Genomic DNA, 144,179 nt, shown 5'->3' on the forward strand with positions numbered 1-144,179 from the left:
GTGAGGCCATGCCCTTGGTTGCACTACTAGGTGCATCACCTGTGCTGAAAGAATCGGTCCGTCTTAACTTTAGTTTAGGCAGGCCTGATGCCTGCATTTCCATTTCCACTTCATAAGTGAGTGGCTGAGGAGTGGACATCTTTCCACATGCAGGACTTTGCTGTGTTTTTGGGGTGGAGATCTTTGGTGTTCCCGAGGAGTATCCAAGACGTGCTTCCGCTTCTCTCTGGCGCCGGTCTGGAGTTTGACGGAAGCCATAGCTTCGACTTGGTGTGGTAATGACGGGGATAACTTGTTTTCCCTTAAATTCGAAAACCTCTGAGGATCTAGAGGGTTTCCTTGAGAAAGCGATGTTCATCTTAATGCCCCCTGTGAGCTGGGTCTTCACCACTGAGGCCTCCGATATATCAATACTTTCATCATCTGTAGTAATGCTGAATTCAGAGCGATCAAACTGCTGTGAGTCTGAAGATGACACCTCTTCTGCTTTTCCATGGTTGAGCTCATTTTGCCCAATCGTTTGGTTATCCTGTGGAAATTCTCCCACAATACAAGTTGGCGAACAGCTTTGAGGGTGGATAACTGTTCTAGGACGACCAGAGTATGGTGACATATTTAATTTTGATACAGCCACAGACAGACCTTTAGAAGGTGAAGGGTTAAAACCTGTAATGGCTTGAGACTTGTTTGAAAGCAACAAGGACTCTTTTACAGGTGTTCTTCCAGAGCGAGTGCACATCCTGTGTGTTGAGCTGGGACTTTTTATGGGTGTTTGTATATTTGGTTTTAATGGTGAAGCACAGACAGGAAATGGACTGGAATCAGATTGTTGTGAGTCAACGGAAGCAAACTCACCAGACTTTTCAGTAATCTTGCAAGGTAAGCTTAGTGTCCTCCTCATCTTTCCTGATCTTGTAATGGACTCAGATGTTTCTGGATCAACAGTACCAAGGACGCACATTTCAAGTGCCCTAGGCATTGTTCCAGGAGATGCCTTGGATTTCATTTGGGGCACCTTGTCGGGTGTTTTGAAAACATTTCTTTCCTCTGGGCTGCTATTCTTGCCATGTGTAATTAGCCTTGGTGAGTATCTCTTTGTAAACATTGGAGACTCTGGCACATCAATTTGGTTTTCTGGCAGGCACTTCCGTGGAGATGGAGACCATGTCACGCTCTTCTTTGGCGTTCTACAGTTTGGGCTCCTCAATGAAGCGCCATTTGGAGAAACACAATCCAAGAGGCTTTTCATTGGAGTCTTAAGTATCCCCTTCAGTGGGCTTTTCTTGGGTGTCTCTACCACTAGGCTCTTTGCAGCCGGTGACTGAAAAAGGCTCCCTCGCAGGGTCATCCCATTCTCTCCAACTGTCCGGCATGGAGTTCTTGGGGACTGAGGGGTTCTGCACTCAACTGCAGATCCTATTGGATCAGATCTTAACTTCTGTGGAGTTTTATTTTGACTCTGCAAAATAAATGTATCATATTAAAGTAAAAAAAGAGATGACAGGACTCGATATTTCATGTTATTTTAATCAACTGTAAACTGAAATGGATATTACCTCAAAAACTGCAGACCTAAGTGACAACTCTTTGTTGCCATGATCCTTTGATGAGGATGCTGTAAAGTGCCTCAAGCGAGCAGAGGACTGAGTAGCACCAAAAAGAATCCGAACTGGCGACCTAACAGAACTAACATTGAATCCTTCTGCAAAATGAAGAAAAGGCTACTTTGAAAATGCACCAGCACATACCTTCACAGTATGTTCAAAAAATATACATTGCCTCAGAGGAAACATTTTAATGTCCAAAAGCTTAATGACATCTCTATTTTTACTGGGTCACAGATACTTTCACTATTTGCTGCTCACCTTTACCCTCAGAGTGGCAGAGTTGAGAGGAGGAGATCGCACGGTCCAGGTTTCGCGAGCGTGGCTGTTGGCTTGAATAGAACACACTGGAATGTCTCCTGGTAAGGCTTTTAATTCTTGGGCTCCTCCTCAAGTCTAAGAACAAATGTTTTATTAAAACCCTTTCTATTAGTAAGTAGTCTTTCTATGTTTGACATTGTGGCAAAATTTTAGACACAAACCAGTAGCTGGTTTGATAGGAGACTCTTCAATAATGCACACATCAGATTCTCCAGATCTTCTGTGACAAAGAGAGGAATAGAATCCCAGAATATTACATTTCAAACTGGATGCTTCCTATACAATTGTCAAGTATCATTGAACAAATATAGCAACAACTTAAAAATCAGAACATAGGACTCACCTGCCAGTCCTTTGCCGGTGAAGTAAACGATTGGACACCTGTTTATGCAGTGGTGTCTCAGATACTTTTTTTGTCAGAAGAGTGTGTCGTCCTGAAATTCAAAAGCTTTAAGATTCAAGTTCTATAAAATATGCACTATATATATACTATAGGCACTATAAAAAATAAAAATGACCTTCATCTTCCATATGTGAACGCTTGCGTTTCTTAAGACCCTCTACTGCTGACACAGATTGGCTCCGTGGCATTTTGGACTTCTTTGAGGGAGATGCAGCCACTTGGTTGAAAAGATTTCTCCTTACCTTTGTTACTTCTGTGAATTAAAAAAAAAAAAAGGATCAACAGATCACAACTTTGTAAGCAGCTCAACCACAGCATGAATAATAAAGATTCAAATGGAATGAGCCAATTACCTTGAACCGCTTGCTTTGGAGGTGGTGGTTCTTCCACAGCAGGGTTTTCTAACGGGAGTTTCGGCTTTGCCTGTTTTCCAAATAGTAAAGTTAGAATTTTGGTTCTTCTGACGAGACAGAAAATAATAGAATAAAAACAACGGTAAAAGAAATCTTACCAGACGTGTGGACTTTCTTGGCATTTCTATCTGTCGAAGTGCCTGAGGAGCCTCAGCCATGCTTTTGTGGCGTGTGAGTATGTTCTGCCTGCAAAAAAAAAAGAAGAGTTTTTGTCCACTTCTAGACAAAGAACTTGATAAAATTACACATTCTTTTCTATGACAATCACCTTCTCTTTTTAGCAGAGCGATTGCGGAGTTCCTCCAGATGATCTCTGACACTGGATGCATTGCTATGTGTGGCAGAGAAAAGTGAAGGGCTCACAGACACACTGTCCTTAGCCATAGACTCATCACTGAAGAAGTCAGACGGCAAGACGGCAACAAGCGCCTCAGGCAACTGAGTTCCTAAACTGTGGTAGACGTCTGCCAAGACTTTAGGGATGCTGTTCAGGAACCTGGGAGATGTCATATCAGAGATCAAATATCATGAATTGTGTTTGGATACAAGCATTTTCAAGAATATTCCTGTATTACTGATAACTTACACTGGCAGAACTTCATCCTGCATGAATTTGGATAAGTAAACAGCATCTTTACTCCGGGAGATAATTCGGAGCATATCAGCCACCTTAAACAAAAATGAAAGGGATCAAAATCACATTACACAACAACGAAAAACCATAGAAAACTTCTGCATACAAAGTTAAATTATTGGTTATGATATCTGAGGTTTTTAAAGGTTGATCGTCTCCTTACATCCTCGATTCTTTGTTCCACAACCTCCTCATTTTCTTGTTGTTCTGATTGCCTGCACAATTCAAGTTGGAGAACTGCTTGCAGCTGGCATCTGTATAAAGAGGAATGATTTCTAAGTACAATACATTTTTATTACCTTTATAAAGATGTTTCAAGATTATTTGAAACATTTGAGAAAAAAAACATTTGGTCTGAATACTTACTCCCTGATTTTACTTTCTTCGTCTGAAGAATTTTCATAAAGCTGACGAATAAACTTAGAGGATTTCAATAGATGCTTCTGCACCAAGCCTAAGAATGAAACCTGGTAAGAAATGGTTAAATATGCAGTTAAAAAAAATATGCATATTTCCTAAAGGATCACATGACTTTGGTCTTCACCAACACAATAATTCACAAAATCAAAAATACATATCTTTAAGAAGTATATACTGTATTGTAACATTTATTTTGACAACAGTTACATTTTCAAAACTGGTAGTTTGACAACATTTCAGTCTCAAAAATTTATCTTTTAGAAGGCTGCAAGAGAGTTCTTGATCCGGCAGACCATGTTTTGCAGTTGACTGCAACCAGGAAACACAACTGTGTGATTTTGACTCACCTCCACATCAGAGTTGGTTTTGATGAATGCCTTAACAACAGAAAGCATATCCTGGACTTGAGAAGGAACAGACACAGATCTGTTTTCCACAGCTTTCTGATAAGTGAGTCCCAGGTGGGTGATCAGCTCTTCCTCACTGTTGAAATCTGTTCGAATAGATTCGATGATTATCATAAACAATTTATTTACAATAAAGTCAAAAAACAATCCAGTTTTTACTTCATGGAGACCTAAACCTTGGATAATATAGCCTAACTTATGTTTTTTTTCCCCGCAAATAAATGACTCTGTACTCACGCAACGTGCCAGGCTTCATCCGATCCCCAGAGCATCTCCTGCCCCCTTTTTCAGCACCTTTGGCAGATGCAGCAGAGCTGCTATCACCCTGAGTCTTTTGAGCTTTCACATTCAAGCGAGCAAAATTCAGCATCTGTAGAGAGCGACACATTGTCTTCATCTTCTGCCTTACTGGTGTGCATTGTGTACCTCCTGAAAAAGATAAAGAAAAAAATAATTCCAAATATTTAGTAAATTTTATGATGTATCCATCACTTCATCGTGTACCATTTTGTACTCACGTTTTTTGGACCTCAGGTTGCCACTGGATCCAGATGTGCTGCTCTGATAGAGCTCTGAGAGACTGCTGGTGATCTCCTGCTGATTATCGGAGTACTCCTCTCCACACTCCTCTTCCTCTGGAGCTGCATGCAGGAGCCTGTATATGCAAGACCGACGTTTTAGTACTAGAATAAAAACAGACCATGACAAATATATGTGCCATTTCGACAACTTGGGGGTGGATTTTAACACCAGGTTATTTTCAGGGCAGGAGCAGTGTTGTGCATTTTCTACCAGTTACATTGGAGATGCAAATGCAACAAAATAAAACCAAATAAAAGAAAATGGAAAATTACAACAGATTACTATTGCATAAGATGCTTTAAATGGATAGATGAAAAAAAAAATAATGTTTTTTGAAAGGAACCCTTTAAAAATCCTTATAAGATCCTACTAAATAAAATGGTTGTCTACTTGCATTAAAAGCAGGGCAGTCCAATAAGATATTTAATATAACCAGATTACAGTATGATTTATCTATTATCGTAATCTTGTCAAATTAAAGATGAGAAAAAGATTCCAAACCTCATTGATTCCATTAAGTCGCAGCTGATTCCTGATTGGTCAGATAAAGGAAACCATCCCTCTACCAGCACATTTTTCCTTGAACAAGACCCCTGCTTGAGATCTTGACTGGCCCAGTCAGGAACAAACGGCGACTTTACTTGATCTGGAAACCGTAAGAAGTTTTTTTCAAAACCGTAAGATTGTGTTTGTCTGTTTACATGCACAAGTCACAAAAACCCCTGATTGTGTCAGATAAAACAAATACCTGAAAGATCCTCGTCCTCCATGATATCAAACATGACATTAAGAACACTGCTGACAACATCAGGTAGGTCACTGGAGAGGTCGTTTGTGGTGTCCAAGGAAACAAGGTCTGTGGGCAGGAGCTGGTCTTCCTGAGTAACCAGAGGCTGAAGGACAGTGAGTTGAGCCGTACAGGAGGAGAGCACCAACAGCACCGCTGAACACACCACACCTCCTTCACTCACATCTGCTAGCTTAAAAAAATAAATAAAAATACATAACTCTTTTGCACTTAAGGCTAAAATCACCTTCATAAATTCTTTTTGCATTTATCTTTCCACAACATAAACACTTGCAAACACAAAGCAAAAAGCCACAGAAGGCCATGCATTACATTAAGGATCTACAACCTTTTAAAGACTAACATAAAAATGGAGCAGGCATGTATTTATTCTGCTATGGCGGGCCGCCACACCAAAAATCATCTCTGCCACAGCTGCAGCCTCTCAGTGACATCACAGTGACGCAACTCACATCATTCAGTCGAGGAAGTGGTGGAGGAGAGACAGAATAGGACTTGGACTTCGACATGGGCATTGCACATTAATATACTCATTTGCACAGGTTCCACACTTATACTGTGATGACATGACGGAAAGTATAATTTGCACTTGCTTTAAAGTCAAAGCAACTTAATACTGTATTCGCGCAATTCACGTGTAAACAGTTAGTTTATATGAAACTGTCAGTTTAAATTAACGTAAACTGTTCAGATGCAAAATGCACATGTACCGGTGTAACAGATCCGTGTATGAGCTCTTAAAGAGACAGTAACCTAAATAAACCTGCTACTGTCTGTCATTGTTTATTTATAAAGTAAAGACCATCCAGTGTGATTTTACAGTTTAATAAATTATTCCATTTCGGCTTTGCATGTGTGACTCCAATCATATTTCAGAGCTGGAACCATTATATTATATAAAACAGCATAACAGATTATTATTTTACCATGGCAGATCCTCCAGTGGACAACTGCTTTAAGTGCTGAAAAGCCTCCTGACCCAGTTCAGCATCTGTGCACTGCAGTATCCAGCTCTCAGAGGCTGAATGTGAGAGGCAGATGGTGTCCAGGTCCTGCAGGACACCTCTGAGAACCACGTCCACAGGAGCCCGCAGAAACCTCTGCCTGCATGATACCGGCTCCAGAGTCACACTACAGGACTGCCTGTTCCCATCTGCCACAAAAATGTAGGAATCACATTTAGGAAAATTAAGCTAAAGCTAAAATAAAAGAACTTGAAAGACTGAAATATATATGTAATCATTCTAATATGCTGATTGAAACATTACTTATTATCAGTGTTGAAAATATTATTATTGTGCTGCTTAATATTTTTGAGGAAGCGATGTGATTTTTTTCTGGATTCTTTGATGAATAGAAAGTTCAAAAGAAAAGCTTTATTTGAAATTAATGAACAATTAATTATATTTTAACATTATTAAATAATTACATTAATAATATTATTAATATTATTGTGTTTCAATATATATTGAAGACACCTGGTGTCAAACTCTAATCAGCTATTTAACTCAAAACACCTGCAAAGCCTTTAAATGGTCTCTGAGTCTAGTTCTGTAGGCTACACAATCATGGGGAAGACTGCTGACTTGCCAGTTGTCCAAAAGATGACCATTGACACCTTGCACAAGGAGGGCAAGACACAAAATGTCTTTGCAAAAGAGACTGGCTTTTCAAAGAGCTCTGTGTCCAAGCACATTAATAGAGAGGCAAGGGGAGGAAAAGATGTGGTAGAAAAAAAGTGTACAAGCAATAGGGATGACTGCACCCTGGAGAGGATTGTGAAACAAAACCCATTCAAAAATGTGGGGGAGATTCACAAAGACTGGACTGCAGCTGGAGTCGGTGCTTCAAGAACCACTACTTCATGCTTCCTGCTTCTGACCAACTTTATGGAGATGCAGATTTCATTTTCCAACAGGACTTGGCACCTGCAAACAATGCCAAAGCTACCAGTGCCTGGTTTAAGGACCATGGTATCACTGTTCTTAATTGGCCAGCAAACTCGCCAGTAGAGGTCGACCGATATATCGCTCGGCCGATATATCGGGCCGATATTTGTCATTTTTTAATATATCGGCATCGGCCGATATCCGTGTTTAGTAGCGCCGATTTAAAGTCAGGCACGTCGGTGGACAGCCCCGTGTTATTGGCGCGGTGGAAAGTGCTGCTGCAGCCACTGCATGTGAAGCTTTTGGAAGATTCAACAACACACCTGCGAGATAAAGGTAGTCAGAGAATTTCACTCTGTAAATGGGGTGGAGAAGTTGTCAGCTCTTACAAACACTGCAGCGTGATTGAGGGCTCCGTTACTCCGCCCCGCTCACAGACAGCACCACGCTCTGAGAGACAGCTGTCCTGGAGCTGCCCAGAACGGTGAATCACATGTGTTCGGAAGCATGGTTTGATGCAGACAATAACCAGTTTTCCATCCAACTCATTTGTATTTAGGGATGTCAATATTTGATAATTTCCATGATCGATCGTCGTTTAAATTAACGGTCAAGCAATAACCTTAATGCTGCAAAATGCGTCTGCAGCGGTATTATTATTATGTGCAAAAGCCACTTGGAAAAAAGCTTTCTCACCTGAATTAAAGGTGTTTTAGTATTAATAAAATGCTAGTAGCAGGATTGTAAAATGAATAAATGTGATTATGATCGTTTGATAAAATGAAGAGAGCGCGCCATACGTTTGAGATCATTTTACTTTGCTGAATGTTTTCTGTCAAGGAGACCGCTGAATGCGCCTCTTTAAATGGTTGCGTGGTGCTCGTTGTTGTATTTTGAAACGCAACTGCAATGTTTTCAAATGACACTATAGTAGTGGTGCAACGGATCATCATTGATCCGTGATCCGTTCAGATCAATAGACCCTTTTACAGTTGGTAAACAAGGTGACGTATTTGTGTGGGCGGGGCTTAGCTGGAGGCAGAAAGATTCCCCTCAACACTTGAACAAACGGTAGCTAGCGAGTTTTCTTAGCTTGTTTTTTTAACAATGGTTGGAGAAAATCTGAGTATATCTGCTTTATCTGAATATTTAAGGTAACTCACTGTCCGGGACCGCGATAATTATTTGAAAAAGTTAACTTTAACGGACGGAACCAGATTGGTCGACCCGTACACAATCACTCATTGGATGGACGATCTGACAGGATTAAGTTACCTCCGATTGAGTGGCCTAACATCTACACTTACCTGTTCGAGAAACCGAGAAACTGAGGGTGTATAAATCCTTAGATTAAATAAAGAGTGACATTACAGTAAAATTATTATTAAGATGTAAATATTTTCTAGAAATAAAAATTCTGAAGACTGGAAAATAATTATAAACTTTCTGTATTTATTCTTTCTTACCATGTTCTTAAATTCCAGTCACAATTAATCACAACAATGTATATAAAATGTTCTCCGTCAATTCTGGCAACCAACAACACAACAAGACGACATTTTAAGCTCCTTGAGTAGCCGACCCTGTGTTGGTTTGTATTAGCCGCCTCCAGTTTTCCGTTTGTTTTGCCTCCAGCTAGCGCAGTGACGTACCTGTGACGTCCGCGCAAAAGGGGTCTATATCTTCAGTTCGGCATACGCGTGACCCGCGGATTCATTTATGAAAAAAAAAAAAAAAAAAAAGTTGCGCATGTTCAGTCCACACTCGGTGATAATGCCGAGCGGAGGAGCTTGAACGCCCCGCGCATTTTAGCTTCCCTGTCAGATATAATGATGAAGGAAAGAGGTTAGAGTGAAAAGATTGTGCCAGATCTTTATGAACAGGAGAAGAAAAAAGTTGTGGATGAGCTATCCCGAGCATCCTCTGTTGCGCTCACGACAGACGGGTGGACATCCAGGGGGGTGGAGAGCTCTGTGACGATAACTGCTCACTTCATCACAGCAGACTGCGAGATGAGAAGTCCTTATTATTATGTTAAAAAGAAGATATTATGCCATGTGCACTAAGTCCATACGAGGACGAGCGAGCGCGGGTTTGGCTAGATGTATTTGGAGGTTATTGCTCACGTCTCGTTCTGCACATATCCAAATGTTTCCATATTCGCAATGTATCTGAATGTTAAACTATAATATTTTTTTTAATCTAAACTAGACGGAAAAATCATCCTCTTCACATCAGCAAAAACGTCCTTTGCATAACAGCAGAGAGGACCGGTATAGGGTGTATTTAAACTGACCAGTGTAACTTTTTAAATGTTTGGTTGACTCTATTTTAATAATGAACAGACTGCGATGTAAGTTCGAAATTAGAATGCACTTTAGATGTTCTGTGTCATTTATACCAAACACAAATGTTGCTGGTTGCTAGTGTCTTTGCAGCACTACTGTTATTTATTTTTTATATATTTATTTTTTTATATTTTTCAGTTTAATTGATTTTTATTTCTAAAATTGTATTTATTTAAATGTATATTTAAGTTTACATTAATGTTCCAACAAACTTGAAAAATTCTACTTGATAAATGTAAATGCTCTAAAACTTTTATGTAAATGATTGACATATATATATTACCTGTTTTATATATTTAATACTTGGTCAGTTTATTAATTTTAGTGCACTAAATTAAGATGAATGAAGAGATGGTTCAAGTCAGTGCTCAATAAATTATGATAGGTTTAGAAAAAATGTGTTGTTCATCCACTTATCATTAGTGTGACATTTTAGCATGCAAATCAAGGGGAAAACTCCAAGATATCGGCCCTAAAAATCGGCAGCACATATCGGCCATCGGCTGACCCTGACCTCTAAACATCGGCATCGGCTATAGAAAAACCCATATCGGTCGATCTCTACTCGCCAGACCTTAACCCCATAGAAAATATATGGGGTATTGTGAAGAGGAAGATGCGATATGCCAGACCCAACAATGCAGAAGAGCTGAAGGCCACTATCAGAGCAACCTGGGCTCTCATAACACCTGAGCAGTGCCACAGACTGATCGACTCCATGCCTCGCCGCATTGCTGCAGTAATTCAGCCAAAAGGAACCCTAACTAATTATTGAGTGCTGAACATGCTCATACTTTTCATGTTCATACTTGGCCAAGATTTCTAAAAATCCTTTCTTTGAATTGGTCTTAAGTAATATTCTAATTTTCTGAGATACTGAATTTGGGATTTTCCTTAGTCTTCAGTTATAATCATCAAAATTAAAAGAAATAAACATTTGAAATATTTCAGTCTGTGTGTAATAAATGAATATAATATACAAGTTTCACTTTTTGAATGGAATTAGCTAAATTAACTTTTCGATGATATTCTAATTATATGACCAGCACCTGTATATTATAATAGCGCATTAACGGCGTTAATTAGTTGTTTGTTGTTAATTACGTCAATTTTTTTAACGCATTTCACGCATGCGCAGTGTGACAAATTATTCAGGTCGGGAAAGTCTTTTATAAAGTATAAAATGGATATCTTTAAACACTTGTGCTGCTTAATATTTTTGAGAAACCCATGATATACAGTACTACCATTCAAAAGTTTGTCAAATGTAAAAAATAATATTAACCAAGGATTCCTTAAAATGATCAAGTGTTTTTTATTTTTTTAAAAAAAGCTTTTATTTTGAACTTTCCATCAAATAATCCTGAAAAGTTTTATCAGTTTTAACAAAAATAAGCCGTTTTCAACACTGATAATAAAAAATGCAGCTGACAACTCAGCTTTGCTTTCACAGATATTAATTACACTTTAAACTAAAAATAGATTTGTTTTTAAATTATAATAATATTCCACAATATTACTTTTTTTTTCAAATAAAAGCAGCCTTGGTGATCATAAGAGACTTCATTAAAAATCCTAAGATTAAGTGTCCGTGTGTGTGTGTGTGTATACATACCTTCAATCCAGGATAGAGATCCACCCACAGGAGGAAACACTTGTTGGTGCATTCTTTCAGACAATTGAAGGTAGTTATTGGTTGAATCTATAGGAAAGGTGTCTATTCCCAAACCCAGTAAATGGCTTATATCAGAATGCTGGTCCATCAATGGCAAACGCGTAGACAGCATGGGCACAACCTGTCCACCAACCTGCCTGAGAAGCTCTGCCAATGACTCTATGCCAGTGTAGTCCTCCACCACATGATTAGCCTGGTGGTAAAAAAAAAAAAAAAACTGTAGTCATAAACACTTAAATAAGCCTTATTTTTCTATTGGAACTCTATAAGAGCACCTCTTACCTTCAATATACCAGAATCAGCCCAATTAAGCATAACTTTGCGTTGCATAAGCATATGTATGAGACCTTTGGGCAGCAACTGCTCATGTATGTCTCTATGATGTCTACTGTCATCTCCACGAATGGACAAGTAGTCTTCCAACTCTCTTTTGGACCGTGGACATTCCGACACAACAAAAAGGATATTTTTGTCGATGGTTAGCATGTCATAGTCCTGCAGAGGGATATTTCTGCCACTTCGACTCGACCTTCTTGGTCTCAGTGTCACTTTGGTGGGAGATGTTAGATCAGGCCTGTCCCACTGGAAGTCTAGGAGGATCTCTTTCAAGGCATTTTGGACACAGCTAGCCGGGCTTGGTTTCAGTTTGTTGGACTTTCCCAGACTTTTGGGTGACTTTACACTGAATTTGACAAGCAGCTCCTCTTCAAAGTCACTGAACACCTTCTCTTGGAGCTCCTTGAAATCAGATCCTCTGGTTATAAGTGTTGCACTTTTCACAGTCCTTGAATGAAAAAATTTATAACCCCATCGCACTTTTTCCAGCCCATATTTGTGTCCCAAACTGAGCAGAACTCTTAGTATCCAGTGTTTAAGGTGAGTCTGATAGCCATTAGTTGTGCTGTTGCTCTCTTCTGGTCGATAATCCACATCGATTGCAAAAACCACATTCTGAGAGGCCATAACTGGACTTAAAGAGTGGTCATACAAAATAATATCGCCTCCAGAGATCAAATAGTAAACGTATAGACGTTTATATCTAATTTAAAGAGAAAAACTGACACGAACGTGACGTCACGTCTTTTTAAACGTCAATAAACGCATTTGAACGCTAACCAAGAAACAGCTTAAGAGCTGAACGGACACGTACGCTATTTTTCTCAGCTAGAGTCATGATTGCCGTCGAAACAGTTCGAAATAAACTAAGTCATATTAATACACGGTTAATAATAACAACAGAAAGTTATGAACATAGCACTTTGAAAATGTTGTTTTGTTACACTTTAGCGTTTCCGTTGGCCACCGTTCTCTTTTCTCCATTGAACTCTTCGCGCTCCAGAATTCGCGAATGTCATTGGCTGAAGCAGACGAACTTTAAAAACGTCATTCATTTCTCGTCGTGCGATAGGGCCAGAGAACTTCAGCAATAAAAAACACACAAAGACGTCAATCGTTTAAAGCTCAGTGATTGGTCCATTTTCACGTCAATAAAAGAGCTTCTTCTTGTGCCTAGTATGCAACGCAATGTTCATGAGTTACTGGCATCTACTGGACAGAAGTCAAAGAAAATTATTTCAGCGCTATGAACTATTGTGAGACATATACCAAATTAATTACTATTATTAATGCGTTTTGTATATGCTTATTAATTTATTGTCAGTGTTATTATTAGTCATAATTACAACTAGTTTTCTTTCTTGCTTTGACAATATTTTAAAATGATGCACAGTAGGACTCAAAGACTACAATTTCATGTTTTAGTAATAATATTAATGTTACAGATTTCTGTATTGCTTTTATTTCCAATTTTACAGTTTGTTCTTCACATGAAAACAAAAGATATTAATATTAGTAAGATATATTAACCTTGAGGAAAGTAGCCTGCTTATTGCTCATGGTAATATTCTTAGATAAATATGTTGAGTTGATGCCAGGTATATAGAAATAAGGAATAGAAATTAGAAATAAGGTTTGTCTCACCCCCAACCTCTCAAATTTCTTTATACTCAGTATACAGAAACCATTTAAGGGTTAAATTGAAATTCATATTTTTTTTATCTTTAGACGATCCAGCCAATTTAGTTTGTTACCCAGACAACATTAGTCACTGGGTCTGTTTTAAGGAACAAAAAACAAAAGAGAACAAGTTTTGCCAACTAATAGCTCTTTAGCCCAGACACATTGTTTAAAATATATAACCAAAGAACACTGTTTCTTTTAGTGTTTCTCTATACACAAAACCAAATATGGAGACAAGACCATCTGAATAAAAGCACAAACCACCTTTTATTATGAACCAAATTTTTAGAATAATTATGTTAAGTACATTAATGTTTTATAATAAAACATTACATATAATTAGGTCAGTGACTCCAGATTGTATCATTTTCATTGTTTACAAAATTTTTCCCCTGCTCCCGTCATGAGAATATGACTTACAGGGTAAAGGGCAGGGTAAAATAGGAAAGATTTTACATCCCATCAAGCCATTGGAGAATAGAGTTGTTTGCTTTGGCACAAAATTCCCAAACTGTTATCTCTGTGTCAGTACACAAATGGAAATGTCAACTGCGCATTAAAGGGGTCATATAATGCTTTTTTAAAGCCATGGACAGTTAGGACAGCTGACTCCACTGTGTGATCCTCTCTCTCTCTTTCACACACTGCATGCAAAACTCAGCATTTGAACAGTCAATAGCAAATACTTAAAGCAAAAGATACTTACAGTAGCTGAGTCAGAAGTACCTCCTCTCTGAGGTTCAATAAACGATCGTCCATAAAATGCATCGCTGTTCTGTGGTAAGTAATCTTAAAGATTCCTAAGTGCATCTACTTTTGGTTTCACCTAAATACGCACAGCATCTCCCTGACATGACTGCTTCAACACTAACTGCGGTTACTGAAACCATACCTTCTTTCTTTGCGTGAACATTTGGGTGGCATTACGCAAATATTTCCACATAGTGACGTAGACATGTGGGAGCGTGTTTGAATGAGCCGTTATAGAGGACATGGGAGAGTCTTAACTTTGATAAAGAATATCTCTTTGGATTAAAGACTTTAGTTTTTGCAGCTTTACAGATCTTCTTTAAGCACCAAGAGCTTGTAACTCTCTAAAAAAAAAAAGAAAAAAAAAAGGAAACGTATCATATGACCTTTTTAAAACAAGGCCCAAATAAGTTCCCAGTCATAACTGTCACAGACACAAAATGGTTTTAGACAAACATTTTCAATTTGAAATTAATTTCAACAGTCTCATAAATGTCAGAAACTCTTCAGCATCAAAACCCTCCTTGCATCTATGCAGAATGGAGTCAGACTGCTATATATATGGTAAAAATGAAGTACATCACCATAAATAATACTCAAACTATTGATCTATATGTTTCCCCTGACACGTTTATTAATAATTTCTTGCATCTCATCAATTGCCATCCGCCCTCACTGATGGTTTGAGGAAATGAGAGAGTGTGTAAATAGGTTACTTACACTCTGCTCATTCAGTATCCCTGATCATTTTGAGACAGATCAATGAGAGAAGCTGACAGACACTGGGAGAGCAAGGGCAACATAGCACTTCCAGAGATGTGACTTTTGGTTCTGACCCAAAGCCCAGAGTGTTCTGCTTTGCAGAGTATGAGAATATAGGTCAGGGATTCAGCAAATGAATGCTTTGCAGACAGAACCCAGACAGCCTTAAGCAGGCAACACTATAGTGAGCAAAACGAGATGCAAAAGTCAGGCAAATGAGCAAGAAAATGAATGTAAAACACCCCTTATTTGTACAAATCTAGCATGTGATAGTCTGTCGAGTAACATGTCGTGAAGATGGATTTAAGTTTTTCCAAAAACAGGGACAAGTTCTTCATTTTTTCAGAGGATTTAATCAATCTTGCCCATCAGCTCAACTTGTCACTAGCAATATATTTAATAAACACTGGCCTGTAAACATGAGTCACTGTTATCCTCTAATGATTCAGGCACATTTCAAGCCCACTCACTTGAATCGTTTTTGCCATGTCAACATTGAAATAAACAGTCTTGACAGAGCAGGACACAAATGCAAAGAGGATGTGTTGCAAAATAAACTTGATTCAATTGTGTTAATTTAATAGACTTGAAAAGAGTCTGTTAACCCTGATGGTTTCCTTGACGCACTCCCTTTTGAGGAACATTTTCTTCAGATCTTCTCTCTGCAAGGAATAAGTGATAAGAACAATTTGTTATATAACCATGAAGAACAGTAGGGCCAGTCCAAATGCCTGCTGGGAACATGATGTTTTTAATTGAAGGCTGTTTTTGTTCACTCCACATTAGGCATTGGGCAGCACTCCTACATTCATTAATCTGCAGCGTCATATTTATATCTCAACTTTTATGAAGCGCAGAAATGGTGTTAGTTCTGAAAAGGATGTGAAGATAAAGCTTCAGAAATAATGCACATCAATAAAAGGGTGTATTTAGATTTGATGCACTAAGCAAAAATTGACTGATTAAAAGAGAGGGGGGGAGCGGATAGGAGACAAGACCAACTGGAGGAAATGAACATAAAGTTTGTTTTTCCCAACAGTTTCCAAACATCATATTTCTTTTACTTCACTATAACCATGGCAACCACACCAAGCAAAGTAGATTACTGAGGTGCTTCGCTGCAGAAAAGAGATATGAACATGGATATTTCCTCTGAAGAAAAAACAGTTAAAGGTGATTTTGTATGTTTAATTATGCTCTCATGCACATTTTAATATGCAGTGTCAGTGACAAAGATGTGAGCTATTCATAAGATGATTTATCCAACAGTGCGGTGCTAATAAAATATTTGATAATCCCGAAATGACACTGCAACACTAAACACATTAATATGCACAATTAAAATCATGCTACAGCATTCATGTAGTCGAGCTACATTCTTCATTAGTCTGTCCATGTATATATGACACCACAAGTAATAATTTAATATTTGAAGTATTAAATAAACGGCTGATCTTTCGGAGCATGTGCACGATGCCAAAAAATTAGCCCAAAGTATACTTCAGTTTTGACACAAATGCATAGCCTTTCGAAATATGTAATTGTACGTGAACTCAGGCTTAACATATTCTTATGTAACATAAACATATTCTTCCTGTCATCTCCAGTATTTGATATGGTTGTGTCTGTCCAAGCTGATGCCAATATTTAAAGGTATATTTCTCCATAAAATGAAAATTCTGTTATAAATTACTCACCCTTATGTAATTCCAAACCTGCAAGTCCTATATTCATCTTTGGAACACAAATTAAGATATTTTTGATTAAATCCGAGAGCTTTCTGACCCTGCATAGACAGCAATCCAACTATCAAGTTCAAGGCCCAGAAACGTAGTAAGGAGATGTTAAAATAGTCCATGTGACATTAATGTTATGAACCTACGAGAATAATAAATAATGACTTTATTCAACCATTTCTTCTCTTCCATGCCAGTCTTCGACTCGTATTCATGACAGTACCAGGACTCTTGCGTGTGGTGCTGCTGACGCAGGAGCCAGTGTTCTGACGTAGAACCTGGATGCGCTGTGCCTTGTTTACAAGCAGAGGAATACACAAACATGCATTGTGGGACTGTCATGAACAAGCTAAGAAGACTGACAAGGAAGAGAAGAAATTGTTGAATGTAGTCATTAGTCTTGTTTTCTTTGCATACAAAAAGTATTCTCTTACCACATTCTCGATGTCCTTACTACCTTTCTGGGTCTTAAATTCGTTAGTTGCATTACTGTCTATGCAGGATCAGAAAGCTCTCAGATTTCATCAAAATGGTCTTACAGGTTTGCAACAACATTAGCATGCACTAACCCTTTAATCCGAAAATATACTTTTTTTTTTTTTTGTCGTTGTTGTTGGTTTTTTTGCGCACATGACTTACGGAGAGAAATAGTGCAGACACTGGACCATGATGAAACTTTCTAGCACACATGTTGAGCGCTTGTGTTCGTGCATGCCACATAATAGAGTATACTTTTTAAAAAGGCTATGCATTCGACTGTGTGGATAAAAAAAACAAAGCAGACTTTGGATTTATTGTGTAAACATGCTGAACAAAGCTCAACAAGAGGGTCTGTTTTTCCAACTATGCCAAAACCGGACTCGTCTGATTTAAGCCAGTCAACAGCAACTAAAAAAAACTGTTGTGTTAATTTACAGACTTCACATTTAATGTTAATACTATTCAGCTGAATTATTGTCTCTCCAGTCAGAAAGGACAGAGATGATATAGCAGTCTGACTCTGGGTTGAAGAATAATCCCTAAAACACATAAATAAACCCAGTCACACCGTTTTGGTGTCAAGCATAGTCTTTCACAACACTGCAAAATTACCAGCTGGATGGAGAGGCATGATTTCCAATAATGTAACTAGATCAGAAGGCAAGTTAGAGAGACGCTATTTTTACATGGCATCTGTACTGGCTGATAGAAATAAGATGTTGAGGGAGTAGAGACCAATGAAATGTGTTTTTGTGCTGTGGATGTGGACACAGTGTAAACACCTGAGATTATGCGTGATCATTATTGTCAGAAGCCGTAATAGTTCATTATATTATGCAATGAAGATTCATTATACTGGACTTTACTTCAATTTAATTTTCTTTTAGCCCATTTTATGGTCACTTTATTTCCATTTTAACATTTTCTCATTTTAGCATTAAATAATTATTTCCATAAAGGTTCTTTATTGTCATCTTTGGTTTCATAAAAAAAATCTTTAACATCAATTAAACCTATTGTATCAAAAAGGTTCTTTATAGTTGAAAAAGGTACTTCACACTAAGAAAAATAATAATATAACAATAATAATAATAATGTAATTCTATATATATATATATATATATATATAGTAAAAAGTACAAATGCATATTTGGACTATTTAAGGACTGTTACAATGACTTTGCACTTTTATTTTCTGTCATGTTCTCTTGCTCATTTAGCATACTTTTTTTAGATTATCACAATGAAAGATTTTTCCATCATTTTCTAACTAATAATCATTTAATAAGTCTCTGTAATTCTGCTGATGTAAGCAGCCGAATTTCATCAAAAGACAAATGAGATGATGATCCAATGTTATAAAGTTTATTTATATAACTACAGAAAGTATGAAACAAATTAATAAGTCAAATCCAAGTATAAATGCCTTTTTCTCTTATGTACAGTGATAGTGACTTTACAAGTCCACACCGTCAACAGAACAATTCCCTAAAATCACTATGTTATAGCAAAATAATCTGTGAATAAATATAAGACACTTTTGAAATGTACAATAATTTGCTCCTCATCAAGTTCATAAGTAAGTTCACCATTCTGGCAGACTTACACATCAGGGTTTGAACCTTATTTTCTGTAAAAAATACATCTCTGTTATACCTCTTTTAGCTCGTTCATCAGCACAGCAGTGAATTATAGCAAAAAGTGACAGTCTACATCCTGCCCAGCATTGAAGAACCCATTGGAGTGTGCAGTCTTAAACAGGCACAAAGGATTAGTCTATTAAAATGGAATCAGACATGGTGTGTCCTCTGTCTCTTGTCAAGTTCATTACAGATGAAACCTCACCATTCCTCAAGTCTCATACGATAAACAAGGAATTTGTGTAAGCATTTAAGTGGTTTCTGAAATCTTCTAACATGCTACAACTTTGCTCTTGCAGAGGAGCTAAACAATCACTGTGCCAGTGTTACTCAAGTGGAATCTGCACATAAATGCATAACAACTATAGGTTAACGCCTGTGAAAGAGGAATTTAACAGGAAGATATGTGCGAAATACACTGAATTGCAGTCCTGTCATCCTTTGGAGCTTCCTCTCACTCTCTCAGTGCGTCGAGTCTGAGTCGCTGGAGTCCAGACTAGCCTGGGCAGACACTGCGCGGCAGCTCTGCGTGGATCCCGCGTGGTGCAAAGTCTGTGTGCTTCTCCTGAGACTCTCCAGCGATTGAAGGAAGGACCGTCTTGCCCTTTCTTCCTCCAGTGGCGAAGCCCCTTCCTCTTCCACTTCAGCGATCTCTGCGAAAGTCACCGGCTGGGTCTTGAAGCGGGTGTCTCGGGGCCGCCGTGTTCGGTTTCGGCCCCGAGCCAGACACTTGGGGACGGGTAGCTGCTGGGGAAACTCCTCCATGGCAGATGCCAATATGTGTGCGGGTAGAATGGCAAAACCCACCGTCTCCATCGGACGTGCAGCCATGTCTCTGGATGGCAAGGGTTGCAAGGGCTTCTGAGATGTTTGGAGAGGCTTGCAATTCTCCAGGTCTCCCTGTGGTGAAGGATCCAAAGTAGCTTTGTTTGTATCCTTCTTGTCTATATTTGACAGAAGGTGAAGCTAAGAAATGGCCTGAGAAGACAACTTCCAGAAGATGAGTGAGCTGAATCTCAGTTCTCTCTGTCTGAGGTTTCTGAGCGTGCCACTGACAGCTCTGGCTTTTATACTGCTTCACTCCCCTAACATCTCCCCACTCCGCTCTGGCTCCGCCTACCCACTGTGAGGAGTCATACCAGTCCCTCCGAGTCAGATCCTTGAAATAAATGCCAGCCAGAGAGGGAGTTGGGAAAGAGAAGAGGCGGGAGGGGCCGGAGGAAAGAAGATATATGCAGCTCTAACAGAGAGAAATAAACAAGCGGCCAGGAACAGAAAAATGGGCAGTGAGAGATCATGGGCAAAGAATAGATAAACAAAAGATAGTTAGATGATGAAAAGCTTTGAGGAAATGTACACAACATACTGTACAAATACATGGGGGCAAATCTCACGACAACATGTTCAGGTCATTAAGATAATGAAACTGTTTTAGGACAGTTCAGATATTTTCGTTACGACATTGCTTTGATTAAATCGAAGCAGATTTTCCCTTATTAAAACTAATGTATTATGCCTTTACATATTATTTTATATTCTCATTATACATAAACTTAAATAGATAATAATGAAAATTACCCCATGATTTACTCACCCTCAAGCCATCCTAGGTGTATATGACTTTCTTCTTTCAGACGAAAACAATCAGAGTTATATATTTTAAAAAATCTGACTCTTTCAAGCTTTTTCATTTTTGGGGGAACTATCCCTTTAAGGCAGTACCAAAACTAAAATTCTGAAGTCCTGAGAATCTAAAATAATGCAACCTAAAATAATGATAATTTGGAAATAGAATACATATATACTTTATAAAGACTTCTTTCACGTGTAGAATATACTGTATTTTTAAAGGAAAGTAAATGATGATGCCACCTTTTCCAGATAAGGCCACAAAGGTTGATCTATGAGCTATATATTTCTTTTACTAGAGGGGTTGTAAGCTCAGCAACAAGAATCTCCCCGTAATGCCACGACCATGATCTCACCACCGTAATGAGTTTAGCTCTCATCAGCCTCTCACTCTTCGTCACTCTCTTCCTGTGCTATTCAGATGTGTCATTAACCCTCGAACGCTCCATGCCAGACACGTCTGATGAGCCCAGAGACATTTTGGGAGCAGTGTGTGAAACTGGGGGCTGGACATTGTGACAACACACCATGGCGTCTCCCGTTTTTTCATGGACTCTGAGGATGACCCTTAAGAAGCAAAACAGGAAACGGTGCCACCTCACTTACTCTCAGCACACTCATTCTTGTCCCATATATCAGACGTCAAGGGGTTTCCATAAAGTCTGCTCTAAGTAACATCTATTTTGGTATGGGGAGGCCAGCTCTCAGACACTTGCAGACATGCAAGTTTATCCACCCGCTATAGGGTATCATCATGTAATGATGTCAAGGACAACTACACACACCACGTTTTCAGGAACACATCAAGATGATTAATAGCTTGTTTCTAGACTAATGCAGAAGGGATGTACAAAATAGCAAAGACGCATGTCTTCGAAAACCAAACTGCATGTACCATAAGCCAGTGTCCCATGATGCCTTTGAAAAAATAAACCACCCTCTTTATAAACTGTTTTTGTAGCTAAACAACAACAAAATATTTTATATATATAAAAAGGCATTCATGTATTAATCATTTCATAGATTGGTCTCCATCTATGAAAAAACTGTGAAATGCCAGTCAAAGAGATGAAATATATTTTAGCCATAATCTTCTCTACTGCATGATCAGCAACAGCTGCTGGTATTTTGAATACTTTAAATAAATACAGCAAGGGACAGCTGGGCAATCTCTTCATCCTCAAGCTCAGATCTCTTGCCATTGTCACAGAAGCAAGCAAAAGGTTTACAGATCATCATAGTCTCATGAACTTTTTTTAATCTAATTTGAACGTTTTTGTACAACTTGCTCACACTTACCTTTTTTATTACAATTTGTATGTTTTATTGCTAATCACATTGCATGCATATGTAAAGATTTTTCCTTTAAAGATCTGTTTGTTTTAAATGTTATTTTTATTACATTTTATTTTTTTGTAAAACATAAAAAAAAAAGGTAATTATTTTTCAATGTTCTCAAATCTGTTTCAATCTGTTAGTTAATGCTTTAACACATGTACGTCCGTTATAAGGAGGTTTGGTTCACTCAAACAGTGGATGATAAAGAGAGCTTTGATTATAATTACTTTCTACCATACAAAAACTGCTAATGCCTTTTGTTAAATGTCTCATCTGGTTTTTCATCCATTAACAGGTTAAGAAAGCCTTTCTTGGAGAATATTTAAGAAATTGGTGGACAAACAAACTTAAAGGGCTAGTTCATCCAAAAATGAAAATAATTGCATACCCTCATTCTGCTTAAGACCTCCATTCATCTTCAGGACACAAATTAAGAAAGTTTTGATGCATTCTGAGAGCTATCCAAAGGCAAAAGAGTAGTTATATAGCGAATAAGAGGAAATGTAATCCACAGATATGGAGCTTAGAATTGCTCACATCCGTACCAATGTCATAGCTTCACCAAACTAGTCATACACTGTGCCATTACATTAAACGATAACATACAGTAACAGAAAGAAAGTGACATATACATACATACATACATGTATGTATGTATGTATGTATGTATGTATGTATGTATATATATATATATATATATATATATATATATATATATATATATAAAACTGTGCATGATAGCTCAGGGCCACTGCAGCTTGATTTGCTTCTCTTGTGCTTATAAGTAGGATTAACAAAAGAGTTTTTCACATTAAGCAGTGTGTGTGTTAACATGATAAAAAAGAGGTGAAGATAAATCTCACCGAGCCAGTTTGTTTATTTTTTGGACTTGGCTAGAATACATTACAGCGGCCGAAAAGCCATATATTTATAGCCCGACATAACATCCAAAATTAGCAGAGGCAACATACTGACCTCTCCAACACGCACCAAAACATTCCAGTCCCGTACACATAAGCACATAAACATAAGCTACTTATATTACCTCAACAGATGATTTATTTGAACCAACACTAAAATGTCAGTTTATATAACTTGGTTTCAAGAGATACAACAGAATGAAAAGTATAACACTTTTAAAAATGCTAAATTTTTGTTTTCTAAAATTAGATGGATGATACAGATAAGCCGATCATTCATTTTATGCCAAGGCTGATAACCGATAAATTGCTGATATAAAAATGTGACTATTTTGAAAAAAAAATATATATATATATAAAAACTAAAATTAATTTATTTGAAATTCTATAAATGTGTCACAACATTATCATGAACAGCATGAAAAATAGATATAAAAAAATAGATATAAAAATAGATATTCTGACTGTTCACACATAGTGATGCACAATATACTGGACATATATATATATATATATCCAATATATTGTGCATCACTATGTGTGAACAGTCAGAAACTAGATATACGGCAAACAAGATCATATCAGGGCCTAAATATGGATTCCTAGATATGACTCCACAATGCTATATTCAGTCCATGTCTTCCTGGAAGTATTGAAACAAATAGCAATTAACTAGCTCTGTTGCACACTGTATTATGGGAGTAAACATGATCTTGATCTAGATTTGTCGTGGAAAGCGAAATGTACTTACAGGGGATGTTGTTTTTGTTCCAATCTTCTGCTGGGAAAAGGAGGAGTTTTCCCCTAAGACTGTTGGAGAACTGGTGGTATTAGAACTGGTGGGAATGAGAAAAACAAGGGATGGAGCACAGGCCTCGACTTCAATGTGTCTAGACTCGTGATACAGCTCTCTTATCTGGGAATTAGGAGAAGAGGAAATGTGTCATCATGAAGTTCAAGCCGGCCAACGGAGAAAAAAAGTTGTGGACTTCGCATCCAAGAACACAGTCCATGTTGCTAATGTCACCTCAAATCTTTCACAGAAAAGGAACGACTTCCGGACATTTCCACGTTGCTGAAAATTGCTGTTATTACGGACATTATCTTGGTTCTAAGTCCAACTCATGTGACAAATAAGGGATGGAGAGGCATGGTTTGCATAACTCTGATGTAACATGAACGCAGAACCTTGTGGATGGACACAAGGGACCAGTTCCAGCTTTCAGACAGGTGCTAATAACTAATCCATGTGGTCATGTTAATAAAAGGCCACTGAAGGGCTACTGGGAGTGAGGATCCTGGCAGGACATGGGCCACTGGACTTGGGTGTTGTTGTTTTTTTTTTTTTTACCCAAAGGTTTTTCAGTTATGATCCTAGTGCAACTGAGAAATGCTAACAGCATACTGGACACCATGCCAGAAGGTTAATTAAAGGTGTTTTGGCCAGCAATAGTGTGAAGGTTTCAGTGTCATCTTGAAAATCAATCTATGTTAAAGTGATAGTTCACCTAAAAAGGACAATTCTGTCATCAGTTACTCATCCACATGTTGTTCCAAACCTGTAAGACTTACGTTCATCTTCAAAACACAAATGAAGATATCTTTAATAAAATCTGCAAAATTTCTGTCCCTCCATTGAAACGCCATTAATCAAAACTTTAATACTTCCAAATTTACTTCATAAAGAGACTGAAAAAGTTGTAAAAAAAAAAAAAAACTATTATTGTAAAGTCATATGAACTGAGCAGTTCCATATTCTAAAGAGGTGCAATCAGTTTATATGGTTAACAGATTTAATTAAGGATTTTATTCACACATTGATCAACACAAAAACATAGAGCTCATCTAATATGGTAAACAGAAGCTCAAACACATTTGTGTGACATGCGAAAACAAACCTCGGTGGTTTTTGAGAGAAAGTGAACATATTTGTGTGACGTGAGAACAAACCTCATTGGTTCTTGCGGAAAATTTAATGCGCACGCATAAAACTTGCGATAAACAAACCCCATTGGTATGTGGAAACTTTAACATGTTTGAATGACATGCGAGAACAAACCACATTGGTTCTTGCGTGTCAAACAAGAGCGTTGAAACTTCTGTTTACTACATTTGATGAGCTCTGTTTGTTTATCAATGTTTATATTACATCTGTTCAGCATATAAAGCCTTCTATCTTTTCAGAAGAGTTCAATTCATTCTTAACCGTTTCATTAATATGGACTTATTTCTCTTTATGAACCGTTTGAAGCATCAAAGTTTTGGTGGACTTTTAAGCAACAACCACAAATCTCTCAAATTTCTCATATATTCTCATTTGTGTTGCAAAGATCTTTTTCTCACTAAGAGCTCAATCATGACAGATGTTGCGTACACTTCTTACCCTAACCAAACAGATCTCCCTGCACACTCTGGGAGTGAATTTATAACAATTTAACTGGAGTGGGAAAATAATGGCCAATGATCCCATTACACAGCGAGGGTCCCTGCATTCCAGAACAGAAGCACCATTCCCATGTGCAGGTCGGGGTTTATGGGGAAGCTCTGAAAGGTGTTGCATTGCCAGGCGAGCAGAATGTAACACCAAGAAACTCAAATTAAAGAGCTCCGACAAATCACTGGATGTCACAAGCAAGAGTAAAAGATTTAGGGTTTGCAGATTCTAAACATTCTGGAAAATCTCTGTTATTGAGATATGCTATGCTATGTTCAATGGCGTTCCCATATTTAGGGATACAGTCTTTAAAAGTGTAACATAAAAGCCCCATATCTGACCCTTGGAGCCTTGAAGTCTAGAGAACGAATGTGCAACAATTTAAAACGACAGAACATTTTAAACTGTGTGTTATGCTTTTAAACTAACTTCTTTGACTTCTTTGACAGCATTGCTGGCTCAGCTGCCAGCATGTTAACGTAGTCCTGGTCTCTCGAGGTTGGCGGTGACGTGTGTGGACACAAAGACAGCCATTCAGCTCTTAACCAACCACACAAGAACTCGACTGTGACTCATCAATAATGAGAAGAGGCTAGCAGTCAAGTGTACACAGTAGCTTACCAACCCTCAGCACAGAGAAAACAAGGCTGAGGGCTGCAAGTTGTAAAAAACAGATGTCTTGGAAAGTCTGGCAGCCTTTCAAAATATAATAAACCTCATAATCAAACAAAAAAGGACAAAAGACTTACTGTGAGTTTGTTACCTTCTTGTTACCTGTTAGTTTGAGACTTCAAAAGCATTAAAAAAAAAAAATCTTACAGACTCTGAACGGTAGTGTAACCAACTCTATAATGACACTTAACAAATGTATGTAATTAAAGTTTATTCACCACAAGCTATAAATACAAATTGCACAACATGTAATATTTAAACAGCAATTTACCTAGAAAAAGAACCTTTGGGGGGCTATAACTGAAATATGAGCCAGTTGGCACTGCTTAGACATATATTCTATAAACATTGTAAAGAAGTAATCCCTATAACTTTTTCTTATAACATAAGCAATTTGTGGACAATTGCTGTGAGAAAATAACCATTATGTAAACAAAAAATCCATTGTTCAAGTTCTTTATGAACTTCCACTTGTTAATAAACAATTAAACTGAACAGAAATGATGTGTAGTTTGTTGTGTATATAAATCATCACTGGTGCTCTGTAAATGAGACAGACCTCTCCAGATCTCTTCTTCTCATCTCCAAGCAATCATCTCACAAATCCCCCACTGGGACGCTCTGGCTCTGGGTATATGGTGCGGAACGTGAGGTTTATTCGAGGCCCACGGTCATGGTACTCCTTTGCCACCTGGTGCTATTTAAAAAAACATTAATAATGTTAAACCTTCCTTCTAAACAAGGCAATGTAACCATTGGACAAAGTAAATGGAAGTTAATCGGACTCCAACTGGCCTTGGCATTCGATTCAAAAGACAGCAGTATTACATAATTCAGATATGATTACGCATTGTGTCATGCATATTTATACAGACAGATGATAGAGAATGTAGCTTGACTAAGCAATAGCAGTATGTTTATATATACAATGTTATATTTTTGATCAATAACATCCCTTTGAGAGTTATTTAACAGCTTTCAAAGCCTCTAAATGTTTCGAAGACGTTTTAAAGGCATACATATGGGTTAAGTTAGCTTTATTTTGACAGGTCAGTGTGAGTTATGTCAAACTAATAAGATCGCCTGGAGGTTTTTTGGCGCAGTCCGCGAGTGACCTTTCTTGAACAGTTTTCAGATGTCGCCATAAAATGTTTTGACCTTTCTCAGTTTTTTGTGCCTCACCAAAGGCCTGTGGTTTATCTTGGAGTCGGAATCCAAAAACAACTCTTAAACGGCACAAAAATAACTTCCAGCAGGTTTCGGAAATGAAATTACAAAAACAATTCCGTTTGCAGTGAGGAAACGCGTTCACTTTCCCCCTTCACACTGTTACACATCAGCAGAAAACAGTGTCTGCACTTAACGCTCTCTCTGGATGGTGGACTGTTCCAGATCATCTCTACCACGTGTGATACATACTCGAACATACTCCAGCCAAAACAAAGGAACACCATCTCCACCCTATTCCACTTCGATTTAGCCATTTTCAGCCTTTCTCCACAGTCTGGCTTATCAACAGTGTTCAGAAGACTGTTATTAACTGGCTGCTCAAACTCAAAGTGAGTCACTTTGAATCTTGAAGATACACACTCTGTAAAAGTTTATGTCTATCAGTAAAGAACAAAATCACTTAAGATTATACATAATACCAGAGAAATCAATGCATTTGGCTTTTTCTGCTGCTGTATGAGCTTGTGGTGCAACAATGCCTAGATTTCTCCTGGATTGCTGATTTTGTTGTAATTACCAAAATCATAGTGACTACAAATACTTCCTTTAGAGAAGTTAAAAGTGACGTACCTGCCAGTCCACCTGTGTACAGCCTTCCATGAGCAGGAGGGTCCCGTGGGACAGCGGGATGCGTATGCGCTCCACATAGGTGTAGTCTCCTTTATCTTCCTGAAACGCATACACAAAATCTGCCATGACCTCTAATTCAGTGTAGTGATGGATAAGTCAATCATTATTTTCATGTTATGGCCCAAAACTGGATAAATGGCATGACATGATCATTTTTAACGAACAAGAATTAAAATAAAAATTAAATGCTGAAACAAAATTCAACTGATTTTAAACCAATATATCTTAAATTAAATATCCAAACATTAGACTTAAATGTTATTTAATTATCAGCATTTTATCAGCATTTTAAAGATACATTTTTTCTAGAAATATATAAAATTAAATATCCAATATTACAGATACTGACAAATTTAAAAATAAAATCTCTAATCAGTCGATATACCAATAAATTGTGATTTTTCTGCCATTTAAAACGTGAAGCTCTTTTAAAGCTCCAGAATCACTGTGCTTTTACAATTTGGCAAAAAAAAAAAAAAAAATTATTACGGTACAAATAAATTCCTCTAATAATTATTATTTTTATATGATTATTAGTATTACAAATTAAAAATGGATAAAATAAGAAATATTCCTACTATAATACTTCATTGTAAAATAAATCTAAAAAAAAAATTAAAATAACAATTTTATGTAACAGCACTGTGAAATTACAATACTAATGAATCCTGAGTTTTAAAAACCATTGAGTTGTTAGCGTAAAACCACAGTTTAACCACCCCTTAAACTTCTCTTCTGTTGACAACAGCTGCCAGCCATAATCTGAAGTTTGGTTTTATTATGATTAATCAAAGTGCTAATGTATCGTGCATCCTTATCACGCTATAATTCCCATCATTTAAACCCTAGCATGACTGTGACATTGGCAGACTCACAGGAAGTGGCTGCTTTCGGAGACTGAACACTCTTGTGTCGCCCAGACTCAGAGAGGCGATGATGGGCTGGGGTCCTAATGACGGCTCGTTGTCACTGTGCCAACCAATGCTGTCTTTACCGTCCCGGTACAAGTTACACAGCAATGAGTTAAACTTGTGACCGCTCTTCTGCTCAATGGCCAGACGTAACGTGGTGAGAACTGGATGCCACTGTAATAGGAGAAAAATACAGAAATAGATGCTTTACTTAATATATTGCTAGATTTCACTTTGTTTGCTCACATGCAGTATGAAATAGTGATATACCTGAGCATTGGGTTGCATAGCGGAACGTGAATATGTATACGGGAGCTCTCCATACCAACAAGTGAGCCTGGGTTCCTCATATGCATCACCTGAAGTGCAAAACATACTGAATATGAAGCATGTTCAGCTATTTCTACTTTCAATTCTGCCTAATGTCTATTTAAATTAAAGTGGGGGTGAAATGCTCGTTTTCACTCAATATCCTGTTAATCTTGAGTACCTATAGAGTAGTACTGCATCCTTCATAACTCCAAAAAGTCTTTAGTTTTATTATATTCATAAGAGAAAGATAGTCTGTAGCGATTTTTCCCGGAAAAACACGACCGGCTGGAGGCGTGACGTGTGGGCGGAGCTAAAGAATCACGAGCGCGAGTAAGCTTTTGTGTTGAGAGCGTTTGGAAGTTGTGACATTACCGTGAGGAAAAAACCATCCAAAACAAACCATGGCTAACAGTCAGATTCAGCGTATATTTATGATCCAGAATCAGATCCAGAGGCTGAAATTTAACAAGAGCAGCATCAACAACAGCGTCTCTATGTGTCTATGTACTGAAACTGTATATATTTGCTTAGCGGTTTTTGAAAATGACTAAGTTCCACTTTATGTCGTCTTTTTTTTTTTTTTTTTTTTTTTTTAAGCTGTACATGTGGAAAGTGCAGTTTGATGACAACATCGCATGTTGTTTACTTGATGTGCTTACGCGCCGATAGCTAAGTTAACAACACAGAGATATTTGAAGCAGTTTTACTCACCGCCTGCGGTTCCAACACACGATCGTGACCCTTTTTCGTTGGGACTGCATTATCCTTAAGAAATAAACGAAGTGCAAATCCGTCGTCAAACTGGGCCTTGTTTGTAAAACAAGCATCTTCAAAATGCAGGGAACAAACAAAAACACTTGCACAACTCCGTTGATGCTCTGTAAAAATAAACTCCATCCACTGGTCCCTTAATGCTGTTTTTTTTTTTTTGGGTAATCTGTGCAGGGTTGTCTTGCCCAGGCAACCAAAAACACACTTCTTTTGTGACATTTCGCGACGCTCTCGCTCTGATCAGTGAATGTCTCTGCTCTCAGTGCTCTACTCTACGGGAGCGCGCGCTCTTCCGGCAGACGTGCCCTCAGGACCCATATAAGGAAATTCCGCTCCATCTAACATCACACAGAGCCATACTCGAAAAAAACTTTCCGAAACTTGTGACAAACCGGAAGTACAACTTAATTTTTGAAACTTTGTCCATGTTTAGCATGGGAATCCAACTCTTTAACAGTCTAAAAAACTCAGTATGCATGAAATAGCATTTCAACCCCCTTTAAAGGAGTTAGTTTCTTCTGTTGAGCACAAAAGAAGATATTTTGAAGAGTGTTGCTATAACCAAACAGTTGACGGTAGCCATTGGCTTCCATAGTATGGAGAATATGGAGAAGTCAATGGGGACCAGAAACAGCTTGGTTTCATTTTTGGGTAAACCATCCCTATTAAGTAATATCAAGTTAATATTCAGTAATATTACCGATAATGACTCCACTAATACTATCAGATGAGAAGAAGACTTAAACTGAATTGTGCTGGATAATGAAACTATTGTCTTCTGTAGAGCAGCTATACAAACGGAAACTGAATTAATTCCACAACTGAGGAATTTTCCAACATATTCCTATTTCTGTGAAGCTGCTTTGAAACAATCAGTTTTGTACAAAGTGCTTTATAAATAAATTATACTTGGCTTAATGATAATTTACTAATAAAAGTAGATTTTATATTTTCTGAAGCACAAACAAATGTTTGGCTAAATTATGTGTTTTCTAGAGTGTTCTGGGTGGTAATTTACCACAATCAGATTTTTTTTTATACTCTGGAAGGTATAAAATCATATTTCAAAATGCTTAAAAACTAATAGCACATCTCTCCACGACAAACCGCCTGATAGCTCACGGAACCAGAACATTTGCCAAAAACGATCTCGATCAGTCACCGTCAAACGTGAACTGCTCTTGGTCCAAAGCAACTGTTTAAACATTTGGTATATTTGGGACTTTTTCAAATGATGTCGGTCTTGGAGAAGGTAAACAGACGAGAGAAACTGGAGGCAGTGGCATTCCTGCCAATTTACTGATCAAGAAGGCCTGGAAAATGTGAGTCATTGTGGAAAGAGCACTTTGTGAACAAGTGAGTGGGACAGACGCAAAATTTCATCATGTGCGTAAAAGCATGCTTATTTTGATTCTTCTGCTTTGGTCAGATTAGAACCTGTTTTCCCACATTAGCACCAAGGCTCAACATATGATCATATGCTACTGAAAAATAATGTTTTTGCTGCTGGTTCAATTTACTTCAATAAAAAGAACAAATTTAATTGATTTCTGTCCACTAAAAATATGTAAATCAGAAGTTTAATTTATTTTTTGTTGGGACTATAGTACATGAATCATTTTAGATGCATTAACTGAAACTGCATGGGTCCTTTATGATGACTGCTGATGAATATATTTATTCAATCTGTTTATGATGACTAAGGTCTTCATTGCTTCATTCAATGAACATAGCTGTGGTAATAGAACTGCAGTGACAAACTAAAAATATACTTACTTTTGTGTAAACACTTGCCTTAAAGGTGAAATAAAATTAATTGATGCACTTGTTCACTTTTTAAATTTTACTTGACATAGTTGGGTGGGTTTTACTTAATTCCATGTGTGAAAGTTACATGAAAAATATTAGTGCAAAGACCTACAATATATATTTTTTTTTTACATTTTACTTGTGCACGACACTTTTTTAACCCTATTAAGCCTACTGTATCATACTGGATAAAGGAACATAATTAAAACTTGAAAAGCCTGCTGGACACAATCTACTAGATCTGATTTATATATTTAGTAGAATAAAATTTTTAATCAAATAAAAAGCATTTTAGTATAATTGAAACAATGTCCCCCTTCAGTTAACGGTTCACGTGTCATTTTGCTGTGAAATCTTTAATGGTCTTTATGAAGTCAACATAAGAACAACTTTAATATTGTTAATAATATTTCAAGACAAACCCTTACTAGTTTGAATTAACTTTTATTTGATTATCCATCAATTTGTAGAAAAGTCTTGTTGAAATGTGAATATCATATTGATTCATCATGCTCTTGAGAAACATTTATTTGTTCAGCTCTCCAATCATCATTTAAATATCATCTTACTAAGACATTATTAGGAGATACAGAGTGACAACTGATATTTCTATTATAGATTACGCAAGTAGTCTATTATAGTGTTATACTCATGAGCTAATAGATATCTTAAAGTTTAACATTGCAATCAAAACATCATAATATTTTTGGAAATATCAATATCAGTAACTCCACTAACATGTATATTGTAAGCCTGATTTATAAAATATGATACAAAACAAAACACACAAACGATATATACGTGTGTGTTTTATATCACATTTTATAAATCAGGCTTACAATATGTCATTGTATATACAGTATATACATTATATATATATATATATATATATATATATATATATATATATATATATATAAAACACCCTAATAATTGACACCATACAATGTCAGCATCTTGGTATATTGTGGTAAAAAACAGTTAATCTCCTTTAACATAGGATCAAGTGATGACGTGTTACAGTGTAGCAGTGGATTCTCATTTCTTAGGGGAATATTTTAGATGAAGGGGTATAAAACAGAATTGGGATTGGGCCTTTAGCTCCAGTTCACTAGGAGGTTAAAAGACATTTTTTCCCCTTCAGTTTACATTACCTCAACATGCAACTCACCCATCATCCTATAATTGGTCTTTTGTGACCATGGCAGTTCAGCGAGCAGCTTGCTAAACATCCAGTCAGCTTCCTCCTGTGGTAGAAACCCTGGAATGAGTCGCAGTCTGGACAGAAGTAAAGGACACAATTACTTAAATGCAGGAAGATGTCTTCGGAAAGTAATTTATTTTAGTTAAGGCCACTTTAAATATGAGCATTGTTACCTGGACACACCAGTAGGCCCTTGACTAATCTCATAGTCACCAGCATTTCTGAGAAAGAGAAGAAAACAACACACTAGATATAGACGGAGTGTCAGTCAGCAGGTTGTATTGCTTGATAGTGTCTGGGACTGAGTCACACACTCGATCACTTTCTCCACAGGAATCTCTCTGATGGGCTGAAAAAGAAATACAGAATATATCAGAAAAACTCAGATTTGACAAACTGTCCAAGAAAACAGCATAAAAAAGCCACAGAATAGCTCTCACGTCTGCTGGCCGATGGAACTCAAATGATCGCGGTGCAGATTTCCACGATCCTGCTGCCGACGGGACATGCTGAGCTGAAACAATACATGCAAACAATACATTGATACACTGTTCTACACCTATATTGCCTGATTTCTCCCCGAATTTATGGTAAAAATCTTAAAAACACAAATCGTTTATTCAATCACTGTTCTTTTCAAAATTTTATTCATCATCATGACTTTTGCAGACCTGAAAACCATTGTTTGTTATTTCAATCAAGCCAAGCTGTTGAATAATATGTCAACAAAATGCAGTTTTTTTTTTTTTTAGACATCTTTAACCTATGCTGTACAGTTATAAGAGGAGATAGATGGCATACCGCTTGGCTGTTGTGGTTTCTGAAGAGGTTTGGCCCAGGAGCCCTGAACTCTAGCTCGCTGCCTTTTATCACTCATTAAAAACTCAAAACTTATCTGACAAGACAGAAAACATGATGTCAGTGGGCTTTAGTACCTTAGAAGGACATGATGTATTTATTTTTTCCAAGTCTTGCAATTGACTACAGAAGATATTTACTGCCATCTTCAGGTAATTTCAGTAAATCACTCATTAAAGGTTAAAGCTTTCATGCTGGAATGTGCCTGTAGGTCAGTTTATAAAACTGAAAGTATATAAACTAAAAGTATATATGATGAGCACAGAGAACTATATTATAAAACGCATAAGCTATGTTTGATGTTAACAGACTTATTATACCATCTTGTATACTAAAATTTGCACACCTCGCACAGACTGACACACTGTTTTTAAATTTCCAGTCAATTTTAAATAACCTGTCAGCGTTGTCCCAGAAATGAACAACCTAAACAATACTTACACTCAGTAGTTTCAATTAAATTTATCTCATTCTTCAGAGCGTTGAAGAAACACAATCTGTTCTGGTGTTCGGCGAAACCTGTCCGTGTTCCTACAATGACACGGTGAAAACCAACACGGTTCCTACCCCCTTCTTCTGGAAGTACACTGCTGTATTAATATGAACATGTTTATAATATGCATAAAATATGTGTATAATACAATGCTTTATATTTGTTTAAGGTGTACTACATATCGTATGCTCCTACATAGGCCTACTTCTAGTAGTTTCCAGTATTACAACTGAAATTATTTAGAAACTAGTTTCTTTAGATCTACTATAATCTACTTACTATAAATTTGCTTTATCTTAAATTGTATATTAGGCACTTGTCAAGTTAAATACCTCATAAAATATATATATATTGTTCAATGACGCTTACATCAGCTTTGCTATTAAATGAGGATAGATAATTTCTACTCTAGACCAAAATGCTAGATTATTTAATTTTTTAAAAATTATAAAATGACTTTATAACACTTGGCAAAGCTTTAAACGTTGGAGCTTTATTGTGTAATTGTATTATCATATGCAAATCTGTTGCACATCATTTACATCCATACATTTGTTCCATTCAAGAGAACATTTAATTCAGAATTATGTTTTTCAGTGTAGTAAAATGTTAAATCATGTACTGTTTAAAGAATAACATAGCATGCATCTATATATTTCTTCCTTGTTGGAGTACTAAAAAAGGATCAGAACCCCTCGAATCTAAATCAGTGCTGAATTAAGGCCAAACATTTTATCTATCACTTTGTGACATTTAAAATCTAAATCCAACAAAAGACACAAAGCCGTAATAGAGTCATAAAATTTATTAAAAAAGACAAAGTACAAAAACCAATACAGAAATCGTTTTTATTAAACAAGATTTCAGATCGTCACGCATCAGTAAAGCAGCGCATTTTGTTCCACTCTTCAACACGTCTGGAAGGATAACATTCAAGCTTTAAACCAGAGGCAAGTAAAGAGGTTTAAGCACCTGGATGTTTTAGCTTGACTGGCACTGGCCCGTAAATAATCACACGGAGATCCAAGCTATGGAGGTATTCCTCAAATCCACCTCTGGATGAAACTCAAGACAAACAGGTGACATTCCACCACACCTTTGAGTCTTCAGTGGAGAAAATCATGTAAACGTGCTTTAGATCTCCTTTTCAATAAACGTGACCTAGATTATACGACTATAAAAAGGCACAGGTTTTAAATAAACCAAATCTGGCATGTAAACTTACAGCCTGAAAAAGCAAATGTACAAAAATGTACTTAAATCAGACCTTTGGTTTTATATTGATACAGTACAAGATAAAAAAAAAAACATTCACCATAGATTTGCTAAATATGTTAAATTAATGATAAGAAAGGCCAGCACCCATTTATCACTCATCAGAAGGTCTAAGGCACGAATGCAAACTAGTTATTGGCAGCTAACAAGAGTGCAAACAGATAGTTCCAGATAAAAAGAAAATGCATAATTAATTAGTAATTAAATATAAAACACCATCACCATATAAATAACCCTCTGCTTACAACAGCAGTGGCCACAAAACCCTCCACGCACTTCTTTCACCATATAAAGAAGATTAGTCTCCATTTCTGGCAACCAGCAACAAGTCAATAATAATGAGTCATTGTGGAACGTGAGTATGTCCAGATATTTATCCAAAGAGATCCAAAACACACAACATTTAACACACACACAAAAAAGAAAAATTAAGTAAGACGAAGCACTTCAAAGACGTGAGATCCAAAATGACTCCAGTGAATCTCAAATCTCAGCACATGTTCTGTAAAACATCTCATCCAGTTCGGTTTCCATCACACGTTATCTTCAATCTATCGCAGCTTTCTCCTCCTGAGGTATCCGCCGCGCTGGGCTTTGTTCATGCGCAGGCCCAGGTAGAGGACCAGCTTGATGGGGGCCAGAACCTCGATCACCCAGCCCTGTGGGACACCGATATAAGAAAGAAGTTTAGGGTGACAACATGGTCACTGAATGTGTAAAACACCACTAGATGAGACATTCAGGGTGTCGTACCATGACGGCGTGAGGGAAATAGCCGTTGGTCTGGTCTTGCAGTCCCACGGTGGTCAGTTCAGCAGCTACGTAGCGTTCAGGGGTGGGCTTGTCCAGGGTGGGGTTCCTGATCTTAGTCATCTTGGTAGCCACAAAGAAAGGCAACACACTCTGGTAGGGACAGAGAGATTTGATGTAATTCACTAAAGAGGCACTTTAGGCTGGCTGGATCTTTACTATTCATATCTGATAGGTCTAAACAAAAACCTTAAGAGACTTTACAAAAAAAACAAACAAACAAAAAAAAACAATAGTAATATTAATAATAAAATTCTAATTTAATGCTTGGTTCTCTTACCTGGATAATGATTCCTTTGCACTTGTACTCTGATTGAAGTCCACGTGAGAAGAAGTCCACAAAGGCCTGTAGAAAGATGACAAGTAAAAATCAAAACCTCAAGAAATTAAAACCAAACTAAAACCTATCATTTCTAATTGCAACCAGTGAATTAAGGCATCTCTACATTACTGTATATATATTTTTATTTATAAGTTTATTTGTATAAGGACAGTACAAAATAAACATTTTCCCATTCAAAACTGGAAAATATCCATTGCACACAGAGAGTAGAGCAAAAGCTAATTTGTATCTCAGGCTCCTAGAAAGGCTTTTCTAAAAAAAAAAAAAAAAACTAAGAATAAAACTACTAGTCATAGAATAAAACTACCACAATATGTCACTTACAGACATTCAATTACCTCCCTAAATTATACATAAGGAAATTGTAAATTTGCATTACACTTATACATACAAAGATATACATATCTTTGTATGTATCATATATATATATATATATATATATATATATATATATATATATATATATATATATATATATATATATATATATATATATATATATATATATATATATATATATATATATATATATATACACACACACACACACAAATAAATAAAATATTAAATATCCAATATGGACTGGGAAAAATAAATAAATTTATTACATTTTAAAACAATGGTCTGACCAATTTAACTTTAGATTGTTTGATATAAACAACTTTGAAACAATTATGAGCACTGATCTCTCTGAAGAATGTTGTGAAGATACTGGCCTTGGTGGAGGAGTAGATGGTCAGCATTGGGACGGGGAACATGCCACTGGCAGAGGAGATATTGAGGATCACACCCTTAGCTCTGCAATGAATAAGCAAGCTTTATTCAACTAATCACATGTGACACTGACATCAAATAGGGTGTATTTCCAGGTGTGGAAACCTGAACGCTGCAGTCACCCATCGTACTTCATTTCAACACACATCTAATGATGGTCGCCATGTGTGTTGCCATGGCACCAGCTTTCTCATGCAGTACCCCTGCAGCTGCAGAAGAGTGCTGGGGAGAGCAGAAGGATGGACCTATTTGTACAAACTTTACCCAGCTCAATTATTGGCCCTAGAGTTGCATGTGACTCAGCAGCAGCCAATGGGATCAGTGCATGGTTACTTTTCAATTTCACACAAACATTGGGGGGAACAGAAGGGGAACAATACTCAGGAGGGCAAAACCCCCATTTTTAAAAGCTGTACTGAATTCCTTTTTTAGTGACAGCGGCTGTTTTAGGAATTTTCATATCAAACACCAGGACTTACCTTGCCTCCATTCTGGGCAGCACCAGACGAGTCATCTGGGGAGAGAGAGAGAGAGAGAGAGAGAGAGAAAAAAAAAGAAACGTTCTCACATGCTCCACAAATGACTTGAGACAATATAAAAATCTGAAACACTAATATATTACTCCTGCATTAGAGAGAGAGAGAGAGAGAGAGACAGAGAGAGAGAGAGAGAGAGAGAGAGAGCGAGAGAATGCGTGGGTGGTGAACACAGGGAGCGTTGGTGGAGATGTACAACAGTAGGAGGAGTACATCAAAGCGGTCACGTTGCAGTACTTTAAAATTTTTGAATTTGAATTTTTTAAATTAAGAATTCCGAAACTGTTCAACAGATCAATAGGTTTTTTGTCTACTTACTTGGCACACTGAGGTGATGTTGACATTGATCATGGTGGTGATGAACTGTGAAAACAAATTAAAAGGTGAATATTTCGATTTAACGATTTTAACGAATGGCTACTACTAATTAAACCTTCATTCTCAGAAAGAGAAGTTACTCACGTTTTCCAAATCAGGGATGTGGAGGAAGAATTCAGGGTACGAATATGAGATACCCACATTGTTCACTATGAATCAAGAGAGAAAAATAGAATCAGATGTGGTTGAATAGGATTCAGATTGGGTACCTGAAATACAGTATGCATGTTCTAAATATCCCCAATAGGTGGAGATAAGGAATCAGGAATGAGACGTGAGCTCTAAACTTAAAAAAAAAAAAAAAAAAAAACTCAATCATGATTTCAGGTGGAAAAAAACAACAACAACAAAAAGCTTTGAGAAGAGGAGGCCAAATAAAAGGTTTAAAAGCAACACAGATAGGGAATTGAGAATGAAAGTTGTGCACATGTCAGCTTCAAGACAAATTTAAGTTTTGCTTTCAAAGTAAAAAAACTTACCAAGGACTCCAATCTCCAGTCCAGCGAGACCCTTTTCGATTTTAGGATAGATATCATCATGACTGTAGTCCACTGCGATGGTTTTTGTTTCCACTTTATATTTGCGTTCTGTAATTAAAAGACATAAAATATTCTTAATGCAAAGAAACGATGCAAAACCCCATGAAAACTGCTGAAAGGGTCATCGTTTCAGCTGCAGGCCTAATACTGGCATTGGAGAACTCTGTCCAAGAGCAGGCATCCCTGCTATTGCTGCTGTTCTAAAAATAACTTCTCTGGGACTTTGCCCATTGCACCAAAACACAGATTTCTGGCCAGCAGGAGGCGCTGTGTACCAAAGAAAGGCTGTCAGAGGAACTTCCTACACCTCCCCTCCCCTCCCCTCTTCTGCTTGTTTGATGTGCCTGCAGCAATTAGAATTTATTGTCCAAAGGCTCATTTGTCTAAACACTGTTCCAGTGAGTTATGAGAGGAAAATTCCTCTCAGGTCTCGCAGCGAGAAGGGAAGGTTTTATATATCGAAGGGTTATTTTAAGATCAAGAACACATAAATGAGCTATTTTTCTTTTTTTTTTTGTTCAGGGGGCTTGTTGAATGCTGCTCTCTGTGACTTCTAACACCCCAAATGGAAAATGATCGATGCAAATGTGAGATTTGAGAACCAGATTTGGTAAATTACATTCTGGTTCGTGACTAGCCATAACCTCACCACTCCCACCCATTCTTTGTTGCCAGCACGACTGAGGAACGGGCAGACTGGGATTTCTCCCCTTCCAACCTCACCAGTTAAGCGCTGGCATTTAAGACAGCTTTAAAAGTTGATTATAATAACATTTTATACTAATATAAACAACTGTCTGCATCCACATGGAGCTCATATGATTCCTGACAGGGTGTTTGAGTGGAACGGGTGCTTTCAAGAGCTGATCATGGGCGGGTTAAGAATCTCCATCAAGGCATTGTTACTTCATTATTCAGGGCACACAATGAGGCCAAATCAGAACAAGACAACTCCCATTCACAATATCATGGCCGGTCACACTTCATTTATACCAAAAATAAATGCAATTTAACGATAAACAAAAAAGGCATAAAAACCCTAAAAACCTCAAAGGAAGGGGAGAAAACAAAAATAATAACAATAATTATTATTGCATTATGTGTGAATGATTGTGGCATTGCGAACTTCACCCGTCTTAATGGTCTAACAGTGGATGTTTCAGCACTTGGCCAATGGCCATTCAGCACTTAGGAGACCAGTAACAGAAGAATCTTCATGTTATGTACATGCACATGATCTTAGCAAAATTATCTAGCATCTAAAGAATTCACATTTACTGGAAAAGGAAAGGCAAACAGTGTTTCGGCCCCATTCTGAGAAGTTTTGTGCATGACTCCTGGAGCTCGGCGTTGACCTTTGACTGTGCACTCCTGCCAGCCTGCATCAGCTCTCTGCCCAGTCAGTGAACCAGGCCCCCACTCTGCCTCTCAGGCCAGGGCTAAAAATAAACCCTATTTCATTAACATCAGGAGGACTGTCTGTCATTCACAGAGAGGAGTACTGCGGTTTGCTAACACACAGATGGCCTAACACTGACCGAGAGAATTTGCCACGTCGTCAAGCTTCTCCTGGGAACGGCTGATGAGCATCATGGAGAATCCTCGTCGAGCAAGCTAGAAGACAGAAGATAGTTTGAATCACCTTATTTAGGACAAAGAAAAACAATGCAAAACATTTGTGTTGATAATTTCCATGAAAAATTTTCCTAAAAGTGGTCCAGGTCATATTCTTTGGCTATTTTCATGGTAAAAAAAAAAGAAGCATACTTGAGTTACTGTTAGAATTTAAAATAGAACATTTGACTCATTTTTTCCTAGAAATTCTAAAACTAAACATGAATTGACATGATTTCAACTGTATGAGAGGAGGAAATATTACAATATAATATTTGACAGACAATGAGCTATGACAAAACTTAATAAGTCTGTTATTTTTTGTTAAGATAGTCTCTCTTAAGGTTAATATGTAAAAATAACTAGAATCAAGCTAGAAGAAAAGTGTAAACATTGTGCCATTTTTCAAAACTTTTTCTGAATTCTGACCAGCATAGCAACAGTGGCTCAACCAATAGTGTGTGTTTAGGGGCGGGGCTATTTGTTTGACCAACAACAAACAATAGGAGTGTCTAAGGGGGAAACCTGTTTGAAAACAGTAATTATTTTGTGGCGAGGGGGGCGGGGCCGAGAGGCGTGGGAACGAGGAGTGAGGCCAGGTGTAGTGATTGGAGATGAGCTGCACCTGCGCCCCACCGCTGGTATCGAGTCCCACGTAGGAGATGGAAGGATATAAAACTGGATCGACTATAGTGAAGGACGAGAGAGGACCAGGCCTGGGACATTATTTTATGTGTTTGCTTTTTATTTGTGCGCGTCAGTCGCCGTGAGGGGCTGACGCGTTGTTTTGTTTATTTTTGAATTATTAAAGTATTTTGATTGTGCGCCGGTTCCCGCCTCCTCCTTCCCGATGATTAGGGAGTTTGTAGCGTTACAGTGGTGCCGAAGCCCGGGAGAAGGAGGGACGCGCTGCTGAAGATCCCTCGCCGCTGTGGTGAATCTGCGGTGCCCTCGAGCAGGCGAGGTATGTGCCGCCAGGGACGCTCGAGGCGGTGGGCTGGAGCGAGTTGCCGGGGACGGGCGAGCTCGCTGCCGACCGCCCACGATATGGAGGGGCGGCTGCCGTCCGTGAGGGAGCGGAGGAGACGGCGCCGTTCGCCAGGGGGCCGGAGCCTGCCGCCTCCGTGACGGAATCCGGAGGGGCAGGGAACGGGGGACTCCTGCCGCTGCCCAAAATCGGAGGAGCCGTCGCCGTCCACCGGGCGGCGGAGGAGTGTCGTGCCGTCCGCCGAGGGCCGTCCAGTGCCACCGCCGGGCACCGCGGAGGAGATCACCCAGCCGGTGGAGGGCCGAGCAGCAGTGCGTCTGGGAACCAGATTTTTTTTTTTTTTTTTTTCTCTCTCCCCTCTCTCGTCCCTGTCGCTCCTCCTTCCATCTCCTTTTCTCTCGCCTCGTCTGTCCTACCCCCAGGTTCCTGCAGGTCCCCGTGAGCGTTCCCCCCGGAGGGAAGGGGGGGGGGGGAGTAGAGCGCAGTCTCGAGGGTACCCCCCGGCCTGCGAGGGGCGATGGGGGTATGTGGCGAGTGGGGCGGGGCCGAGAGGCGTGGGAACGAGGAGTGAGGCCAGGTGTAGTGATTGGAGATGAGCTACACCTGCGCCCCACTGCCAGTATCGAGTCCCACGTAGGAGATGGAAGGATATAAAACTGGATCGACTATAGTGAAGGACGAGAGAGGACCAGGCCTGGGACGTTATTTTATGTGTTTGCTTTTTATTTGTGCGCGTCAGTCACCGTGAGGGGCTGACGCGCTGTTTTGTTTATTTTTGAATTATTAAAGTATTTTGATTGTGCGCCGGTTCCCGCCTCCTCCTTCCCGATGATTAGGGAGTTTGTATCGTTACATATTTTTTCACAATTTTAACGGAAAAAGCCAAAGATGAAGCTGAATGTTAACTTTGGGAGTTGGCAGTGACATAAAAGAACGGCTTTTAACTGTACGAGTTATGTGAGGTAACAGGTCTTTTTGTACAAGCAGTCTTCTAGTCACCCTCCTTCTCATGGCCTCAGAGTGAAACCTCTGTCTTGTGATGAGTCACTGTGCTTTCCGTGGAGCTAAGAGATAAATAAGAAGAGGAACCCTTACCTCCTCCGCATAGGATTTCCCAATCCCATCCGTGGCTCCCGTCACAACTGGTAAAAGGAGAAAGATAAAGACGGGATCAGTGTTTGCGGCATCTTAATAACTAATGTTACTCACACACACACAGAAAGAAAAATTTCAAAAATAAATGTCAAAAAGCTAGCAAAAAGGTACTCGGATAGACCAGGTTCAAATTAAAACAATCCTACACCTGTAAACTGCCATCTAAGTGACGATAAAATTGAAGGGTGTCATTTTAATTTGTTAAAATATCATTATATTTTTAGCTTACTGTATTTTCTGGACTATAAGTTGCACTTTTTTTCATAGTTTGGCTGGTCCTGCGACTTACAGTCAGGTGCGACTTATCAAAATTAATTTGACATGAACCAAGAGAAATGAACTAAGAAACATGAACCAAGAGAAAACATTACCGTCTACAGCCGTGAGAGGGCGCTCTGTGCTGCTCTGTGCTCCTGTAGTCTACACTGAAGACATAGAGCGCCCTCTTGCGGCTGTAGATGGTAATGTTTTCTCTCGTTCTTGCTTCTAAATAAATGCGACTTATAGTCCAGTGCGACTTATATATATGTTTTTTTCCTCATCATGACGTATTTTTGGACTGATGCGACTTATACTCAGGTGCAACTTATAGTCCGAAAAATACGGTAATATGTAAAAATTGTTCCAAGTAGAAATTTGTAGGTTGATTTCCCTAAAAGTGTAGCACTGACATTTTCAAAACTTGTTTGAGAATCCCAACCAGCGCAACATGCCAACACTGGCTCAACAAGATGTGCGGAGCTATCAGTTCAATCTTGAGTCTCGGGCTGGCAGGAATTGTAGGTGGGGGGAGTGCATGTACAGTTCTCTCTCCACCCTCAATACCACGGCAGCGAACCCCCAACTGCTCCCCAGGTGCCGCGGCATAAATGGCTGCCCTCTGCTCCGAGTGTGTGTGTGTGTGTTCACTGCTGAATGGGTTAAAAGGAGAGCATGAATTCAGAGTATGGGTCACCATACTTGGCTGTATGTCACGTCACTTTCACTTTTTTATCAGACTACAGTGTAATTTTTTGGGGGGTTAAAATATACTTTGCCTTATAAGTGAGGGCAATAATAGAAATGTCAATTCTAGGCTGATGTCCAAAAAAAATAAAATTGTTGTTTGATAATCACAACAACCCCAACACTGCAAATGACACATTGGCTTTTAGAAAATTAGCCATTTCAAATAAAAGGTGTAAACATTGTGACTCAAAGGCATTTTTATTTGCATTCAACAATTCTGACCAACAACACTGGCTCAACCAATGATGTTAGTTGAGGGCGTGGCCATGAGATGTTTGAAAATAGTCATGCTCCTCATTCCATTTAGTTATGCTAGCGGCACAGAAGGTCACGCTTCACATTTATGACTATTCTTTAAAAGCCACAATATGTTTTTTTTTTTTTTTTTTGCAACCATAAATTCCACACAGAACTCAGAATTGTTTTTATTGATTTTATAATTAATTTTCCAATAACAAGAATTTTTCTTTTTCATCAACAGTACTTCCCTTTGACTTAAAAACAGCTTGTAGTCTGACCAGATATGGATTACAAAATATTGCTAATGAACTCAAACACGACAACACTCATAGGCCCATCTTAATGTCCTATGAGGCTCTTGTTTTACAAACATGCACAGGAACAGAAAAGGCAAGGATTAAGACACAATGTGTGATGGCTGATCAAAGTGTGGCATAGGCAGTGGTCATTCGCAAGAACAGGGCTGTGGGGGAGACTGTGTGTGTGTGTGTGTGTGTGTGTGTGTGTGTGTGTGTGTGTGTGTGTGTGTGTGTGTGTGTGTGTGTGTGGAGGGGGGGGGGTGATGACGTCTGTAGAGCACGACTGCACAGGAGGGGTGAGGAGGGATCCTGGGTGCTGCTAAAAATAGAAACGGGGGGGGGGGGGGGTAATGGGAGACTGCGCAAAGTCAGATATGGGTGGAAAGTAAGAGAGAGCATGACAACGGGAGCGAGAGCACTGGATCGAAAGAGAGAAGGAACAAAAGAAAGTGATTCACAACCTCCTTTTCAAACTCATCCAAAGAATGAACTATCCCCTGAATAACAGCGAAGAGCTTGTGAGGATATGGTGGAAGGACAAAACTCATATTACGGACATCAAAAACATTGTACTTCCTTAGTTTTTAGAAAAACATAGAATTTTAGTCAAAGAACACAAATGTAAATTCTGCTCTTACAAGCATTTTAAGAAACATTCCTCCAACATAGGAGCATTCAAAAAGCAAAAGGTGACTAAAACTGGGGTTGCATTTCAGAAAAGATGTGGCCGGACAAAAACCTGACACAAAATCCAAGACTAATCAACATCTAGATTACCTAGATATCCGAGGAGCATTCAGGGGATGATTTTAACCCAAGACTATCCCACAGAAAAACACTTGTCACTAATTGTGACAAACCATGAAGATGCATTCATGTGGCTACATTCTGAAAGCCACTGATGCTTGACACTTCCCTGAGCATGAGTATTTTGTTAGCATGAACATTATTTGCAAGCTTAAAAATAAATGCATAAAAATAGGCCCAGAAGAGCACCCTTTGCAAACGAGATGGCACGAGCAGTCGTGCTCTTGTACGTTCAGAAATAAGTAGCCACACAGGCCCTCATCCGACTCTATATTCCAGCGCTAAAAAAAGCAGCCGAATGAGTAAAAATAGCTGCCTCGTCTGGAACAGCCGCAGCTCTTGAATACCAACAAGATGCTGCCCGCTCACCCTCAATCTCTCTCTGCATCCCCCAGCAACCCAGCTCATTGTAGAGCCCTCGAGGGGGGAAAAAAAGGTGACCGGTTCTTATGGAACAGGGACTTAATGCTTGCAGCGGAGGACGATCGTGAAGGAAAACATCGGAGGCCAGTGTAGCGTGATTAAAAAAGGGGGATGATTAGGCCGTCCACATTCAGACCGCTACTGTACGCAATCTGTCGCATCTCTCTCTCCCTCCATGAATGAACCGTTCCCGTTCTTGGCTCGGTAGCACTGCAGAACGCGAACACCTCCGCCCACTCCCCCCAAAGCAGCAACATGCTTTAAATAGCACAAGCCAGTCACATGGCCAGCAGGAAAAACTACACACCAGAGCAATTCAGCACCCAAAATAGCATCTGTACTCGATAAAGGTGGATTGAAGGAAAAAAAAAAAAAAGATGTGGGGGTGAGTGGGTGCAATATCAGAAATAGCAGCAAAAAGTCACATGCTTTCCAAAAACAGAGAGAGAGAAAAAAAACCAATAGCTCTCCTCTCGACCGTCTCCTCCTTGCAAAAATGAATTAGAACAGAAAAGGGCAGAAATAATTCAAAAAATTTAAACATTGCGCTGGTATATTTTTGGGCGCTGGTGCGGAGGTAGATGCTTTTTCCCAAAGCGAGAAAACGCACTGCCGTTAAATTTGTGCAAAAGTAACAACTGTCACGGACCACTGAGGTAAAAGTACTGTAGGGGAAGAGTGTCTTATTCATATTAACATTAAAAAAAACATAAAAAAAAAACCACACACACACACTAAAACATGATTAAACGGTTAAAATGAGTGCAAATAGTATTAGTATTATTATAATTTTTTTTTTTTTGGTAGAAAATTAAAATAGCAATTGAGACGTAGACTTTTTTGCAAGTATTATGCTTGATAGCACATTGTAAAAAATAAATAAATAAAATAATTTAAAAGAACGGAAATGGTATCTAAACGGTTAAAAAAATCGTGTTAATTGTGCCATTTTTGGTTAATTTTTTTTTTTTGGTCAAATAGATGCAATGAAACATACCACAGGCCTTCCACATTTTTTGCAAGGCGCACACTGTGCTTGATATTAGCGCATTGCAAAATAAAAATAAATAAATAAAACAGGACAATGTCATCTAAACGGTTAAAATGAGTGCAAATTCTCTGGTTGCGACCAAATTATAATTTTGGTCAAAGAGATATGCTACTTGCCGCGCGCGATAGCAGGTCGGAATGAGATGTGACTTGTAAGTGTAACGTTAAACGCCAGATGGAAGATTTCCTTTTCCAGGAAATAAATAAATTAATGGAGCCGAGTCGTGACAGAGAAGAGAACAGTGAGGGTGGGGGCTCGCAGAGAGCGAACAAACAGATTTGGGAGGGGGGAGAAGAGAGGGAGACAGGGGGGGATGAGCAAGAGATGGAGAATGGAGATAGCGATAGACAGAGGGGTAGCAGTTTTACCCAGCATCCTCGGTTCCAGCACGTGGCAACAAGCGTGTTAGTCACATGAACGGCAGTGTTCCCTTTGAAGCCCCTTTCAAACACCTCACCTGAAGACCAGAGCCAGTCACACTCATCGTTCACTGGCGGTGCACAAGAGTTCACACATTCACAAGCTGCATTCACTCTCTCACATGCACCTGGGAATAGTTTCATTCACATTGTCCTATTTTAGCTAGCATGAATGGGCTAACGCTGCTATTCACAAACTTGTGCGTTCACATGCAAAATGAATAAGAATGTTGAGCGTTAGCTGTATTGTAACAAGTCAACATGCTGCTAAGTTTCACCCGGACTGAGAAAGGCCTAGGCCATAGTGGTTTTCAATCAAGAAAACTCCTCGATTTAAATGCCAAAGCAAGTTTGTGTGACACAATCGCCCCCATCCCCATGAATGACTGCGGCTCTGTTACATAACTGTGATTCTCAAACACATTTAGTGTTCTGAAGAAGGGTGAAGTGAGCCATTGGAGGACAAGAGAGATGGGGAAGGGTGGGGGGTGATGAAGCTGTAATTCTGGCTTCCTCGTGTTGCTTGGTCAGCATCACAACTCGGCTGAGAGAAAGGCCAACCTGCCTCGTTTTCACAGTACACTGCACCAGTCACAAACTGCAGACGAAACTCAACCATAGGCCTATAGACAATGATGGACTTGAAAAGAGAGTGGTTTCCTAATGTGGTGTTGAGGAATTGGATGGAATTCTTTTCCTCAACATTCAAAGTGTTCTGAAAGCTGGAATATGACGAATCCTGTCAAGAACACGGCTAAGTCATACTTCACCACTAAATTAAAAAAAATAAGATACATAATCTCATTTTGCTTCTTAAAAAGCTTTTCTATAAAAAAAAAAAAAGAATCAAGATAATGTGAGCAAAGGGGTTGAAAATATAAAATAAGCATGAGTGTGTGAACAATTTATATTTATATAACACACAAATGAAAATAACATTCTAGATTTTAAATTGAAACTAAAATATACACATTTAAAGGGGGGGTGAAATGCTCGTTTTCACTCAATATCCTGTTAATCTTGAGTACCTATAGAGTAGTACTGCATCCTTCATAACTCCAAAAAGTCTTTAGTTTTATTATATTCATAAGAGAAATATAGTCTGTACCGATTTTTCCCGGAAAAACACGACCAGCTGGAGGCGTGGCGTGTGGGCGGAGCTAAAGAATCACGAGCGCAAATAGGCTTTTATGTTGAGAGCGTCTGTGACATTACCGTGAGGGAAAAACCATCATCCAAAACAAACCATAGTTTACAGTCAGATTCAGCCGTTTATTTATGATCCAGAATCAGATCCAGAGGCTGAAACTGAACGAGAGCAGCAGCAGCAACGACTCGCTCCGGGGCTCGAACCCAGGTCTCCGGCATGGGAGGGGACGCACTAACAAGGAGGCAGAGATATTTGAAAGAGTTTTACTCACCGCCTGCGGTTCCAACACACGATTGTGACCCTTTTTCGTTTGGATTGCATCATCCTTAAGAAATAAACGATGTGCAAATCCGGCGTCAAACTGGACCTTGTTTGTAAAACAAGCATCTTCGAAATGCAGGGAACAAACAAAAACACTTGCACAACTCCGTTGATGCTCTGTAAAAATAAACTCCATCCACTGGTCCCTTAATGCTGTTTTTTTTTTTTTTTTGTAATCTGTGCAGGGTTGTGTTGACTTTTCGCGACGCTCTCACTCTGATCAGTGAAATGTCTCTGCTCTGCTATAAGGGAGCGCGCGCTCTTCCGGCAGAAGTGCCCTTAGGACCCATATAAGGAAATTCCGCTCCATCTAACGTCACACAAGACCCATACTCGAAAAAAACTTTCCGAAACTTGTGACGAACCGGAAGGAGTATTTTGGGAACAAAAATACTCCTTCAAACGTACAACTTAATTTTTGAAACTTTGTCCATGTTTAGCATGGGAATCCAACTCATTAACAGTGTAAAAAACTCAGTATGCATGAAATAGCATTTCAACCCCCCTTTAATAAATGTTCTTGCCTTCTTACTGGATTGAAATTACATATTCATGCACTAAAATTGTAGCATGAGGATGAGAATCCCAAGTGAATAGATCTTTTATTATTTACACAAAAAACATTATTATTATTATTATTATTATTATTATTAAAGCATTACTGTAATAAAAATTTTGGGAAATGTGCTTAATTGTTGTAGTGTCATAATGCATAGCAAATCTTAATTGTCCTAAAATAAACAATGTCCTTAAAGCTGCAGTAGGTAACTTTTGACGCTCTAGCGGTTAATAAACAGAACTGCTTGCGTCTTGTGGAAGAACATCGTAGCCAGAACTACTTCTCTCTGTTTATGTCTATGAAGAATCACAAAGGTACTGGGTTACTCTGCTGCGGTACCCCCAAAGCAATCTAAAATAGTCTGAATATAAACACTTATTATAGGTGCACCCTAGTGATTCAGGACAAGCTAAAAACACGGTTTGGAAAATAGATTCATGGTGTACTCGCTTATTATATACATTTTTCTACATTTTGAACACAAACAAAGTTACGGACCGCAGCTCTGATTGGTTGTTTCTTACCGGGAGCGGTCAGGAACTGCATATGGCAACAGGACCACTGGGAGGAGCCAGAGGAGCTTGATTATTTCACAGATTATCCGTCTCATATTCTACTGTCAGGACATAATGACAGGTTTAACAAATATGTAAAAAAAATATATTTTTACAAAAGTTACCTACTGCAGCTTTAATGCAAAATATGCATTTGCTTTTAAATTTGAGGTAAAATGTGACATTCATACATGTATTATTGATCAGAATGAGTCTGATAATGAACCTGAGGTTTACTGTCTAATGTCACTGAATTAATTTGAGGTTTAATAGTTCTACCGTTCATTAACACATCTGTGATTCCTTATAAAAGAATGTTGCCTGGGTTTCCTCTGTAATATGTATAATTTAATAATGCAAATAGTGAAGAGAGAGAAAGAGAGAGAGAGAGGCCACATCTGACTAATAACAATGGTCTAAGAAAAGCCTGTGCTTCTACAGCTGCAAGAACATCATGCACAATAACTAAACCTCTGGTTTACAACCTTAACCATAGCAGAGCATTTCCCAAGACAGACACCAGGGGTCTCCAGTAAGCGACTGGTGAGGAATGCCTGGTTGCTACAGGAACACACCACAGGGCCTTTCTTCTTGGTTCTTGCTCATACATTCCTCTTTATGACTCACCTTCAAGGTACTGCAAAGTCAGCACATTATACCTTTATAAAAAAATTAATAAATAAAAACATCTTATAACGTGATATCATAACATCAACACGCACTTGAACAAGTCTGTAAGACGAAGGTGAAGAGGTGAGGGAAACTGCAAACGTGTCAAGGAACCAACAAGACCTGTGCTTCTGGATTGGCAGGAAGAGGAACTAGTTTCCCCCCTCCCGACTCCACTTAGTCACCTCCAACCTGTGAGCGACAGCACAGATTAAACTGAACGAGTCCAACTGGTACCCTGCTTTTTTAGTTTCAGGGAGTGGCATTCTTCACCTCCATTTTTGACGTCACACTGGCAGAATGTACGAAGGAAAGCAAAATGTGAAAGGGAGTGGTGGTGCCTAAGGAGCATAGGGGCAATTCTTGCGAAACCTAGTGGTAAAATGTGCAGGTCATATTTCACTCCAAAATTTCCCCAAATTTGAATTGTGGTTATACCTGTATTTGATCATTTAGGGTTAATTGAGGAGATCGAGGTGTGTGTATATATATATATATATATATATATATATATATATATATATATATATATATATATATATATATATATATATATATATATACACACACACACACACACAGGTTTGTGAATAGTTACAATTATATGTGGTGTGTGTGTTTGTATAAAATTGTACAAAATAAATGTTCAAGTAAAATAGCAGTATATATTAAATGTAATAAGAATAGGTTGGTAAAAATGTTTTAACGGTCTTTGAAAACAATGTCCCAGTGCAAAAGTCTATATGCACAAAAATATATAGAAATAAAAAAAATCTATAATTGGATTTTCCACTTTTCAAGTTAATTTGTTCTTAAATAGTGTTTAATCGATAATATGTTGTTAAATGTAGTAAAGATTGTCACCTTTGACACACATTCAACAGGAAACTACATTCCTCACAGATGATCAAACTGACTGAATGAGGCATATCGGTTAGCAAACATGGCTTTAATAAAATAATGGTTGCGTTTACTCACAATATAACTGTTTCTTTATGGACTGACATTTTATTTTATTAACAGGTGAGATGAACCCAAAAACCTAATGGGTTGTCGGTTTAAAACTTTTAAGCGGTGATGCCTTCCAACCCATGTTTTTGCAAGACGTACTGTTCAGCTAATGTCATTCGATGGGGAAGCGGGGGAAAAGGGATGAAATGAATCATAGCACTCACTACAGAAGATACCGCGACCCTCAAATCGTTTGCATGTGCACTACCCAAGCTGACCGCTAAGGGCGTTGAACGCTGGTGCACCTGCTGTCTATAGGCATCATCCTAAGCTATGAAAGACTGGCATGATGAGCCATTTCAAAATCTTTAACAGCATTTGAAAGTGCCACTGCGTCAGGAGAAATTCTTTGCGCTGTACCTCACGCCCTTTGTACATTTAAGCAACACACACAAGTCTCCCCTCACATGCCGCACGTGGTATGGACCCGCATTATAATTAAGATTGGGGTTTTAAACTGCGTCATGTTGCCAAAACCAACCTCAGTGCCCCAGTGAAAAGATGAAGCGGACAACACCGGCCACAAAGGCATCTGCTGAAAGATTAAGCCGCATTTTACCCACGAAACTGTCAAAGCGACGTGGAAAAGCGCATTTGTCGGGTCACACATTGGCAAGCGCAGCCGGTAAACTGGATAACTGGGTCAGGCCAGGCACAGACGATTCAGGAAAAACTTGAAATGCGAAAAAAATATTAACAGATGTCTTGGTTGTACTGGTTGTATAGTACAAAGTATGCGTTTTAAATAAAACATTAAATTTGACAATGATTTTGTAAGCAGCTATATGCATCACTCAATTGGTCTATTTTAAAATCCAATTAGTCGTTTTTAAAGATGTCGAAAGGCTGACATACCTGAATGACTCAAGAGTGACATCTGCGCATAACATATGAATGTATGGCGCAATCAGTCAACCTGAGACACACGTCGCCTCTGTTGACCATAAGCATAAAATACGAATGCCTCAATTAGTCTGCTGATCTGATCTTTTCTTAACGATTATTCATTTATGTGAGTGATACAAGCATTAGGACTCAGTAAACGATAACAAAAATGTGTTAAATTACATCTGATGCGCAAAAAAGTTGATTTTTTTAGGTCCCTACCAAATTCATGAAGTTCATCTTTATTTAGTTTAAGGATGCGCCAAATGCGCATTACATTTATCTCACCCATGTATCTCATTCCCAGCCTGTCGTTCAACTTACCTGCCCATTTTCCCAATTTGGGAGAGAGTAGATCCCCGTTTCCCAGCACCCATATCCTGAAGCCAGTGATGATCTTGTACAGCAGCCACAGCGCCAGCAAGGCCGTGATAAGTGCACCGACCCAGAAGAGCGCTCTCTCGGCAGGCTTTAGCATCTCCACCACGTTAAACGACTCCATGTCTACGGCTGGCTGTGCGTGGTGAATGGCCTGCAAAATAAGTCGTTATGTACTGCTTTAAAGCTTCAATGTGTGCGCCCCTTTATAAGCAGGTTCTGGCATCACACCCCTACAACTCCTCTAACATACTAGTCTATCCAGATTTAGGTGCACACCTCCCACATACTCCACTGCCGCCTGTGCGATCCCACGTCCATTGTTGATTGGCCGAAACTCGAGTCCGTCAATCAAAACCTACCGTTCATTGGCTAGTTCGCGCGTCAATCACAAAGAGCCCATTCTCATTCATTCGGTTGCCCGTTTCAGTGGGGCGGGTCGAAAATCTTCTGAGTGAGAAGCGATTGGACCAACATTACGATAACCTCCATTCAAATAATGTCATTGGTTGTGATTCAGAACTGGTTTTTCTGTTTCAGTCAGGGTTACGAAACCTCCAAACCCACGATTCCAACGATCACCCCCACACTATTTTATGAATGAAGTTTGTTGCTCATTGGCCACGCGGTCTCCTGTTGTCCCGCCCCTTCTGAGCAGTCACTGGGAGACTATTGGTCTACATGAACGCCAGTCACATTCATTCACCTCCGCTGTAACATCAATGAGTCACACTTTGGGAGGAAAAAAGACGGGCAAGCTTATTTGCTGCATTTTATTTCGATATGCACATGTATGACTCAATTTCGCATTTTCCTGACCACGGCCCCGTTTTCAAAAGCACACAAAACTTTCGTGAATTAAAAAACGCACAAACACATATTCGGTTCGTTTTTCCAGTGTAAGACACGCACAGACACACAAGCACACGAAACATAAATGTATTTTGAATATTGCAAAAACATTGTATAAATATAATTTTTTTACATATACATACACTCTTAAAATGGCTGGGTTAAAAATAACCCAATTGGCAACCCAGCACTGGGTAAATATTGGACAGAACACGTGCTGGGTTAAAGTAACCCAGCATGCTGGTTTACACATTTTAACCCAGCATGCTGGGTTATTTAGAAAACCCAAGTTAGAGTCATTTTTACCATTTGTGGGTTTGCATTTTTATGATTCTGGGTTATTCTTGCTGGGTTATTCTCATAATTTCACTTTTGCTTAACAAAGCAATCATGGATTAATAAATAATGAAGAATACAGGTTATTTAGACTGTTAAAAAATATTTTTAATGCCATCTGATATTCAAAAATGTGTACCAATGACAAACAACATGGAATTTTCCCTTTTTTTGTTTCCAGCAAAAAAAAAAAAAAAAAATCACAGAATTACAGTTGAAATAAATAAGAAAATTATTTCTAAATGACCTGTCTAGCTGTTTAACTATTACATTTTGACATGTTTAGCTATTTAAATACACAGTGAAATGACATTGACAATTAACATTCTTTAAATTTAAATGTAAAATAATTTAAAGATGTCCTTAAATTTATATCAAGTATATAAAGACTCCTATGTAGGTAGATGTGCACTGCTTAGGGTAGTTCAACATATATAGTTCACCCAAAAATGAAAATTCAAAGATCTACTGTACACCTGAGAGCAGTGTACTCTGCTTTAGAGCCTGTCAACGGAAGGACAATTTTCAAAAGGAATTGCAAATTATGTTTTCAATTGCGTTTTCCACATGTGACAAATTGTGACAAAATCCAAACACAATTGCAAATCTTGAACAAAAACACTTTCAGAAAGAACGAACAAAAATTACCTTTTCAGTTTTCATGAATGCACAGTGACTGCCAAATTTCAAATGGAAAAGCAAAGTCCGTTTGCAGCTGTATTTTCCATTTATTATGAGTAATAAGCCTCTCATATTGATCAAATACTGCATCATAGCAGCTTTACAGTATTAAATAGGAAAATAGTGTGTAATAATGCAAAGGGACAACAGTCAACACTCAGTTTTCAGTTAAAGTCAATTCGTCATTGATTCAGTGATGTATCGTCCCTCTGTGCGATCAAGTCGATGATATGGCTTGATATTAATTGTCCCCAACTAAAGAAAAACAAGGAACCAAAACTCCATCGGTGACAGAATGGAGAAAAAAACCTTGGGAGAAACCAGGCTCAGTTGAGGGGCCAGTTCTTCTCTGACCAGACGAAACCAGCAGTTCAATTCCAGGCTGCAGCAAAGTCAGATTGTGCAGAAGAATCATCTGTTTCCTGTGGTCTTGTCCTGGTGGTCATCTGAGACCAGGTCTTTACAGGGGATCTGTATCTGGGGCTCTAGTTGTCCTGGTCTCCGCTGTCTTTCAGGGATGTAGAGGTCCTTTCTAGGTGCTGATCCACCATCTGATCTGGATGTGTACTGGATACGGATGGCTACGGTGACCTCAGAATAAGAGAGATACAGACTAATGTTAGCATAGATGCAACATAAGAACAAGTACATGAGGTGTTACTAATTACCATGTCTGTTTTTTCACTGTGTTGCACGTTACCTGCCAAAAACTCAAAGGGAATCGCAATTACTTTAGCAATTTACTTTAGCCTCACATGGAAAACTGTCAATTTTTGTCAGAGGTGGGACCATACTATGGAGAGTGTTTGTATTGGGAGGTGATGTCACTCAAGGACAATTGTGCCAAATGCTTTAAACAATGGAGGTTAAGGCACTACTAAAGGCTGCTGCCGCTCCGAGAGATGCGTGTTAAAGAACAGACAGTGCAACCCGGATCTTTCTATATTCTTGGCACCTCACACAATAAATAATTCTGTCATTTTTACCCCAAATGCAACTACTATCCCCTGCTAACAGTTAGAGCCACATGGTACTATTGGTCAATATTCACCATTAATAGGTATAAAATATAGGGTAAGATGCAAATAGGTAAATAAGAGTAGAACGGCAATGTTGTTTTGCTGACTTGCATCAGAGTGCAAACAGTGAGAGATTTGGGGTAAAAACTACAGAATATATCCCGATAAAAAACATGCCCCATAGTATAGTCCCACGCTTGACACAAATTGACAGCTTTCTGTGTAAAGCATCTGTAATTCAAATGCTTTTCAATTGCGTTTGGACTATGTCACAATGTATGCGTCCACATGTGGAAAAATGCAATTAAATATACAATTTGCAATTTATTTGGAAAATAGTCCAGAATATCCTTACCTGTCCATTGATTATGATCAATTCCTGAGAGATCTGCTGGCATTTTTAAATCGCCATGACAATTGGATGGGGTTTTGTGGACTTGTGGCTCGGTTAAGGAATTCCATGTTTGTTCCAACCTTTAAAATAAAGTAAAAAAATAAAAAATAAAAAAAAATTGTTATATCTAAGCAGAATATGATATAGTGATTGGCTGAAAGGTGTGCTTTCAAACTGTCTAATCAATGGGATGTTCCAGTTATTATAAATCACAGTTTTATGTTAATATGCTGGCTATATCAAACACACACAGTCACTGGCACAGATAAGGGAGATCACACTGCATGCGCGCACACAGACATTTCTATGACAAGTCACGCAGGTACGGGGTTACCCCGCAGCTTTAAAACAGTCCATATATAAACACTTATAGATGTACCAAAGTGATAAGGACAAGTCAAAAACACGAGCTGGAAAATAGGTATAATATGATGTTTACGCTGCTAAATTAGGTACATTCTGAACACAAAGTTAGCTTTAACTATAGCACGAAATACAAATATATGTGCGTTTAAGTTACGTGAGGGTTAACGTTAGTTGATTATAACAGACAAGTAATTATGTAAAATGTATAATAAACACGAACTTACCGTTAGATGCATCAATCAGACTGCACTCGACGAGTTATTCTCTCACAAATGTATCCATGTGCTTTTCTGACAGGAAAAAACACATTTTGAATTATAATTTGTATGTAAAAAGACTTTATAAACCACAAAAGCATCAAAACACCTCACTAACTCGTCCTAAGTCAATAGCTGTGCGTGCGCGCACTTTGAAATGCCCTGAGACGTCGATTCTTTTCCGGGAAATTTGTTCGAGAATTACTGAACCGGTTTATTTGAACTGGATCGTCGGTTCTTTTAGACCTGCAGTCCGACTATATTGTACGTAATTTGTATGATTTACATGTCGATATGGACAACTGCAGGCGTTTACATTAGAGCAGAAAGTCGTATTCACTTTTTGAACTCATTTGACTCACTTAAATGTTAAATTCGCTTTTCAGTGTCAGAAACGACTTTTTCCTCTATTTTCACAGGTATTCGCATATTTCAGCCATCCGTCACTGTCTGAAACTTAATAAAACTATTAATCTGTCGTCTCAGATACCTTAACACGATTATGCGAGTCACGTAGGTTGGCCGTTTGAGGTAACGTACGTTAAACAGTTCATCATTTAACGTAAATAATGTTGGCCTGTAGACGTTTAACAGTATTGTTGCCGCAAAAAAAAGTTATAATTCTGCCAATTTAAAATAATTATTAATGAAAACATTAAATAAACTTACCTTAAAACAGTTGAACGCCGTGGCTTTGCCCCGTTGTTCTTCCAAAATGACAGTTGGGGAGCGATTCAAACATCTTCAAGGCGCGTTAAATAACCCAGGGCTGGCCTGAAACAACCCAGCGACGCAACCCAGCAGGTTTAACCCAACACCTGTTAAATTGAAACTACCCAAAAGTGTTTAAAAAGAAATTAAATAACCCAACAAAATGACCCTACAGACTCAACCCAGCATTTTGGGTAAAAAAATAACCCAGCCGTTTTTAGAGTGTACATAGAGACATAAAGAACCATACATCACATACACATCACACATCCACGTCACATTATATTAATTTAGTGTCATATTTAACAGTAGGCTATTGCTTCAGTGTGTGTTGGGAACTAAGTGTTCCCTATCATAGGTCACTTCGATGCTGCGGTGACGTCACCACGTATGGGAACACCTCTGGTGTGACGAATGTCTGAAGCCCTATACCATCCCGCCAATCCTATTGGCCAAATGGCGCATAGCACCACCCTGCGCATGCGCACGCATGATATACCTGGGTGCAGCGCGCCATTTCGCTCAGATTTCATTCCTTCAGGAATAGCGAATCATCTGTGCCCTATCGTCTCGCGTTCTCCAGCGATCTCTTCGAGCAGTGTTAACTCCTCTTCGCGGACGCGATGAGTTTTCGAAAATGTAAGGAGCCATGTACCAGGTACATCACGGCGGGGGACACTCATGACAGGTGCGTAGTATGTCTTGGTTTACATCACGCACAGGCGGCGCTTAGCGGCCTTTCTTCCTGTCCCCATTGTGATGGCCTGCGGCTCAGAGTACTGCGCTCCAGGGTGGAAGTATTCTCTAATGTCGCCCTCGAGTCTAACCCCCGTCAGGTCACCTCTGCGACTGCCGAGGCACCGCACGAGGCGAGGGCCTGGGGTGACACGTGCGACATGGATTTTGTGGACAGCGCAGCGCTGGAATATTCTCCACATCGCTCGCTCTCCCCTACCCTGCTGCAGAATAAAACTTATACTGAGCCCGTCGTCTTCTCTAATGAGGATTTACTTCCCACACCGGAGGCATGCGCCGCCATCTCCTTCGGTTGTGGACGCTATGACGACGATGTTTTATCCACCGCGGCCTCGGGGTCTGAGGACTTCGCGACTGACACTAGCCCTCTCCCTCCTAGCGGACAGGAGAGGCGTGTTTCCCCCTCCTACAGTGAGCTGTTGGATGTGGTTTCTCGTGCGGTGGGTAAATTGGGGCTAGACTGGGAGGTTGACAAGGCCGAGGCCCAACCTTCTTCCAAGCTGGACGACCGTTTTCTAACCAGTCGGACACCTACACAGCCCCGGAGGCCTTTGCCTTTTTTCCCGGACCTCCACCAGGAGGTTTCGAGGTCCTGGAAACAGCCGTTTTCGGCGCGGATTACTAACGCCGCGGCCGCGGATTTCGCCACCGTTTCTGATATGGCGAACCATGGCTATACTATGATGCCCCCGGTGGAAGAGACTCTCGCCGAACACCTTGCGCCTAGTTCGGCCGCGGCTTGGAAGTCTCGCCCCCTTCTTCCTTCGAAGGCGTGTCGAGTCACGTCTAGTTTGGTGGGTAAATCCTACATGGCGGCTGGTCAGGCGGCTGCGTCGCTCCACTCTATGGCGGTCCTTCAGGCCTACCAAGCGGAGTTATTGAAGGAATTGGATGAAGGTGAGGGCATCACACCGGAGGCAGTTAAAGAACTGCGTAGAGCTACGGATTTGGCGCTACGCGCTACCAAGCATACCGCTCGTGCAGTGGGCCGTACTATGGCCGGTTTGATTTCGGTTGAGCGCCACCTCTGGCTTAATCTCACCGATATTAAGGAGAAGGATAAATCTTTCCTTATGGATGCCCCTGTCTCCAGGGATGGATTGTTCGGTGAGGCTGTCACGTCAGTAGTGGAGAAGTTCAGGGCAGCGAAACAGCAATCAGCCGCTTTCCGCCAGCTGATTCCCCGCAGACCCAGGGAGGTCGAACGCCGACAAGCGCCCGCGCGTTCTCGCTCAACCTCCTCTCACCGCCAGCGAGCAGCCTCTCGAGAGGAACCCACACCCATGGCGCCTCCTCGTAAGGACTGGGGCCCTAGGGTTTTTCCTCCGGCGCACCAGCGTCAACGTAAGCGATTGAACCTGACCTCGACGGCTAAAGCCTCTCGTTCTCGGGTGCCGAATAGCAGCTCCTGATCTTTTTGCTGCTTGCCAGGGACTGTGCCCTCCGCTAGAGAGCGCTGTCGGACCGCTTTCGCGCATCCCACACTCTCATTGCAGTCCCCATGCTCAAACATTGATTGTCTCGCCGCTAACAGCGCCTCGAGCAACATTGGATCGAGCTGTAATAATAGACGCTTCCTCAGACACTCTGCGCAATCCTGCTTTTGGAGTTCGAGGGACGACTCAAGGACCCTGCACAAACGGCCCGTTTATGACGGCTCGCACAGCCGCCGCTTTTTCGCTAGCGGCAGAGCCCGATGTTCCATCTGTTGGCCTAATTCCTGCCGTGGACACGTTTCAGGATTATACTCAACGGAACGCAACGACTCTGGCGCATACGCTTCCCCGGTGCACGAACACCACGGGTTTTTCGTGTCCGGTCGTTTTAACGCGTATGACGGCGTTGCAGGGAGCGGAAGTTTTGAAACCGCTAATATTGTTTCGGGCCGCGTGGGAACGCTTGCCCGGCATTCCTCAATGGGTGTTACGCACGGTTTGTCACGGATACACCATTCAGTTTCGGAAAGGCCCGCCTCCTTTCCGCGGAATTCTTCCCACTACGGTGAAGTCTACGGAAATGGCGGTGCTGCGACAAGAAATGTCAGCTCTGCTGAGCAAAGGGGCTATAGAAGAAGTACACCCCTCTCAGATGGAGACAGGTTTTTACAGCCGTTATTTCGTGGTACCGAAAAAAGACGGCGGGTTACGACCCATTCTGGATTTACGCCGTCTGAATCTTGCACTCAGACCGAGCAAATTCAAGATGTTGACGGTGAAATCTATTCTGTCTCAGATCCGACCAAGCGATTGGTTTATTACGATCGATCTGAAGGATGCGTATTTCCATATTCAGATCGTCAAGAGACACAGGAAGTTCCTCAGATTCGCTTTAGAGGGCAAAGCGTATCAGTACCGCGTTCTTCCCTTTGGCTTGGCTTTAGCGCCCCGTACTTTCTCAAAATGCATGGACGCAGCTCTGGCCCCGTTGCGGCTCCAGGGCGTTCGTGTGTTGAATTATTTGGACGATTGGCTGGTGCTAGCGCAATCGCGGACTCAAGCACACTCTCACCGAGATCTTGTGCTGAATCATTTAAACAGCCTGGGCTTACGAACAAATTTCAAGAAGAGTGTTTTAACTCCCTCTCAACGGATAACTTTTCTTGGAATAGATCTGGACTCTCGCGCGATGACAGCGAAGCTTTCTCTCCCGCGCGCTCAGTCGATTGCGTCATGCGTGCGGCACTTCAAAGCGGGTCGCACGGTGACAGTGAGATTGTGCCTCAGGCTCTTGGGTCTAATGGCAGCAGCATCCCCCGTGATTCGTCTGGGATTGCTTCAAATGCGCCCCTTTCAGTGGTGGACGAAAAGGCGGAATATTTCACCCCGTTGTCTCCCGCATCGCACGATTTCGGTGACACGGCGGTGTGTGATGTCGCTAAAAATTTGGATGTCAACCGAATTTCTCCTGTCTGGAGTTCGATTGGGAATTTATGCTTTCCGAGAGACTGTCACGACGGACGCGTCTTTGACTGGTTGGGGAGCTGTGTGTCGAGGGCGACCAGCCCACGGAGTGTGGACAGCGGCTCAGCGCGGCTGGCATATAAACAGACTGGAATTACTGGCAGTTTTTCTGGCTCTCCAGTATTTCGCGGATCTGCTGATCGGCCGTCATGTGCTGCTCAGATCAGACAACACAGCGGTTGTGTCTTATCTGAACCATCAAGGAGGATTACGCTCTCGCCCCCTGTGCAGGCTGGCGAGGCGTGTTCTTCTGTGGTCTCGGGACAAGTTTCTCTCGATCCGGGCCATTCATGTCCCCGGACGATTGAATTTCGGAGCGGACCTGCTATCCAGACAGGCTCTGGAACAGGGAGAATGGCGATTACACCCCCAGACGGTGGATCTTTTATGGCGGATATTCGGCAAAGCGAAAGTGGATTTATTTGCATCGAGCATGACTACGCATTGCCCGCTATGGTTCTCCCTACGCTCCCCATCGCCCCTGGGCGTGGATGCGTTAGCTCACAGCTGGCCCAGGACCAGTCTGTATGCTTTTCCTCCGATTCGTTTGATCCCAGCGGTATTATGCAGATTACGCCGGGACAGAGTGGAACAGCTGCTGCTGGTGGCTCCGCGATGGCACACGCAGCCGTGGTTTGCGGATCTGATCAGTCTGCTAGCGGGCTCTCCGTGGGAGATTCCCATCAGACAGGATTTATTATCACAAGCACAGGGGCTGATTTGGCACCCGAGGCCAGATCTGTGGAAACTGTGGGCGTGGCCATTGAGCGGAGTGCATTAGTATGTCCCGGTCTTTCTGTTGAAACTACTGAGACTATATTGAGTTCTAGAGCAGCTTCTACGAGACGCTTATATGCTTTCAAGTGGAGACTGTTTACAGCCTGGTGTGGCAATCATAATGTGGATCCAGTTTACTGCCCAGTGGCTTCAGTGCTGGAGTTCCTCCAGGAGCGTTTCTCGGATGGCGTTACACCAGCCACTTTAAAGGTTTACGTGGCAGCCATTTCAGCTTACCACGAATACATAGGCGGTGCCTCTGTGGGGCGTCATCCATTAGTTTCTCGTTTCATACAGGGTGCGCGACGGCTGAGGCCTTTCCGCCCTGTGCGAGTTCCTTCATGGGATTTATCCATTGTGTTGTTAGGTTTATCAGGGCATCCGTTTGAGCCCTTGGAGACCGTCTCAGATAAAATCCTGACACTGAAGACACTTCTTCTCATGGCTTTATCCTCCCTCAAGAGAGTTGGGGATTTACAGGCTCTTTCTGTTTCACCCTCATGCATGGAATTTGCACCAGGCTCTGTGAAGGTGCTGCTGCGGCCCAGGCCTAACTATGTTCCTAAGGTCGCATCTAACCCTTTTCGCTTTCAGCAAGTGGTCCTGGAAGCTTTTTCACCTGCTGAGGCCGGGTCTGGAGATCTAAGTCTTTGCCCTGTGAGAGCTTTAAAGACTTATGTGGATCGCACGGCCCCTTGGCGTGGATCTGACCAGCTGTTTGTCTGCTTTGGACATAAAAGTAAGGGCCATGCAGTTACAAAGCAGCGCATGTCCCATTGGCTGGTGGAGGCAATTTCTTTGGCCTATGAGGCGCGCGGACTCGCTTCGCCTTTAGGGGTTAAGGCTCATTCCACTCGAGCTGTAGCTTCTTCTCAAGCTTTTCTCAGTGGCTGTTCTATGGATGATATCTGTGCTGCGGCAGGATGGTCCTCACCGAGCACTTTTATCAAGTCCTACAGTCTGGATGTGAGGATGGCCCCTGGCTCCCGGGTTCTCTCCGCTTGAGCAGTTGCTTCCTCGGATCTCAGTTATCAGGTACGTCAGGCGTTTTGGTATATCGTTCCCATACGTGGTGACGTCACCGCAGCATCGAAGTGACCTATGATAGGGAACATCTCGGTTACGTATGTAACCTTGGTTCCCTGAATAGGGAACGAGATGCTGCGGTTCTGGCCGTTCCGTACCTTGATAACTCTTCATCTTCAGTCATGAAATCTGAGCGAAATGGCGCGCTGCACCCAGGTATATCATGCGTGCGCATGCGCAGGGTGGTGCTATGCGCCATTTGGCCAATAGGATTGGCGGGATGGTATAGGGCTTCAGACATTCGTCACACCAGAGGTGTTCCCATACGTGGTGACGTCACCGCAGCATCTCGTTCCCTATTCAGGGAACCAAGGTTACATACGTAACCGAGATGTTTTTATAATAGTACAATAAAACTGTTTTATTGTGATAAGAGCAATAATTTAAAATAATGCGAAAAATATAAAGTTATGTAATGTAAAACTTAAACGCAAATAATGATCCTCCAGTTCTAGTAACATGTGATAATTGTAAAATATTCACTTATGATTTATTTTTGCTTTACTCATCACTTCAAAGAATCTCCTCCAATAAAAAAGCCCTAAAAACATCCAATATTATTAAAAATAATGAATAAATTGCCATTTTTTATGATTGTAAAATGTTTGTATATTTAATTAGGCTACCTTGTAATTGTTACTGTATCCCCACATATATTTGTTTGTTTGTTTTTGTTCTGATGTTCACCTGATTCATTGTGGTATTATTAAAAAAATAAATAGCCTTATTTTATAATGTAGACAAGCTTATTATTTCTATTCATTCAAATGTTGAACCTCCTGCACATGAAACTACAATCACCACACAGCGCTGCGCCGAAACATCGCGAGAACTCTCGGCGCGAGTCACGTGGAATAGAGGATGGTTATGTAAACACATAGGCACGTAGTAGATATGCAGCTGAGCAACCTGTGAAAATACAGTGTAAACAGTTGTGAAACACATTTTTATCGACTTACACATGCATGCACTAGTGTTGTAAGCGGCGAAACTCGCGTCCAAGAATGTCAAACCTTGTCAGTTTGACATTTAGTCAGACTGCTACACACCGGATCCCTCCAACACATCCTTGTCTACTGTCGCCATTCGGTTCACTATCGACCCGAAATATAACCTAAAATATAAGCCCACCGATACGTGAATAATTCCAATGACACATGTAGCATGTAAATCACATGCTGTTTAGTAGAAAAAAGCATTGGCGCCGTAAAGAAAAACATTTTAATGTCTGTACTTTTAATTGTAAGATACTCTGGTTGTGGAAACCTTTCTTTATGTATTGCCCCCTTACGCTACATTTGACTTTCTTTTTCTTTTCTTTTTATATCGGACAGGCTCTAAAAACACACAAACGTTTTCAGTTTGTCACATAGTAGTGTTGATTTTCCAGTTTTCTCCACACTTAAAAACAGACAATTAAGCAGGCAGACTCTAAAATAACTCAAAAATTTTTATTTTCTCTGACATGAGAATACAGAAAGCAAAGTTTCATTACACAATACGTGATTCATAACTTTGTCACGTGGACAACAAAAGCTTTTAGATTTTGCAACATATTCACATCATATATTTCTCACACCACATGTACAGATGGTTTCATGTAATGAAATAGCAAAACAGATAGTCCGGGTCGAACAGTTAAGGCAGTATATTTGTCTCTGCACACTATACAGAAATGGCATTCAAATACTCAGAAATGCAGAACTCTTATGTCATCCACACTGAAGCAAACACACTTGACTCATTTTACTAAATTCAGCTCACACTGTTAAGCACATTTGGGTTGAATGATATACAGTAACAGCAAAGCAGAAAATACTATAATTATGAAGCAATACAAATAAAAGTCAAGAAAGGCACAAGCAATCCAATAGGCTACATAGTGCATTATCAGTTTTTTATTTATTATTATTCTACAAAACATAACTGATGCAAATTCTATATATTTTACTTAACTATATTTTGGTTAGACAAACCTTAAAAAATACAATTTCGATATCAGACTCTCTCTCTCTCTCTGTCTCGTTCTTCTAACACACACACACTCACACACACACACACACACACACACACACACACACACAAACATACACACACACGTTTCCTCTCACATAGCCCAACACATGATATATTCCAGCTTTCAGTCCTCGACACTCACTGATCTACCACAGACATTTTAAGAATAACTCGAAGCCTATAATCTTTATTTTTTAATTTAAACATTTATTTCCCCCACTTTCTGCAGGACACAACCCATTTGCCCCTTTGATAACACCAACAAGTCATAATTGACATTTACTGTGTTCAAAATGCTCCCTAAACACAAATTATGAAACCTTTTTACATATATACGATATAATAAGCATATTTAGCGAAAGAACTAATAAAAACCCATCATTATTTGAGTCCTAAGCTCTTTTGGGCCCTGGGAGTGATACGCCAGCAGCAGCAGAGCGTGCAGTGGACAAACGCCTGACATGTTCATTCAACATGTTAAACAAGATCTCGCAAATATGTAACCCTAACAATTATAATGCAACAGAAGCTAAAGAAACTCGCGCCTGTAATTTTCACACAAGTCTACAGACGCAGACGCTCGCGTTACGCACGCGTTCTTATTATCACAGTCACAACAAATCCATTTGAAGCTACTTATAGGCTATAATTTAATTAGAGAAAATAAGATTAAATCAGTATGTGTTTGCCTTCACGTCTTTGAGAATTAAAGCAACACAACTCAACACAAGCGTTCATGCGCATCTCAGTTTCACTTATTAAGGTAAATAATTACAACAAATCTATACATGGTTTTATGTGCAAGACAATTATTTTTAAAGCTCAAATACGTACTACATCACTTTCATATTTCCTTACGTCCCAGAGCTCATGCGTGTCAGACGTCTGTGCACGTGACAACGCAAGCAGCCTGGCTCATTTATTAAACCCAAGTAGTTTACAGACAGATATTGCAAATACCTGACGATGTTATGTTGGTCCTACAAAGTAATCAACTAGCTGTATATCCATTTACAGGTGTACAGCAGTCTAACAGACGTTGGGTTGACGTTGGTCTTGTGCGCAGGATACAAGGTAACGTTATCCCAGATTTTTATCCTATGGGGGAGGAAAATAAAGCACCTTTTAGTATTTTTAATGCATCACTTATGTATAGGCCTAATTTAAAAATAATAATAATAATAATTGATGGCATTATATTTTACTAAAATACATTTTTTAAACACATTTCAAGTTTTTATCATAACTACTGCTCATTCATAAAATATACACAACATTTATAACGTTTACATTATTCTCACAGCTGAGGCCTTTGCCATGCTAGACAGGGTTTGAAAGAGAAACGATGCAAAATCAGATCAAGATTTATGATTTTATACACCAGCAGTGATTTAAAAACATTTGCAGAAAAATAAATATTTGTTTAGGGTTTGTTCTTTAACAATATTTTTTTTTTCTGCTCACAAAACAATATCACACATGCTGCAGCACACACACACACACACGCTCGCACACACGCACCAAAGACCTGTATCATGTCTACCTTCATCCTTGTTCATCTCATAGATTTTATTAGATTTTAAACAACCTTTTCATATTAATCACATCTGTATAGAGACCAGTGATTTAAAACATTCTATGTTAGTTCTTTCTTAAACATCTACAATACATAATTCGTCAAAATGAATATTTGAGAGGAAACCTGCTCTAAACTCCTAAAGTTTAAATGACAGTCTTTAAAATTAAAATGACAGTCTTTAAAATTATTCTGCATCATTTTATTTCATAAAAGAAGCTGAAATGTAGAAAATTTACTTGTAAAGTATGTATGTTTTTTTACTAAACACACACCAAACACATAAATATAAGATTTACGTCAAATATATTTACAAAACTATATATTTAAACTTAAAATTGCATTTAAAAGAAAATGTAATGAATTAAAATGTAACTAAATTAATCTACACAATGCTGCACTATATAACTGAATGTCTTTGGCTCGTCTGCCCTGCTGTCTCTTTCTCAAAGCTCACGCATACGTTTCACAACCTCTCGGCCATGTGCTCACTAACGTAAACACATATCCAGCCATCTACATGTGCTCAAACAATCACACACAAGCATTCTGTGCATATTTACACACACAAACACACAGTCGCATTTACACACTCATATATGTATGCATTCACGCACAAGCGGTTTAAGGGCCTTGAAACAATCCCATAAAGCCTTACAACACAAACGCACATATCCATATTCGCTCCTCTAGGTGCGTAAATACAAACTTATATCATTAGTACAGTTGACAAAAAAACAAGCACATGTCCCTTTACTCACACACTCACTCATACGTTCATATTAACACAAAACATTTTCCATACACACACACAGAGGCCTTGCGATAATGATACAAAGCTTTCTGATATACACTTACACACACTTTTTGTTCATACGCAAACTACACACACTTAATGTCTGTAAAAACAGCAAAAACATGCTTTATACTTATTATTGAACATTCACACACACTCATGTATACATATATATCTGTGCATGACTTAAAATGTACATTCAAATGTTCGGTTTAGCAAACACACACAGTCCTTAAAATAATATACAAAGCATTCCAAGACACTGACACATACACATAACCATGCTTTCATTTTAATGTACACATAGACTTGGACGCACTCGCTTTATCTGTTGAATTCATGAACATTTACACAATATATATGCATAAATGTGCACAAGATATTTGATACACACATAAATGCATTGAATAATGCATTCTTCAATACTTACACATATACATATTCCCTTTGCACTCATTTTAGTACATAAATGTGCACACGTCACTATTACCATGGTATATTTGCATATTTCACTTGCAAACACACACAGACATTTTAAACTAACACATACACACACATTTCTTATGTATTCTTGCTGATACACAGTCATGTACACTCACTCCACCTCCATCTATATACTGATGAAACACACACATCTGCCTTTACATTCTCTTACAGATGTATATATACACACATAAGACATCTTACACACACATCCACAAGCCACAAAGCATTTTGACAATTGCACACACATTCCCAGTGCATTTTGTGTGGTACAACCAAACATATGACACAAGCAACACATCTCAGTTATTTGTGGGCACTGAATACACACACACACACACACACACACAGACACACACACACAGATCTGGCCTGCTCAATGAAAATCTCCTCATGACGGTCATAAAAACAACGTCATTATGGTCAAATGTGTTTCCTGAGACCCCCAATATTTCCCTCAATGCATACAGACTATTTAAGGGGTACAATATATAAATAGGTTAAGTTTTAAGTTTAAGATTGTATCAATATAAAATCAAACAAAATGATGACAATAAGCTTTACAGAATCATTCAGACTGTACATATACTTAATGATAAACTATGCTGAAACCTGATACACAGCAAAATTATTATTATTACATATAAAATATTCCAGTGTATCAAGTACCACTGCGTTAGCATGCTTGTACATCTAATGTGTTTATACGTCAGTCTGCTCAGTCTTTAAATTCATATACAACACACACACACACACACACACACAAAAGACCAAAAACAGGGCACACAACTTTTGCAACCCTCAAAGTCTAGGGTGAAATTGAGTGACTGTGCTGAGTAGTTCACTGGTTTCTATTACTTTTCATATGATTTGAATAAAACAAGTTTCTACTAAGATATTTGTCTTGTTTTTAATTTAGGTTTTTGTATTACTAAAGATGAACAACTTAATACCATATAAAATACATACTAAGCTTTTTAATCATCTTTTAATGTCAGTTTAGTTGATGTATCATTAAAAACTGTGACATTTATACATACACAGGTCAAAATGTATTTCTTTCACTTCAACAAATAGATTGTATTAATTTGAACTAATTTGTTCAGTCAACAGTTTTGTGCAGTGCTCTGTTCTTGATAAATCCCTTCTGGATTGCTGGTTTTAATAGTTTGAGAAAAAAATAACAAATTTCAAATGCTTTTTTAAATTAACTGTTTAAAAAACTTGCTGTTAATTTTTATATATAAACTATATCCATTTTGTCAGCAAGACTGGAATAATTTTTTGTGTTTCCCTCGTCATACGTCATATTTTATATGCCGTCCGAGCCTGTACTTTCAGACCTGACCTGTCACATCTATATTGTTTTTTAAAATATTATATACATGATCAGCAACCACTTAAAAACCTTACTTTTAACACATGTCATTAATATCAATACTCTTTTGGAAGATTGCATGCGACGCAAGCATGCAAAAACATGACGGAATGTATACTTTGAAGGTTTTGCTCACTTAATTTTTTTTTGACAAAGAGACTATATTTACATTTCTGAAGGTGATTTTATGATATATTCTCAAAAAAGCTAATTCTGCATCTTTCCTTATCATTCCTTGTTTCTTGCCAGTTAAAGTACTTTTCATGTTCTCAATGACTATTTTTGAACATTCTCTGTAACAAATTCACTTTAGCAAAATTATTCCTTCAATTTACAAATTTGATCAGTCAAGATTTGCCGGTCACTGAGTTTCACTCATTATCAAAGTCTAAGGTGCGAATGGATGTGATGGCACAGAAAGTACATTTTGCATTACAACTCATTTGAGTGCGGGACACTCCCATGCTTCCCTGTAGATGTTTTTGGGTCTATATAGGTTTCGGTTGATACCTTGTAAACCCCTCCTTTTTCCTCCATCAACTTCCATGCCTGTCAGCCGTCCCTCTCCTTCCACGAGGAACACAGTCAGTTTGCTTCACATCTCACTTTTGCATACACCTCCAATCATCAGCAGATTTTCTACAGATAAAAGACACAAACATTAACCAAGAAACCCCAAAATAACATCCAGACATGCAGCCAAACATAAATATACACCCACACACACACGCACACATACAGCGTATACAATCTTTATTGATGCTTAAATAGTTGATTTAAAAAAGAAATCAAAAGTACTGAATTTAATACATAATAATGACTATTTTTGTATTCTTTTAGTTGATTTGATTATATTATATTTGATTATTTTAGATGTTAGATTATTCTGTATGTAGATTTTTTTTCCCATTCATAGTTCAAATTACAACCTTAGGTTATATTTCAGCTTATAAACTTAGTTCCTACACACTTTTATATCACAGTTTTATTTCAATACACTTTATTTAAATCTGTATGACTGGCTGTGAAATACTAAGAGCAGTTCATCATAGTGAGATATTTTTAAGAACAGCCCAGTTTTAATGGACGTAAGCTTAAAATATTTTTTTTTCACCTGCTGTTTAGCACTGTTTAGGTGACTGAAAGCTTCAAGCTCACATTTAAATTAATATATTTTACCAAATCAGATTGCATTTAAAAACTTGAATTAACTGGTAATATATATACACAGGCATGAACTGTTTTTGCACTGGTTACGCAGAGTGAATGCCAAGTGAATGCGTGAATGGGTATTTCTGTGCCAGTGTGAGGTCATGCCATGTTCACATGATGGGACCACCCTCTTATAAAAAAGCAGACACATCCCTTCCCTAAAAATTCCATCCGGAACTGACTCATCCCTCACACCTTCCCTGACTCATCCATGTATGGATGGAGGGAATATGAGAAAAGAGGGAAAGAAGGGACGGGGGGCCACGTATGCAAATATCCCTCTTGTTAGTCCATGCAGGCATCATTCCTTAAGTATTATTTGTTGTTACGGCACGCTAATGTTGGCATCCTGTTCCTGTGGACTGATTCAAAGGACAGTTAAAAATTTAAATCTCCACCTCATATGTCATTTTGCAAACAATTTAGGAAAGTCAAAGAATGAGGTCAAAATGCTTTAACTAGTATTGGTGTATCTGCGTATCATAATGAAATATTTGTGAGGATATGTTTTTGACATGACATGTCCTCCTCAGACTGGAAAATAATACACAGAGAAAGACCAGAGGAGATGAGCTGAGGGGGGAAAATAAGGTTAAACAAGCGAACAACATAAAAATCAGTATGCTGTTTAATAACTGCAACATTATATTTTTAATCATAATAGATAATGGAAGTTGTAAACTACTTGTTTGTGATGCTTTTAAGTTTTTATGTTTATATCCTGATTTAGATTGTGGTTATTAGTAGTTTAACATTAATTTGTGAGTGTTAAAAAGAACTCGATACCATTTAAAGATAAAGATAAACAAATAATGTGTCTTTTTTTATCTTTAATTTTTTTAAAGATAAAAAAGACACATTATTTGTTTATAAAAAATAAACACAATTTAAATCTAACATCTAATACTAACCAATAGGGTCTTTTCTCTGAGATGTGCATCTTTAATAAGTTAAAATTGACCGGGTCAAGTTTTTTGCTCCCCGTTAATCAATTAAGAATCCTGTAGTTAATTTATAAAAATAAAACATAGTGTTTGAATTGATTCTGCTAATTGATTGTTGAAACATATAAAAACATATATAGCCATGAGTAAAGTATCTCTCTAAAAAAAAAGTATGTGTAGTGCTGGTGAGATCTGAATGCATCTCAAGTCACAGACTACAGGTATGAAAAAAAAACCCAATATAAATATGAGATATTGGAAGTATAACAGTATTAAAGTAATGTCAATATTTATTTTAATGTAATGAAATGTAATATTTATTTTAATAAGTGTTTAAATCTGCAATTTAAATAGACTGTTAAATGAAAAAAGCTCATGGTAACAGGTGTTGCAATCCATCTCTAGCTTCACAAAAAATATCAAATATTGTCTGGTAAATATGACTTATAGACAGAAAATGTACAAAATAGCATTTAAGATTTTACAATACAGTAATCTGTAAGTATTGCTTTTAAAATATGTTAAAACTCTTTGTCTCAGGTTACCTGTCAGCATCTCAACATCATGTCGTGAAATTTCTGCTGGGATGTTTAAAAAGTTTATAGTGTTTAAAGACCAAATCAAACAATATTGTGGCACTTATTCCTTAAAAAAAGAAAGACATAAAAAATATATATTGATAATCTGATAATTTTATCTTCCAAGGTCTTTCGTACTATATATTTTTATGATACATTTATATATTTTCCAATTAATCAACATTGAACTAAAAGAATCCTTGTACACTATTTTAAACTAACCTGCAATGAGCAATAAAATACTTCTAAAAGTCACACACTAAGATCTTTAACTCCACAGAAAACTATAACTCTTGTTAAGCCAATGCATATATAATTTTTCCCACATACGTAGATTCATTTTTTATATTTTGCAGCTCAATATAATATCTTAATATTTGACTTAAGATGTTCAATACAAGTCTGCGACTTTAATATAAGTAACGACATGCACTGAGAGCTAAAACAAAAGCTACCAAATATTTTTAGGTACTTTTGTTGTACTTAAAAAACACTTAACTACCTAAACTACCTAATTGTTATAGCAATAAATTTTTAAGGTATAATACGCATAAATATATAACACTATAAAACAGAGCAGTGATCCAATTCACTATAAAATAAATCATGCTTTATTTTCCATAAGAAATACCAATAAAAGTCTTCATATGCTTTTTTATCAAAACTTAAAATTCTCACATGTTAAACTAAAAGAAAGACTATTAAATGATATGTAATTGTTATGTTACACACTATACAGGGCGCCACAGCCACCTTAGTGACTTTCAGACTGTTTAACTGTAAAGGACACAGGAGCACTTAAGATCTTACACTGGCCTGAAACCGCTGAATACGACAGCTTGATCAAAACATAAAAATAACAGAGAAAACTTGAACTGTTAAAACCTTGAAATACTGAGAGAGAGAAAAAAACCTGTCCCTGCTGCAGTTTCAAGCGCTCACAGACAGTGACACGAACAGAGGCCACTCTTGCAAAGGGCTGAGACAGAAAGAATGAACTTACGACGCCGGTGACGTCACGAGCAACACCGTCTGGGATCGTTCATTTCACCCTCGTCCTTGACACGATGGATGCCTCAAGTTCTGTCCTGTTCTGTGCACGAATACAAGAACACAAAGTTGTACATGAATAGCAGTGGGATCGTTTGCGCCGTTTAGCAGCTTCTGAAAAATATACAAGGCACGTTTGGTGAACAAGATGTTGAAAATAGTTGGGGACAGTAAAAAGGGATGAAAAACAAATGAGGACCTTCGCAGGTGCATCGTGCCATTCAGTCCACACACACACACACACAAACACGTTTTGTGCACTTTAAACAAAGGGTTTAAATACGCAGAGCATGAGAATATGTTTCACTCACTTTGGAGTCTTTGGAACTAAAGCGATACACACGGACGTCACGAAACGCTTCATTAAATGCTTTTAGACAGTACAAAAAGTCATATAGGTCAGAAAAAAATCTAGCCAGTAAACTTTAAAGCTTAACAGTAATTGCTGGCTAAATGGTTTAGTTTATAAAAGTTTCTTGCACTTTTTCGACCACTTGGAATTTAACCCATCATGCAGAAAACTCCGAAATCTCTTGAAATCGAGTAGAACATATTGAAACTATTGGTATAAGTTCAACGAACAGAAATTAAAATGCTATTTTAGCAGACTAAAGAAAACACTTTCACGATGGCCATCAGAGCTTCCTCCTGATGATGGTTTATACAACATTTTAATAGTTCTAACCCAATTTAATCAATAATTATTGCAGTTTAATATAATATAATGATTTAAATGTATTAGGGCATTTAAATCCGCATTAATATATTTTTCATCCGAGCACCTGTAAATCAGCCTTAAGTCTCCGCTCGCCTCTTTCGAGTGAGCGTCAAATGAATCAATTGAATCAAAAAACGTGTTCAAAAACGTGTTAAAACGAACACTTTTATTATTGCATTTCACAGTTTAGCTATCAGCAAAGAGGATTTTTGATTTAACGACATTGCAAAGTTTGACCATAACGTCGAACTAATTTTCTTTATGAGCAACTTTTTCAGGCCTTTAAGCTTAAACAGGCCTTTAACTTTATTTAACATAAAGTTAAAGTTTTCATATATATTTTATAACCAATTTCAAGAGGAACTCTTTCCTACGTCATTTTTAATTGCTCTAATTTCATAACCATATAATCAAGGGAATGCATCTTTGTTATAATGCAATAATGTGAGGGAACACATACGGTTGAGAAGAAATTAATGTTAGTCTGACCTGAAGGAATTTAGGGTTGTCGTCACTAAGGGACTCTGGAGTCTTTTCCAAATACTGTAGCCTATAATAGGGGCGTTTGTATTTGCACTTCCTCTCGCATATAGGACAGGGGACAGGTGAGTGTCACCGAAAACGGGAAATGACTTGATGAGGTACTAGGGGGACCTGACTTCAAAATTGTAGTGACTTGGATCACGTCACTTCTCGGTTGCTGAGAATTTCTCAATGGAACTTTATCTGCATGGCATAAAATCTTTATCACCCAATGTGTCTACATGCTATATCCTAGGTGTGCGTAGGTGTGTCATAATTCATCGAGGTCTCATATTTCCAAAATATTGTGTGTGTGTGTGTGTGTGTGTGTGTGAGAGAGAGAGAGAGAGAGAGAGAGAGTTTGAGAAGGAACGAGGGTGTGTATAAAAAGATGGAAAGAAAAGAAACCGAGGAGGTTTGGTGAAAACTTGTTGTCTTTGGACACCTACAGTGACGTGTTCTCTTACACACACACACACTGGGACTCTGTCAATGGGCTGATATTTGAATCTTAAACCCGTGTAGAACTATAACTGCGTTATAAGATCTTATATGTTATTGCAAACAGGGTGGGGTCATTTCGATATTGTTTGGCTACTAAGTGAATGGCACACTAACCCCCTTCTCTCTCTTGCCCGAATGGACCACTGTGTTTTCCCACGTGCAAACTGGGAGGCTCGTTGGTGGAACTGTGGTTTTGTTTGGGTGACTTTTTGTAATCGCATTAACGAGAGTAAATATTCTGGCAATGGAGATGCCAGATAATTCTCGACAGGGAGGGATCTTAGACTTTGGGGACTTAAGTAGGAGAGAAGTTCGGCTTTACATTTGAACCGCAATACAGTGATGACATATTTTTAGGGGAAAAAAAATAAGTATTTGTAGAAAATAAATACAGTAACAATAACAATGCAAGCATTTAATCCACGCAGCAGATCAGTCGGTGAATGCGCCTTCCGCAAATGCTTTTTGGGGTAAGGGCTTCCCAGCTAGATACTTATGAACAGCAAGCCCAGACCGCAAAAAGATTCGCGAAAGACAAATCGCAGTCTGAAGTCCGTGACATCAAATAGTGACATCCAGGTGGCTTGTGCATGGCTCTGGTTTCCCAATCCTATTGTGTCCAGACATCGTCAAAAGCTAGATCGCGAAGCCCTTTTCCGTGGCTGAACTGTATCCAACTCATTCTCATTCTACGAGCATGGGAAGCTTTGAGAGCAGCCAGCATCCAAATGCCCGTGTTCTGAGTGCGAGCGCTGTCCGCGGTGCTGAATTCACTCCTTCCCAGTAGTTTATTTTCGCTGGCTTTTCTAGTCGCCGATGTGCACTGCGATAATTACATCTAAACAAAGACACAAATGTATACAGTGCGACCATTGAACTCGTTTCTTTTCGCCTCGCCGTTTTGTTGCTACTATGAAATACATCCTCTGGTTCGTGATCCCGGAGAATTGAGCAAATGAAGCGCTCTTGGTGAGGAGAGAGCAGTCTGTAATATGCTCGCAATAAATAGAGAGCAGCAAGAGATCTTATTGGCGCAAACAAAAAATCGTCATCCACCAATCGGTTTCTTGCTTATATAGGGACCCCCCTTTTTGAAAAAAAAAAGAGAAAGGAAGAAAGAAAGGGGAAACCAAATTGTATCCTAGTTGGCGCAAGTGACCAGAAATATTCCATTTAAGACAAAAATATTAAATGATTTATCCTTCTTTTTTTTGAAGCCGGATTCGTTCGCCATGTCACGTTTCAAAATGGGTTGCCACGTCTCTCACACACCATATCGCGGTGGCGTGCATTCATGTCGGCAAGTACATCGACATGTATCCATTCAAAACAGACATTAGGGTCGTTTTCAAAACGACTGACATTTTTGAGGCGTGCATGTATAACAAAGCAGCACGTCGCCAGCACGACGACAACAACACGACATGCTTCTGATGTGATTTCATTGCATGACCACAGAGAGTTCACGGGCTGATACCACTCAGTGAGGACACGGGGGTCTCTAAACTATAAGCAGAACATAACAAATTCTATACATTACAGTTGCATCATCGCCTGCGGGCACAACAAACAAAACAATGATGCGTTACTAAGCGATTGGCATCAGAAGAACGTTACATAAATGTCCAACATCCAACTTTACAGCAACAACATTTTGCAAATGCATCAACAGCCGTCAATTTCTCACAACTTGAGGAACAAAAGTAATAAAGGCATAACAACACATAAAAAGTGTGATCCCTCTGGCATATATCTTGGCCATAATCTCAATCCAGCTGTGGAATGTGACTTCATTTCACTTACCCGTGAAGTTCTTTTCTTGCATCCATGCGATCATTTATCAAAATTGTTAAAGAGTGGCTCTTCTTTCTTGGAACTATGCAAGGAACTATACGGAGTGGGAGGGTCACTATCTATATCTGACCCTCCCCCCCCCAATTCCTCCCTCCCCCTAGTCTAAATTCATCCCGAACCAAGATCTCCCCCCTCCCTTCCCCTTAATCACTGATATTATTCTTGCGCCTTCGTGGTGCATGGGAAGGTTGAGGTGGCTAGGCAAAAGAGATATGGCTTAAGATGTAACAGGTGTGAAAAAAAACTAAAAACAAAAATAAATTCAAGCTCAGATGCCACCATTATGAGGAATGTATTTGGTGGTCGCATCATTTGCGGACGTCTCCAGTCAGTCACGATTCTCCCCCTTCTGTCTGCACCGCACAGCGACTGCATCTCCTGACGCAGCCAACGCGCACATATTACTCACTATAGCAGTCACGACTCGGATAAAACCATGTTTCGACTAAAATTACAACGCCAGCATTGACTTAAGAAGATCTTGCTATGTCTGGGAAAGGTGTATAGAGAGCCACAGTGCCTTTGAAAAGGTCAAGGTAATTAGTTTTTTTTTTTCTGCAAAGATCAGCGGTCATTCCTGGACTCAATACCCTGACATGTACTGGTTTAAGTAAGCGAACTCACGTGTAATTTTTGATTTTGAATACATGTACATGATCATTTAAACCCTCTGAAACAATTTGAAAAATACTGTCTGCTAACGCTTAAGGCACTTGCGCACGCTGCAGGATTGAAGTTAGACGTTTATTCAGAGATGCTTTGGTTAATTCAACACTGGCGAACACAACGTGATTGTTTTTGCACGACTGCACAAACGCGTTAGTTTTGGCACAAGACCAGTATTATAGTCCACTGCAATATAAAACTGTAGATTGCAGTACTGTATAATGAAAATGACGTGGGCGGAAGAGTAATCCATGTGAATCCGCCTATAGTTACACAGTCTCGTGCAGTCTCGATCTGATGGAAGTGTTCAAAAAACACACGCGGGAACATTGCACAAAACAAACAAACAACAACAAAAACCTTAAGATGTATTTTGACAACGTATGCCGAGTGGCATCCTTTTCAAGGGTAATGGCCAAAACAGGGCTGGCCATTTAAGGGCGATTTTGGATGCACGGAACCCCTTGACGCCACACCAGGGCTTCCCTTGTCGGCTGTTGCTGATGATTTTCCTTTTGGCGCGGCGTCTTCCACCTATATTTATTAGCCTATTTTCCTGTTCACATATTTTGAGAGATATGTCCCCTCACTCTTCTAGTGTCATCGGGTTCCATTCACACTCTCAGCGAGTGTGCACTCTGTAGCGAAGAGGCAAAAAAAAAAAAAAAAAAAAAAAAAAACCAACTCAACAGCGCCGTCAGACAAAGGAGTTGGGATGTGGATTTCACTTATTTACCATTCGCGAGATTCCTGGTCTGAAGAAGAGTGTGGTTTATTTCATTTTTAACCAAGGATGAAAAAAAGCACCTGTTTGAGAAGTGCACACAGTATGCGTGAAACAAATGGTTGGTGTTCGGTGGAGGGAATGGCACGTTACTCAATGCATGCAAGAAATCGTGCAAAAAAATCAAAAATCAAATCAAATTAACATGTCATCAAACCAAAGAAATCGTCGCGAATCTGTACTTACCAGTACAGGAAGCCCTGGCTGAAAGCAGGGAAACACAGACATGAGTATAAAACCATCATACGTGACAAAAACAACAAGCAAGATGAAAATCAAATACTGCCCTTGATTCATATCTATCCTTAGCAACATGTCCAAGTTTTCTCAGAATCGCAGTCCTTTTTATACAAGTGATACCCTCTGCCTATTTCTGGACCACGATCAAACACTGATGCTATTTTTAGCGACCAGTAAGAAAAAAAAAAACACTCACAAAGACATCGCTCAGGAGCGTTACGTGGAGTGCATGTAATGTACATTAATTTTGCCTCGCCAACTCCATCTGAATCGCCTCCGATGCATCGCTGCAGTGATTTTTTTTTTTCTTTTCCATTTTTTTTTTCAAACGAACTGCTTCAGTGCCCCTCTCTCTTATGGGCAAAATATTTCTTAAATGTTCCCTTTCTCAGCACAAGTTGGTCTCGCTCTCCTTGCTCCTTTATGTTGCACACCATCCTCTTTATTATACGCGTCTTACGCGGCGTGTATCCATGCAACTTTAGCTTGGAAACTCGGGACGGATTCGCAGCCCATAAAAAAACATACGCACGCACGCACGCACGCACACACTCACACTGAGACACACAGACAGACCCGCGCGCGCAAACAATCGTAATCAGTCGCACTGCGAGCGGAATATATTTTGTCTTTAGAGCAGTATACAAAAGATGATATTAACGCTTGCAGAATCTCTCTCTCTCTCTCTCTCTTAGGGCTGCGTCAGTTACTAGGCATTGACGTCACGTTTAGGTTCTCCCACTTCACAGTTTATGGCTGCTGATTACAACCGTCCCTGTTGTGCTCGCAGACAGCCTCGCGCTAATGAAAATGGCTCGGGCTAAATAGGTGAAAGACGGACAGTGTCCGCGCTGCAAGTGACCACAGCCCCGGTTTCCCAAAGCGAAGCCACTCCTTGCAGTCGCCAGGCATCGTGAAAAACTCATTTGCCAATAGGTTCCGTGGCAGATGCGCACCACTAGCCTATATATGATCTTTAAGCCCGGTTGCTTGGCACATGTTGGGGTTCTTTTCCGTACAATGTTTAAGGAGATCATCAAGGGAGACGCGTGGAAAAGTTGGTGGGGATGCCTCGTTTATACGAAGAGGTGTGTGAGATTTTTAATTTAAGCTTTAAATCAATGCGATGTTACAAACGACCGCGCATTATAGACCGTGGCTTCTAAACCTGTCGAATTGCAAAGCATAACACAAGAAGTGAACGTGCACAACGCAAAGTACACTAATTTGGCCAGTGCAGTAGAAACATAAAGGAGTTGGGGGGTATTCGCTCGTCTTTACGCAAGGTGTCGCCAAACTCCATTCGACAGCTGCTAAAAATAGTGCCAGTTCACTTAAAACTGATTTGAAAATCTTCTTAAACTAGTTTTTACTCTTTGTGTCGTTATTTATTAAATTACTTATTGTAATGATCTAAACATGGCACAAGCCACGCGAAGTTGGTGTTTTTGCGATTCGAGTGTCTCTGTCCGTGGTGCTGAAATATAGTCTCAACTATCGCATAAAGCTTTATTACTTTTTTTAAGTATTTTCCCGACAGACATGAACTTTAAATACACTTTATGCATGCAAAGGCTGTTTATACTATATAAAACCCATGAAGACACCATTTTATCGGCATGTCCGTGTTGCCTACAAGTGTATGAATGAACATAAGCTCCTATTCATAAAACAACGCTATGTACTTCGATGTGCAGGGATGATCCTACCTTCGCAAAACACGGGATGTTCCGGAGTGTTGTCGGACTCCTGCTGCTAAAATGGGAGGATTGTGAATGAGCGGGCGGTGATGAGTTGTGTGTGTGTGTTGAGAGGGGGACTGAAAATAGGTAAATATTTAGATCAAGGGCGTAAGTATAACATTTGTCATCATGTTTCCCTTAAAATACATCAGTGTTCTGCCAGGAGTGTCATAAGTGGCGGCTTTGATCTGACAGTGAAGCTGGACGTTTGCACCCTCCGCTAAATCTAAAAATACCTCTATTTCGGCTGTGTGGGCTCGAGCTAGCTCTGAGCTTCTCCTCACTTAACCCACCTTACCTCAAATTTGACAGGGACAGCAGTCCCGAGTCTGTGGCTCCTAGAGTTGCTGGTATACAGTGAAAATCACAAACCTGCAAAAAGAGCAAAAATAAAAGATATCATGAAAAATTATATATTGTAATATTAACATAATATATTCTAATGATATATTCTTATCATATTAAATATTATCATAATTTAATTATTAATATGATATAAAATCTAATCTTTTATTTTAAAATGATTTTGAATATATAGCCTATATAAGAAAATAAAATGTAAATAATATACAAATGAAAAGACTGCAAGTGATAGATGATATTAAGATAATATTATATATATACACTCACCTAAATGATTATTAGGAACACCTGTTCAATTTCTCATTAATGCACTTATCTAATCAACCAATCACATGGCAGTTGCTTCAATGCATTTAGGGGTGTGGTCCTGGTCAAGACAATTTCCTGAAATCCAAACTGAATGTCAGAATGGGAAAGAAAGGTGATTTAAGCAATTTTGAGCGTGGCATGGTTGTTGGTGGCAGACGGGCCGGTCTGAGTATTTCACAATCTGCTCAATTAGTGGGATTTTCATGCACAAACATTTCTAGAGTTTACAAAGAATGGTGAGAAAAGAGAAAAACATCCAGTACGCGGCAGTCCTGTGGGCGAAAATGCCTTGTTGATGCTAGAGGTCAGAGGAGAATGGGCCGACTGATTCAAGCTGATATAAGAGCAACTTTGACTGAAATAACCACTCGTTACAACCGAGGTATGCAGCAAAGCATTTGTGAAGCCACAACACAAACAACCTTGAGGCAGAAGGGCTACAACAGCAGAAGACCCCACCGTGTACCACTCATCTCCACTACAAATAGGAAAAAGAGGCTACAATTTGTACGAGCTCACCAAAATTGGACAGTTGAAGACTGGAAAAATGTTTCCTGGTCTGATGAGTCTGGATTTCTGTTGAGACATTCAGATGGTAGAGTCAGAATTTGGCGTAAACAGAATGAGAACATGGATCCATCATGCCTTGTTACCACTGTGCAGGCTGGTGGTGGTGGTGAAATGTTGTGGGGGATGTTTTCTTGGCACACTTTAGGCCCCTTAGTGCCAATCGGGCATCGTTTAAATGCCACGGCCTACCTGAGCATTGTTTCTGACCATGTCCATCCCTTTATGAACACCATGTACCCATCCTCTGATGGCTACTTCCAGCAGGATAATGGACCATGTCACAAAGCTCGAATCATTTCAAACTGGTTTCTTGAACATGACAATGAGTTCACTTTACTAAACTGGCCCCCACAGTCACAGATCACAACCCAATAGAGCATCTTTGGGATGTGGTGGAACGGGAGCTTCCTGCCCTGGATGTGCATCCCATAAATCTCCATCAATCGCAAGATGCTATCCTATCAATATGGGCCAACATTTCTAAAGAATGCTTTCAGCACCTTGTTGAATCAATGCCACGTAGAATTAAGGCAGTTCTGAAGGCAAAAGGGGGTCAAACACAGTATTAGTACGGTGTTCCTAATAATCCTTTGGGTGAGTGTATATATATATATATATATATATATATATATATATATATCACATCTAATGCACAATCTCTGTCTCAAGTAAATCTGAATAGTGATTTGAGTGCTACAGGAAAGAGCCACAAGTGGCAGTGGTATTAGAAGTCTTCAGTCAAATCTTACAAGGCATTGATCTAATATGCAAGATTTGGGGGTTTCTTGGATCCGTTACATGTGCTGTCCAAGTTTCTCTCAATGCATTACACATAAAGCCAATAATTGTGTCGAATGACTCAGAATTATGAATTACAATCCTACGTTTTTCCAAGCATCAGGTTTTGCATTGCTCACATCTTTAATGTGATCTTCAGCCATCAGTATCCTTGCATTTACCAGGCCAGACATGAACGATTTAGTATTCACAGAGACCAGAAGTTTATCTGCTGGGATGGCAGGATGCCATCGATCTTTATTGTTGACAGACACTGACACATAGGCAGACTTGGCCCTAATCTTCCTCCAGTTCCCATTAACAACATAATCCAAAATATTTGCTTTGGCTTTCCGTCAGACGTTTCTTTTTCCTTTGTTTGACCCCCCCCCCCCCCATCCCTATCTCCTCGGTTTGTTCCACCATGGGGAGAGAGGTAGATGCTCTAGGAAATGGACACTGCCCCGGTGGTTTCTATTGGAGAGCTGAGAGGGGAATCAAAATTGATTAGGGTTTGTTTGAATTTCAAGCTCAGATTAAGAATCTCCACCCTTATAGCCCTTTCTCTCTGTTTATTTTTCCATCTCTCTTGCCTAAATGATGTCAATAGAAGCCGAGCTATAGAGCTATTTATAGACTCTCCCCCTCCCATCCGAATCACATGGTTCAGAGCCGAGGCACAATGACTACCTCAAGAGAAGAGTCTGCATGAATAGAGACCGTGAATATTTATGAACGGGCAAGCTGTCACATGATGTTCCTCCTGCGTAACATGTTAAGAAAGAAAATATACTGGGCTTTCATGTGCACATCTTCTCAATATCCATTAAGTTCTCTGCCATTTATTCATCCAGTACCCCCTTCTACTAATTCATTCATTCAAAAGTTAGTTGGGACCTGAACTCATGGGTGCACCAAATGTCAGAAAAGCAACCTAAAACCCTCTCAGAGAGAAAAAATCTCTCAGCTGCTGTTTTGCCCACAGCACATGATCCTTCACGTTTCATCCTGCCCCTTGTCTCCATTCACATAGCCTATAACAAGGCTGCACAAAAGAGAGAAAGGTACTAAATTGTATTTAACATAGGCAGGGTTAACTGACATTGATGTGCAACAATTTAATCAAAGGTTATAAATCATTGAAGACATGTTGCATAGGCTATTAATCTATTTATAGTATTATGTGTATAGCCACAACAGCCACACATATGGAAACCAATTCTTTCGGGTTCCTAGTTGACATGTTAACAGTCACTGGTTGCTATATTTAGTAAGCCTGGCAGTGCTGTTACTATTCCTGGCATTGTACATGAGGGGGCGGATGGTAGTCTTTCATGAAAAAGAGGATAGCATTCTTTTCTTGCAGTTCTTCAGCCATCCTTGTGTCGCGACGCGTGTCTGCGCAAGGTGCAACACCTCAACTTCTGCTGCAGAACAACACTGCCAACAAATGAATATGTATTGTGTGCTTCACTAAGAACTGAACCATTCTGGTTGTGATTCTGATTCACAAACCATTTGTTAATTGTTCCATTAATGGTTCTACTTTTCAAGCAGAAACATTGAGGAAAGGATATTTAGACATGAGAAATGCTATTCTTATCGTGTTTACACACTTTGGATGGTCTGTTGCCAAATGATGAGATGATTTCAGACTTCATCAGTACAAACATAACAGATCAGAAATAAATTCAGTGCAGATCTTCGAAAAGCTGCATTTATACAGATTTTTTAAGAGGCGGCATAAACTAGTAAATGCTTCTAAACATATATGAAACTAAAAATGTAAGACAATAAAACATTTGTATGTAATACCACTGATTACAAGAGAACTCATGATGGGCATGTTTAACTACAACCAGCCAGTTACTACAACAAGACAATAACAGCTCTTACCGAATCATTAAGTGTTCCCTAAAAAGAACTTCATTAGAGTATTTGTTTGGGAATCGGACTACACTGGTGATGTTAAATGCTGATTCACTGAAAAGAATCGATTTATGAAACTAATTCACTCGGGAATCGGACAACACTGGTCACGTTGTGTGTTTTTAATTCACTAAAGATAATTGGTTCTTAAGAGTCATTTACTCAAGAATAGGAATACACTAGTCAAGCTGAATGCTTTTAATTAGTTAAAAGAAATTGTTCTTAATAGTATTTATAATAATAATAATAATAATTAATAATAATCAGTTCATAAGAGTCATTCGCTTTTATTTAATTTGCTTTTAATTCACTTAAAATAACCGGTTCATATGAGTCATGTTATTAGAAAATAGTCTACACTGATCGCGCTGTTTTTTTTTTATTTAGGCCTACTAAAAAGAACCGACACATTTGAGTCCATCTTTCACTGCAGTACCATGAACATATTGTTTGATATCGTACGCTTGTCGTTTCAGCTTGTTTGCCCACCTCTTGATTGGTCCATCGATTTATCGCGCATAGATCATAAACAGAAGGTTTCTTATTAAGTCACTTTATCTCTCTCTCAGCTGAAGAGATAACGTACAGTGACTTATTTGGGAAATACCTAGTCACGAGCAGCCGACGCTGATAGTTGTCTGATAGCGCCACCTAGCGTTCAATGAACAGCGCGGAACGACACACCTGTTGAAGTGTGGAAAAACCCCGACAGATTTAACCCTTAAACCCGTCTACATCTTAAATACATCTCACGAGGCGGTCATTTCATCTGACATAGCAAAAATGCCTTAAATTGTAATTTGTTTATCATATTTTTAATTTTGAAGGGTCGAAATTGAGTTCCCTTATAATCTATATCTGATTAAGTTAGGGCTATTATTATTTTCGATTTGTCTTCCTCTATCTAAACGTAACCCTCACACAAACGTCTCGTATTTTTAGGTTTTAAGATTCATTTTCTTTCGTATTTTACCATCATTAAAGGATTTCAATGTTGGCAAAATCTCTAAATTATCATTAAAATTGATTTTTATTGACAGTTACTTTTGCATCTTATTTGTGATGCATGTATAAAGCCTGTGTATTTTTGGGTGAAAAATGATTGGTAGATGCACAACACTAGAAAAGCAGAGTTCCTAAGAATGTGGACGTGTTTAGAAAAAAAACTAACTAACATTAAAATGGTCTTCAACAGTTTTAAGCTCTGTAGTATCCTAAATTGTCATGTTTTGAATTTAAAGCTGCTTTTATTGGTTGCAGGCTGTTGTCTTGGATGACCATCTAGTGGCGTGATTCCCTCATGGTAACTACAGTTAGGACAGTTTAAAAATGAATATGCACATCAATATTGGTAGCAAATGTGTAAAATGCAAGACTCATGGCATATTTGATACAGACTAAATATTTAAACCAATATTCATATATCAACCAATGAAAAGGTGTTGAAAAAGGCAAAAAGATTTAATGCGAGTGAAAAATCTTGATTCTAATGAAAACCAACAGCTGTAATACATAAATGTCATATTTTCTCCAATTAAAAATTTGAATACTTCCTACAAACTAATCATGCACATTTGAAATTGAAAGTGAACTCAAATCTATGCATGCAATATTTGAAAATGATTGGGTCATTATTTTTTGTAACAGTTTGAAAAGCCAAGGCAATCCTACTCTAAAAGGACAATTTCCGTGGTATATTTTACTTAAAAAAAATTTTTTTTAACCCTAATTAAGTTAACAAACAAACATAGGGCATAAGAGGTGTCATACAAATTAAAACATTTACGTCCCGAATTAAGAAAGTCAGCATAAGATTTGACCCACACAAGTTTGATAAAATTCAGAAGGATATTATTTTTCACTTCTTACAAATCTGTAATTTTTGATCCAACAAAAGCTCTGAAAAATTAAAAAGTTAAAAAAGAAAAGATACAAAGGATGCATGTCACCATACAAAAACTTAAGAAAAAGAAAAACACACCTCGGCAGTTTTTTGTTCCACAAAGATGATCCAGAAAGAAAACAACCAACACATTTGTAACCAATGACAGGAGGCTGAGAACGGATTTTCAAAAACACACTCAAGAATAAAATTAAGATAAAATGTAGAGCAAAAAAAAGGATGGATGGAGGGCCGTAAGATGCAGGAAGGACCAGACGGGAGAAACTCTGTCAAAGATAATGTGTTGTGGTAATGTAGTTGCATGGGTATAGAAGCATATGCAGTCCTCTTAATAAATCCGTCCTCGGCTTCGGTTGCCTCTTCCTCCGAAGCCTCGTCCTCTGCCGCCCCTGAAGCCTCCTCGTTGTTCTGATGGCACAGATGAAATCATTTATTTGTACAGATACTAATTCACACAGTACTAGTGATTAAGTTTTGATAAGATACTCACCGTTAGAGAAGTTCCCAATGCTGGCGCTGTATTTCCCACTGGGCGGATTGTATATCTGTCGGGCGTCCCTCCTGGGCAGATTTGTGGGAAGCTTCTTTGTTGTGGCTGTTGCCCCAATGTCCTCTACTGACTGCCTCTTCTGGCTGTAGGACAAACAGAGATCATGGCAAAACCTTTAATAAGCAGACTAAACATGATGATCTGAATGTCCAAGGTTGATCTGTACATGTACCCGATTGCTGCTGCTGCCGCCTCGGTCTTCTGCACCGGTTTCCAGGACAGAGTGACTGTGCTTTTATAGGATGGAGGGTTATGAAACAAATCCTGGAGAAGATGGAAGAAAACAAACGAGGTCAATATTTGACAAAACAGCGAAGACTTTCAAAACGGTCAGAATTCATGAATGTTACCTTGATTAAAACATTTATGTTGTTGGTGATCTTCAAAGCCACAACTTTGATTTTATTCTGTGAAGAAACAAAATTAGAATACACATTACATCTTTCAGTATACTTGTTGACGGTTTTTGAAACTCATTAGGTAAATTGATAAACACCTGGGAATTGCAGTAAATAAATACCTTTACTTCTAGTAACTTTACAAAGCAAAGATCAGTGTAAAAAGTATCAAATCATACCTCCTCTGTCTTCAGTGCATCTCCAGTCTTGCCTTGCAAAGCGACTCGCAGTTGTCGAATATATACTTGGAGCCCCCGTGCAAAGTACTGTAACCTGAGAAATAAACAACAAAAATATAATACATTTAATGCACAGTTCGCCTGCCTTCCACAAAGCAATGTAATGCAATTTTTTTTTAAATCTTGTATTCTAACCAAAAGCAGTAAAAACTGAAATATTGCAAAATATTACAATTTAAAAATTCTTTCTATTTTAATATAATTTAAAATGTAATTTCTTCCTGTAATGCAAAAAAGCTGAATTTCTGCATCATTACTGCAGTCGTGCTGCTTAATATTTTAGTTTTTCCAGGGTTCTTTTATGAATAGTTAAAAAGAACAGCATTTATTTGAAAATGAAAGCTTTTGTAATGTCACTTTTGATTTATTGGGTCCTTTCTGAATAAAAGTATTAGCAGTATATAGCTAAAGTATATAGCAGTAGTGTGTATTCTAAAGTTGAAAAAGTATTTGTTTTTGCTGTGGTATTTTAGGATCACGAAAGCTTATTAGTATTGGTACTACCACGTTTTTCTATATAAAGACTTCATTTGAAATGCTTTCAATAGCACTGTTGTCCTTTAGATGATTACTATGAGCTCTGACCTGATCTTGAAGTCCTTCAGCTTCTCTGCGCTGATTTTGTCAATAAGAAAGTCTGGTAGTTTTTTGCCCAGCTGATGGAAGCTGAAGAGCAGACACTCCACGTAGCTGAACTGCAGCTTGGGCTCTTCATTGGCAGCATTCTCTCCGTTCTCCTCCTCTGGAGGCAGGGGCATGAACTCCTGAAGTCATTAGGGGACAGAAAGATACAGAACCACAGCATGAGATGAAAGCTTTCGAAATTTTTCTTTTTCGTCAGTACCTGACCAATTCATATTAGCACTTACCTATTCTATTCGTTTGTTCTCATTTATTAAAAAAAAAGCAAAAAACAACAAAAAGCACTTGCTAGTGTACTGTGCTAGACTGAGACTTGTCACATCACTTGAATACTGTTGCTCTCTTGTTGGTCCGATTGCTTCTGTTGTTCTCATTTTTAAGTCGCTTTGGATAAAAGCAGTTGCTAAATGATTAAATGTAAATCCTTATGCAAGGTCAGGAATATGCCTTTACCAGTAGCTTCTCAAACAGCATGTTGAGATTGACCTCCAGTTTGTCCATGTCGCCACAATACGGACTCATCTCAGCTAATAACTTTAGTACCTGTAAAGAAGAAAATATTACGTTTATTTTCCAGCATCCTACGAATATCTGCGAGTGGGGAGAAATTTAATAAAGACGTGCTTTTTTTTCCCCCCATGTAAAATAAAAAAAACCTATATACAAGCTTAATATGCAGAAATGATTCCATGATTCCCAGCATGTGATACACACCTCCAGCTGGATGTCCAGTTCTGCTACAGGGCTGGTGAGCAGACTGAGGTTGGGCAGAACAAATTCACAGAAGTAGGTCACAAAGCGAGTGGAATGCACATTTTTCTGGAGGAGAGATGAAAAAAAAAAAAAAAAAAAAAATGTACGCTTTGCATTATTTGGACTAGTACTGGCGTAATATATTCTAAGAAACTGTCATAATAATATTAATAATAAAAACAAAACACAATGACAAAAAAAAAATTGTTTGGTGAAATGTTGTTTATATAAATACAATTCTTTAATTACATCAATTTTTTCCTTGGCACTTATTTTTTATTTTGTAAACAATTCATTCAGACATCCATGCATTTGTCAGAAAGTGTCAAATTAAACAGCTGAATATTACTGGAGAAATATTATAATATTATTGCGGACTCACAGAGAAGAGTGGTAAAGCCTGGCGTGTGCACTGCAGGAGCCGGTCGACGCTGTCTGTATCTGCAGGGTTCAGCGCCTGCTCCAGAAATGCCTGCTCCACCACCAGCTCCACCAGCTGCTGCCGCCCACTCACAGTCTGCATGTTCTTCAGCCCGGACAGGATACGCATCAGGAGTACAAACTCCTCCCCCGTCACATCCTCTAGGACCTAAGACAATCAGAAAGAGTGACAGCTCAAGTGTGAGAACAATTCAATGCAAAAATCATGTGGTGCAACAAAACAGAGGACCCCAACAGATCCTTATGACTGTGTCAAGATCTCTTAAAAATATAATTTGATAAGACAAGGTTAGGTCAGGTTGTGAAATGTCATATGGTACGACTCTACAAAAACTCCCATTTTGCCAATTAATATTTCATATGTTCAAGAACACAAATACTTTTTGATTTTTATGCCACACGGAATAAATTTAACCTTTTTAGTTTGTCAAAATCAATATAAAACCAATGTAAATACAAAGAGCACATTGTGAACTTTAAAATATATATATATATATATATATATATATATATATATATATATATATATATATATATAAAACACTATGGTTTTCCCAAAAACATAAAACCGCACAATGTTTTTCAACATTGATAAGACATGTTTATTGAGCAGCAAATCAGCATATTAGAATGATTTCTGAAGGATCACATGACCCTGAAGATTAGTTGCTTTGCATCACAGGAATAAATTACATAGAGAACAGTTATGATGACTGGAAATAATATTTCACAATATTACTGTTATTAGCACAAGAGACTTCTTCCAAAAATATATTATTCTTTAAAACCCCTAAACTTCTGAATGCTAGTGTATGCGTGGAAAACAGAAATATGAATGACACCTTTTTTGTCTCTATGAAGATGTAATCCTCCACCTCTTTTGTCATCGTGTCATCTGGCATGGTTTTCAACTTAGTAGAGAGAAACTTAATCGCTCTTTCTCGGACAACATCTTCTCCCTGCAGGATCTGACTGAACAAGCCTCCCAAAGTTCCTGTAAAGAAAGACGACAGGGTCAAAGAGGACAAATAACTAATCGTGACAGACACAACACAGAAACAGTCGGTATTTTTGTATGTAGAATTAACAGAAAACACATTCTACCCATAAAGCATCGAGGGCATAATGAACGTGGATACCTTTTGCATCAATTTTGAATATAGAGATCAAAGCAGTGATGACTTGATTGAACTCAGCAGAATCATCTAGAAGATATGAGAAGAAACTACTATGATCAAACAGTTGGAAAAACAGTATGTTGTTTAGTTGCACTAGTTTGTTAACACTGCCTAAAAACCAGGTGCTTGGTAGATGTGAGACCTGTCTGCAGCAGCTGTGTGAGGATGTCTGCGACTCTGGGTAAGTTCTCTCCTGATGCGAATCGGGGCAGTTCTTTGATAGCCTGCCTTCTGATCTATAATCAGGAAACCAGGAAAGACGAACCAACAATGTAAAGATTAGTTTTCCGATTTCACACCCACAACATGCAAATTCTCTGACATGCGGATGATGATTTACTCACAGATACATCTTCATCCTCACACAGATCAAGCTGTGCGTTGATGGCTGCGTCGGCCAGCTCTGGAAAACTGCTGAAAAATTTGGGAATGAACTGCGCAGCCAGTCGCTTCTCCTTTGGACCTCCTTTAACGCCATCCAGAATCACCTGATACGCATCCTTGTGCTGAAAAACAATTTAAATTAAAAATAGATCAAAATAAGTGACATTTCACGATAATAATAAACCTAAATATTTATTATAATTAACATTACTACCTTTAATGCTAGCAATGTTTCTTTAAAATGTTCATTTTTAACAACAAATTCAATATATTTGATACAAAAAGTATTAAGTTACAATAGTTTTTTTATTTTTGCCCACCAAGGGTGCATGCACTTGAACAAAAATACAATAAAAAGAGTAACACTGTGTGAAATATTATAAAAAAATAAAATAACTATTTTCCACTTGAGTATATTTAAAAATGCAATTTATTCCTGTGATGGCAAAGCTGGATTTTCAGCAGAATTATCAATATTTTCACAAAAAACATTTTCAACTTTGATAAGACCCATTTCTAATCATCGTGGACCAATAATAATTTAGTTTGCCATCATATGAATAAATTTCTTTAAAAATATATTAAAATAGAATACAGTTCTCTTTAATAGTTTTTCTGTCATTTTGATAAAATAAATGCAGTTTTGGTAAGCATAGAAGACATAATTATTACAAAATTTTGACTGGCAGTATATAGATAGATAAATTGATGAACAGTAAAATAAATAAAATACATATTAGAACACATAAACAGGTACTATTTAAATATATAACTTGATAAAATATAAATATCACATGATATATTAAATGTAACAATATTACACAACATCTGAACATATAATCAGATGAATGCACACAAAATAAGTAAAACGCTAGAATATTTGTATGATGTAAATTCACGCATCCTTCCTCGTGGAAGCTGTTAATAATTCATCAGTATCTCTGCGCAGGATTGGGGAAAACCACATTCACAAACGCATTACGTCCACAGCGTAACATTAGCCTTGCTAAACGTGAGAGCTTATCTTTAACAAACCTCAAATTTATATAACTAACGTATTTCATCAGAAACAGACAGAATAAACCCTTTCTGCTTAAACAGTTGCCCTTAAAGCTTGCATTTGATGCCGTTTACTTATTTACTCAAACCCCCACACATCTCTGGTCAGTTATTAGCGCTAATGTGCTCGTGCGTTAGAGGAGGCCGCGTAGATACACTACAGGCTTTCGATTAATAAAACTCCACCGAAACTGAATATCCAATGAGCACCTTTCCTCTAGGCGGACGACATAGAGATACGAGACATTGTTTACTTTGCTTAGATCCTCTTTCGCGTCGGCGAGGATGCCGTAGTTACGGTAGAGGTCCTCCACTGTCGCCGCCATCAGCGTGTCTGACTTCACCGGGGGTTCAGTGAATAAACGGCAGCCCTGCTGCTCCTCCAGCGACACTCCTGCGGTATCCGCTCGAAATGTCTTCAAACGCGACACGTTATTAAAGAACAGAGGTGTTGTGGGATGTTATATAGGAAGCGACGGTTGCTCTCGCGTGCAGTTTGCCAGCTTGGGTTTGTTGCTCTGTGCGGCGGCGGGATGAACGTCTACTTCGGCGCTTTTGGGAGATGATTGACAGCGTCATTGGTTAAGAGCGCCATCTGCTGGATCGAGTGCCCCCCCATTGTCCTTATCAATTTTACATCGTTGATTGTTCTGAAATGAACCAGCACAGAGCTGACTTGAGCTAATGGCACTATTGTCTAAAATAGTTGACTTTACATTCAGAGAACCATGGGGCTAAACCTTTAAAATAAATTAAACATCTTAGGGTCAAATTCGATTAATAAATGTAAAATAAATAATTACAAATAACGAAAGCTAGGTCACTACTGGTTCTTATATATAAATATATATATTGTAGACAGATAGAAAGATATAGTAATTGTAGTGACATAAAAACGCCACTAAACTTAATGGGCTGTTTTATTTTTAATTATTAAAAGAAATAATAATAATAATAATAATAATAGACAAAATGCAATAAATACAAAATTTACTCCTACTCTACTCTTAAAAACAGAAATGTAAGAAACAGAAACTAATGTTTATTGACTCTGAGTTGAAATCAAGTAAAACTTCCAGGAGATGGCAATAAAAGACCAATCATTTTTTCTCTTCTTACTTCCCATGTAACCTGCAGCTGCCCAATTTTCCTCTTCTTTATAGCAAAGCCTTACTGAACTTATCACCTCAAATTAGATTAGAGTGAACTTCCTTCCATTGGCAGCCAGAAGAGGAACTTCCTAAATAGGTCCGGCTCCTCCTGCCAGATCTAATAGAAAAAAAGGTAGCTAATATTTACACACATTTATTTTTCAACAGCCTATTTTTTTATCATTAAGATTCGTTTTCAATTGTGACATTATTTTCACAAAAGTTTAGCACATATTCACTCCAAATTCTTATAACTTCATTCAAAATTAAGTCTTAAAATATGCACATTCCAAAAACAACCAAGTTTAGTTAATGAAATAAAATCCAAAAACGCAAACAAAACAATATCTTTGATAAACACATAACCGTCTGCTCTTTCAGACTCACCAAAGTCAAAAGTCCTATAGTACACTCGAAATAAAGCTCCTTGTCAGCTCACATGCTTAAACACTGCCACAAAGGTTTTCTGAGGTGATGTTGATTTGGAAAACAGCATCTAAAGCTCCTTAACAGCTAATCTGCTAAAGGAAATCTAAACTGTAGGCCAGGGCCACAAAGAAATGTTCATGTGAACCTCTAAAGACATCTACTCAAACCTTAGACATACAGTCCTGTGCTATACAGAGGAAATGAACAGTCCAATGCAAAAATAATCTCAAAACCACTTTCTTCATTACTTCAAAAAATAGAAATGAAAAAAGGTACACACACACACACACACTTTTACTTTATCTTTAGTTATCTAAATGACAACATTACATAGACTTCTATTGTTTTTATATACAGATATACACTTTTTAACCCAACCCTACACCATTTTTACAACTGCAAAAAAACCTTGTTTACTTTATCTTTATATCAGTTTTACAAACAAGGACATCCCTAAATGAAGGTTTGTGGCAATTTTGTCAGGTTTTGCTCACTTTTGGGTACACATTTGTCCCCAAAATATGGTTAAGTAGGTACACACACACACATGCACACATTAAATAAATTTTCTTTTTAATTATTTTAAATGTATTTTTTAAATATTACAATTCCATAAAACTAAATATTCATAAAAAGACTAAAAATCCTATTTTCTTCACGTCAGCATGTTTAGTTTCAACTACAAAGACATGAAACCATAAGATCGCTTAAGAAGTCGAAGGTAAAGACATTAATTGTGTGGAAGTTAGTTTAGTGATCATATGTGTCTCAGTATGGCTTCTGCTGTACCTTTGTAAGCCGCTCTCTCACCTGCATATTTTCACACCGCTTTACCACTTCCATGACAGAAAGACGTGTGACTCTTTTGCCCTGCTTTACAAGAATGGGCTGAAGTAAAACTTCTTCAACCACACTCCAAGCTCATAAAAACAGGCTAAACTGACAGGCCAAACAGTATTTAGCACACAAAACAGCTCACATTTCCACAGCAGCAGAGTCATATTGTATTAAGCGGACACGTTCTAGCTTGTCTCAGTTATCGTAACTTTACAAGATCTCAGTGGGCGCTTTGAGAGCATGAGAAAGAGTTTTTTTTAACTAGTTAGGCCACACTTCATCTCTGCAGTGCTTTGCCCTTGAAGGATTTCCACACCACCTGGCCGGGAGTCAAAAAAGACAGGTTCACGGCAGAAAGTCTTCAGTGTCCTTTTGCTCTCTGTCTTGGTCATCCTGGCTGCGCTACTGACCTCCACTTCTTCTGAACACATCCTGTTTTTCATGGACAGGAGCTGGATGTCTGAATGCACATTGGCGACTGTGTGGCGTCGCACACCGCCAGTCCTTTCCAAATAGGCTTCACCCTCGTGTTCGATTAGAGGTGCCAGGAAAGACTCGTGGGCAAAATGTGTCACCATGATCTCAGGTTGACTGAGGTGTGGCGTGTCGACCAATCTCAAGCCTTCCAGACGATCCTCTGCGGAGGAAGCGATTATGATGCCGGTTAGATTTAATGCTGACTACAACATGCAGAAGTTGATTGAAAACACAGAGTTATTGTATGTGTGCACTGAATTGTTAATGCATTTTTTATATTTTAATTGACCCAGACAAAGAAAGATAATCCTGTCATTGACCCACAAACCAAAAACAAGGAAAAGCATAAAATGATTGACCACCTGAAGAGAAATCGTTAGGATTCATGTTGAGGTAGTTACTCAGGTAGGGAGATATAACCATTTCCACTAGCCTCTCGAGTAGGAAATACTCCTGCGTAGGACCATTAGGCTCATGAATGCCCTGCTCCAAGAAAAACAAAACACAAAAGGAACATGAAAATAAGGATTCAAAGCAAAGAGGTGGCATTCACTGCCGGTGGATGAATAGTTAAATATCTGGGTTCAATCCCAAGACAGATGACAAGTGGGAGTAAATGAGGAACGGATGACGCATCAGTGTGCTTCATCACCATTAAGCCCTTAAGCAAGACACTGTATCCCTGTGGTACTCAGCCTTGTTCTGGAACAAAGCTGACAAGCTTCTTTTGTATGGAGAAGCCATATTTGATAAATGAACGCTGGGTCAAGGTGCCTGATTTCATGGAGGCTCTTCAAATCTCATCTGAGATTACGGAAACACAAAGCAGATCCGATATGTTCCCACACCACACTCAGGGAATGCTCTCCTAACGCTCATTTATCTTCATATCTCTGCTTCATATTCTCACCTGTGCATTAACAACATATTGCATATGTATGCGTTACATTTATGTCTCAATAGTTGATTTTTATTAAAATAATATATACACTATTATAGTATTTTTTCGATTTTAAATTTAGCTTTTATTTAGCTTAGTTTTTTTTTTGTTACATGCTTATCATATTTCATATATCTCTATTTTTTTTATTTTAGTTTTAGTTAGTTTAGTACTTCAATTTCAATTTGTTGTATTTTATATCAATTAATTGCAAAAGGCAAAAATTTGACATTTTCAGGATTTGGAAGTTGAATTTTTCTTTTTTGATTTTTACATTTTTTTTAAATTATTTTATTATTTAATTGTACTTTAGGTTAACAATACAACACAGATATGAAGGTCAGGCCTATATACCTTTTTGTATATAAACTTTCCGATATACAATTTTCATAATTTATCCGGACCAGATTTTCAATCTTAAAATATAATTCAATTTTTAGAATTATCAGGATGTGAACAGAGATATAATAAACACCAAAAATATTTATATTTAATATTTATAGTATGAAAAATATTTATTTATAACTGCTGGATGTGTTCACTTTTTATCTATTTTTTTATTTTTATGAAAATGATACATATATATATTTATTTAAAATGATAAAATAATATTTTCTGTTCAAACCACTAAATTCATTTGAGCACTTTTGTCAAATAAAATGCTAGTTATACCATTATCAGGATGTATAAAATGTAATTTCCATCACAAAACTACAGATGTGGTGGAAATGTTCAGGATGCGTCATAAAATCAGACATTATTAGAGCACAAATGACCTCGTGAGAGCTCACCTGCAGGATCAGCAGCATCTGTGTGATTGGCGGAGGATATGAGGAGCCCTGAAACATGTTCTCCACAGGAAGCTTCAACAGAACCATGTTCCTGAAGCCTAGCAGAGCCATCTGCCTCACAGTCAACTCCTGACCCTAAACCAGCCAAAAAAACACCAATCACCATAGTATCATTAACTCGACACCAACCCACTACTTTGAATGGTAGGTGACATCATTTTAATACCTGCACGGGATAGAAAATAGCTTGAAGAGTTGGCAGGATGTCTGTGAAAAACCTCACCCACATCTCAGACAGCGCTTGAAGACGGCTTTCATCTGGGCATGAGAAATGACACAAGAATGCAAGGAGCGATTCAATTACATCTGTTAGAGCTCACGCAGGCCATGAAATGCACCAGTAAGACCTATAAAATGGGTTAAGCACTCACCGTTATGAAGATGAATCTTCTCCAAAATATCCAACAGACCCTTATTCAAGAGCTGATCCTGGATGAAATGAGTGATGCAAGTACTTAAAGGAATATTCCAGGTCAATAACAAGTGAAGCTCATTTGACAGCATGTGTGGCTTAGTGTTGATTAGCACAAAAAAAAAATTCCACTTGTCCCTCTATTTTCTTAGAATGAAAGTGAATTTGTAAATGTAAATACTTCTTTTTTCAATAGTATAGCCACAAGATGTGAACAATGTGAGAGTTAACATCATATAGTGTGAAAAAAAAAGCTTAGTAACATTTTGCCATAAACCATAAAATTTTTACCTGAAAGTACTCCGTGATAAAGGATCCCAGTTCAGTCCTCAAAAGCCACCTGATAAAACGGTTAAAAGCTCAGTTAGTCACACATACCCTCATAAACATTTACTTTAGAACTCACCACCACAAAGCTAGGGTGTTGTGAGTTGTTGAAATTTGCTTGCGATGTGTTACTATGTGGTTGTTAGTGTATTGTGGGTCACTGCCTACTGGCCCGAGTCAAAAATCTCTTATCTTGAATTGAGATCAGTGTATAGGAAGTGAATCTAGTACATGGCTGTGGATCTCTTTATTACTTTCTTACCTTATGCTTTCATTCAGGGTATACAGCTCATTGGCTTGTAGCCCACCACCCTGGAAGACTTTAATTACAGCCGTTTGAACACTGCAAAAACAGAAAAGACTAAGTTTGTGGAGAAATCAGGAAACTAGTCCTCATTCAAGTGGCCTGACCGCTGATTTGCAAGCTAAGAAAATTCTATGCAAAACATCCCTTTATATGCATAAAGACTCTGCAAAAACATGTCAGAATCCAGCAATATCACCTGCATCAGGGAAATTCTCTGTTTTAATGTCTCTAGTCAGCATTTTTGTCCACTTGCCAGCAAACCTTCATTGCCTGTCGACCAACTGACCACTTTAGACTAACATCCTGCTCTACACTTCCTGAGAGACGGGTGGCAGAGGTCCCATTTCCATAAGGAAGTTGTAAAGGCAAAAGTTGCTGTCTGCTTTATTCTCTAATGCTTAAAAATGTGTCTCTAAGGGGGTTTTCCCTGAAGACTAAATATGGCAACAAGCAAAGTGTGAAATCACTTATAAAAAAGCAAGGTTTCACTTCTACTGTACAGTGACTCCTAACATCATTCTTGACTCTGAATGTACTCAAAAACAAACAAACATTCAAATAAACAAAAAACAATACAAAAATACATTTCATGCATTTTTACAATGACTTCTACAGTCACCTCGACACTTTTGAATGTTTTTAATTTCTGAATTAAAACTCATTTTGATGGGGTTTTTTTTTTGTGGAGGCATTTAGTCCAAAAATACCAACTACTTTTCTTTTATCATAATGAAAAAAAGAAAAGACAAAAAATAAAGTTCTCATTAAAGAATAAAATTGAAACGAAATATATATGGGTGTGTGTGTGTGTCTGTGTGTGTGTGTGTATAAAAAATATTTAATGGCTACAGTATTTATTACTATATTAGAAACTTTTGCCCACCAAATCAAAGTACAAAAAATGAAACTTTATCTTTTTTTAATGATAAGATAAATTTAGTTCATGTTGTAAAATGTCATATGGTGTGACTACCCAAAAGTGTAATATTATTTATGAATTAATAATGCATGATATTTGTTTTAAAATAAATTGGTCCTTGAAACATTTAGAAAATAATGATTAAGATGTATTACTTGATGTTTACTGGACAGTCAGTTGATATACATTTTTCTTGAAAATGGTATATTTGAAACCAACATCGAAACAGAGTACATTTCTAATAAATTGCCAAATGTGTATTTAAGACAATTTAAGTTTAATTCAGGTTGTAAAATTTAATGTGGTGCATGGTGTTCAAAATAATAATATTTATAAAATAATTATTCATGCTATTAATCAAAAATAATTCACCTTGACAAAATATATTTAAAAAACATTTTTGGAAAATAATGATGTGTTCACATGTATTCAAGGTTTAAGGAAAATATGGTTTTACGTTTTACTTGATGGTTACACCACATGACATTTTTAAAGTCAAATATATTTTTATCTTGAAAATAGTAGGTTTTCAAACTCACTTGAACTTGCCACATGTTTTTTTTTTCTTTTTTTTTTACAAGATAAGCTTAGTTCAGGTTGCAAAAACTTCCCAAAAGCATTAATATTTATGAATTATTACATCATGATATATGGTACAGTGCAAAGTACTGTTGTCAGACTCCTTGTGCAAACAAAAATCTCACTGGATTATTACAGTGAGATTTTTGCACAGTACTGTTTGTATAAACAAAACTGACTTAGAATAATTTAATTTATTTATTAATAATTTTTTTTAAATAATTAAATAATGAGAGATTTGTCATCTTTGAACAAACTTTCCCTTTAAAAGAATCTCTGCTGTCTATAGAAACCCCTAAAATCTCATGGCAATTAATGAAACAATGCCTTTTCTCTCTCTCTCATCTTTGGGAAAGGGAACCACCCACCTGTTCCAAACACTGGCGTTGGACAGCTGCAGTGTTGGCGAGCTGGCATGAAACCGGGCGAGGTCGGACAGCACAGGCGAGCTCATGAAACGGGGTCTGGGCTTTCGGAATGACCCCATGGCTCAGATGTAATGAGGCCAGGCACGTGCTAGAACGAATGTCAGAGATGAAAAGTCACGTCACAGGCAAAATCTCCCACAAGGTACACAAGGTGACGCAAAGAATACATGAAACAACCGCAAAAGGCAGTTGTTTACATGGTTCAGCTGAGTTGACTCATTTTTATCGATGGCTGTGTCATAATGAAAGCCACACAGAACATCTATGATATAAACAAGTACACTTCCTTTCATGTGCAGCCTGACATGAGACTTCCTGGTGAACTTATGGCTGCGCTACACTCACAGAAGTATCTGATAATCGCAAAAAGGCAGTTAGGATGCAGTTAACCAGATGCGTGTATCAGATGCTGACACATTCAAACAGCACTCATCTTAGCTTCCTTTGCACAAATGCTTCCCAGAATTCTGACTCAAGCTGATCTCGTTCACAAGCTGCACTCTTGACGGCATCACAACTTGATCCCACACACATCTGATACCAACTGTAAACTTACATATTTATCCCATCTGCCTAATAATAGGTTCAGTCAGTTCCCACACTGACAAAAAAACACTGTAGCAACGACAACTACGTTGCCTAACAATGTCTCCAATTATAGGCTGCCTTTGTAAAGCCTATGATGGGTTAAACTGGTATTTTATCCGCCCAGCAAAAAGATGGCAATATCAGATGGCGCCCTGAATCAGTTCCATTTGCTGAAAGAAAATGAGCTCATTCACAGTCTAACATTTGCAGCAATCATGAATGAAAATTTGATGCATCCATACTCACCATCTGCTAATTAGGAGGCCAAAAACAAGTCAGACTCCCACTGGAGTTGATTCACTCTATGCATACTTTGCATGGATTGAGCTTACTGGTCATAAATCACACTAACTAAGACGTCACGTTTCTGCCTGGCTCCTTAAATGTAATCTCATTCTTTCAGTTCTGGTGTATTCATTGATTCACCAAGTGCTTTGGTGAATTAGGACTTGGGTTTTCTGGAGAGATGGTTGACTGGTGAACTTCAAGTAACAGACATAAGCAAGTACTCAATCCAGCTAGGTAATGCCATTAAGGCTGCAGCATCTCAAAGCATGACCCGGGGAGAGTAAACAGCCTCATTTATCATCCATGTTCAACTGCTGAACTGGCTTATGTACAATTAAGTGGACTCTCAAAGTCAACGTCAACTTTTGAAAGGGCCTTTTACACTGAGAACAAGAACTATAACTATGTGTATGCTGATGTTATTATCATTCTAAAGTCTCGTTCTAAAAGACCCATTATAATAGACAAAGTTTAAATAATCATTCTAATTCTGTCAGAACAGTTAAGTCCAGACTCAAATGGCAGACTGAAAGCTCATGCGGGTTGCCAGATTCAACACGCAACTGGAATGAGCACAACTGACAAGAGAAGGTGATGAGCCATACACTGAAATTGAAGGAAGTTGTTTTAATACGCTAGGCTGTCGAGGATTTTTAGGTTGGGTAGAATCATAGATCTCTGAATCAGTCCGTTCGCTGGCATCCATTGCTGCACTACATTGTGTTTTCAGTGATCTGGCAACCAAGGGAGTCAAAATAATATTGGGTAAATGGGCAGTGGACAGAATCACACAGACCAAAACAACAACAGACATTCTGACACGAAATGCACATTTCAAAGAATAACTAGCTGTGATTGTTTTTCTTAGAAACAAGTATGTGCCCTCAGCATGTTTCCTAAATATTGGCGAACATATTATGGTATTTTTATGCTTCAGTACAATCAGTTCTTTCCAACTAATTAAAAATAACAAGTCACCCAAAAGTTAAAATTCTGTCATATTAACTCACCAACGTATCATTCCAGACCTGTATGACTTTTTATGTCATTGCTATTTTGATGATGATATTTTTGTACATACACAAAGTATTTGGCGTCCAAAATAAAACTGGTCCCCGTTGACCTTCATTGTATGGATATTGAACAATTAGACATTTTTCTAAATGTTTTTTTTTTTCTTGTTCCACAGAACAGCACAGGGGTGAGTAAATGATGTGAATTTTTGGTGAACTACCCAGTACTTATAAAATGCAAAAATGGTTTCCCCCAAAGTACATATAAATTAATGCCTAAAAACGTTGTCTAGTTAGGTAGCTCACTATTTTTTTAAGCACAGCGAATGAATCATTCCAGTTGTGTCGTGGAATCATCTACAGCTGGGTTCTGCAACTATAAAAATTAGCTTTCTATAATAATAACATTCATTAAGAACAGCACTATTACATTATATCCATTAGTTACAAGGTTAGAAATTATTAATTCATTAGTCATTAAGTTATACAGGTTTAATTTCTCCTCTCTACAGACTTGAGTAGGTTATCCTCAGGGACCTCCAGTGTCTACAAGTCGAGCTGCTTCTGAGTAAATGTTTCACTTACCAGCTTGTTCTTCTCAGTCCTAACTGAGAGTTAGTTTGAGCACATTGTAATTTCCGTGTCCGTTCTCACACATTGAAACGCTCCGTGCAACTTCGACAAACGCTCCCGTAACAACCCATATGCTGCTCTTAAAAACAAAACTTCAACCCTCAAGCGCTGTTTGTCAAGTAGCTATTCATCGGCTGAGACAAGAAGTCATGATGCTCCGCTGTGGGCGGTCCATGGGAGGAGTTTGCTGCAACTGTTTCACACATGCAACAAGTGCGTAGTCCGAGTCATTTTCGCGAACCGGTTCTTTCGAACAGCTCGGTTCAAAAACAGAACAGTGATTCTTTTCCGACATGACGTTATTGCTCCGTCACGAGCAGCACATTTAACTGTTTAAGTTTCCCGTCAAAGTCCCTGTTCAGCTCATAAACAAACTCAAAGTAATTTAGAAACAATATATAATCTATAAATAATATTATAAAGATATAATTCATTCAAAAAGAATGCAAAAAAAAAAAATGGCTTGTAGAGAGCCAAATTTGTGGGCACTAATGTTTTTATGTGTGTATTTAAATATTATATAATTTTTATATGAATTGTACTTATTAACCATAATGTGTTGTATGCAATTTTATTTTTATTATTATGTGTGATTTCGTACTTGTGATTATTTTTAAAGGTTGTCTTGTTTAAATCTGGCTGGGGGACTACCGATGAAAATTAGCACTTTTGAGCTAACTCGGGTACATTTACATTGTTTTAATGTTTATTAATGTACACTGTCCCCTTTCAAATAAAGAAATTACAAATTAATGCATTTAGAGCGTACACTAAACGATATAAAAACTAATTAAAAGTTCTGACAATTCATTTTACATTTCTCTGTTTTATTGCGTTGATAAGTGTTATAAAATCACATTTATTAGTAGTCCTACGTTTTATTACATCGGTTAAGTTATTAATTAATTTAAAAAAATGTTCCTGTCAGGCAAATCTCAGCATCTCTCCTACCAGCTCACACGAAACTGACAAACAGACGAATCGGGTGAATAAAGCAGTTGATTCTGTGGTTTTGACTCGAGAACCGTATAGAACAACTGAGTCAGATCTTCATCGGTTTTGTGAACCGATTCACTAAAAACAAACTCGAAAGATTCATCCACTATTCGGACACGAGTGTTCAACAATCTGGGTTTGATGTGCGGCTGGCACGCATCGCCGCTGTTTGCCCGAAATTGGACCAGAATTTACCATGTTCATAAGCTACTCTATGATTTCCCTTAATCCCCGAGCATCTTCACTATGTACTTAAGTTCAAATGAGCAGTCCAAGACGACACGTTGACCAATTTTCTTTAGACCGTGTAAGCTTTTTTTCCCCTAAGAAGATGCTCACCCGCATACTGAATTTAGAAATGTAATTAAAGATTTGACAATGACATGATCATCTGCCCAATACTGCAAAATGAATTTCTGTGCTAGATCCTCTAGAGGGCAGTATTGCACTGCTCCTGAGTATTAGTTGCATTTAACGCATTACAATTTCTCAACACGTTGAAAGGGGGAATAAATGCATTTTTTTTCTCTTTTCCTTTTTTTTCTGATTTACCATTGAAGCATCGATCTGCCTTCAAAGGAAAACGTAACATACGGTTAGCATATGCAGGCGTTGGATTATTTATTTTATTTTTTATTTATTTTTAACATTTTTTAACAACAAATTGTCATTTGTTAAACCTTTATAAATGTTGATTGTCAGACTCAAAAGGTCAAACCAAATCATATAATAGATGTTTTATTTTATAATCCCTTTTTCCACCTTTTGCAACGCAGAAGTAATTCTCTGTGAATGTGCAAGACTTAACATTAGTGTTTACAATTAAAATTTAAACATAGCCTAACAGTTTGAAAATATCAAGCAGCAAACAAGCTGTTTTGCATAGCAAAAAATAACTGGAAGCAAATGAAGCCTTGCACATTCATGTTACAAATACTGTTTTTTTTTTTATACCAATCAATAAACATAAAAATAGATAAAAATAAAAATAATTTATAATTATTTACAACTAATAATTAAATACATTTCACATCTAGCCACAACTACAACTAAATGCAAGCAAATAAGTGCAAAAATAAACTAAAATAAAAAATTCACCTTTTGGTCAGGCAATGGACAATAATTGTCTAAACCAAGTAGTTGCTGTTCTCTGTGACCGGTGGTGCTCTCATTAGTTTTGGCAAGGCCTTCCCAAAAGTGGCCGGGACACAGGAGTACCATTGACCTTGACGGTAAGAGTACAAACACTAATAAGAGACGTTCCCATGCTTGTCTACAGCTCTGACCTGATCAAACAAAGGGGAAGTGGTCCAAAAATAGACTGCACACATTAATGAGTGATCTACAGGTAGCAAAGGCGGTGCTCTTTGTTTGTTCTTCACTGAAGGTGTGGATTTATATGTCCTGCTGGGAATTCAGAATGGGCTTATGGTTGAAATAATGAAGATTTGTCTATTTTGACCTGCTGTTTGGAACACTTACATCTGGAAATTGCTCTCCGAGGCTGATCCTCAACCTTCTCCCTTTGAAATTGAAATTATTGACATGATCCCTGTGAGAAAGTAAGAATCTAGGAGATGTGCCTGCCCAAAAAAACAACAACAAAACTGCTTTGAGAATAAGACAAAACTGCTCATGTTCCAAGCCCTCCGCGGGCAAGAAGAAAAAGTGGCAAATTCAAGCAACAATTAATTTGCACAATATAATCCACTTCTATTCCCTGCCAGCAGGATTTATGCCAACTCTGCACATGAGAGCCATGAGGCTCTCTCTGAGCAGGAACAGTTTCATCAGCCCTCCATGATTGATGAGGAGAGCAATGAATCTCTGGAGCAACAAGGCAGAAACAGCCTTTCCCTCTCTCACAGTCCCTGTCACCTCTGTTTCCCTGGTGATTTCCTGATTCCTGCTCATCTTCTGCTCTCGTCACTCTACGTCATTTCATTCTGGCCTGCTCTTTTTCTTGTCTGGGCCATTGAGCTTATAGCATATTGTCTTATTTACAGTACATGGATAACAGATCTAGTTGGTGAAATAATTGTTGTCAATCATACTAAATGTATGACACAATGTCATAATGTAATAGGGGGCGTTATTCATTATAGGATTTAAAGGCACGCAGAAAGCAATTTGTTCCTTATTTTAAAAGTTTTATAAACCAAAACAATTAATCGTTCTCCACACGGGACAGCCATTTTGAAAGCACTCACTCAGCCACAACTACCTTTAATAAAAAAAATATCCTGTGGCGGAGGCAAGCTTCTGATTGCATAAAAATGTTTGCAAATTTTCACTGATGAAGGACAGTCATTTCTGTCGCAATCAGAAATTGTGCAACAGGTTAAAGTTGCTCAGGTGGATTTGTTGAATTGACCAATATAGAGCTGCTTGGTTTGAAAGTGACTTCTGTGTCTGTGTGTCTGTGTTCTGTGTTTTTGCCCCCATTTTTCATGAGTTGAACTCAAAGACTTTTTCTTTGTACACAAAAGGCCTATTTCTATCAAACATTGTTCACAAATCTGTCTAAATCTGTGTTAGTGAGCATTTCTCCTTTGCTGAGATAATCCATCCACCTCACAGGTGTAAGTATATCAAGATGCTGATTAGCATGATTATTGCACAGGTGTGCCTTAGGCTGGCCAGAATAAAAGGCCACTCTAAAATGTACAGTTTTTTCACACAGCACAATGCCACATATGTCGCAAGTTTTGAGGGAGCATGCGATTGGCATGCTGACTGCAGGAATGTCAAGCAGAGCTGTTGCCCATGAATTGAATGTTCTTTCCTCTACCATAAGCCGTCTCTAAAGGCGTTTCAGAGAATTTGGCAGTACATTCAACCGGCCTCACGACCACAGACCACGTGTAACCACACCAGCCCAGGACCTCCACATCCAGCATCTTCACTTTCAAGATCGTCTGAGACCAGCCACCCGGACAGCTGCTGCATCAATCGGTTTGCATAACCAAAGAATTTCTGCACAACCTGTCAGAAACCATCTCAAGGAAGCTCATCTGCATGCTAGTCGCCTCATCGGGTCTCGACTTGACTGCAGTTCATCACTGTAACCGACTTGAGTGGGCAAATGCTCACATTCGATGGCATCTGGCACTTTGGAGAGGTGTTCTCTTCATGGATGAATCCTGTTTTTTTTTACTGTACAGGGCAGATGGCAGACAGCATGTATGGCGATACGGGAGGTGAGCAGTTTGCTGATATCAGCATTGTGGATCAAGTGGCCCATGGTGGTGGTGTGGTTATGGTATTGACAGGTGTATGTTATGGACAATGAACACAGGTGCATTTTATTGGGATAAAGTGATCCTGAGCCCCTTGTTGTGGTGTACCTCATGTTGCAGCATGATAATGCACGGCCCCATGTTGCAAGGCTCTGTACACAATTCCTGGAAACTGAAAACATCCCAGTTCCTGCATGGCCAGCAAACTCACTGGACATGTCACCCATTGAGCATGTTTGGGATGCTCTGGATCGGCGTAAACGACAGTGTGTTCCAGTTCCTGCCAATATCCAGCAACTTTGCACAGCCATTGAAGAGGAATAGACCAACATCCCACAGGACACAATCAACAACCTGATCAACTCTATGTGAAGGAGATGTGTTGCACTGCGTGAGGCAAATGGTGGTCACATCACATTTTACTTTTTAGAGTGGCCTTTTATTGTGGCCAGCCTAAGGCACACCTGTGCAATAATCATGCTGTCTTATCAGCATCTTGATTTACTTACACCTGTGAGGTGGATGGATTATCTCAGCAAAGGAGAAGTGCACAATATTTGTGAACAATATTTGAGAGAAATAGAATAGAAAGTGACATGAGGGACAGATAATCGTGTTATATAATTGTTGAGACCACAATAGACTGTACGTATGGGAATCACGTTGATGTTATCCACCTCTAAATTTAGCTCTATTATTAAAATGACTATAATCCATCAAAGCGAATCAGCCCTGTGCTTGCTTTTACTGTAACAGAGGGACAATTCACAATGAGGACTTTGACCTTACATGCTATTAAAACGATGGCTAAAGGAACAAACTTTCTCAGCAGTTCAGTCAATTTATGAAGTACATACTGCCTCACTGACACCTCCCAGTTCTGCACTTTCTCCTTCCCAAACAAATAAGCTTATCTTTGATTTGGTCACACTGTTTGATCAACTGTTGTCTTATATTTTTTTTTCTAGAGCTCACTTGATTTAACAGCTTATTCAGGTGCAAAGGTTACTTCAGACATTTCAGTAGAAAATAATGTTCCTGGCAATACAAAGACCAAGGTTGATCACTGCCGCAGTGCCCTCCAATTGTATGAACACACATCTAGTGCCCTGCTGACACTCCAGGAAAAAAAGGACTGATAAGAGTGAAGAGATAAAGAAGAAAGCAGCTAGGAGGGTCCTCTGGGTGGGCAACCAATTACAGATGACAGCATCAGATTGTGTGTGGTCTCTTCCACCATCAAAAGAGAACTCCCTTGACGACTGGCCACAGAAAGACCAAGGACAGCCCGCTCAAGACATGCAGGAAGGAAGAAGAGCCTTTCCTAGACTCTGAAAAGTTCTCCTGAGTCATTTGACCATTGCAGAGAAGATCTTGTTAGGCTTCCTGTCCCCATCTCACTCCATAAACACCAAGAAAGTCTCTGCATAACATCTAAGAGCAGGTAGTCCTGATTAACATCCATTTGAGCCGAAAAACAGAAAGACTGGACTCAGATCCCAAAATAATGAAATGTTTCTTATTATAATAAAAGGTTTGCCTTTGGCTACTTGTCTTGATTCTTGGATATTTAGAAAAATTGCAGTTTATGCCAAATATTCACATTACATAATAATCCCTTGTTTTTTTTCCCTTACAACAAGATTGTGTTTTCAAACGAACTCAAGACTGCATATATACACACACACACACACACACACACACACACACATATATATATATAACACAGTAAAAACAGTGATATGGTGTAATATTATTACAATTTTTTTTTTTATTCCTATGATGCAAAGCTGAATTTTCAGCATCATTACTCCAGTCTTCAGAGTCAAATGATCTTTCAGAAATCATTCAAATATGATGATTTCCTTAAGATTTACCTATGAGACATTTCTTATTATTATCAATGTTGAAAATAGATGTGCTGCCTAATATTCTTGTGGAAATCGTGATACTTGTTTTTAGGATTCTTTGATGAACAGTAGGTTTTTAATAATTTTTAAATAACTCAATACATAGAAACCTTTTGTAACATAATGAATGTCTTTACTGACATATTTGATCACATTAATACATCCTTGCTGAATAAAACAATAATTCCTGTTTGTTTGTTTGTTTTTTAAAGCATGTTTTAAACTAATGCATTAATACCTGTGACAAAATTTAAATTGCAAAATGTAGCTTAAACAGGTTATTAAACATTCACCCCAACTTCCACTGTTTGGACAAACATTTATATTTCATATTTATATTACAGAATGCTTAAACAGCACTGTTTGATAAGGGCACAGTATTTTTAAGGAATTATACTTTTAAGGAAAATCAACCTACACTTACTTACAGTTTCCTATCCACATTAAGCTTGGAAAGACAAAACTAATTTAACATTGGAACATTTGGAAATGTTTTAGCGCTACTTCCAAGGATTCTATTTAATGCAAGCCAAGTTTTTATCTGAATGCGTTTTGCATTACAAATAGACAGCACTTAAACTGCAGAAGGCCCAGTCTTAAAACCTCGGGAGTCAGATCATGTAGGCCTATGCTATCTTCCATGTGACGTTCTATGTCAGTATAAATGGTTTTTAACAAAGCACTTTATGAAGAAATAATGAACAGGAGATACAGGAATGATATTATAACTCCCTGTTATTTCATTCCAAACAGTCTCAGGATAATAAACAATTCCGTTTAATTCAAAACAAGTAATGAGAAAGGGACACGACTGCAATTAAGTCCAAGCGACACAACCATAATAACGACATAACTTTCAGTAATAACTGGTTGCATAATCACGTTAGATGTTAGATCCATTTTGGCAAGCTGTATGAAGACATACTCTCTCTAAGTCGCTCATGGTTAATCTGTCTCATAAGCAGAGTGACAAGGACCTTGACTGCTCCCACAGGTCCTATCAGATCGGTGTTGCGCATCCTCAATCCTTCTTGCGGGACACGTTGCTTTGACGGTTCCTACCTCTTATGTGGCTGAGTAATGTTCTTCTCTCATGACATCTCCTTGCCCCTTCCTCTAAACGCAGTATATTGTCTCCTCAGTCCTCAGTGAAACCGCATTTAGCTCACTCATGCACTCTGACAAACAATTTTGATACTTGTACCGAATGAAAACAAGCCGAGTAGTCACTTGTGAAACTTTAATGACCTGTAAAACAAGAAAATACATGCCTGTTAGAAAAGAGTCTGGACTCACTCACTACATTACAGATACCAACTGTGAAAAGAGAAGCAGGATCATGTTATTATAATATGGGCGGCCTGTTTCTCAACAACGAGAAGAGGAAAGTTGGACTTGAAGGTCAGTAATCTCCGCTCTTCTGGGGTCTCGGAGAGCTGGGACGTTGTGATGAAAAGGAATGAAAAATTATACAATACGGAATATTTCTTCTCCTTTCCTTCAGGCCGCTTTGAAGTAGTTGTGATTTACCTGGGGGGCCGCCGGGGGCAAGGGGTGGACACCGAGGGGTTTTGAAAGAGGTGGGTCGAGGGCTATCTGCTATTGTACACAATCATCTGAGCAGCTCAGCAACCCAAGCAGTAGGACTATGAATAATAGACACGCGCCAGACACCGGCGTCAACTCACTGCCCCAGGAAGCCACCCACACACTTGATCTATTGATCCTTCAAAAGAACGAAACTTACCATGTCATAAATAAAACCATCAAAGAACGTCATCTCTCACGTGGATGACGTGGGAAAACAAGGCTTTCCCATGAGGAAACCAGTGCTGAAGGCTGACTTAATTAGATTGCATGCTTTCCACCCTGCATAGTGTGTATTTTGATGTGTTCAAGTCATGTCAGAAAGATCGTATTAATGAAACATTTGCTGAAAAATGTAACTCAGAATCCAAAATGTAGATGAGTTTTTTTCTTCATCAGATAAGATTTGGAGAAAAATTTAGCATCACAACACTTGCTCACCAATGGATCTTCTGCAGCTAAAATATGAGTTCTCTATAATATTGCTTTCTCCAGTGAAAAAGTAATCTAGTCTGAATCAGGAGAGAAATATGCACAGATCAAGCCCCATTTACAAGTGAAAATAGTCCGAAACAGTTCTAAACAAAAATATTGGTGAATTTTGATGTGAGAGGACAACATTGACTTTTTCACTGGAAGCGTTATTATAGATTATGGACTCACATTTTGGATAGGAGTTTAAAATTTAAGGTTAAATGCCCTAATGAAGGACTTGTTTCTTTGGAAACGCGCAGCTTTTTACTTCACAATAATTGAATTGATGGACTGGAGTGGTGTGGATTACTTAGGATTGTCAGGGATCTGCAAGAAATGGGACCCAAATGCAGAATGAGCAGACAAGGGTATTTTATTAACAAGACAAAGACTGGAACAGCTGGGGAATTTGCAGTGAAACGGTTCAAACAGATGGGCTGGGCAGACAACAATACGGGCAGGAGGGATGACCACTGAGACAGTCCAAGATGACCACAGGCCCAAGCACAGAGTAGGCAGCTCCAGAGGAAGGGTCAGGTAGACACAGGAAACTCGTAGCTTCAAGTGAAACTGCAACGTCACCTGACTAGTCGCCAGGTAGAGACTCACAAGACCAGAGACTTGACACGTGAGAGAGGTGAGCTGCTTCCAGGCAGTGGGGTACAGTGGTCAGGAAATCCGAGTGGGGCCAAGACAGGACAATACACAAAAACAAGACTCAAAACGACACGGACAATTGAAGACAAAATGAGAACAAAGCAAAAGAAAACCAAAGCTATAATCCAAGAGTAAGAACAAAACTCAATCCAAAACTGGAATCACTTAAGCAAGAATAAATGAAAGTTTAAATCGAATGAGAAACAAAACTAGATTAGAATACACAAAAGACTTCCTTTTCTTTTAAACTAGACAAAGCTAAGGACCAAAAAGGATATAAACAACTAGATAAGATATCAAAATAATTATCAAGCTCAAAGGGATAAATTCTAGGCTAAGAGATGGGTAAACACCAAAACGAACCAGCAGAGACACAAGGAAAGAAACCCCAATATATAGGAAAGTACACATGAGGATCAGGTGAAAACAATCAAGCAGACAAGGGCTAAACAAGGGGGCGTGACCAGGGGTAACAAGGAGGCGGGAAAAGGGGAGCACGTGGCAGACACAAACAAAGACAGAACCATGTGCTTAGACACAAAACAAACAGAGAAACATGGAACAGAGACAAGATGGACAGGGCTGTCAGGGCAGGATCCTGACAGTACCCTCCCCCTAATGGACGCCCCCAGGCGTCCACACTGGGCAAAACAGTACAGGGAGGTACCAACTGGGGGGGTGGGTTGGGAACAAAGCTTGGAACTCCAAGGTAGCCCGGAACCCTAAGGGGTGGGACTGGGAGGGAGGAAAATAATCCTGGAGAATAGTTTGAGGACCAGGGAGGTTCTGGCTTATGGGATCCAGAAGGACTAGCTAAAGGGGTGGATGGGATAGGGATCTTGTTGGTGGTCCTTCTAGGGAGGTGGACTTGTTTTACTGGAGGAACCTTGGAGGTAGCCTTTATGGCCTCTGGGGCCAACTCTTGATGCATGAAGTGCCTTGGGACAAACTCAGGTGCCATGACCACAGGAGCAGAGAGGGTGCATCCTTGGGAAAATAATTTTGGAGATGCAAGAATGGATTCCGATACGGACTTGGAAGCACTCTCCAGGGCTTCGGAGACCGCCATTGGGCTGGACTCTGACGTGCCCTCCTGGGCTGTAAGGACAGACACTGGGCTGGACTCTGACGGGCCCTCCTGGGCTGTAAGGACAGACACTGGGCTGGACTCTGACGGGCCCTCCTGGGCTGTAAGGACAGACACTGGGCTGGACTCTGACGGGCCCTCCTGGGCTGTAGTGATGGACTCTAGAGGCTCCTGGACCAGCGCAGACTCTGGAGCTGGCACAGACACTGGAATGGGCTCAGAGATTGGAGCTGACATGGGCTCAGGGGGTGACATCTCAACAGCAAGCTCTGGGAACATGGTATTACTTCTTCGAATCAACTCTGGACTGACTGGCGTGGGCACGACCGGCTCTGGCGTGGGCACGACCGGCTCTGGCGTGGGCACGACCGGCTCTGGCGTGGGCACGACCGGCTCTGGCGTGGGCACGACCGGCTCTGGCACTGCAAGGGCAGATTCAACCGGCTCTGCAACGGATGCGGCGTTCTGGGCAGCTCTCTTCCTCCTCATTCTACGCTTCAACGTAGGAGATGGGATAGGGTCTTGAATTTGACTCGGCGTGGGAGGGAGGGTGGCATGGTCCCTGCAGACTGACTCTGGGGGTGTAAGAATCTGCCAGTCCTTGCGATGGTGCAAATATTTAGAAAAGGTCCAATAATCTATGCCTCTTAGTTGCTCCATCTCCCATTGTGGTAGGGGATCATCCAAGCAGAGATTAAAAGCCTCCTTTAGAGTAGAGTCCGGATACTCCAAGCCCCTTGCCATGGTCCAGAAAAACTGGGCGAATGAAACAACCTCCTGGCCCTGCTGGCGGAGTGATGCCACTGCCTGTTGGAGTGCCAGTCTCCCCTTAGCGGTACTGGGAGGAACAATACGGATGCTCATTGCTGGGTCCCGAGTGTGGCTGGTTCGTTCTGTCAGGGATCTGCAAGAAATGGGACCCAAATGCAGAATGAGCAGACAAGGGTATTTTATTAACAAGACAAAGACTGGAACAGCTGGGGAATTTGCAGTGAAACAGTTCAAACAGATGGGCTGGGCAGACAACAATACGGGCAGGAGGGATGACCACTGAGACAGTCCAAGATGACCACAGGCCCAAGCACAGAGTAGGCAGCTCCAGAGGAAGGGTCAGGTAGACACAGGAAACTCGTAGCTTCAAGTGAAACTGCAACGTCACCTGACTAGTCGCCAGGTAGAGACTCACAAGACCAGAGACTTGACACGTGAGAGAGGTGAGCTGCTTCCAGGCAGTGGGGTACAGTGGTCAGGAAATCCGAGTGGGGCCAAGACAGGACAATACACAAAAACAAGACTCAAAACGACACGGACAATTGAAGACAAAATGAGAACAAAGCAAAAGAAAACCAAAGCTATAATCCAAGAGTAAGAACAAAACTCAATCCAAAACTGGAATCACTTAAGCAAGAATAAATGAAAGTTTAAATCGAATGAGAAACAAAACTAGATTAGAATACACAAAAAGACTTCCTTTTCTTTTAAACTAGACAAAGCTAAGGACCAAAAAGGATATAAACAACTAGATAAGATATCAAAATAATTATCAAGCTCAAAGGGATAAATTCTAGGCTAAGAGATGGGTAAACACCAAAACGAACCAGCAGAGACACAAGGAAAGAAACCCCAATATATAGGAAAGTACACATGAGGATCAGGTGAAAACAATCAAGCAGACAAGGGCTAAACAAGGGGGCGTGACCAGGGGTAACAAGGAGGTGGGACAAGGGGAGCACGTGGCAGACACAAACAAAGACAGAACCATGTGCTTAGACACAAAACAAACAGAGAAACATGGAACAGAGACAAGATGGACAGGGCTGTCAGGGCAGGATCCTGACAAGGATTATTCAGCTGTTTGAACTTTCATTCTAACGGCACCCATTCACTGCAAGTGATGTATAGGCTTAATGCTGAGGATCAGTACATTTTCAGAAAATCTTTATTTTTGGGTGAACTATACCTTAAGCCAAGAGTTTCTAAGTTGGGAGCTTGTCAAAAGAAAACCAGCCACAGTGTCTGTAGCTGAATGTAAAAATGTTGAATTATGAAATTATTATTTTTTATTTAATTTACAAAGTTGCATGTTCAAAATAACATAGTATTGTACAAATACAATAGAATATATATAATGATTTAATTTACAAAACCTTGAATAATTAAAAACATAAGAACACAACTGATGCACATTGTTTAAAATACATAAAAGTAGAGTTAAAAATCTTTTTCGTTTTTTTAATTGTAGAATTGGAATATCGCCATCTTGTTCAGACCAAGTGACATTAATGTACCTAAAATCATATAGCTTCTCAACTCATAAATACAAACTTCCCAGGAGGACTTGAATGCACTAATTTGAGACTAGTCATGTTCTGAAGGAGCTAAATATAATTTTATTTATTAAAAAAAACTTTATTTGCAATAAGTTTGGATACACACCTCTAAAAAAATTAATAAAAATGAAATAAATTAATAAAATGTAAACCCCCCTCAATTACTCAATTGACTTGAACATGCCTTTTAATAAATATGATAGCCTCTCCATGCTTTTTTGTGGCATGACACCAAAGTGACTTTGATATAAATTTACTTGACCTGCATCATTATTTGTAAATTACATTTTTGTATTTATTTATTTATTTTTTTAAATAAATATTAAGTTTTTTTCATGTAGGCTAAAATTTTATGTGATTATTTTCTAGACAAACAAAATCGCTTCACTGGCACATGTATAGCTATTACAGCTATACGCTTATTACAAACATTCTTCCTATCAGAGAGGCACGATTTGACTTCGCTATTGGAAAAATACGCACAACAATCGATTCTCTCACCTTTCAGAATCCAAAACCCATTCCGTTATCAACACTTTTCCGTAGACGCCAGCTGATACAGCAGCAGCGCTGCTTCTCTTCAGCTCAGATTTCAGATCTTTCTTTTTCAAGTTACACAACTTGTAAACGTCGCAGTCTATTTGTTTAAACCGAACCTTTCTCTTGTTACGTTTAGTAGCTCTGTGAGACATGATGTAGCCTATTCACCTTGTATTTATATTTTCATCGCGTCTCTAACAGATCGCAGATAACCAGTTACAAAGGATCTTCTTCATTTGCTGTCTCATCACAGTGCTTCTCACGGATACATTCGCGCAGTTTCTCCCTGTATGGCAACTTTGAGACGAACGCCGAAGCGTGAATTGCTGCTGGCTACACGAGCCTGATTGGAGGCTAATTTGACTGGAGAATTGAGACAGACTTGGATGGCTTCGCCCTTTAGGAAGAGTCGACAGTGGGATGCGTGGCTGACGATGTCCTCAACTTTCTGGCTTGTGCTGCTGCTGAGCGCTCTGCTGATCCTCTACTGCGGTGAGTACACGGCCCTTCTGCCTTACGAATCTTTCATTTGTTCCCATAACTCGTCGGCAATAATGTAGATCTGAGTTCAGCAGCAATAGTCTGTAATATGATGATTTCGATATGAAAACAGGTTTGAGCATTTTACCCCCAAAGATGGATGGATTGATTGATGGATACATTATTTTAGACATTAACTCCATTTTACCAACAATAGATAGATAGATAGATAGATAGATAGATAGATAGATAGATAGATAGACAGACAGATAGATGGAAGGATGCATGGATGGAAAAATTGTTTTTAGACATTAATCCCCTCACTTTTACCAACAATAGTTTGATTTTTGGAAATTATTTAATTATTTCCCTTTTTTTTTATTCTTATGAATCGATATACATTCATTCCCCTTGTTTTCAATGCTATAAGACAAATTAGACAGAGATAGAGAGGTATTCATGTAACCTAATCAGGTTCAGCCGCTCTATGTGACTAGATTACTGGTCTGGGGTTTGGGGACTCAGGAGTCAAGCCCCGCTGTACTGTGGCTGTCCCACTGCCTGAGTCTTCATTAGCGCTGCGTTGTCCTATCGATTGAATCTATAGCATTGCATTTAGTTAGAGGACACAGCAAAAAAACAGACACTTCCTCCCCAGTGGCCTTTCAGCAAATGGGCAAGACCCCTTAATCAGTTTTATTAGGGGATGTAGCATTTCTGGACCAGACACCCGGAGCTCATTGTGGCTTTCAGAAGGGCTGTATTCTTGTCTGAGTCACCATTGCATATTGACTTGAGTACATTAAAATCTTTAGTTCTTTCTCAAACAAGCCAGTAAATGGAGATCGTTATTGATTGCTCTGCAGGGACAGCATTCACACACACCATTGTACCCCCTCAACAGATTTGAAGACTTCTAATGGGGGCCTAAAACAGCAACATCATTTCATTAAGAGCAACAAGAATCTTTTTCCATCTTTTTTTTTGTGCTTTTATCTCTTAAAAGCTAGAATGCAATAGCAATCAAGTCCATAACTCAAAATAAGCTTGAGACAGGCCATCTGTTCAGTGCATACAAATAATATTTTAAACAACAACAACCCAAAATCTGTTTTCTAACCAGCAGTTGTAATGCTCAAACCAGTTGAATCAACCATTTTTCTGCATGGTACTGACCACAAATTAGTCATCCAGAAATTTGCAGTAAATTGTGGTGTGTTGAATCAGAATACAAAATAATGGGACTTTAAGGAGTTGTAATTAGAGCTGACATGCCGCACTCTTTAAATCCGTCTATACTGTTCTCTGGCTTTTGAAAATCAAGTTATTTAGTGGCTGTGATGACCAGCGGGGTACGAGTGGCTCTTGACCTACAGGCTCATTATGCAGAATACATGAAAGCAGCTATTTATTGTTTGTATTTCTATACATTAATCACGCTGTGCAGGCACATGCTTTATTATTTATGTGATAAGGTGGCATTAAGAACCCCAGCATTCATCTAAACTTCCCTTCAAAGCTAAAAAATACAGAATTTCTAAGAACCATCCCCTCTAAAGTGCTTATGAGACACTGGATCCCTCTGACGGGCTGCTTCTTCAACGTTTTAAGAGCATGGATGGGATTCATTAAATGGCTTTTCAGATGCAAAGGGTAGAAGGGACTCCCTAAGTAGCTGAACAGTTTGAAAGCCATAATGCTAACTTTGGATTTCTATTACTTGAGCTTTCCCCAAGTGAACACTGAGGCGGATCATCCAGGAACTCTTCTCAATGGTTATTTAGAGAGATTTGCAAAATAACAAACACTCATTGCTCCCATTTGTATTATATAAACTGTTTTAAAATAAGAACAAGAGCACTGTTGGGAGAGTTACTTTTAAAACTAGCTTAATGAAAACTAGCTTTAAAAAGGGAACTAGTTAGGTACACTACAATCTTCCAAAGTCCCTTTAAGACAAATCATGTCACCTGGCGGCCATCTTTGAAACGCCTCTCGGGCATGGAAGAGCAGGTCTTATCTCTTTGAACTGGGAAACATCAAATTCTTCAAAACTGTTTGCCAGGTTTAAGATTAAATTTCATATTTGAAATCACCAATGAAATCTGACCAATGAAAAGAACTATCTCACAAAAATTATTTATTTTGCTCAAATTGCGTAAAAAAAGCCTATTTTCAGGCTAGATCAGCCTGTGCGCAGGTGGAGTCCTGAGCGCATTTCTCAGAATGCTGAGTGTTTCTATAGCAACCAGGACTTCTAACGGCAGCTGATGACTTTACAGATTAGTGATTGGCTCTTTTACTCAGAGGGCGGGGCTTCGTTCTATAGAGCAGTCATACTGAGCGTTGCATTTTTGACATTTCTTGGGTTTCTACAGTCTTTGAAGCTATAACAATCTTACATTTAAATATAAACCCAAATACAACTGGAAAACATATATAACAGTTATTTTTTGTTCATTCTTAAATTTGATTGTCTGAGGGATGTTTCAGTTGTGCTTAAATAAAGCATTCAAGACAGAATCTTAATTGGTGCATGATTAATTCTGTAGGTTATATCTGTCTTTATCAGTGATCAAACTCATTGAATCTTTCATTTAACCAATTTATACAAAAACTGATTTATTCATGGACAAACAAGTAGCTGTCTTTTAGTGAGGCACTGAATGATTCACCCAACCGATTTGTTTTAAAAAAAAAATCATTATATTAGGAATGTCGTGAGTGAGTTATTGAATCATTAAAGTGCCCCTATTATGCAATTTTTAAGGTTCCTAATATTGTTTTTGGGGGTCTCCTATAATAGGTTTACATGCATGCAAGGTCAAAAAACTGTTTTGCTTTCTCAAAATATGCATTTAATATCACCTTATTTTCAAATGATTCTCGAACGATTTGTTCGAAGCAGTAAGATCTAGGTCTAAGGACTCAGGTCTCACTAAACCCATCCTTTCTGCAACCCATTTTTTGCAACTCTGATTGATCTGATGGTCTGTTGTGTTTGGTCTACCGCGGACAGCCTGTGTCGGAACAGCTGAAAAGAGGATTAGGGTTGCCTTGTTGTGAATTTTAACAACTAATTCTTTGCAGCCTAATCTTTCCTTATGATGCACTTTTGGCTTTACAACTTTGGAGATTGTTTACATTCACATACAGCTATTTTACAGCCCATTACACACTGCATGAGAGGGCACTTTAAGTCAATCAGTTTGTTCAGAAACACTGACTCATTCATACACTGATTCATTCAGGAATGTTTTGAATGAATCACTGAATCACTGTAAAATAAAAATGTGTTAATTCAGAAATTAAACAAATGTCTTTATGAATAAGTCTTAAAATCATTTATTCAAATGATTCCCAAGGAATGCATGAACTGATCATTTAATTTGGATAAAAGCTTTGGCAAAAATAAATATTTTTTAATTCAAATCATAGGCTAGAATAATAGAATCACTAAGCTAATACTGAATGAAAAGTTGAACAATTCAATCATTAAAACCCCTTAGTTGCACAGCAGGGTGCAGACACAAAGCAACATTAAAAAACAGCGATGTTGATTTTTGACATGATTCTTCTACTCATTGCAAAAAGTATTACTTATTGCATGTTTTCAAAACAAAGGTACAGATGTCACTACTGAAAACTCAGTAGTGAACATTAGGCTAAAACAGGAGGAAAACTGGCATAGTCGTAGAAAGAACAGTGTGTACTTAGAAACATAAATGAACACACACAAACACACACACACACATATAAACAAATCTAGTCACTTTGAAGATGAAAGAGCACTAAAGTATGCCTTGAGAAAAATTTCAAACTTACAGGGCTTGACAAAGAAGTTTTTAGTTTGCAAAATACTAATCGCCCGAGGTGCTACTGTACTGTGGGGGCAAGACAAGCCTTTTTTTCTTGTGAAGGAAGCACCTTCTGAGATAAAAAAAAAAGGGGGGAACAGAAAAAAAATAGGAAACAGACAATCAAACAAAAATAGATGGAAGAATTGATTTGGTCCAGTGGTTCGTAGCCGAGGAAATACACTACTTTGGGAAAATAAACAAGTTTTATAGCAGCGCCAGGAAAGAAATATGAAAAATCTGGCATGCAACAGCTAAATGAGCTGCTATTTTAATAAAGCAGGTGGATAATGAAGTGGCTCAATTAATGTGGTTTATGGTGTCGTTCTTTTCCTCCGTTCGAACAATGCTCTGACATTGAGATCCCTTCTACACTTCCACACAAGCATGCGATAGATCAATCGTTCGTTTGCAAAACCTACTGAGGTTGAGAAAATGAGAGAGCAAGAAAGAGACGGAAATAGAGAGAGAGAGTGAGTGTGTTTACAAGAGCTCATTCAACGGACACAGGGGAAGAGAAACCCTGAAGATATTTATTCAACTGGAGCAGTGTAATTCCAGCTGATACATTCATACATTCTGAAACATGGCTTTGTTAAGCTTCATTGGCCGTCTTTGGAAACAAAATCTCTCTGCTACTCTATCACTGAAACCTTGGTTTCTTGCTTCTGCTCTTTTTCTCAGGAGCAATAAATGTTAGATTTTATTGGCACTATATAGTCCTGGCCAAATCCTATTAATATGTGTTATATTAGTTTTTGTTCGTGGAAGTATCGAAAAGAATCTCTCTCATTCCCAACGTTCACCCTTTAAAACTTACAGCAAAATACGGTTCATCATCTGCAAATATAATAGTTTCAGAATAAAAGCACTGTTATATTTTCGGACAGAAGGTCACCGGCGTTTCGTGCCACATGTAGACCGCAGCGTCTGTTAGTGACTCTCCTCCCTGCCGTCTGGCAGACCACTCTATCCACAGATTCCAACTCACCCAGCTTAACTAAATCAAGTTCAATTTGAAAGCAGGAGACGTGCCAGGAGTGCCATTGTGTAAGTCTTGAATAATGTAAAGCAGCTGATGCCTTTGCTTGTTGCAGAATCTCTTTGTGGCTCAAATAATTTAAGAAAAGCTTTCAAGAATCGCTCTTGCGGAATGCTTTCTCTGGTCTTGAAAAACAAATTGTCATATGCAAAGTGTCTGGCTGACACCAAGGTCATTTTGTTCATCAATTTTGTTTACCCCCACCCCTCTTTCTTTATGAGTATTTGTTGGTATTGACCTGTTTGTTTATAATCGGCTTTAACCTCAGGTCAGTATTGTTACCCTACATTTCATACTTGTATTTGCGATGATATACTGTAAGTTTACATTCATAATCTAAAAGAACGAGGTTTAAATGAAAACACTAAAGAAGTTGTTCCGGAAGTTCCTGACATTCTTTAATTGACTCTTTTAAATAGAAATATTAGTATTACGGTTTGGGGGCGTCACGCCTCACAACTGAATTAACGTAAAAAGGTCAAATTCTATGTTTTTCAAGACATCTATTGATCTTGACACACAAGGGTCCCCTACTGTATATGACATCATTTCCTGTCTTGTTTTGTTCCCCCTGCATCTTCTGAGTTTTCACATGTTAATGTGCAGTAAAACAAATTTTGCAGAAAAAAAGAAAAGAAATTATTTAGAAATATCTGAAACATGATCATGTTATAATACACTGATTAATTATGTTTTCTTTTCCAGAATTCCATTCTATTCATTTAATTGAGAAATTAAAAACATGTTCATCATAGAAGAGATATATTATTAAGTCATTACAATTTCAAGTATTTTTTAATAAATTAATAGATCTGGATAAAATGAGCATCATGTCATTGACCTTTAAACAGAGCAATAATTAAAAAATGACATGTCCTGAGAGAAGTATTAAAGGACACACACATACCTTTTCAGAATTGTTTCTCCATCTTCAGCACCGAAGGGCAGATGCTTTATGATTTGCCTTGAAAATCTTCCTGTGTGCTTTGCATAGCAACGACTGGAAACCGGTATAAATTCTTCACTGAATATAGAATGAATATATTCCCATCTGACCTGTGGGCAGTAAAATTCATAAAGTGGTCCATCTTTTACAAGCACATTAACTTTTTTCTCCTCTCTCTCAATTTGGTGGTAATGCTTCCAACAGTTTGAGAAAATGGAGTTATCCTCAGTGGAATGCCTTTTCGTGATTACATCTCTGGCCTAAACAATATTTTAGTCAAATCTCTATTTCATTTTACTGATCCTTTACAAGATATTAGATCTTAATAAGCAATCTCTTTTTCAGTCATTGCTCATAGAATCATCCGACTGAGCTTTTGCCTTTGAATCACTGCACTGTGCTGAATGATGTATCACTTTAGAAATGTGGTCACACAAGTCATCTATGTGTTGACAAGCCAAGTAAATACAGCATTACAACTTGATAATCTAAATCTGCATCATTCACACGAAAGCCTTTTTATGCTTGGTTGCTTGTCACTACACCTTGTCTGAATGATTTATCCACAGTGTTTGTCAAAAACTGCTTACTATCCACATTTATGCGGCTGTGGACGGCATATTTGAATCTGTCAATAATTAATTTCACACATGCTATCCATTTCATAAACACTTGCTACAATGGTGCATCACGGTCAATGGGCAAAATGTTAGTTCTGTCAAATCAATACTTGCTCTGCATGGAAACCCTTCAGAACTAGAGAAAAAGATCTGTTTTTCCACCTTAACATCCTTTTAGAGATCATCCACCTGTCCTCTAAACTGACCAGGGCACTGCTGTTTCAGTCAGTAAATATTGACTTTATACTTGAGATCATTTCGGCCATGTAGTACCTTTTGACTTTAGAACTTGAAGTAGAAGACGACTGTGAAGTAATTTAAGAAAGTGTTTTATTCTAAAAGGGTAAAACAGGCTTTCATAAATAGGCAGAAGTATAGTAGGATGGCTAAACAGGAAATAAAGAGCTGACGTTACAAATTGAGAGTTTGTATGAGCGTGTTCATTTGAAATTAATTCTGATAATTGTGTCAGAAATTTGTATATATGAAACATGTGAAAATATCTGAAAATTTACTGCACTGCAGACCAATGACTTCACAGCCTTACACTGGCCTGTCAGTCCATTTCTCACAACCCTTCTTTAGAAACACTGAACTCTGGCCCAAATTAGTCTGCGTAGATTGATTACAAAAGTCTTTGCCGGCAAGTGGGAGAAGAAGAGCCGCTGCCTTCTTATCACTCAACGTATCTGGACTTGTCACAGTTTCCCACCTCTCTTTGATTGGGATCTCTACCATCAGCTTTCCTTTCGGACAGTCTGAGAGTGAGACTGTGAGGCTTAATCTGTTCTGATTACCTTTGACAGCACAAACACATTGCTCACACTCATAGCAAAGGATACAGTTACAGCTCCACAATGCAGTTTTAAATATATATGGTTCCAGTTTAACTTAACAAGAGCCTGAAATTTGAATGCCATATGGATCAACATATCTCTAAATGGAATAAAAACATTGCTGAAATGCAGCAGATTTACTGGAATGCATATTGTGAAGGCGGATGTCACATTTAATGGGATTCATCCAAATTGGATTGCACAACATAAACTGTAATAAGAATGCGCTGTTCAGTTAGACATTGGATGGGGGTGGAATTTCCTTAAAGTGTGTCAATTTCTTCTCCTCTTCAGTTTTCTTGTATTATTATTATTATTTTTGGCTACAATCTGTCTTGACTAATTATGCTGAATTTGAATGAAGGTTTGACCGAAGCCACGATCTCGCAGCTCGAACACCTGTCAGAGCAAAAAATATTAAATCTGCACATCAGCATCAAATCTGTTTAACCTGCTTTTCATCGGAATGCGCTTTTGTTTTATGTTTAAACTATAGATCTCTTAGAAATTAAATTTGGCCAGTATTTACTCACTATCATAATATAAAAAGTATCACAACAGAAGTCAAAGTGAGTTCCAGTATGCAATATATTCCTGATTTTCCGAAGTCATATAATGGCTTTTTGTGACAAACAGAGATTCAAGTCATTATTTATTGAAAAATCTAAAATTTTTAATGATTAAAAATAAATCTAATGTCTGATTCATGAATGAGTCTTCTTTTTAATTGGATCCTTTCAGTGAGCCAGTTGACTCAGTTATCAAATGTAGTTTGGGTCAAATTTCCCAATAAAGATAAATCTTAGCTGTTCAAAGCATTTGTTATGTGCTTTTACCAACACAATCTCATGGGAATTTTTAACTTTTTTTTTTTTTTTAACGGGTTGTGAATTTTTGTGAATTCAAATAATCTTATTCATTATTTGGGGGTCGAACATCATGCTTACTTTCCTCTAAAAATCATAGGTTTTTTAATGTTTTTTTTTCTTCCCGCCAGCGTTTAAATATGAACAATGTTTATTTTAACCATAATAGCTGTTGCTAAATATTTGAAGAAAATAAATATTTATACTCAATTGGTTTCTGTGGGTTGCTGTCAATCTGGGACAAAAACAAAAAAGTAACTAAGGTCTGAAAAAAAGGGTCAGTTTTGTATAAATATGTATTATTTGATTCATAAAAAAAGGTATCAGAGGAGACACTGGAAAGTGATATTGATATCACACCAATATCACTTTCCAGTGTCTCCTCTGAAACATTTTTGTATTAATCATTTTCATACAAAACTGACCCTTTGCAAAGACCCCCACCCCTTGGTTACTGTTGCTACGTCCGAAAAGTCATTGCTCTCTGACGCCACACATCATGTTTTCACGCAGTGAAAAATACATGCATTGCAAAGCAAAGAGGAAGCTGACAACACACAGACAGACAAGACACAGAAGGTTATTTCTGGTAGGAAACAAAGTCTCAGCTTTCAAATGTGATCTTTAAAAAAAAATAAAAATAAAAAAATAAATACAGTTTTGTGGCTCTTTAATGTGTTGTGACAGATCAGTGTAGCATCTCAGTTCAAGCAGCATCAGTTCAATCGATCATCTCTTTCTCTAGTTATAGCACAAAATAAACATGAATGTACATCATAAGGTATCTCATTTCAACCACGAAAATACGTCAATACACATCATTTTTTAAGTTCAAGTCCACCGACATCAATCAACTCTCCTGTCTGGTAATTTGTTGGACAAAATGGGAAGATTCAAGCGTCATAATTGGTCAGATCACCTGTCAATCAAATTCTTGGTGAAGGGTCAATTGCCAAATTGTGAAATAGTTATGATTTCTTTTGAGATCAGGTTGGCTTTTCCCAAAATGCATTTTGTTTGCTTGTTAAGTTTGTTCTTAAATGCTTAAATGTCACACTAGAGAATGAACATCACTTTAACTTAATAACTTTTGTGTAACAAAAAATTATATATATTTTTAAATAAGATATATCTACTTCTTTGTTACATGGAGTAAATAAAGTCAGAAATGTTTGGAACGAAATGAAGGTGAGTAAATAATGACAGGATTTGCCGTTTTGGCTTAATTCTTCCTTTAAATTAGAGTATTTTGCAGAAAAATCAATGACTTTTCCACATTCCTCATTGCTTTGCTCACTTGATGTGATTTGCTAGACTTTCATTTTCACAGATTCATCAAGGTGCAGGATTAAAGCCCTGTGACTAATTCTGACAATGACAAAGATATTGATTATAAGGAGACCCGCCGTGTTGTCAGATGGATTGTGGAGTGAAAACTGTGCATTAGGGACATTCAGAAGTCAAGCGGTGGTCTGCGCTTTGCTCCCCCAGAGTGTTGCAGTGATAACGGTGACAGAAATGCTGAATAACATTATGGTGCAGGTGAAAGCGCCCTTGGCTCTCTGACAGGAAGATGGTGTGAGTCAAGAATCCTTAACATGTTTTTTTTTCACCACTTTATTTTTATCCTGCCTGTAATGCACATTAGCACATGTTAAAAAAAAAAAATATATATATATCCTGAATTTCATTCAAACTCTTTTGCACCCAAACTGTCGCAATGGTTAACTGCACAGGCAGATTATCAGTAAAGATTTGGGTCTGTTTTCACATAAATCTATCATAAGACTTCAAATGATGTGCAATATAGCACCAAAAAGTGGTAACGACAACTTTTATTATGCTTTTTTGTCGTTTTGGAGCTTAACAGACTCTCATTAAAGGGGCTGTCCACCAAATCCCCTAATGCCCTTCATGTCTTTCCAAACTTTCATGAACTTGTGGAACACAGAAGAAAATATTTTGAGGAATGTTAAACGGTTTCAGTTCCCATAGACTTATACTGTATGGACAAAAATACATCGGAAGCCAATGGGAACCGAAACTGCTTGGTTCTCAACATTATTCTATATATATATATATATATATATATATATATATATATATATATATATATATATATATATATATATATTAGGGGTGTAATGGTTCACAAAATTCACGGTTCGGTTCAATACGATTCATTGACTTTGCGATTCATAAAACAAAAACAGCTCCTTATAAAAAAAAAGAAAAAAAAGGAAAATGTTATTGTAATTTTGTTGTAGTAGTTATAAACAAATACAAAGATGTAACTTTTTATATGGAACTCTATAACTCTTTATATTGAGTGTGTTTTTACTCAATTGATTCTCTATAGGGCTTATGTTTTCTGGAACAAAGCAGGAATTACAGTCTGGCTGAAATGGGCTCGTGAAGGAATATTGTAACGGGGCTCAATTACATTAAGCATGTTCTTAATACCTGCGTTTTCCACTACAGAGTAAGGCGCTCGCTCACTCAGTACGCGCTGAATGCTCGTTGCAAAATGGCTAAAGGGTTTTTCACACAGGAGGCGGTATGCGCTGGACCCTGGGCTCAGCGTTGCCCTTCAGATACAACGCGAGTTGCACTGCACTATGCCAAGAGCAAAGTAGGTGGAGTTTTCAAAACTGCCCGTGCATACGTTCTATTTATAACAGTTCTTTTATCTAATAATGTGCAGGCCTGTTAATTGTATCGTACTGCTCAGGGAATCTTCTATTTGTGGTCTGTTAAACGCATTGGCCCTTTTCCAACGAGGCTTCAGCGCGTACTGAGTGAGCGAGCGCCTGACTGATTGGCCTAACATAAACATATAAGTTGGTGTTTTTTTTCTTCTTCGGGGGTGTCAGGGGCGTTGCCTGTTATGTGGTTTTGGGTTATTGGGCTACCTTGTTTAACGCATATCATTATATTTCACAATTTTTTATTTATGTTCCAAATATAATTACTTAGTTCAACGAACCGTTCGGTACATAATGCGTACCGCGTAGCGAACCGAAAGCCTCGTACCGAACGGTTCAATACGAATATGCGTATCGTTACACCCCTAATATATATATATATATATATATATATATATATATATATATATATATATATATATATATATATATATATATATATATATATATATATTTGTTTATTTAGAAGAATAAAGAAAGCCACATAGGTTTTGAATAACATAAAGCTCAGTAAATGATGACAGAATTTAGAATTTGGGTGAAGTATCCCTTTAATTCGTCTGGTATCCAATGCTCTCATTAGCATGAGATAATTGTTTAGTAAGAAACCTTTCCCATTTCAAATCCAAAGTTTGTAGCTGATGTTCTTCTTGTAATTTGTTTTAGAAGTTCTCTGAATAAATGGATTTTTGATTCCAAGTCAAAGAAAGGGATTTAGATTAAAAAAAAGGGCAAACAGTGGCTCGTCCCTGCATTGATCTGAGAGATTAAGTCTTGAAATGAAATGTTTAGTTTCTCAGTTCAGTTTGAGTTTAATGTGGAATTTTAGTTACTGTTTAAATCACATTGTTTATTTTTACCATAATAGCTGCTGCTAAATACTTATGAAAATAAGTATTTATACTCATTTGGTTTCTGTGGGTTGCTGTCAAGCTGGAATTAGCTTGGTGCAAATAAATTTACCTTTCATCCTCCAAAAATAGAAAACAAAATAGGGTACTGGCTCATATTGCTTATATATATATATATATATATATATATATATATATATATATCACACCAATATCACTTTCCAGTGTCTCCTCTGAGACGTTGCAATTACTATGGAAAACAAATGTAAAAAATAAATACATGAAAGCAGACTTAATAAATTGGGACTGCGACTATTGTCCCGCCACATATTTTCATACAGTACTTCCAACAAACACTGCAGAGTCAAATATAGATATTCCCCTTAGACAAAATGGAAATTGAGAGATAGAGCGGGAGAAAAAAGAGATCTGTAGGAGATATATTGGCAACACAGGGGGAACATGTTATTATAGGGCAGGATATTTCAGTAGCAGCTTGACTTTGCAGTGGTGCAGTATCTGAACATATTTAATTGGGTCCCCGCTGATTGATTGCCATTCTTCTACTCAAGCTCGGAGTACGTGAGAACAATATGAGAATGTGATGGGATGTCATGTGTGGACAGCTGTACTTGGGAATAATATGAAACGTGACATTAACGGCAAAGAAAATGGATTACTTTTAAATCTGAATATATGCATTAAAAGAGATCATTATTAATTATATCATCAAGAGACAAAGCAAATAGCTACTCATCACTGAATGAAGAAGACTTTTTAGAGACGTTCTAGAAAAAAACTTAAAAACTAAAACTAATCAGTATGAGAAAGCAAGTCTTCCTACTGGAATGTATATATGAAGCATTAAATTAGATGCATATATATATATATTGTGTCTATCTATCTGTCTGTCTATCGATCTATCTATATATCTATATCTACATCTATATATATATATATAGTGTCTGTGTGTGTGATGTTAATCTAGATTGTGTGCGACCTAAGCACATTGTTGATCCAGGGGATTGTCACTGTTATAAATGGTGTGTACTGTAATAGATAAAAGCACCTCCTATGGAAGCTTGATATTTACTTTCATACTAAATTTAATCTGAACATCAACGTGATATTTAACATTGCCTATATTTAATCATGTACATAGATATAAGATGGAAAATGAAAGAAACCAATTTTGTTTTGCATATGTAAACTCTTTAAAATTGACTTAAAATTATAAAAAGAAAACATGTGTAACAAAAAATTATATATTTTAAAGAAGGAGAACTACTTTTGTCCATGCATAACTCCATTGAAAATGGTGGTCCCTATTTTATTTTATTATTTTTTTACATAGGGTTTTGTGATTTTCATTTATGTTAATATTTAATTTAATATTATTTTGAGCCATATATTTTACCCTGGTGTGTTTATTTTTGTGTGATTGAATTTGTGGCCTTCCATTGAACAAAATATTATCAGTACCACTTACATACACTGTAAAAAATATTCCTTAAGTTTATGATTAAAAAATGGCAGCTGTAGTTGCTGAAATTTTACCGTAATAAAGACGGTAGCAACATTCTAGGTTTTACTGTTATTTGTAAAATACTGCTAACCACCAAATGCAGGTGTTGCTGAGAAAGTCACACGATGAACCAAAGCAAAGTCCTTCAAAGTCCATCACAAGTAGCTTTTAAATAATAACATACATAGAAGGTGCTCACATTCATTCACAGAAACACTAAATACCATTTTTTTTTTAAATGTAATGCAGGGAATTTTAGGAATGTCAATTCATGGTCAGTTTTTTTTTTCACTTTTAAAAATGGTATACTTTTAAATGTAAATGTAAAGTACATGTAATGTCCAATACAGTCTTTCACCGTATAGCCTATAGAAGGAAAATTTACCGTTAACCATTTAACAGGTTATTACTGTAACATTTAAGTTAAAAAATAGAATATACAGTCACCAAAATGCTTAATACCATAAGACCATCGCTGAATTTTTACGGTAAAGTTCTGGCATCTGACGTTTTTACAGTAATTTGAAGAAGAAGAAAAAATACAGTGTAGAATATTAACAGAATATTTAACCCACTTTTGATAAAAACAAAAACAAAACAAAAACAACAACAACAAAAAAACAAACAAACAAACAGCAAATTATTAAATGTGAATTTCATAAGATCAAATACGCCGTAACTTAGGTAGGCTATTCCTGAACTTTTAAATAAAAAGGAAAAAATGGAAAAATAGACAAATACATCTCAATATTGGACCCATGCATTTTCGAATTAGATTTGGGCATTTTCGTAACAAAACAGGTAAGCATACTGTAAATATCTCCGCGCGCGCTCACCCGGAGATTGACAGATTTAACAGTGATGACGTTGACTTTCAACCAAGACTAAACTCGCGTGCAGACCCGCAGCCTCAGTTAAACGGGAGACGCTCAGACGGGACGCACCGCGCCTCGCTTCCGCAGTTTTGCCGGCGTGTCAACTGAACGACGCAATAGACTACAGACCCCTCGCCCGCGCTTGGACATGTGTGAGGTCTTTTCCTGGACTTTAACAGAATTCCGGGGGCGACAGTTGTATATGCAGCACGAGGCTCGCGAGTGGATGTGTGAAGACATGCGGCGCGTTGCCTGGTAAATATTTTGGGACGACCAGTGTGCGACAGACTATGCAGCGGATAACGGGACGAAGTGTCAGATGCCGCGTTGGAACTCTCTCGCACTGAACTTTAATCCCTCCGAATAGAAACCTGTCGCGCGAGCAGTTACGCACCATCAACAGAGGCTCGTCCGCATGGAGAGTGTCCTCACCGACCAGCCTGCTCGTCCTGATAATAAGGGATTTTTTCTAAAGTGTCGAGCCGGGATGGATGTGCTTTTCTAAACGCATCTGATCAGCAGAAAGATGCAGCATCTCCGCGTGGCGTGGGCGCTCGCGGGAGCGGCGCTGGGCTTTTTCCTGCTTTTCTTGATTCAAGCGCATTTCTTCGGAGAAGGTAAGCCGTACAGTACACTAACGGTCTTTGTCAGAATTCGATGCATTTTGCAGAAATAAAACATATAAATGAAAAGTTTAAGATAAGTAATTCTAATGAAAAACAAGTTGTGATTGTCACAACTTTATCATGAAAACATATAGTGATGATGTTACAACATTTTGATGACTTTTGCGCATTTTAAGTTATCTTACAGTTCTTAACTGCACATATGTCATTAAACAATATAATATTAATATACCAATGTATTTGAGCTATTCAAATCTCTGTTACTGTAAAATGTGATGATAATTGTACAGGTGGTGCAATGAAAGGCCACATGATCACTGGGTTCATCAAAATAGGCCTCTACATCTACATAAAGACATACCTAGATATCAAAACCAATGACACTAAAATAATGCTGTAAACTTGTAACTGAGATGGTTTGTAGGGAATTGTGGGAGTACCTTTCACCACAAATTATAAGGTGGTTTCTAAGTTTTGATTAAAAAAATGAATTTCAACAATATTCTATTGTAAAAGTATCCAGCCTTGTTAATTGTACATTTTCACTTAATTCAGAAATGTTATTTGTAATGTTTTAGAATATTATGCAGTAAAATGACATGTTTTGTAATTTTAGATCGATAAATAGATAGCTATGGTAGATTAACTTCTTTAAAATTACTTAATTTATTTATTTTAACCGTGCAGGGTAACATATTGCTTCCATGTTAGAATTTCTTAAAGTCGATTACAATACAAACACATTTTAAAGAGATTATGACCTGTTTATATATATATATATATATATATATATATATATATATATATATATATATATATATATATCTGTTTCATATGGAGTATATGTTCTGCCAGTGTATGGGCATCTGCATTTATCTGGCATCAGAATTGATAAGAAAAAGGACTTGTGTATGATCTTTCGTGTACTTGTGTTGTGAGATACCCTGTGATGCTCGGAAGAAACCTAGACACATCTATATTCCAAGTCGCTGATAGATAGATAGATAAATAGATAGATAGATGACCTCAATCTGACATTTTTTTTATCTTCTATATGCTCTGGAAAGCCTCATAAAATTGATCCATGTTGCATAAGAGTCTCAGTATAAGGCACAATGTAATTTGTTATTTTTTACCTCAGATTATTTTCACTACAACTCTTAAGTACAGTGTAAAGGTGAGTTGGAATTGGATTTTGATCATCAGCCTTTGCAGATGTCTTTATTTTTTAGAAACTGATGAACGTCTAAGTGAAGCGATGCTATCATTAAGTTATGTTTGGAGCTCTTAGTGTGTGTGATATCCGTATAGGTGCAAGGTTGAGACCATGAGAGCTGTAACCCATTATGTGTGAGCTTGCTTTGAACAGCTTAAAGGTTTGAATTGGCCTGCCGCCATGGCAAACAACACATGTTGGCCTGGTTACCACAGTAACTGGGCTTTTAAAGAAAATAATTGGAGAATGCATGGGTTTGCTTCCCACAAAGTGCCAAGGAACAGAGCAGTGACCTCCAGCATAGTGATAGAGAGAACCGCAGGAGGCATCTGCCCAAACGCTTTCATTTCTACATACAGAGACTTAGTGCTGCGCTGGGTGTTTGATATTATAATGCACCAACCTCAGACCTCAGCTCACACTGTCCAACATTTCTCCATTTATTTTCTTCTTTAGGCCAGTTTCATTTATGCTTAATTTCGAACGGATTGTCCAGTGGCTTTATAAATAGCCCTTCATCAGGACTGATTGTAACAATGAACAATTAAAATTACTAAGCTAACATGAAATCCAAATTGACCATATTTACTGTCCAAATACACATTTATGCTGTTATTGTGAATGAGTCAGCATTGCATGTTAAGAAAACCTGCTTCACTAATGAAGCAACTTCCCTTTTCGGCTGACATCACTTTTTTACAGTCTTGCTAATAGTGCAATTTCACGCAGGTTAACATTAATGTGATAAAGACACTTTTCTTTAAGGATGAAATGAAACCTTACTTTTTTATTTTTAATATTCTGTTTCACTCTGAAATATGTCATATTACATGAGTTAAAGTGTTTAATCTATGATATTTTAAGCTTCTAAAGCTCTTTTTTTTTTTTTATCAAGGCTCCATTTTGGGTCTCGGTTGGTCCTTTAGTTATGTTGTAGTCTTGAAGTATTACACACACACACAAAAAAGCATACAAAAAGAGAATGAGAAAAGTTTTTAAAATTGTGAAAGGATGTTCAGTTTAAACAAAATCTCTCCTGACCAATGAGTTCAGGTCATGAGGACAAAAATGCTACCGCTAAGCTTTTGAAATGAACAGTTGGCTACAAAGATTACCATTACTGTGGCCCCCTGAACTCCCCAGCAGTTACTAATTGATGGAAATAGCTTGAAAGAGGATGGATGCCAGACTTAAACCATGGAGTGATTAACAAAGTGTAACACTGTGGCAGGCCTGTGGAAGGCTTGTGTATCTTAAAGTGTTCTGCGTAAGTTTGAAGTATTCTAAATAAATTAGTTTAAAGCACTCCCCAGGAGTCTGTACAAGCAGACATCTTGCAGTCACACTTTGCAGGGGCTTTTTAGTATGACTGGACTTAGGAAGCAATGATTTTGGCTGCCTGCTGAGCACAAAGGCCAGCCAGACTGACCTGGCATCAGATCCAATCTCAGTCTGACTGTCATTACTGACTCTAAAGGAGACCCTCATCTCCCGCCAACCCTCCCTCTGACTACTGCACCAATCTACACAAGGATAATAGGTGTGTAGGGTGACAGGAAGGGATATATACTGCCCAGATAAAATATCCTTAGCTCTTAAGCAGGTTATTGGCAACTGATAATATGATATAACAACTAGCTGAATGATAGGATTTTTTTTTACCTAAAATATGATACAGGATGTAGTCCTCAATATCAGGTTGCAATAATTTTGTCTACTGAATATAAAAGCTGTACTCTGCATTTTTATGGTCTTGCAACAGTCTCTAAGGAGGAGGAGTAAGATTTGGAAACATTCAACATTTTAATTTACTTTAATTTCAAAGTGACTAAGCAGCTGTATGCATAATCTGAATACAAAAAAAGTATTTTATTTATACATTTTATTTTATTAATAAATACATTAATTTTATTTTATACAAATATATATTTAATATAAACTGTATATTTATTATGTACATTTATTTCATAAAATACATTCATTGAATTGTGTAGTTCAAACCAAACCATTCTAGACCATTTCATTGCGTTTATTGTGTCTCATATCTGACCTTTCAGTTTTTTGTCTTGAAATTGACTTCAAGTGGTCTTTCTGTTTCATGATCTTGGGTTTGCAAGGAGATGGAGGCGATTTGGAAATAGAGACTTACATTCAACATTTTCTCTTCAAGTAACTGATATTGCATTCAAGGTATTACATTTTTTTGTTTTTGCATTACCTGGGAGTAAAATCAAGACTTTCCAGTTGTTATGCGGTGTACTGTTCAAGCTATAGGAATAGCTTTAATAAAATAATAAAAATCACAACAAAACAAAACAATATTTATGATATTTTATAAAATAAATACATTTATTTTTCAATTTGATACAATTTTATTATTTTTTAAAAATAAATTATTGGATATTTATTGTAGCTTGTTTCATCTCAAGTCACAACATTAAAATAATGAACTTGCACTGCATTATATAAACTTTTTGGTTTGTGTTTATTTAAATTTCTTCAGCTCTCTCTGCCCATCCAAGACTTTATGTTGTCTCATCTCACCTTTCTCTTTCTTGTCTTGAATCTGACTTCCTGGTTTCCTAGGCTAATCTCCATCTCAGACAATGCTGTGTTTAATATCTTATTATTCTGCAATATCCTTAATCGTCTTCTCAGAACTCCTGTCTTATCGAGCCTCCGAGCTATCGAGACATTATTCATATGCGCCTTTGTCACTGTTGGTGTTTCCTAATGAAAACATCTTACAGTCAAATTAGGCCAATTGACTCGTATTGCAAAGCAATAAGCGCAGCATAAAGCTTTGGGTTATAGAATTGAACTGAACGATCTTGGCATGAGAATGAAGGCTGATAGCGTGGTGTGGCGCTGGTGGAGTCCAGCATCAGTCCCCTGATGATAGACTCCCTTTTCACTCCATCACTTTTCTGACAGCCTGTAAAGGATAGCTTTTGAATTTCAGATCAGCACAGCCAGCAAGTCTCCATCTCCGAGATGCATGGTTGGCAGCTCTTTCATCCCTAAAACGCATGCACTGGAGTATACAGGAGATCCTGCGGAGAGCGCTCGAAGAGGTTGGAGATGAATCAGACATTTCGCTGTCAGCGGGGCTATTTAAACAGACAGGGGGGGAGTATCATCTATCACGAGTTGCGCCGCTCAACACGTCTAAGCTGCAGCACTTAGAGGCGTTTCAGAACAATGCAAGCAAATCTGAAGCTTATCAGAGCGTTATGGCCCCGTGACCATTAGCAAAGTGTCGACTAGCATTCTTGCTGCGTTAATTATGTCATAATGGGTCGTCCTGGGGTGAACCCGCTTTATTAATACCTCTATCTCCCATTCAGTGTGTTTAATTGTGTTTTCCTCTAAATTAGCTCAATGTTCTAACACTATAATGGTTGTTTACTCTGACTCACGGGATGAAGAGGAGAAAAAAGGGCAAGGGAGGAAAGGAGGAGGCCAAGGTAAGGTGGCGGGAAACAGCAGATAAGGCAGTGTCTGGTTTGTCCTAAAGCCACGGCAGGGCCGAATGAATGAGTGAGAGATTAAAGGAGGGGTGCTCACAGTCTGCATTCAGTCACTGCAGAGCCAGGCTTTGCTCTTGGCATGCTGATTAGCCTCCATGAATGGCTCTATGGACTCCTCTCTCTCCAGCGTCTATCAGAGCCAAGTCATTACGGCCTATTTGGGGCTGAAGTTGGAGATGAATGGTGAAGCTTTGGAGTGGGGCTGACCTCTAGGGCGCCACGGAGAAAGAGAGAGAAGGGCTGGGTGTTGTCAAACATGACAGGACTGGAAAATAATGTTTTTTTTCCCCGTCCAACAGTTTTGCAAGTTGCTATATTTGCAAGTTTTATTTTAATCAGAGATGATCACTGTAAGGTTCTTGACACAAATACCATTTTACCCTTTTGTTATTACATTAAAATGACAGAATTCCATTGTGACTCACCACCTAAAACCGAAAGTGTTTATAAAAACCTGACATGAAAAATGTATCTTTAAAAGAAGAAATTCTTGTCAGAAAAGTTAATTTGAATAGAAGTTGGCTCTTAAAGAAATTAAAATATATATTTATAAGGTTTCGCAGTTGTGTCACCAACATTAGGTTTACATAAAAAAGGGAATTAACTCTGGCTAATTGTAATTTTTTTATTTTAAAGAAATAAATACTTTTATTTACCAAAAATGCATTAAATTCGATTTATATTTCAAATAAATACTATTCTTTTGAACTTCCTATTTATCAAATAATTAACTGTTTTCAATAATAATAAATAAGAAATTTTTATTCAGCACAAAATTAGCACATATACATATTATTAATACTGTACCTTAAATTTTTACAGTATTTTTGAACAAACAAATGCAGCTTTGGTGAGAGACTTCTTTCAAAAATAAAAATCTAATATCTTACCAACCTCAAACCTTTAATATGTGGTATATAAGAAATATGTTATATACTGTATAAATATGTTTTCAGTTACTTTATTTTCTGTATTTATGTTATGTAATGTGTCTATAATGTTATCTCTGTCACACAAATTATAACAGAGCTGTGTGATTTTTAGATAATTTGCCTTATTAGCTAGCAACATCAGAAAAAACTAAATAATTCCTGCATTTGATATACTGTATGGTTATTTTGTCATCATTTCTTTTAGACTGTGGTGACAATTCAATAGTAGAAAATCATTTTGAAACAGTTTCTATATTCGCAATTCATTCTTAACTGTAGATGAAAGATAGATTTGCAAATTTGCAGAATGTTCTTTACATCTTTATGAAGGATGATTTTATATAGTAAACAGTAAATCACAAAACATTACTTTCCCGTTGGGTTTTCATTGGCAGGGTCATGTATTTTGTGAGAAAAAGAAAGCAGCAAGACATCCAAAATGATTCCTCTGTACATAAACATTTATTTTTCACTTCCATGTCCCACGTCTGCAGAATCAGAGAAGAATACATTATTCAGTTCAGAGCAACTTTGATAACGAGGAGTTTCCACCCACATCGCCGCTCTCATTTCCTGCCAGTCGCGCTCGCATCATATTCTGTGATGATGTAATGCTGAGGTATCTGGCCTGTCATAACAACTTTTCCACTGTATTCAGAGCTTCAGTTCCATTTGGAGTCTTTGAAGAGAGAGAAAGCAGACGTACCGCTATTATAGCAGACACCAGACCAATGCCTTCTGATTCTTGTAACTCGGAGGAATGCTGATTTTTGATTTTGCGAAGAGAGAGAGAGAGAAAGAGCAGAAGAGTGAGAAATGATGTCTGGAGAAGAGAAAAACAGATCGAGAGGTGAAAAAAAATCAAATCACCCTTTGAAAATGTTCCAATAATCACTGAAGCGCTCCAGCAACTGAGTTGGCCAAAAATAGATTGAATTGAAAGTTCTCTTGGTATTTTATGACGGGAGATGCTTGCAATAAGGATCGTCTGGAGAACTTGCCTTCAAATTCTTTTGTGTTTATTTTGGCAGCTCCGACAAACTCGCAATATTTCTGTCTCAGTTTCAAATGTAGTTTGAAATATTGGGTGTAAATAAAGGCGATGGGCTTGCTTCACATCCTGATGAATCGGTGATGGGCTGAGAGCAAGCACTCCATGTGTTTCTGAAAGTTATGTCTTCTTTTCTCTAGCCGCCGGTGTCAAACAAGATTTCCAGCTATGCTCATACATGTTAAAAAAAAAAGAAAGAAAAAAGACACCGACTGTATTTTTTTATGTGTAGACAACAGATATGCAAACCAAACCAATCTGGCTAGATGTGCTTTTAGGTTCAGTAGCTCTGCACTGATGCCGCGTCTGTGGCGGTGGAAGCGCCATCCATCATCGTTTGTGGTGGAGCTCATGCATGTTTGGTCAGACGAACCATTCCACACACTGTAGATCAAACTTGAGCTGGATACATATACAGGGATACAGGAACATTTACATGTCAATAACTTCTGTATCTAGCCAAGAAGATGCAATACTCCATCATGTGCTACAGACAAACACTTCATATGTCACTCACGACCACAATATATCACAGTTGCTCGCAGACTACATACTGCTAATGATTGCAATACTCAGACACACTTCTCTGATTGGACGCTTTCTTCTGTAGTGAATGTAATTGCCTCTATCTGTAGTGTAGATGGGGTTTAAAGCGTCCATATCACAAGGAATCAAATTTTCCTTGATCTTCTGAGATAAAAGTGCTTGAAGAACTATGAGACGTACTGTAACTTGGAGAACTCCTATCTCCTCTGTTAAGAGAGAGAATTGATTTAGTCGTTTTATTTTATTACTGGGTTTGGATTACAATGTTATGAACATTAGTTTACTTTTACTAATATCCTTGATCATTTCAGACTGATTGTATCTGTTTATGTGGCATTTTTTACTTTGAACTGGAACTCGAGCCTCCCCAGTCAACAGTTTACTTTATTTTGATTTATTTTATTCTATTTAATTTCTGGCTGTGGAGTTTAATTTTAATAACATCTATGACCTTTTTAGTTTGATTTTAGTGTTTAGTTAAAAACAATTATTATTATTATTATTTTTGGTATTTAACTTTTGGGAATCAAATCCATGTTTTATCAGACAGCTACAGAAACAGTGGAAAAAAAATGCAGGAACATCAAGGGATAAAGAAAGAAAGAAAACAATAAATTATTAATATTGCTTTTATCTCTTATTTTATTTATTCTAATTTCTTTGTTATTATTGATATTTTTATTATTATACATTAACACTATTAATGATAGTTGTCATTATTGTCAATTTTTTTTTAAATAATTATTATTTGCCCTAAGATTTTTGTTTTGTTTTGTTGTTATCATTATCATCATCATAATCTATTCTATTTTTTATTTAAGGTTGAAATTTTGAAATTGCTTACTTGATGTATGGTGATAACAAAACTAATAATCAGTTTGATTCCTAAGAGAGATAGCTTGTGCACTCACATGATCAGTGGTAGTGGTTAGATGTATATATTTTTGTCTTGCAGGTAATAACATGACCAGTGACTGACTGCCTGTTGAAAGCTTGGCAATGGATAAACTAATTATATACATGAGCATTTTTCTTTGTAAGGGGGTTGGGGGTGATGAGGCGTCCTTGCGCTGGCTTAATCATCACCTAACATAAGCACTCTCTCAAGAGGTTGTACACCGCTTATCTGTCTGGACTTATGGTGGGGATTTTGGAAGATCTGCAGCCCACCCTGATTCATCAAGCTTTTTTTCTGCTGACATGTTACTACTATGATTCATCATTGTAGGTCCATATCCAGCATATTACACTGGCTTGATGAGAGCATGTATGTAGGTTCATGTTTATGCAGGTGCAGGATAATAGAGGAACATTGAACAATGACTGCATTGTGCAGCTTCAGCAGAACTTGGTCCCCATCAGTCTGCTAACAAGGGTGATGCCTCAGTCTACAATATTAGTAGGGAAACTAACAGCTCAGCACCATAAAAAAAAAAAAAAAACATTTATTTTGTCAAAGCTGTGGGCTAGTTACACATACGGTGCGCTACGGTGCTTATATTGGAGACGCAAGTTCATAATTCCTTTTCATAATATGGTTAATAACATTTATTTATTTATTGCAAATTATGTATGACTTGTATCCACAATGTTTACAAAAGATGTTAGTTTGAGTACTCATTTCTGACATATTGTACAGTGTGACGAGTTGGGCAGGGCTGAGAGCCGTGGGAATGGAGCGAGGCTAGTAGAGTTAATGATAATGTGCGACACCTGCGCCGCTCACCAGGACTGGTCCTCTCTTGTCCTTCACTTGCTGGGTCTCATTTCAGAGGCTGCGTCCTCCGGAGGTCGCATTTGAAGGCTGCATACGTCATCGGGGGAAGTCTCATTTAAGAAAAGTAACCGTTAAATTGCGAAGTAAAAAATAAACTATAGCATTTTAAACATCACAAGGATTAACAGTCAATATTATTATGATTACTTTTCTTAAATGAGACTTGCCCGATGACGTATGCAGCCTTCAAATGTGACATCCGGAGGACGCAGCCTCCGAAATGAGACGCAGTTACTGTCGTCACTCCTCCTTTTATCCTTCCGGAGCTCCTTTGTGGGACTCGAGACCGATGAGTGGCGCAGGTGTCGCGCATTATCATTAACTCTACTAGCCATGACTCTCAGCCTTTCCCAACTCGTCACATATAGTAGAACACAATACTACTACTACCAGAGGTTCCCTACTCATGTATGTTGCATCTTTAAAGGGACTTAAAGGGACCATTCACACAAAAATGGAGATTCTGTCATCATTTATTCACCCTCCAGTTGCTCTAAATAGATGGCTGTATAGCCCTATATATATATATATATATATATATATATATATATATATATATATATATATATATATATAAAAACCATTTGCTGAGAGAAAACTTAAGAAAGACATAAAGCACATTAGTTTTATTACTTTCAGACATTATTAAAGACTAATTTTAGTTAAAGTAGACATTTAAATGTTGATTTGAAGTGTCAGTTATTATTATTGCAGACAAATCTGGACACAGAGAAAACATTTAGTTAATTAGCTTGAGTGCGATGAGACACATGAAAGTCTTTAAAAATAAATATTTGTTTTAAATTATAATTGAGTGTGCACAGAGACGGGCTGTGGTCGAAATGTATCCTTCTTCAATCTGAAAAAATCTGCATTCCGATCAGCGACTGGCAAATTCAGATTCATATAGCTTTATTGGCGTGGTAAAAAGGCTTTTCAAAGCTCAGACAGTGTTTTCAAACCAATGGTGTTGAGCATTACCAAATTCTGAGGCTACAACAGGCAGCGAATCAGGCAGTGATGGACAGCTCTCTGATCCAAAAGTCAATAACATATAATAACCAAATAATCTTAAGAGTAATTTTATGAACAAATGTGGAAAAAATTGAAAACGTAGAAAAAAATTCAAGTGGTGTAATCCTAAATTCCTGTGCAGTGAAAGAGCTGTCAGCAGGGGGTGCTGCAGCACCCACAGCACCTCTAGTACCTGCGCTATATTCTAAGTGTCAAATTAAGAGGAAAAGATAAGGCCGAAGATGCATATATTAGCTGGATCTGGCAACACAGTGGAGGCTGCGCCCACGTCATCTATCACAACTCCCTCAAGCATCGTTCACTCTGCCAGCGTCTCGCAGCGACATGTTTATTTCTCCATCATTTTCACACCACGGCCACAAAAAATTCTACCAAACTGTCTAAACTGAATTAGCTATACATTCAGACATGATGTGTTTTAAATGAAAAAAAGTAGTCAAATTTACAGAGGACTGGACATCTGTGACCTCATAGCTAGCTTTGCAATTATTTAAATAATTTGTAGCCTTATTCTGATTAATCATACAGCCCAAGACCTGAGCCATATTTAGGAACTAGAATTACTGACTAGGGCAAGTGACCACCCAGCAACCACCCATGAAACCCTAATGATCACAAAGAGAAACATGTTAAAAACCACTCAGAACATGAAAGCAACCACCTAGCAACACCCTGGCAACCAGCCACATCATTCCAGCCTTGTAGCAGGGAATTTAGCACCACTCACATTTTCGTAAAGATTTGATTGTCATCCTGGTGGTTTTAAAAGCCCAACTGACATTTCTCTAAACTCTTTGTCCTTCATTCAGGTCAGCTGGCGGCGGGTACATGTGAAATCATGACTCTGGACAGGGACAGCAGTCAGCCAAGGAGGACCATCGCCCGGCAGACGGCCAGGTGTGCCTGCAGGAAGGGCCAGATTGCCGGCACCACCAGAGCCAGTCCAGCATGTGTGGATGGTAAGAATGAGGAGGGGTTGAGGTGGGACTCATCCAGGCTTTGGTGCCACTGCCTCTAAGCCCACCAGAGCATCCATTGCTGGGGCTTTCAGATTCCAGTCTGATCCGTGAGATTACGCTGCTCAGTGAGTGTGGCTGAAGTGTCACTCACAGGATTTGGGATGTTGCTGCAGGTTTCATCAGTGCCTGAGGTCACGTGTGTGGAATGTGTTACGAGGTGACGGACACTGGGGAAATTTAGAGTTGGTGAGATTAGCTCCGAGCTGCCATGTTTTGTTTAAATTGCAAACTTCTGTAAACACAAATGACAAGTGAATCTTGACTGTAGGTTGTCAAATGGAAAAACTTCTTTAACTTTAATCTTTAAATCCACGAATCTACATTTCGAGTCCAGCATGACTGAGTCGTGGTTCAGTAAGCGAATCATATGTTCATTCAGTGAATCAGATGTTAATGATTGAGTGAGTTCATTAGATCAAGGATTCATCTGACTGATTCAAACTAGTAATTAATTTTTTGGGCAATTCATTAGAAGAACTGGCTCGCTGGAGTAATTTAAATCAGTGAATCAGTGAATCAGACTGTGTACATTTGTTTTTGTTAAGTATCAATCTTCTGCAAAGTGAATCTCACCTACAGGGTTTCATATGAACAAAATTAAGTTTCTAAAATTTTTAAATACACAAAGCTTCACTTTCATGACTGAAAGAGTTGTGTTCTGTAAGTGAATCAGATGTTCATAGTAGGGCTGGACGATTATGGCCTAAAATCGAAACCTCGATGAATGGAACATTTTACCTCGATTACCTCGATTTGCCCTCATAGTTCACTGACAAGGTTTGTGCTGTAGCTGGGGTCAGCGGGTCCCTGGTTCAGGTTGTACCAGTGGGCCCTGTTTGAAAGTGTTTAATTTGTATGTTCGTTCTGTTTATTTGTTTGTGCTATTTACACAGTGTTTACGTTTTTTCAAGTTTGTAAGTGTCCAGGTACAGAAGCCGAATAATTAAATGTAAAATAGCACTGTAAAAATTAAACATACAGTCAAACCAAAATGTATTCAGACAACTTCAACATTTCTCACATTATCAGTTTATATGCTATAGTTTAGAAAACTAACTAACAAATAACTTTGATAGAAAGATATGTAATTGATTTCAATCAAACAAAACTTCAGACAACAGTCAATACTTCGTTGGCCAATTACCAATCAATGAATAATAGTATTCAGTCTGTGGTGTGAAAAAGTTGCATTAGTAATTCCGCAATGGAGAGCTCAGTTCAGTGTTACTGTCTGTGAGAAGCGTCTCTCTCTCTCTCTCTGCATGTGCAGCGAGCACAGCACGAGTAAACAGGTGCTCAGTTCAGCTTTTCCGCATCTTGTGTTTGAATGCTTTAAAGTTTTTTGAATGGTTAAATTGGCAAGTGACAAGGCTTAATAACACGTGAAAATGATGGGCTTTCATGACGACATGCAGCAGCTTTCTGTCAACTGTCCTAAGAATTTTTTTAGACTGGTCTCAGCCAGACGGTTGAGATCGACTATTAAAGGTGGGATATTTTTTCCTATTGAAAGCGCGATCTCACATCATAGCTCACTATCAGCAGTTATTTTATCTATGTTCGTAACATTTCTTTTAGATTATTGCTCGGTGTAAGAGAAAAATAAAGATCAGATAAAGATAGCGCAGTACCATTAGCCTACGAGTGATTGTGTGTGTGAATTACTGTCTCTATATTATTGTGAAGCTATGAGTTGTAAATTGCATAGTTTTTTCAAAAGTAGAAAAATATGCTATAATAAGTTTTGAGATTCTAAGCTACTTTAGTAATAAATTACAGGACAGCGCTGACAACTAGTTTTTGCGTTCTTCTGTGTGCGCGATCTTCACAGCTATGAGTTTTCGGGCCACAATGCAGCTGCACGAACATGGGAGCTCGAAATAATAATACACATCCATTCATCTAAGCGCTTGAATGTCCAAACCATAAAACAAATACAACTGACGAAGTTTAGTGAAGACGAAAGGCTCACCGCTCGCACGCCATCGCTATGTGTTGAACCGGCGTTCACCTCCGTGTTTTGCTTTTATGGCACTGACTGAACGGGGCAGAGTCACGGTAGTATGCTTTTAAGGGGGAAGTATTAACAGGATTAAAAAAACGAAATAACCGAAATGGGAAAATTAAGTCGGTTAGAGGTTCTGAATTTCAGTTTCGATTATTTTTCGATTAATCATCCAGCCCTAGTTAATAGCCATTTTGACAGATTCAGTGGGTTAATTAAATGAAGGATTTGTCAGACTGAAGTCTTTTTGAGTGATTCAAAGGCACTGATTCATTATAGTCATTCATTCATGAATAATAATGCTAGTTGTGCTGTATGTTTGTTTTCAGACTTTTGCAATAAAACAAATGACAGGTGAATCTTGACTACAGGTTGTCATACACTCTAAAAATGGCTGGGTTAAAAATAACCCAATTGGCAACCCAGCACTGGGTAAATATTGGACAGAACACATGCTGGGTTAAAGTAACCCAGCATGCTGGTTTACACATTTTAACCCAGCATGCTGGGTTATTGAGAAAACCCAAGATAGAGTCATTTTTACCATTTGTGGGTTTGCATTTTTATGATTCTGGGTTATTCTTGCTGGGTTATTCTCATAATTTCACTTTTGCTTAACAAAGCAATCATGGATTAATAAATAATGAAGAATACAGGTTATTTAGACTGTTAAAAAATATTTTTAATGCCATCTGACATTAAAAAATTTGTACCAATGACAAACAACATGGAATTTTCCCTTTTTTTGTTTCCAGCAAATGCAAAATAAATAAATAAAAATCACAGACATACAGTTGCAATAAATAAGAAAATTATTTCTGAATGACCTGTGTCTAGCTGTTTAACTATTACATTTTGAGATTTTTAGCTATTTAAATACACAGTGAAATGACATTGACAATTAACATTCTTTAAATTTAAATGTAAAATAATTTAAAGATGTCCTTAAATTTATATCAAGTATATAAAGACTCCTACGTAGGGGGATGTGCACTGCTTAGGGTAGTTCAACATATAGTTCACCCAAAAATGAAAATTCTGTCATTTATTACTCAACTTCATGTCGTTACAAACCCGTAAGCCCTTCGTTCATCTTCAGAACACAAGTTAAGATATTTTCGATGATATTCGAGAGCTTTCAGACCAGGGTGAATAATTAGTGACAATTTTCATTTTTGGGTGAACTATTGTCAAACACTTAAGCTCTGAAGCAAAGATCTACACCTGAGAGCAGTGTACTCCGTTATAGAGCCTGTCTATGGAAGGACAATTTTCAAAAGGAATTGCTAATTATATTTTCAATTGCGTTTTCCACATGTGACAAATTGTGACAATCCAAACACAATTGCAAATCTTGAACAAAAACACTGTTTCAAAAACACTGAACAAAAATTACGGTTTCAGTTTTCATGAATGCAGTGACTGCCAAATTTCAAATGGAAAAACAAAGTCAGTTTGTAGCTGTATTTTCCATGTATTATGAGTAATAAGCCTGTCATATTGATCAAATACTGCATCATAGCAGCTTTACAGTATTAAATAGGAAAATAGTGTGTAATAATGCAAAGGGACAAAAGTAAACACTCAGTTTTCAGTTAAAGTCAATTCGTCATTGATTCAGTGATGTATCGTCCCTCTGTGCAATCAAGTGGATGATATCGCTTGATATTAATTGTCCCCAACTAAAGAAAAACAAGAAACCAAAACTCCATCGGTGACAGAATGGAGAAAAATCCTTGGGAGAAACCAGGCTCAGTTGAGGGGCCAGTTCTTCTCTGACCAGACGAAACCAGTAGTTC

The 144,179-nt window shown here is 38.3% G+C and overlaps 7 protein-coding genes and 2 long non-coding RNA genes across 12 annotated transcripts in view; 1 reads left to right on the top strand and 8 right to left on the bottom strand.

The window, feature by feature from the left end:
• The window catches only part of LOC127946977 (treslin), a 14,519-nt gene extending 1,613 nt beyond the window's left edge, over positions 1-12,906 (bottom strand). Inside the window, exons 1-20 of the mRNA XM_052543838.1 lie at positions 11,787-12,906; positions 11,445-11,697; positions 6,519-6,745; positions 5,533-5,764; positions 5,286-5,430; positions 4,721-4,857; positions 4,440-4,631; positions 4,143-4,288; positions 3,742-3,842; positions 3,539-3,629; positions 3,328-3,410; positions 3,010-3,237; positions 2,840-2,927; positions 2,682-2,751; positions 2,444-2,581; positions 2,269-2,359; positions 2,087-2,145; positions 1,866-2,000; positions 1,557-1,702; positions 1-1,459 (exon numbers count right to left, since the gene is read on the bottom strand). The exon at positions 1-1,459 is cut by the window's left edge and continues 585 nt beyond it. Coding sequence (XP_052399798.1) covers positions 1-1,459; positions 1,557-1,702; positions 1,866-2,000; positions 2,087-2,145; positions 2,269-2,359; positions 2,444-2,581; positions 2,682-2,751; positions 2,840-2,927; positions 3,010-3,237; positions 3,328-3,410; positions 3,539-3,629; positions 3,742-3,842; positions 4,143-4,288; positions 4,440-4,631; positions 4,721-4,857; positions 5,286-5,430; positions 5,533-5,764; positions 6,519-6,745; positions 11,445-11,697; positions 11,787-12,467 — 4,702 coding nt within the window. The 5' untranslated portion in view covers positions 12,468-12,906. The remainder of the gene's footprint in view (positions 1,460-1,556; positions 1,703-1,865; positions 2,001-2,086; positions 2,146-2,268; positions 2,360-2,443; positions 2,582-2,681; positions 2,752-2,839; positions 2,928-3,009; positions 3,238-3,327; positions 3,411-3,538; positions 3,630-3,741; positions 3,843-4,142; positions 4,289-4,439; positions 4,632-4,720; positions 4,858-5,285; positions 5,431-5,532; positions 5,765-6,518; positions 6,746-11,444; positions 11,698-11,786) is intronic.
• Positions 12,907-18,600: 5,694 nt separating this feature from the next.
• On the bottom strand, positions 18,601-19,985 carry LOC127946671 (uncharacterized protein C11orf96 homolog). Its single transcript, XM_052543379.1, has one exon. It carries the CDS (start codon positions 19,720-19,722, stop codon positions 19,354-19,356), a length of 369 nt encoding a protein of 122 aa, XP_052399339.1. The 5' UTR covers positions 19,723-19,985; the 3' UTR covers positions 18,601-19,353.
• Positions 19,986-26,078: 6,093 nt separating this feature from the next.
• On the bottom strand, positions 26,079-34,181 carry LOC127946686 (alpha-ketoglutarate-dependent dioxygenase alkB homolog 3). The gene is made up of 10 exons (XM_052543399.1): positions 34,051-34,181; positions 33,553-33,646; positions 33,192-33,265; positions 33,066-33,100; positions 32,925-32,972; positions 32,719-32,825; positions 28,926-29,014; positions 28,620-28,829; positions 27,685-27,783; positions 26,079-26,581 (listed from the first exon to the last, which is right to left on the bottom strand). Exons 2-10 carry the CDS (start codon positions 33,626-33,628, stop codon positions 26,477-26,479), a joined length of 843 nt encoding a protein of 280 aa, XP_052399359.1. The 5' UTR covers positions 33,629-33,646; positions 34,051-34,181; the 3' UTR covers positions 26,079-26,476.
• Positions 34,182-34,892: 711 nt separating this feature from the next.
• Positions 34,893-52,545, bottom strand: LOC127947266 (very-long-chain 3-oxoacyl-CoA reductase-A-like). The gene is made up of 11 exons (XM_052544269.1): positions 52,235-52,545; positions 42,455-42,501; positions 40,296-40,371; positions 38,698-38,805; positions 38,303-38,367; positions 38,159-38,203; positions 37,784-37,818; positions 37,247-37,328; positions 36,468-36,533; positions 36,131-36,280; positions 34,893-36,036 (listed from the first exon to the last, which is right to left on the bottom strand). The coding sequence occupies exons 1-11, from the start codon at positions 52,410-52,412 to the stop codon at positions 35,929-35,931; spliced, it is 960 nt and encodes a 319-aa protein (XP_052400229.1). The 5' UTR covers positions 52,413-52,545; the 3' UTR covers positions 34,893-35,928.
• An 11,375-nt stretch (positions 52,546-63,920) lies between these two features.
• Positions 63,921-78,823, bottom strand: LOC127947274 (uncharacterized). Of its 2 annotated transcripts, XR_008151256.1 has the most exons (5): positions 78,001-78,823; positions 77,751-77,768; positions 72,470-72,559; positions 69,243-69,371; positions 63,921-65,597 (listed from the first exon to the last, which is right to left on the bottom strand). It is a non-coding gene; the product is annotated as an uncharacterized LOC127947274 (long non-coding RNA). The 2 variants fall into 2 exon arrangements; XR_008151255.1 differs by having other exon boundaries at positions 77,751-78,505.
• Positions 78,824-84,936: 6,113 nt separating this feature from the next.
• LOC127947268 (apoptosis inhibitor 5-B) lies at positions 84,937-91,600 on the bottom strand. The gene is made up of 14 exons (XM_052544274.1): positions 91,296-91,600; positions 89,943-90,104; positions 89,741-89,834; positions 89,560-89,625; positions 89,263-89,414; positions 88,362-88,568; positions 87,941-88,045; positions 87,680-87,769; positions 87,170-87,348; positions 86,525-86,618; positions 86,298-86,354; positions 86,120-86,211; positions 85,888-86,030; positions 84,937-85,805 (listed from the first exon to the last, which is right to left on the bottom strand). Exons 1-14 carry the CDS (start codon positions 91,365-91,367, stop codon positions 85,726-85,728), a joined length of 1,593 nt encoding a protein of 530 aa, XP_052400234.1. The 5' UTR covers positions 91,368-91,600; the 3' UTR covers positions 84,937-85,725.
• A 1,242-nt stretch (positions 91,601-92,842) lies between these two features.
• Positions 92,843-101,371, bottom strand: LOC127947270 (proline-rich protein 5-like). Its single transcript, XM_052544275.1, has 9 exons — positions 101,173-101,371; positions 98,639-98,786; positions 96,728-96,808; positions 96,430-96,478; positions 96,098-96,155; positions 95,893-95,984; positions 95,667-95,801; positions 94,298-94,418; positions 92,843-94,095 (listed from the first exon to the last, which is right to left on the bottom strand). Exons 2-9 carry the CDS (start codon positions 98,755-98,757, stop codon positions 93,716-93,718), a joined length of 1,035 nt encoding a protein of 344 aa, XP_052400235.1. The 5' UTR covers positions 98,758-98,786; positions 101,173-101,371; the 3' UTR covers positions 92,843-93,715.
• A 12,638-nt stretch (positions 101,372-114,009) lies between these two features.
• LOC127947272 (chemokine-like protein TAFA-5) overlaps positions 114,010-144,179 on the top strand; it is a 44,656-nt gene continuing 14,486 nt past the window's right edge. The window contains exons 1-2 of one of the 2 annotated variants that reach the window (XM_052544277.1): positions 114,010-114,532; positions 140,166-140,315. In XM_052544277.1, coding sequence (XP_052400237.1) covers positions 114,427-114,532; positions 140,166-140,315 — 256 coding nt within the window. In that variant the 5' untranslated portion in view covers positions 114,010-114,426. Of the gene's footprint in view, positions 114,533-128,700; positions 129,261-140,165; positions 140,316-144,179 lie in introns of those variants that run through there. The other variant, XM_052544278.1, reaches the window with a different exon arrangement.
• LOC127947275 (uncharacterized) overlaps positions 142,763-144,179 on the bottom strand; it is a 4,070-nt gene continuing 2,653 nt past the window's right edge. For both annotated transcript variants that reach the window (XR_008151258.1, XR_008151257.1), the window contains one exon: positions 142,763-144,179. This exon is cut by the window's right edge and continues 217 nt beyond it. This is a non-coding gene — a long non-coding RNA (uncharacterized LOC127947275).

The sequence above is a fragment of the Carassius gibelio genome, chromosome A25 (assembly GCF_023724105.1).
Source record: "Carassius gibelio isolate Cgi1373 ecotype wild population from Czech Republic chromosome A25, carGib1.2-hapl.c, whole genome shotgun sequence".
In the NCBI taxonomy this organism is placed as follows: Eukaryota; Metazoa; Chordata; class Actinopteri; order Cypriniformes; family Cyprinidae; genus Carassius; species Carassius gibelio.

What these genes read in the sequence shown, in the direction of transcription:
- LOC127946671 (XM_052543379.1), bottom strand. Translation starts at nt 19,722, where the DNA reads ATGGCTGCACGTCCGATGGAGACGGTGGGTTTTGCCATTCTACCCGCA.
- LOC127946686 (XM_052543399.1), bottom strand. Translation starts at nt 33,628, where the DNA reads ATGAGTGATAAAAGGCAGCGAGCTAGAGTTCAGGGCTCCTGGGCCAAA. An exon ending in AGTTCCATCGGCCAGCAGAC is followed by an intron (nt 33,101 to 33,191) that starts GTGAGAGCTATT and finishes TTTCTTTTTCAG; the next exon opens with CCCATCAGAGAGATTCCTGT. An exon ending in GGGCCTACTGGTGTGTCCAG is followed by an intron (nt 32,826 to 32,924) that starts GTAACAATGCTC and finishes ACTTCTGTCCAG; the next exon opens with ACTGCGACTCATTCCAGGGT.
- LOC127947266 (XM_052544269.1), bottom strand. Translation starts at nt 52,412, where the DNA reads ATGGAGTCGTTTAACGTGGTGGAGATGCTAAAGCCTGCCGAGAGAGCG. An exon ending in CAAATTGGGAAAATGGGCAG is followed by an intron (nt 42,502 to 52,234) that starts GTAAGTTGAACG and finishes TCCTTTTACCAG; the next exon opens with TTGTGACGGGAGCCACGGAT. An exon ending in ACTGGAGATTGGAGTCCTTG is followed by an intron (nt 38,368 to 38,697) that starts GTAAGTTTTTTT and finishes CTTGATTCATAG; the next exon opens with TGAACAATGTGGGTATCTCA.
- LOC127947268 (XM_052544274.1), bottom strand. Translation starts at nt 91,367, where the DNA reads ATGGCGGCGACAGTGGAGGACCTCTACCGTAACTACGGCATCCTCGCC. An exon ending in ACATAAATGTTTTAATCAAG is followed by an intron (nt 86,212 to 86,297) that starts GTAACATTCATG and finishes CATCTTCTCCAG; the next exon opens with GATTTGTTTCATAACCCTCC. An exon ending in GCGGCAGCAGCAGCAATCGG is followed by an intron (nt 86,031 to 86,119) that starts GTACATGTACAG and finishes TTTGTCCTACAG; the next exon opens with CCAGAAGAGGCAGTCAGTAG.
- LOC127947270 (XM_052544275.1), bottom strand. Translation starts at nt 98,757, where the DNA reads ATGGGGTCATTCCGAAAGCCCAGACCCCGTTTCATGAGCTCGCCTGTG. An exon ending in ACCCTGAATGAAAGCATAAG is followed by an intron (nt 96,479 to 96,727) that starts GTAAGAAAGTAA and finishes CCGTTTTATCAG; the next exon opens with GTGGCTTTTGAGGACTGAAC. An exon ending in AGATGCTGCTGATCCTGCAG is followed by an intron (nt 94,419 to 95,666) that starts GTGAGCTCTCAC and finishes TTCTTGGAGCAG; the next exon opens with GGCATTCATGAGCCTAATGG.